Source organism: Acanthopagrus latus, chromosome 16 (genome assembly GCF_904848185.1).
Source record: "Acanthopagrus latus isolate v.2019 chromosome 16, fAcaLat1.1, whole genome shotgun sequence".
Lineage (NCBI taxonomy): Eukaryota > Metazoa > Chordata > Actinopteri > Spariformes > Sparidae > Acanthopagrus > Acanthopagrus latus.
Genome location: NC_051054.1, coordinates 17,296,954 through 17,418,849, shown reverse-complemented (window position 1 = coordinate 17,418,849; position 121,896 = coordinate 17,296,954). Strand labels below are relative to the sequence as shown.

Below are 121,896 nucleotides of genomic sequence, written 5' to 3'. Positions count from 1 at the left end.
TTAGTTTTTTTTTTTAAATTTATTTATTTATTTATTTTTTGGCTGGTTTCGTGGTGATTTAAGACTCACTGGCTTCATGTGTGACCTCAGGAACATGTAAAGCATTAAGTCAGCTGTAAGTTAGCGGGTGGCCTCCAACTGTGTCACCTCAGACATATTAAGGGACTGTCAGCCTGGAGTTTAAAGGATGATCACTGATGGTCTCCTTGGAAATGTAACTTCCAAACCTCTCTCTTTTTTTGTGTGTATCCAGCTCATGATTCTCTGCACCTGTCCAAGACCACAAGGAATAGCACTAACTTTTTAAAATTAGTGTAAAAAGGGTTTACTGACACTACACCAAGGAAGAGAGATGGGTGAAGTGTGAGAACATGCTACAGCCAGCAGTGTGGCACACGGAATAATACAATCTGCTGGTAATGACAGAGCGTGTCAGCCTCACAGGGGCTGGGACAAGCAGCCCCTGCCTGTTCTGCTGTAAACCACCTCAGAGTCAATGATGACAGCGCAGAGCCGGGGCGAAAATGAGCCAACATTAGGGCTTCTTTTCTCACCCTTTCTCACACACAGTTTTAGGGATCCAATTACGGTCAAGTGCTTATTCTTGCGTCTCTATGTGACCCAGGCAACACAGGGCACCCAGTAGGTGCTGCAACCGTTGCACCTGTACCTCCTGGTGAGGTTCCATTATGCTGGCAGGGGAGAGCAGCAGGGGAGACAGATGGGAGGAGGGTCAGGTTACCCCTTCTGCTGCTGCTGCTGCTGCTGCTAGCGCTGCAGGGCCAGGGTCAGGGACAGCACCATCATGTCAGCACGCACACACACACACACACAACTATCTGATGGGAGGGGGAGAGAGAAAATGACAAAGATACACAGAATTTCAAATTGATTTAATGAAATGTCTCAATTTTCACATTTCTAATAAAGGTAGCAGGACTTCGGTCGTTAAAAACAGTTTGATATGTTGACAAGTAATGATGAAATCTTCAAGCTTTTTTTTTTCCCTCTTTCTCTTATACAAAGATTATATTACAGGCATTAATATATTTATAATCAGAGGGCGACCAAGCCCTCAAATTTGACACAATGTACAAGGATTTTTCTAAAACGAGAAGAAAAGCAAAAAAAACAAAAAACAAAAACAAACAAACAAAAAAACATACTAGGACTAACACTAGCTCATTTTCTTCACGTATATAAGACACAAAATCCTTATCTTGGTCCACACTAACATCTCCAGCAAACTAAGCCACCAAAGGGGGAGCACAGACCCCTTAAACAGACATCATCTATAACCTACAATCTTTAGATCAGCATCCTGGGTGGTTCCTTCAAGTGGCTTTGGGGAGGGGAGGGGATAAAAAACCATAGATGTTGATCCGGGCCTATATAGCTATACATTCTTCAAAAGAAACGCACAAAAATGGACCCCACTGTTTGGATTCCCCATTTTCTGCTCCGGGGAATGAACAAACAGAAAGGGAGGAGGCGAGATGTGAGAATGACAGGACAGCATGGGGAGAAAGTAAGGCATAGTAGTAATGCAACAGATGGGGATAGTGTTGCAGCTTGGGTGGAGCCCTCAGAGGGTGTGAGTGTGGAATATGTGTGTATGTGTGTGTTGGGGTGGGGGGTGACACCTGGCTACCATGACAACCAGAGCAGGGCAGGTTGGCCCGCCTGGCTGTTGCTAGGAGGACTGTTAGAGTTCAGCTCTGGCATGCCACCAAAACCCATCTCCTCGTGTGGCCTCAGCCAGGAGGCGACATGGAGAGCGGGATCATGGGAAAAAGGAGGTGCCACTCGGTATCCATTCACAGATTCACAGACGGAGCAGCACACCACCTATAATAAAGACCAAACAGAAAACCCTGCGATTCCAAAATCCATCTGTTGTTGTTGTTGTTTTTATTGTGGGAAGCACAGTGACAGTCCTTCAGAGGCGAGGGGAGGAAAACACTTGCTCGAGACCACTAACGAGGACATGTGATGCAGGGTTTCCATGGTTTGTCTCAAGACAATGAAAAAGAGAAACTAAAATTGGATTATGGGGAGTCGGGGTGGATGTGGGACAGCATCTCAGGGGACAGACAATACACAGGCACTGTGATAAGCTCCCTCAGAAACTCACACATACATACAGACGCGCACACACACACACACACACACACAGACGCGCCCACACACACACACACACACACACACACACACACACACACACACACACACACACACACACACACACACACACACACACACACACACACACACACACACACACACACAGTGCATGGAGTTAAGATTCATAAGATTCACCTGAGGCTCTGGCGGTATTTTACCTCTAAACAGCACATGAATACATAACACAACACAACAGCAAAATTATTCATCAAATACTCCTTTCTATATACATCTAGCAAATAAAACTTAAAGCAATTTACAACCAAGAACAGAAAATACACATTCAATGCAAGTTAATCAATGACAGTGATTGCGAAGAAAACAACAAAATGTTGGTCAGGAACGTAGGAATGTCGATGCCTCAGCTTTGTGGGACAGGGGAAACTGATAGCAGAGGAAAGAGACAGGAGGAACTTATTCAATTACCGGACATGAGCCCATGTTAACAACGTCAGAAAACAATTACCAACGCAGTCTTTTCTCATTCCAGCAGAGTTGCATAAATCAAACTGTGACACAATCCATTTGAATTCATTTAAAAATGAAAATTAGAGTGATTAAAAAAAAAGGAAACAAATCTATATTCAGCTCAAGTTAGAAACACGTCATTGATTGTCCAATAAAAAGCCTCTGACTGCACCTACAACAGGGAGTCAGTGAAGAGGTGAAGTGAGTCCAGGTCACTGTGGGGAGGTGTTCCCCGTGCATCAGTCTTTGCTCCTTCTTAAAAACAGGGAGATGGTCCACCAACAGGGTCCAAACTGAAGTGGTATTTTTGACACAGTTGCAGCAGGAGGTAAAAAGGCAGACATGTAGAAATGGATACCAATCGTTTGTGCAGTTGTAGCATTTACAGCTGTGTCATTCAGTGCTTCGCCACATTAAGTGTTGAGATAGATGAGATATAGAAACAGTGAGAATGAAAATGACATTTTTATGACAGGCTGCTTTAAGACTTTTCAGTCAAGTCTTCCTATGTTACTGATTGTTAAGCTGAAACCACCAGGACGACCATAAATAGCTTAGTCACATATCCGACTCGATTAAGCAGTTAAGCAGCATGACAAATGGAAATGTATCAACGAAATCAACGAAATCAACGATCGCCACTTAAATTAAAAATTGCAATATGCTCCAGTGACATGTTTGTAGAAACAAAATAAAAAACAAAGAAAAACAATACACACCAACAAACAATAAAGAAATTATCTTGCAGTCGCGGCTGGGTGTGTGAGGTTCTTCGAGAAAAGATTAAAGGCGGCACTCGTGGGGGGGGGGACAGAAGTGGGACGGGGTTGCAGAGCTCAGTTGGAGGATTTGCTTATAGCACTGGCTGATCGGCGGAGTTTTCCGGAAACTCTATTCTTTGTGGCACGGGGCATTGTGGGAGAAACCTGGTCAACAGAGTCCGTTGTTGCTCCTGTGGTGTTTCCGGCGTCGGTGCTTGCGCTGCTGGTGAAGGAGCCTGAGGGGGGGGAGAGATGGAGGCAGAGTTTGTAAACAGGCAGAGGTGGCAGGGGCTCGTTGGGCTTTGTGTGATTACTGTTTATCCCAGCATGCTTTGTCATGCACGTGGCTGCTCCCACAACCAAGATTACCCAGTTCATTGGATTTTCACCAACATTCACAGAACCTCCGATGCAAACCGTCTGAGTTTGTTCTTCCTTTTAACTCATTAGAATAAAGATTTGAGAGAGAGAGAATAAAACATTTCAGAAATCACATGCCTCTTTCACATGCTGAAGATAAGCGAAGCTTGTTAAAAGAGAAGCCACCTTTCTTCCTAATACAGTTTCTTCCAGATGCTTATAGGATATAAAAATGAGGTGAGCATTGTAGGCAAAAAAAAAAAAAAAGGATTCACTTCGCAGTGTGAAAGCAGAATGTTTTGAATGGAAATAAAATTACACATTATGCTCTTGTTGTGAACATGCGGAGCCTTCCCATTGTCAAACATTGTCCTTTGTCCAAAAAACTTCACATCCATGATTACGGGATGGCAAATAGTAATAAGCTGGGAGGTGGACATCAAATGCTGCTGAGGACAATCGAGTATTGTGAATGGTGCCCTGACTTCCTCAGTGTGCCCCCTGACCAAACCCCCACCCCACCCTCCCCAACTGCCTCTGCCCCATGCCTCGAGTTTAAACAACTTTTCTGCTTTGTCAAGATGGCATCTGCTTGCCTATTTTCTTTCCTATCCTTTTATTTCCTGCCATTTTTTTTCAGAGGCATCTCAAGTTGCAGCGGCTAAAAGGAACGGCAGATGGCTGGAGTAACAGACACTCAGCAGCACAGTGGACACCAGCAGCATCCAGGGCCGCAGCTCACTGGGAGAGGAGGGCTGGGCTTTGGATGGAACATAGGGTGTGTGTGTGTGTGTGTGTGTGTGTGTGTGTGCGCATTGTGAAGGGCTTGGGTGGTGGGCGGGGGAACTGAACATGCATTCTCAAATCTGCATATGAATATAAAAAAGGGTGGGCTTTGGTCAAAATGTGGGCTGACCTTATGGACAGAACAAATGCAGCATTCCCGTATTCTTCTTCCAGTCATTCCTACAGTGAACACTTTCCTAAACTAAACTCAAGCTGCATCTACTGTTGCGTGATATGATGGACAGGAGGAAGGCAACCACCTATTCAAGCCAACATATGCAGAGAATAGTGTGGTGGAGCTCACCGCCTACTCAGCAGACTTCCCTTTTCGTTTAGCAGCCATTAAAACTTGCTGCACAGAGCAGTCATCACTCCCATTGTGGCACCTAATGTTCCTCACTGTATGGTCTTATGTAAGAATGTATTTTCATAGCATGTAACTGAGTGCAAAAATAATCCAGAGGAAGCTAATATGTCATTATTATCGTCATTATACCCCAGCATCTCTGCTCCTTATGGTGAAGTTAATTTCAGATGGAAGGAAGAAGGGAGAGAGAGCGAGAGGGAAAGAAAACAAACAAAAAAAAGTCTTTAAATGGCCCCGCTATCCCATTGGTCCCCTCTGCAGCAGTTTAAACAAGGCTTTAGATGACAAAGACGTCTTCCAGTGCGGCAGGTGTTAGACTCAGACTCTGCCCCAGGCAAACAGGCACACTCCAACAGGAGGAAATGAGGGGGGTGGAGGGACTGGGGGGGGGGGGGGAAGAAAAGAGAAAAGTGTTTGCTGGGGGAAGAGATAAAGGCGCGCCACATGCAGAAGCGAGGGCCAGAAGTGTAGCCGTATTGTTCATGCTGGTACTTAGTCAGGTGCTAATTGTCCCCACCGTGCATCACTTTCAATTACCAGCCTGTCCTAAACAGTAGGACACCCCCCCCAAATAAACAGCCTGGTTTCTCTGTCCCGCTCCCTTTGTCAGAGCGCTCGGTAAATAAAGCGTGGTTAGTAGTGAATGGAAAGGGTGGGGGTGGGGGTGGGGGGGTAAACAGCCAGGACGAGCGAAGGGTAGGTAGTCCGCTGGACGCAAACAAAGCTTCCGGTCCGACTTGGGGCTTACCTTCACCCTTTACAGTATTTCGACCTTTAAGATATTTTTTTAATCTAAAAGGGAAAAACAGAGTAGAGCATCATGTGAGAGCAGTGGACAAACACCATACCACGCTGCAGCAGGACACAACACAATGCTGCGGAGAAGTTCAGACAGCTTGTGTGGAGTCGAGGTTAGTCGTCACTGGAGGGTTTAAAAGTCAAACATGGTGAACTGATTTGGTTGAGGAGTGAAAATCAACAAGTGCCATTCTTCTGAAGAAACCCGCCGACTGTGATGTCTGATGGTACCTGACAAATCTGTCCAATTCATGGATTTCAAAAGTGAAAATTTTTGAAATCCAAAAGCATGAATTGTGGGCAGTTTACATGGCAACAGCAGGCTGAGAAACATTTACCAAAAGTGTTACTACGAGAGAAGGTTGAAGGGGGAGAAAAGTAAAAGATGCAGGGGCACCTCAGAGGGTCACGGGAGCTTTTAAGTGGTTTTATCCACTGGAGAGGAGTACCGCCTTCTCGTGTGTGGTTACTCATTTTGAAAAAAAAAGTTTTGAGGATGAACAGAAAACTACAAAACAATCACAACTGAGCAAGCAGTGCAGGTGTAACACAGTAAGGGCAAAGCACTGTGGATGGAGTCTGTGTGACAGACGGATGAGCTCATGCAGAAGCCACGACTGACTGGACTGACATTGCTGGATGGGGGTTGCAATCCAAACATGGAAGATGAGGCTGTGAAGCTGAAAAGGTTAAGAGGTGGGTGATAGGCAGGGGTGGGCCGAGGGTTAAATGTCTTACAGCAACACTACGAAACACTGCAGGAGCGCTTCATTTAGCCATCAGCACGCAGAATCTGCACTTGAATGCAAGACCTGCTTGTGGGCTAAATCAAGCGCAGCCCCCAGTTAATTTGATGATGCTGTTCACAGGAACCTAAATGAAAGAATGGATGGATACTGGTGGGCTGGGGCTGGGCATCATGCCTAGTGTGGAGGAAGCAGGCAGAGTCTTACAGTCATGTTTGGCCCCGGGGTACTCCATGTCCCAAACCATCCCCGGCCAACGCCTGCACGCTGTCATGGAGCATGGATGACATGTTAGTGGCAGCAATGGGAGCCAGAGCAGGATGAAGCGGACAAACATATGGATGGACAAACTCTCATACAATCGCACGCACACTCACACTCATACTCACAAAGGCATGGGATGGAGGGGAGTACCACATTTTAGAAGGGTAAGAATGAGGAGCAGTGTAAGCCAGCCATCACTGCTACTTTGAAACCATATACTTGATGGGACACAGACAATCAGACATGACAGACTATAACATTGTGTGGTTTTATGTTTGGCCTAAAGCATTAGATATGACTGAGGTTTTGAAATTAAAAAGGAAAAACTTTGATTGAACTACAGAGCAGCCTTCAATTTACAAATAAGATTACAGGAAGACGTTAACAACTATGGCAGGCTTTGAATAGTTTCCACGGTTAATCAACTAAGTGATGATAGAAAATGAGTATGAAACATATGAAACAATTTTGACCATCCAATAATTGTTTACTAATAACTGTTAAAATGTACTCTGGTTCTAATCTATCAAATGGCAATTGTATATGTCAACATAAAACCTTCGGCTGTTATTTTATCTTAAGATAATTTGGAAAATAATGACGGCCAAAATGTTTTTAAAAAAACAAAACAAAACAAAACATTTTTTTAAGACTGACAGAAGAAATTCTGAGGCAAAGTGATGCTTCCAGTACCTCAGGAAAAGAAAATAGCCAGGTGGAGCAGAGGGTAACTTGCATTATCAACATTTTAAGGGCTTAAAAGGATATTCTGGTGTCAGTTTAATCCATGGTCTAACACACTGTGACACTGAGTAAGACCCCCCTCGAGAGACCCCCCCCCCCCGGTAATCGAATAGTCAGGCTTCCCCACAACAGGTAGCTGCAGCTTCTGGCTAAGCTAGCAGATGTTAGCCTCGAACTATGTGCTGGGACCCTTTTTGTACTGTTGCTGAAGTTTGGTGCTGTTCTGAGCATTATTTGTGGCCTTTTGATGGCGATTTCTTGGTGGATGTCATGGTGTGTTAGACGATGGTTAAAATTTACACCGGAATATCCCTTTAAAGAGCTAACTTCAAAAACTCGACTGATATTAAAAATACAGTAGAGTTGCAAAAATTCATCAATTAGATGCCAACTATTCAATTTATTGCCGGTTAACAGTCAAAAAAGTCCAAATTCATGGATTCCAACTTCTACAATATGAATAAAATTAAATTTTTCACAATGTTCTGACATGTTGTATACAACTAATCGATTAATCAAGAAAATAATAAATAGATTAACAGTCAATTAAAAATACTGCTTTGCGTTATCAAATAACAAATCATATTGTGATCATTTGTCCAGATGCGATTGCAATATAATCTCACTATTAGTGGGAATGATCATTTTTGCATTACAATGTTTGCATTCACTAAATTAATGATGTGACATTTTGTAGGATTTGCACAAAACAAACATTTTTTCTTACATCTGGAGAACAAGATTTGTTGGCAAGGACATCACTACTAGTTCAAAACATTGCAGCTTCTTTCGATTCTTATTTGGATATTGCATGATTATATTTCGATTTCTTATGCAGCCTTAATGAAAATAATCATTATCTGTAACCCTGACTACCACTCGGTGGGGTTTAACCAATGTTCCTGCCACTATTCCATTCTTCAGACAATTTCCGAAAATTTTCCATAGCACTGTTATAATGGTTAACCTACAAGACAGTCAGTGTGTCTCACTCTTAGAGTGAGTGAATTCTGGACCAAATATGAATGAACACACGAAGACACACACACACATACACAAAGACACACACACACACACACACACACACAGAAACACACACACACACACACACACCCTTACATTAATCTATTTACATGCAGAGATTCCGGCAAATTATGAATTGCTGTTCAGAATGGGTTTCCGCAGCAGTGAGGGCGACACAACAGCCTTCATTATGTTATGGTCTCGCACATTAGCAACAGCATACGCCCCATGCTGTGAACTCTCAAGCCTTGCTCGCTTCTCTGACCTCTGTCCAGCCACAAATTAACAAATGGTTGAAATGGTCTGCAGTATCAGATCTTCTTCCTGGTTCTTTTGCTCTCTCAAACTCCCCCTCCTCTGTATTTTTCCCCCTTAGTCTTTCCCTTTAAGTTGGTTTGGCATTGGATGAGAGTAAGTGAGTAGAGGTCAGTCTGGAGAGATTTTACACCTCCAGAAGAGAGATGTATGTAATGTGGCTGACCAATTCTTGTTCGCCTGAATATCACACCTGCTGTCTCAGAAGCTGAAGTCCCCCCCCCCCCCCACACACACACACACAAACACACGCATGCGCGTACACACACATAACACACACACAAAACATTCAGACATTTAATTCTCACATGCCAACATACTGGATAAAAACATTACATACACTTTAAAACGTATGAGTGCTGACAGATTTGAAAATGACAAGATGATATTGCCAGGTGCTTTCCTTGTCAAAACAGAACGTGTGTCGAGATCCAATAGAGTGGAAAAGTGCAATCCTGTATTGATTTCGGGGCTGTTGCAGATCGATCGGAGCTGCTACAAGTAGGAAGAACAAGATAAGACACGTTTTCCATTCTATTCATCACAGGCTGATAAGAGTGCTGTGCTGACATCCGTGAGCTGCTGTTTGGCGGTCGGATCTCTTAAGTGTTGGTGAATGAGCTCATGAAGATGCATGCATGCATGCATGCGCGCGCGCGCACACACACACACACACACACTCATGCATGCACATTGCCATTTAACAAGGCTGCTTGTATTCATAGGAAAGTAATTGCATGGAAAGATGCAGTTTGATACAAGAATAGATGAACAAAGTAGCGTGAGTGAGGCTTGAGGAGGTGGAGAAAGCAGAGTGTTTGAAGTCGGTCGGATGGCGTGAAGAGCCAGGCCCCTCGTTTGATATTCATCAGCAAGCGTAGGCGTAGAAGGAGAGTGCAGAGAATAAGGGAGGAGGAGATGGGGGCAAACAGGTGCGAAAGAGAAAGGAATCGGGTCAAGAAGAAGAGACAATGAAGAAAAGGAAATGCAAAAATGTGATGAAGCAACAGTGTGATGGAGAGACAGAAGAATGGGGGCAGAAGAGATGGAGTGCAAAGAACATGAAGGAGGACAGGGGTGTAGTGTGGTTCTTTTCTCACCTGTCCCACTCATCGGATAACCAGGAGAGGGGGAGAAGACCTGCGAGGCAAAGTCCTCAAAGGTCATGACCTCTCTGTGGTTCTGAACAATGGCCTCCAGGTAGAGTGCCCGCTCCTCATAGCTGTTAGGTCTCGTCAAGGAACAAAACATTAAGGCATGGTGTAGAAAAAAAGCACAAGGCAACAAAATATGGTTAAACTTTGCTAGTATATAAACCTAATAAAATAATCACATTTCAAAATCAAAACATTCATCTGTCCATAGCACAATTTATCAGTCATCGCAACAGTCATAAATCCAATTTTTTCACTGTTGCACTGCATGTATGTGTAGTGTGGGTGCGAGCTGGGAAAGCTCCATAGAGCAGGGCAGCGCCACCATCAGCAACCCAGCCAGAAGCAGAGATGGAACAATCAGCCTTGCCACACATCCCTGAATGAGAAAGCAGTCTCCAAAATAATCATAAAAAAAGAAAGAATACATCACTGGTGGCGTGATGCTCCAAACCTCTCCTCTACTCCCTCTCTTCTCTCTAATAGAACCCCTGCTGCAGGCACCATGTCTAGGACCACCCTCCCCGATGTGCTGCCTGCCACTTCTCCGTGCCATCAGGGGGAAAATTGGAGCCATTTGAAATTCAGAGTGACAAGCAGTGACTGAAGCCTGGGCAGCCAGCATGCAGGATGGATGGCCGGATTCGAAATGGGAAAAGCTCAGATTAATAAATAAATAAATAGGCTGGCAAAATGGCTGCCGGGTGAGGGTGGAAAACATTCTTATGGCCATTATCATATCATTATCATAGATATATTGTGCTGTGTCTGTTGTGGAATGAAAGGAAGTGCTGGATGAAATATGCAGCTGGGAACTACTGGAGTAGTTCTATCTGATGGTAATGATAGTAAGCACTTCTGTTTGACAATAAGTCTAATTATTCTCATGGCTGTCTGTTGTGGCCATTTTCCTTGATAGACGACACCTAACAACTTGCTCGACAAACACATGCATTGTCACTCTCACTAACTCCACTCAGAGATCCCCTTCCCCCTCATCTCATCACGACTGCCAGCGTGGAGTGGCACTGGGCTACTGCCAATGCTGAACCAGGCTGAGCTGAGATAGGCTGGACTGGGCCGAGAGGCTCTGGTCTGGGTTAGATAGATAGGACGAGACAGTGACTGGGCAGAACGCCCGCTGTGGGCACATGCCGCCACAGCAGGGGCCAAGGCAGCCATGACCAATGGCTTTGAGAGAAGCGTGGCAAAGCGGGGGTGACGGGCACCTGAGCCGGGAGGCACCAGAGGGTTCCCCGGCCAAGCTGCTCACAGGGACAGACAGAGATGGACAAAGGGCAGACAAAGGATAGGGTAACAGAGGACAATAGGAGCAGGATGGGTTTGTTTACCCCTTGAAATGGTAGCGGCGTTTGGTACCTCAAACCCCATGGAGCAAATGATTAGTGTAATATGTCTTTGAAACAGCAATATTTTGACATGGAAGGAAAGTTGGAGGGAAATACTAGTAATTGAATGGGAAAAAAACCCCCAAAAACTGAAATATCTGGGAAAATAGTTAAGTCTTTCTGGCATTTTGTGGGAAAATTATTTTTTTGGTTAACACAAGATCGGACACTTGTCAGGAAACAACACCAAGAAATCCATTACAGTAAAAGCTCAGATTTCCCAGCTCAAGACGAAATATTGAAATGGAAAGTAGGCTATAAGATCTGTCAACCAATATACTGTATCTCCATTCTCTACAGGGCCAATGTTTCCATTAAATACGTGCAGAGCAGCATGTAAAAGCACTTCCCTCTTGAGCTCTATATCTGTCCTCCAGTCATAGCCAGACAGGCCACGTCACTGTTTTCTGTCACTTGCTGGAAACAGTATTGGACAAAGAGTGGGCATCCCAGTCTCTGCTGCCATGGTAACTTGGGTCACAGCTCTGTGTGGTGGGTCATATCCAGGCTTTTATGGATGACAGACAGAGAGGAAGGATGTTTGTTAAAGAACAAAATGTGCCCAGATAGGTAAGACAAAATATAGTAGAAGAAAGGACTTAATGAAAAGAAATGATAGAAGTTAGAAGGAAGCTGACAAACAGAAGACAAGGAAGGACGAGGGGAGAGAAAGAGAGGCTCGGCACAGCATGGGTCAACAGAGCCATATGGCTGTCCATTATCAGAGATGCAGATGACTGGAGGCCTGTTATTGAGATTCCTAAAGCAAATATTGACTCCAGCTGGAGCAGACGCTCTCTGACTCTGACACACGCCTCTCCTCCACTACTTCCTTCCGTTTCTCTCTATCCAAGTTAGACAAATGGATTATAGTGGGTGAGAAAAAAGCCTTCAAAGACTAAAATGAAGGGAGATAGAGTAGAAATATCAAGAGACAAGAGAAATATATGACAGGCTACCCGGGGAGAATGACAGGTGGTGAGGGAGAGAGACTAATAAAAGGTATTTTGGAGATGAGTGAAAGCGAGAGACATAATCAGCTCACTTAAGTAAATGTACGACGCTATCGTGGGTAAAAAAAAAAATTGCTGCACAGAAATCCTACCTAATGCACAGTGGGAGGTAATCTTGCCTTCTCTCCATCTCCCGCTCTCCCTCATCTTTCTGCTTGGCTCTAATTACTAAGCCATGGGCACAGCTTGTTCCCCCTGCATATGCACAGATGCTGCTGCCTCCATGCAGTAACTTAATCAAGGGACACGTCCAGAACAGTGACGCAGAGGCTATGCCCATGTCATGGACACCAAACCCACTGACACTGACCTACTTTTGTAGAAAAAATAAGCTGCAGCTACTGCTGATGTGTGCCGGGCGAAGATTCATGTTTGTGACAAAACTTCTCTGAAAAGGCTGAATCCCAAATTATAAAATATCATGCGCGATAAAAGCTTTTCTGATGGGCTGCATGACTTTATCGCATAATGCTCCACTACATTTTATGCTGTACAATGAAATGTATAAAAAGAAAATGCAAACAGGTCTACATTTCCACAGATGGACTGCAACTTAAGTCACCCGTGACATAACTGTCATTTAAAGCAGAACTGGGCGGACAAGCAAGACAGGCCAGCGTGTAGGAGGGGAGTGTGTTGCACCACTTTGGGAATTTCCAAGGAACCCCTAGGTTCCAAGTGGCTGCATTCCTATTAGGGAGAAGAGAGGGAAACCAATGTAGTGTCTATGGAGCGTGGCAAGTATCGGGATAGTAATGAGAAAAATGTAATGTAAAACAACAAGGTAGACAACTGATATCTAGAGACATGAAAGTTGTAGTTAAAGAGGTATGATGGTGAGAGGGGGAAAAACCCAAATCCATTCTGCTAACGACAACATTTACACACTTGGGATGATGTGTCCCCTGCTTGCCCTCTCCTTTCTTTGCCACTAGCGAAGACAAAGGAAGTGACTTGTGTTTGGCATGTGGTGACTGAATGTTGGTGTGTGTCTAAAAAAAAAAAAAAAAAAAAAAAAAAAAAATCACAGGTCAATTATTCACACACATGGCAAAAAATACATTCTGTACGTGAATGAACAAACACCAGCAAAGCTAGAATCCAGCGACAAAGGTGTGAAAGCATATGTGCATGTGTGTATACTTCAGCCTACGTGTATATGCATATGTATCTGTGGGTGTGTGCACATATGTATACATATGCATGCCTGCTGTCCAGATGGTGGGGACAGGGGCTCTTGGGGAATGGTGGGGGTCAAGCATCTTTGTGGATCAAAGCCAAGGTCAGGGCAGCTGCAGTGGCCCATGTTCAAGGTGAATGGAGGCCTCAGATGGCTCTTCATTAGCAGGCTGTTCCGTCCCTGCTGGACCCCGTTGGCCAACAGTCACCGACCCTCCTCATCATCATCTCCCTCCCTTCATATTCTCTCCATTCACAGGGACCTGTCCTGAAAATGCCTGTCCACTGGGATCCATTTTGTGCAGTTCTAGGCCCCGCCCAGGGCACACAGACACGTTCACACGCAACAAACACAGGCGTTTGTGCATTAAGTAGGCACAGCACACACACTCACACTAAACACCCTACACCCACCCACACAAGCGCACACTTTTCCCTTAAAGTGCCTATGTTGACCTCTGAACTGGTGTCTCTCTGGAGAGAAGCATCCTGACCATCCAACCGCCGTCTTTGTGTTCCTCAGTCTTCCTGCTGACAAAAAGCCTCAAGCCACCACTTGCCTCCGACACACACACTCAACATCTTTTGAACACAGCCAGCAGGGACGTTTATGCATCATGGCTTCTTTACTTGATACTCTGAATATCAACAGTTTATACTATGTGTTTTCTCAGGATTTCTCACCACCAGCACACTGTGTGTATTTGTGAGGCCAAACAAACATGTGAATGTATTTACCTCACATAAAAGCCTGGATTCTAAATGTGTTCCCTTTTAATAACTACCACCATCTGTCAATCAAAGATAAAACAGTACCATCAGCAGGAATGTTAATTTCTTCAGCTGCACTATAATGGTCAAACATGTGTTTTGTGCTTACTCTAAAAATAAAAAACTCGAATGATATGGCAAAGAAGTTAGCTCACACACGTCATTTACCTATGTTTGATGCAGGACTACTTAAATAAATATTAAAAATTTAAAATAAAATTTTTAAAAATGTATCGTCAAAATTGGAAAAACTGAAGATTCCCAGGAGAGGTCCATCACTGTGTAATGCAATCTAGAGTAGCGTAACATGTGGCAAAACCCAATGAATCTCTTAAAGGTTTTAGTCAGGAGATGACAAGGAAACCAATGTCAAGGAAGTTCAGGGATACTGAGAGAATGATGGGATTAAAAAAAAAAGAAAGAAATACTTGGCCTAAATGCCAAGTGAACACCAGTGCCATACCTGGTGAAGACAAGATTACACTCAACACCGCAGGAATACCATCCCAAGAGTGAAATGTATTAGCGAAACATCATGCTATAGGGATGGCTGTCAGAGGCTAAGACACTGGTCAACATTAGAGTGGATTAGGTGTTAGTGTGAGACCCTGGTTGAATGTCTCAACCACAACCCTGTTTTGTGCAAAAACAAACATAACTGTGCAAGGGGTTTTCTTTGTTAGAAGTCTAACACTCTGCCTTATTAAGAGACGTAGTAATAAAGACCACCACTCACACAGTAATCTGTTGATAAGACAGGGCCAGGGGTGAAGGTCCAGATTAGGCAAAGAAGCATTAGTAGGGGTCTTAAGACGACCCACACTGATTTCACTACTTAAGCTACTACTATCCACTTCTAAGTCACAGAAGTCAGATAACGGGTGCAGGGTTCCTGCCCTGTCTGCTTGTGCCAAAGATGCCCCTATTTATCTTTAGTGCAGTGCCATTGTGCAACATTTTCATAGTCAAATTTGTGGGGCAATGTCACAACTGGCCATAGGGGCTTTGTAATTTGTACAGCAAATGATACTCTCGGTCCTTAGACTCTTGATTCAGGCAAAAAAATCTCTGGAATATAAAAAAAAAACCAAAAAACGGAGGAAACATCTGAAAAATTAAAGGAGAGATATCTTTTCCACGACAAAAAGACATGCGAGAGATGTTGTGTGTAAAGACAAACATAGTAAAAGTAGCTTTCTGACAAGCAGGATGACAAAATCATAAGCAATAATAATATGTTTGGCTAAGTCCTGCTTTGCTTGATTGTCATAGGACTTTGTACACTGTTTTATAAGGTGCTATATGAATTCAAGTTTATTTAAAAGTTTATAAGAATATGGTCGTTAAGCTTGACTTCAGGTGCTACCAAACAGATAACAACTCCCTTCTGGCATTGAAACCTGGAAAAAAGACCGATTACATTGACTCATAAGAGGCAAAGCTCAAACACAGCATTAATACAGGTAGGAGAAGGGAACACATATAGGGAGAAAAGTGGAGGAAAATAGAGAAAAGGAAGGGGATAGGTTTAAACTGGATCCATATCCAAAATATATATTGAGGCACCGACAACCAGGAGAAGCCTATTTCTGAGAGTTGTATTGTACAGGCTACTAGCTTGAGAAAGTCTGTCTGTGAGGTAGATCTGAAGCCACACTTGTAGTAATCTAATAAAACCCCCATCTTAATCAAATGAGACACAATCTTGATGTACTGTGTGTTAACATAACCTTCAGAGCAGACACATAGCAGACAATGACAACTAATGATTCTGGGAGTTTCACTTCCCAAATACCCCCCCAAAAAGCCCCAATGGCCGTCTTCAAAAAACTTTGTCATGCAGTGGGAGAAACCACTCCTGTGCTCCTCAGGCCTTCACAGCAGCAGCCAAGGTTAATCCTGTTTGTAGAAGCGCTGGTGGTAAAAGGGGCTCTTGTAGTGAAGAGGGACAGTTTAGAGATGTGGTGGAGGGTGCCTCTAGGCGCTTGACCCCCCTTACTCTCTTAGCCCCACATCTGCCCATTAACCTTAGCCAATCAGCTTGACCTTGGTGAGGAGAGGAGCTCAGGAGTAGCACACAGTGCCATTGACTCCCAGTAGTCACATAATTGGCCTGTTAAGAGGTAGTGATGGGGTGGGGTGGGTAGTGGGGGTGCTTGGCTGTGCTGGGTAGCCATAGTAAGCATGGTAAAAAACAAAACAAAACAGATGTTGTCATTATTTTTCTGTTGAAAGGCATGGTGCCTGTCCTCCTCATAGAATATGCACGGTATCACAAAAATACTGTCCATCAATGTGGGATCTGTACACTGCTTCTGTGTCAGATTTGAACAATTACTGGTGGCAAAGATGTGGCTAGAGACATCTTTACACTGGCTTTCATAGGAAGTTATGTAAGCTGACTGGCGTAGCATAAAAAGCGAGTCAAAATCAACATCACATTGGCAACTCCAGGAGGCACTGGTATGGCGAACGTGATTGGACTGCATATGGATGAACTGTCCAACTGCTATGGAAAAAGAGATAAGAGACAGAAACATGGCTGAGGGGCTGGGAAATGTACAGAGAGGATGCACAGGGAAAAGGGTTGGTGAAGACAGAAAAACACGGGATGGAACTATGGAGAAAGAAGGGGGAGATGGAGACGAGGGAGGATGGAAGATGGAAAAGAGGAGGGGAAGAAAGAGGGATAAATCCGAGCAGGTGTTGATTGGAGAGAGGCCAGGCGGTGAGTGCCAGCGGTACCTGTTGTCACAGCGAGGGCTGAGGTGTGAAGCTCGTCTCAGCAGAGGCCCTTAGAGGTGTGAGGTGATTATGGGAAAAACGCGGAGGAAGACAGAGACATTTAGATGGAGAGACACTGAGAGGAAGGGAGATAGGGACAGGGAGAGTGAATGTGGCAATAAAGCTGGCTGCTGGAATAATGGCAGAGTGGGAAGGAACAACAGATTGAGGTGGATAAAGTGAGAGCGTGTATGACAGAAACTAGCCAGCAGGGTGATTGTTTAGCAGCGAGCGTGAGCGTGTGTGTGTGCATGCACGTGTCCACTCCCATTTTATATGGCAGCGACTCAAACCTTGGTGTCTCATTAAACAGCTTTTTGCTATAGACACAGCAGCAGGACAGAAAATGTCTGAACGTGTCACAGATGCATTATGTTGAGTAGAGGTGTTTGCGTGCCCATTTTCTGGGTGGGCATAGACATACACAACATCAGATGCTCTAGAGGAATAGCTGGTTTTCAGAGAGATTCAACAAGTAGCCTAATTAGGAGCAGGAACGGGAAACTGCAGCTCACAGGTCCCAGAGGAGTCGGACCAAACAGTAAGCCCAGGTTAATGATACCTCCTGAGGGGTGAGTTTCCCACAGCAAGAGCTTTCTCAGCTCCAACCTCCACACCTCTCTACCGTCCATCTGGCATTCAGACAGCGGGATGGGAAGTTATGGCTGTGACATCACTCCTAACCTGTGACATCATCACTGCCCATCAGTGATTTCACGCAGGTTTGCCACAGCTGCAGACAAAATCTGATGTCTGTGAGCTGGCATGACCAGGTTATTTATGAGCTGATGAGAGGAAGTAGTCACCCATTTTCTCAAGTCTCTGGCAGCCCACCATTCCTCTGGGGGACACTAAAAATCGATTTCTGCTCCACAACAAATCATAAGATGAGTACCTACAACAAAGTCAATGTTGACCTCTAAACTATCTTCGGTCCTACTGATTGTTGGCGATTCACAGAATATAAATGATGAAGCAACCAGTCATCCTCACAACACAGAGACAAGGGACAGCCACAAGATACCGGGTGACATCATAATTTGTTGTAGTGTGATTTTTTTGACACAACATCACTGCCATCAAAGCCTACCGGGCCTGTGTATTCAGATGAGCCGAGTCTGTAACCAATCTCCTTTTCAAAGGACTCGGTTCTCTATTGATGAGTCCTAACGCAGCAGCCTTAGATGTGAAACACAATGGGTCGACATGATTAATCAAACACAGGCCCATTATAGCCAGACAGTCACACAGGCCTCCACTGTGCATTAACAGAAAGTCATAATAAGATGAGCAAAAAGGCTCATAGGGATGAAGATTAACAGATACAGTCCTGGGTGAGAGTTCTCTCTGAAAGTCCCCTTTGTCAGTGACGATAGCCAGAGTGACATGAATGCCTCCGCCTTCTGGAAACATTATTAGGTCAGGACAAAGGTGTGCATCTTATGAGCTATCTGACAGTGAATGTGCGTCATATTTTTCCTTCAGTGCCTGATATTTGAATTGTTCAGAATCGAGACGGGGCAGCAGCATCTATCTGATCTCAATTTGAACTTTTAATAAAAAGTCAAAGATGAAACCAAGAAGGGCACAGTGGGGCTAGACTGATTGAAATCCATCTGATCACCTTGTCCTTCTTCCAACTCTCTTGATGAAATTTATAGCCTGATAATTATCACCAGGCTACAGACTCAAACTGTGGTTCAGCCCACCTGAACCCACTCTGAGCATAGCAGCAAGCAATGTTCTATAATCTATTTGACATAAGAAAAACAGTTAAATTGTACACAGAGAGGAGGGCCATCTCTGGGTCATGCTAAATGGCTCTGATTTTAGCCATATGATGACACTGCTCAGACAAGCACTGATGAAATATTAAAACAAAATGAACGCAGGCTTCTGCAATTTTAATGATGCTTGTGGCATGTGCAACAGAATAACTGTGTTGCCGCAATGCCAAGCATCTCTGTCTGCTTCCCCGCCAAGACACACTCAAGTCTCTTGTTCCTCCATTGCCCCCTCTGTGAAAGCTTCATCGGGCCAATTAGGTGGCCTGGCCTTATGCAAAATGACAGGCATTTAGCGGGAATGATAATGATTAGCGCTAGGTTACATATGATCACAGCTGTGGTGAATGCACAGAGCAGCGAGGGTTAGTTACTGAGGGCAAGAGTGATTCCAGTTGCCCTCTTATTTAAATTTTGTACATATTTCAATTTAAGCTGTAACATAAAAACTCTTTGGTCAGATCATTTTGTTAAAATGTTAATAATGAAGGATGACTATGTTGTTGTCGAAGAGCCATGTATATGATAAAAAGGCTTGTGTTGCAAGGCAATTAAGGCAATCCGTACAGTGAAAAGAATTGTGTAAGGTACTTTTAAGTGGAAAGCTGTATACTGCATAGTATGTCTAACATCCGGTAACACTTTCATTAACCATCATTAACCCTGAAAGACCCACAACAATTTTGGGGGTGCCTGACTCTCTTGTATCCTTGTTCTTGCAACTGGCATCAAGTGCCATACATCACTTGAATTAGGAGAACCCTAAGTTTCAGTCTGTACAATTTAGAGACCCAGTCATTTACGGCAGATGAACTGATGAATTTACCTTCAGTTTAAAAAAATGCCAATCAAAATTTGCTGGTTATTGTTTTACTGTTACTGTGAACTCAGACAGAACCACAGGGAAGTTTGGTTTATTGTTCTTCTTATCACAAATATGAATCTGGATGTTTTAGCATTCTATATAAAGTATTGCCAACAATCTACCCTTCCTAAGCAAGTTATAGCCATTTATTATAATACTATCTAAGGATTTTTCAGTGAGCAGTTCTTTAAACATTTTAAAACAACAGCTATTTAAAGCCGTTGAGGCCTGTCTAAGTCTTTAAGGGTTAATTAGTTAGTTTAACTTTAGTTGATAGCTATTTTACTGTTAACAATGAAATGCTTTATAAACAATTCACCAAACAACTTTGAGAGTTTAAAAGATGAGTAAACAGTGAAATAACTATAAACTTAAAACTTAAGTATTATTATATTACATTTGACCATTCAGTCTTCTCAGTCTGAAAGCAGGCATATAGTTGTGTCCATATGACATTCATGTGTAGGGTAGGTAAGGAGCTGGGGCACAGCCAAGAAAAGAGGCCCAGTCTGCTATAACTGTAATGGATCAGGAAGATGGCAAAAGGAGATGTATATACTATGTATACACACATAAGCATGCACACACAGAGAAACCCACACACAAAACCTTAGGCAAAAAAGAAAATGGACTTCTGTGTTGGCAACAGCTTTTTCCTAATCCTTGCCCCTGGGCTATATTGTGCAGTCAAGCAGGCTATTACATGGCAACAATTAGGGGGGCTGGAGCCCAACACCTGGTCGTCTCCTATTCTGGCCCTTCAGTGGCAGCTGACTGTACAGTCTCACAGCCAGGTGGCCCTCCTTCAATGACATTAGCTAGTCACTCCAGGGTTAATCAGGAGCCTGCCATCATCCAGTGGGCATGCATAGAGGCCCTTTCAGACTGGAAGCTTTTATAGGGGGGAGAGGGATGATGGAGACAATGTTGTTATAAAAACTTGTTCAACTGAAGATCTCAGAGAGAGCGCCCAGATAATCTAAATTAACTTGGGGGAGGGGTTTGGGCCTCTTGGATTCGTGGGTTAAGTTCAGCGTGCTGCCTTGATTGGCTCAAGCGGAGCTAGCGGCACGTCAACTGTGCATCCTGCAGATTATAATGGACCTTTTCATGGGCGGACAAAAACAGATGGAGGAGCGGGAAGTGCTATACATCCATGCAGACGGGTGATGATGTGGGGGGAGGCAAACTGGATTTTGTCAAAGTCGGCAGATACAAAAACAAGTGGGTGTAGCTAGAGCGGCCCGACTATATCTGCCTGCACAAAGCCCCATTCCAAAGCCCCCTGGCTTGGAGATCTGAGGGTAAATAACACTCATCAGAATAACAAAAGCTATAGATTTGTACCCAAATGAGCTAGAGTCTCATCAATAGTAATTAGAGGCTATACATAACTAATGAAGATGTGTACACTACATTAAACAAAGGCACTGAGAGCTGTTGTGTATCTAAACATAGAGTGTTGGATAAGTGGATGTCTGCAGCACAAAATTATACTTACATTTCAACCAAAACAATAAGAATAAGGAATAAGCAGGATGAAAACAGAAATGATATCATCTGTTGTATCAATATGAATTGTAATGTAAGGCTTACAAGCTGTTTTATTTAATATAAAATAGTCCCACTACTCCAATGTGTTGTGTCTGCAACAACAATATTTTCCCCCTTGTTTGATTTCAAACTCAGAATTATTAAGGCCTGTTGCAGGGGAGAGACACAGGAAGATTAGGCCAATATTTCTCAGTGCTTCTCTTTCAGCCACTTGACAATAAAACACAGAGTATTAGTATTAACACATCAAAGGCAGACAATGCACAGCGATGCATACTCAAATGTTTTTGTTTTTGTTGTTGCTTTGTTTGCCTTGCCTTGTCTGTCAATGCAGAAAATTTCATTTAGTGCAAAAATGCAAATGCTGCAAGGCACAAGGACATCCTCTAAAAGAGGACAATGGCCACAGGCCAGCCGAGGAGCAGACACTGCCTTTGAACCATTTAAAGAGGCATTAATGTCCAACTTATAAATAATCAACTAATTCCTTCTTAAAACAGCCAATTAAGTCTGTGACATTAAAAGCAAGGAAGAAAAAAAAGACCAATCCCAGTCTCCGAACAAAAAAAAAAAGAGAGAGAATTGTAAATTCAATGGCCATTTAGGGACAAAGAGACCCAATAATGTCACAAGGTGTCTTCACAAGACTCACAGAAAACCCAGGGCCACATCAGAGACCAAGAGATTCCAGCGGAGAACGATGAGTGACATTTCACTGACATTTCCCAGCAGCATTCAACGCGGGGCTGTCTCAAGACGGCATCAGAAATATCTATGGATATGCTTGCATGTGACACAGGCGTTAAGGGATGTGGGTTCTTTCAGGGGATGGCCTCAGCTCTGGGGCTGGGTGATGAGGAGCATGGACCCTGGGAGATTGAATGGTAATCACTGGAGCACAGATAATGGATGATTGAAGGCTCTTTCTGCGCCGCTGTTGGATTTCAATATCAGAGAGGCTCTAGAATTGGGATTCTTATCAGGGGCGGTGTGTCAAACAAAGGAGAGCTGAGCGTGAAATATGGGGTCCAACTCAGGCACACGACCATGGCGATTAGCACGAGGATAAAAAAGGCCGCACAAACAAAAGAGGGCAGCTTTAGCTGGACAAAGGGCTGTCCACTGCCTTGTAACAAGAGCCACGGAGGAAGAGAGGACATAAAGGACGGGAGAGAGTACTTGGTGGTAAAAAGGAGGACAGGACAAGAGTTTTGCTGAGATGGCTGTAAGATGAATAGTGACAGAGCCAACTGTTAAATAGTGTTCCAGATTCCCTGCTTCTGAAGAGGAATAATGGACCAGCAGGGATGAAATGCTATATACCCTGCCTCAAAGCCATTCATACACATCCAAACAAACACATTTCCATTCACATACACACTCGCACACACAAGGTGACACGAGGCTTCACATCTATGCCAAGTCCATCACAAAAACAAAACAAAAAAAACACAACAAAATTATTCCCATTTATCCCCAGATTCCAAGCGCTACAGCTTGCCAGGAAAGCTCATTAACCCTCCCTTCAAGAACCCAGAGACAAAAGAGAGGAAAACAAAACATAACTAATCAATGAGAACGCACCCATTGAGGACGGTGGGATTTGGGGGTGGGGGGGCAAGAACATGCATCCATTTGGATAACCTGAGAGGGCTAACAGCTTTTGCTTTAGTGTTGCGCTGGTTGGCTACGGGGCAGAGAAAGAAAGTTCATTAATTAAACAGGGCTAGGGGGAACAGATGGAATGGCTAGCTGGATGTTTATCACTTAAAGCAGACAGACAGGTTTTAACACCCACACTAGAAACAGTGCAACCACACATCAATCAAAGTGAACACGTATTCTCAATACCAATGGAGTCGGTACTAGTCCAGTGGTGACGATGGGGTCAGGGTGTTCTGGCTGATGGACAGAGACCAATGACCTAATAGCAAGAAAGTCATCATAGCAATTTCATTTGTTGGTAATAATAAGGGGGGGACATGCGTAGTGTTTTTGGACAGGGTTAGGGTTAGGTCTCTCCAAGGGTATGGTCTTGATGAGTGTTAACATCCAAACCAACACAGTCACTCATTCCTTTACACCTTAATGAACTTGGAAACGTATGACAGCTATTATTTCATTGTCAAATTTTAAATTAAATTGAATTGTGTACTCCTCTTAGGTTCCTATATCTGATGACATGTTTTTCATTTAAAATGTTATGGCTTTTAGAAACCAGCACAACAAACAAAACTTATGTGAGATTTGTCTTGGCACTTTACTCAGCTGTTTTGAATTTTCAGTTCTACTTGATTAAAGTGAAAATTCTTTATGGACTCATCAATCTATATAAATGTATCCAATGGAGATGCTCCTGTTATTATACCTGACACCCAAAGCCTGAGTTGGGACAGAGAAGAACCGGCAGTCTTGCTGGCTTTCACTTTGCCGCTCAAAAACACACAGATGTCAGACATTGAATGCCAAACAGACGGAGAGAGAAGAGGAGGGGTGTGAGGGTGGGTGTTCAAGTTTAAAAATACACAGAGCATGACATTCTTTGGGTTACACTAGGCTTAGCAGTTTCTTCATGCTTTTTTTTCTTATTTTTAAAAACAGAATTGGTGAGAAAATAAATTAAAATGTGGAAAAAGTTGAATTAACTAAAAAATTGAAATTATACCTAAAGGAGCATCTCAAGTAATATAAATAAAATCCTTATTTGCTCAGAAAGGTTGCAGTGAGACACATACAGGATGCATGGTGCACACAAACAAACCCCAGTGCACAAAGAATTCTGGTTAGTAATACCAGAGGGATATCAAAATAAAAGCAGCATTCTGTATACACAGAAACACAAACACAAATGCACTGACAGGCACAACAGTTTGACACCAGCAGTGTGTGTATGCTACCCTAGGCGGGGCTCTGAGTCCCTGCTGTTGGCCGTCTGGTTCCACGCCTGCTCTACCTGTGTTTAAAAGGGGCGGCCCCCATGAAGCTCAGACCTCAGAGTGCAGGCTGGGCTGGGCTGGGCTGGGCCCCCAGGGCTTTCAGGGTGTGGGTGCCATGCAGCGGACGCCTTTTGTTACGGGCTGGGTGGCAAGAGGAGGAGGAGGATCTGATGTGGGTTGGTGGAGGGAGGAAAAAAAATGAGTAATGCTATGAGTCATTCTGCATTAGCAGGATGGGAGGGAGAGCAGGGGTGAGGTGGGGTGGGCGTTGGGGGTGGTGGTGGATGGGGGGGAGAGGGAGAGAATACTTTTGCATGTTGTATGAAGCTAGACGCCATATGCCATCCGAGCTGGGCTGCCTCCTGAGTCAGGGCTCTTGGTTTGACAGGTCTGTGCTTGCCCCCACCCCCCCACTTCCAAAGCTACCCCGTTCTCCCCTAACTAACACCCTCCTCCCCTAGGCCTTCCTAGGCTCCAGCAATGGGCTAGGCAATTGCTTTGGTTGTGCATGGACTGCGCACTGTGTATTTGTGTGTGCGTTGGAGAGGTGGTGGTGGGGGGTGGTACTCAGTGATCTGAACACATCGGACATTGTCGTGAGTCCCGGCAGGAACAGCTGGTCAGCTGGAGAGAAGGGTGGGAGGGGGAGGGGGATAAGGAGGGGGGCAGAGATGGGAGGCAGTGCGCTACACTGATAATGGGATTAGGTTAAAACATTCAGCGGGGGAAAGAGAGACCCCTCCTCTCTGCGTAGCCCCCCAAATACTGCATAAACTCTCAACCGCTCTATCAAAGCCAATGCCAGCCTCTACCCAAACCTCTCTGGCCAAGTCCAAGCGGGACTCTTGAACTCAGAAAGGGCCCCTTACCCATTCCCCAACTACCTGCCTACTCACCTGACACCATCTTACTGCCTCCAACAGTAATGGATACACCACCAGATACTTACTATAAGGTGTATACTAAAGTATCCTTTTAAGAGTAACTTGGGGCATTTTTATGAGACCCTTTTTATTGGTCAGTCCGGTTTTCCATAAACAGGAAGTTGGCTAGTTATACTTGCATCAGCCCAGACCATTACACGAATCCAACATATAATGACTAGCCTGGCGTCTCACTGTGCCCAGTCAAGCACTGTGTTTCACACTGATATAGACCGCTGAGTATTATCTATGAGGCTGCCGACAGTTATGGCACAACAGCTGGCAAATTAGACCTATCAACGATGCTAAATAATTCATGTGAGACAACACTAACATGGCAGATCCTATTCATGACATCCTATCATGCATACAGGCGCACTTTCATCTTCGCTAGGTGAGGAATCGTACAGTGTACAAAAGAACGCACTGCTGCTGGACAAAGACACAGTGAGAGTGGGACAATAACTTGCTCAGAAGGGGTGTGAGAATATGTCACTGTCAATGCACTGACTGTAATAATTATGATGGCGTCTTGGAGGGGGGGCTGCAACAGCACACAAAGGAGTGCATACAGGACATCATATCCATTATACTTTCAGTATACATCCATTGAAATTGTGTACATGTCGTTTTTGCATTTGGTGGAGCTGGGGGACTGTAGATATGCTCACATGAGCCTGCGAGGGAACATGACAGACTTCAGCGGCTTTCTGGGTTCCACTGAAAGGATCAAGCCCCCTCCTCTCTTCTTTCTGCTACTGCACACACACACACACACACACACACACACACACACACACACACACACACACACACACACACACACACACACACACACACACACACACACACACACACACACACACACACACACACACACACACACACACACCATCTAAAAGCCTGGCTCGCATGACTGGCGATGGGCAGAAACAGATTATGGTTATTGATCGCTGCCTGGAGATGGATCTGTGTGTGCGTGTGTTTATGTGTGTGTCAGAACAGAGGATGGGGACTGAGGGCAGTGTGCAAAAACTATTGATTCCGTCCAATAGGGAGGCTATGTCTCTGAATCAAGGTCAGTTCCGCACTGTCTCACCTATTACAAACTCGCCCTCTCCCAAACACACACACATGCAGACAGTTTTTGCCCTTAACAATACCCCCATCACAAAGAGTGATGGACGGCACATCAAACCCAAGTGCTTGTTGAGGAGAGAAATGAATCCCAGCGTCTGGATGAAGACATTATTCTGCTGTGACAGTATGAAGGTTCTTCATCGTATAGTAAATGGCAGCAGACAGCAATGCCATCCAGTGAAAGGCTGGGTTCAGGTGACACAAACAAACTCATTGTCTCCTTCAAGCCAATGTATCGTACACCACAAGGCCCCATTATTAGACAGACAAAATCATATTCACTTATTCTACTTTGGTGAATCAATGAAAAAAGAATGGTGCATTAATAAAAACTCTGGTTGTGTGAGAGTGAACACTTTGTGGTCAGTTATTCCAAGTGTAGCTGTGAAGGGTAGACTAGTTGCAGACAATACACTTACAACACACAAAGCTAGACCAGCTGCATTTTCCATCAAGCACATAAATAATAGATGATACATTATGAGTTGTTTGTGAGAGACTTGCGATATGATGTCTATGAGGCCATGGTCGTGTCTTGACGGAAGAAATGGACACAGTAAGAGGAAACAAATGCAGCTACACAGATTTTACAAATCAGAGATGGAAGAAAAGCAGAGAGGGAGAGACTGAGGATGGCTAGGAAAGCAGCAAGGAGGGAACACTCTAGCCTATCTGTGTGTGTATGTATTTTCGAAAAATGTTGCTGGTGGTCATTTTTCAATATCAAATCCTATTAGCCTGAGAGATCCTGTGAGTGTTGCAGTCCTCTTGAGCCTTGTGACTGAGCAAGAGAGGGGGCCGCAGTGCCATACTGGCCTTTTATCTGGACACACGGGGGTCATATAGCTTCTCTTTGAAGAAATATTCAACTAATTACCTTGCAGAGTGGCCTCACAGGCAGAGAGCGCACAGTGGATTGTTAAGGCATTTTGAAGGGGTAAACCAAGGATGAGGATTTGTGTTTTATACAAAAAACACACACCCCAGACAAAAAAGGTAGGGTCCATGTTATGAACTGTGAAAGAACTGCATAACCTGAGAAGATGAAAGAATGATGCCTGGAGAGGGAAGTGCAAAAGGCTGGCGTAATACTTCAAATCCAATGATGGAAGCATACAAAGGACTCCACCTGCCACTCCTGAATTTGTGTCATTAGTCATGACATACTGTGATCCCAATAAAAACTTTATAGCGACTTTCACATTGTACACACCAAGCATAACATTTTGCCTCTGTCCTCACAAGCTCTCAAACTCTGCAGACAAACAGCTAAAAAAAACAGACATACAGATACTCAAGCTGGCAGTGTGCTTTGCTTGGCACATTCATTCATCTCCTCTCTTGGAGTGTGTGAGGCCTGGCAGCCTATCAGTGCCAGAACTCCAGAGGCAACGCTTATCTCCTCTCATAGATCATGCCTTTGTGCTGTCTGCTCCTCTGCTAAGGAATGCCAGGTAAGGCTTTTGTGGCCCAGCACAGGCCTGATACTGTCCCACCCACCCACTAACCCCCTGAGGCTCGCAGAGGCAGGCAGGCCTGTGGCTGTGACCCCCCCTTCTGGCACTGAGAGTCACACTGGGCTAATTCACTTGGCGTCGGGTAACAGACATCTGTCACTCAGGATGCCCCCGGGGACACACAGACAAGGCCTGATATAGAGGTGGGGGGCCTTGGGATGTGATGCACTGTGAAACGCATACAGGCAGACAAATACTAACACACACACCCAACTGTAAACAACATACACACAAAGTGTGCTGTCATGTAATTAGAGACCAGAAGCCTTTGCTGTAAGAGACTGTGAGACAAGGACTTGATCAATTAAAAATAACAACTTTTTAAACAAAATATTAGTGTCTAACAAACAATAGATACTAGTCTTCCACCTTGGGGGAGGTTTCTATAGCAACCAGAGAGGCCGCGTGGTTCTGGTGAGGCGGTGCAGTACATGCTGTCCGAGGAGGAGCGGGACGTTAAGGGAGATCAGGTTTCGCCCTCCAGGGGCCATTCTGACTCTGCCCCCCCTTCACCCCCCAACTCTGTGCTGCTGGCATTCACATGCTAATTCATCTCCATTGGTGATTACACTCCCTTTAAACCAACTGACAACTACAGCTGGAGTCAGGCTCTTAACGGCACACTGTTGGATGGATGGGTGGAGGGATGAGAGTGAGTGAGTGAGTGTGTGTGTGTGTGTGTGTGTGTGTGTGTGTGTGTGTGTGTGTGTGTGTGCGTGTGTGTGTGTGTGTGTTTTTCTCTGCATGCACTTGTATGCATTTGTTGAGGGTGCTCCTGTTTTGGCTCTCCTTGTGCTCCATAAAACTGTAGTGACAGATGATGACACGTTATCTGTGTTCATGCCCAAAACAGCCCAACACAACCTCCCATGATGCTCCAGGCTGTGAAACAACCCTGGCCTAATAGCTGTATGTAAATCAGCCAGCCCATAAAGATCAGTGTCAGCACTCAGCTGTGTGCGTTAGCTTACATGACAAGCACGCCACATGTCTCAATGAATTTAGCCAAATGGGCCACTGGTGGTGCTTAAACTTTTAGCTCAGTTGTGTTACACATTTGATGAAATCGTTCTAAAAACATCACTTAATGTATGCAGCTCATTACCTTAATGGTGTCAAGGGCTGATTTTTTTAAATGTTGATTTCCTCTGATGAGCCCTCCCTGTATACATTAGTAAACAGGCAGTGAAGAAGAATGCATGAGGAGTAAAGGATACAAGCTCTGGTAGAGAGTCAGCCGTGACTTGACAGCTCTGCTGGCATTGATACAGGTGGCCCGCACCAAGCTTGGCAGCAGTGCCCCAGTGATGATGGCGCCGTTAAACAGAGGCCCAAAGAAAGGAACCTGGAGAAGTTAAGATTAGAGCAAGAAAAAAAGGAATCAGAACATGAAGCATCAAACCTTCAACACTGATCCCAAGTAAATTTAGTCAGTGTTCCTTAATTCTATACGCAAGCGCCGAAAAATCAGAAAAGGTTGATTAAAAATCTTTTTGTTCTTTAACCGATTCTCCATCTGTTTTAGGGCAAAGGTTCAAGTTGAAATTGGATTTTTTACCTAACTTTGCATGACAACCACACATATCTAATGCAAATCAATGTTAGGTAAATGAAATTAAAATGACAATCAATACTAAACAATGCCCTCATATTGAACTACCGAACAAATACAAAGGAGTAATATGCATTTCAGGGGCAGCCTGCGAGTGTATGTCGGGACACACGTCTGTTCATGCATATTGGAAGGGGGCCCTTAATCACTGGAGCTCAATGGTCGTTGACCTGGAAGTTGACGTGAATGTCAAAGTCTCTCCCAAAAGGTCCTGCTGTCTTCAACTTGCAAGTTCAGCTGATATAATAACCAGTGAAATTATAAAATAAATGGATTTTAAGCAGAGATTATTCAAACATATTAACTTAATTACATGTCTAAAAAGTCTTTGAACTAACACCAGAGAGAATTATCAGATTGGGTTATTGGAGTTAAAATATTGTAAAAATTGACTTGCACAGGGTGGGGTTTGGTTGGGTGGGAGGGCTGAAGAGTGACAGATTCTGCTCTTCTCCCAACTGTGCTTTGGCTATAAAAACCCTGTTCTTGGTTGAGGCTACAATATGCTTTATGTGCTCATTTGTGAACCATCTGCAACCACTGAGGTCATTAAACTTATTGCACCCAATACTACTCTGTGATTGTCATATTCCTCTGAATGAAATGCTTTACCATTTAGTGGTCCAACATAAAAATACAAACAGTTTCTCAAAGGGTCTTAATGAATGCTGTTTGCATAACACTATGAGTAGGATCTTTTTGATCCAAACAGAGATGTCAATAAATTGCTATGATGATCATTAATACTTACAAAAAATATATTATCTGTAAAAGAATAAATAATTGAGAAGGATGTTCTGTCATATAATTAGACCAAATGAAAGAAATTCAACCATTATTAAAGTATACAGGGGGACTTGTCTACGACTATCAAAAATGATTCAACATTGAATTAACATTTGCAGTTTTACTACAATACTAACACAGGTGGGCGAACAAAACTTGATTATAAAAATGGGAAACAATATAGGAAAACGGGCTGAACAGTTAATCAAATATTGGAGGAGCTGCATTTTTCTGATGTAGGTAATTTGTGTCAAAACATGCCAATGTATATGAAGATGCACCTACCTAAAAATCCTATTCTCCAGATTAGAAGTTTGATTAGCATATTGTTCAGTTCCAATAGAAACACTATAGCAATATCTCTACAGAATTGGAAGGTGCTCTAGGACCATGTACTTCTTATGGTTTTAATAAGGTTAAGCTGAGACTCTTAAGTTTCTTGCATTCTATCATGCATTTCTCAGTCATCTCTCCAAACATGACACGAAAAAGATAATCAATACCTTAACAATGAGAGATACAAAACACAAAATTGTGGAAACATTCTTTCTTCTGAATAAGGTTCACATATGAGTTATTGTGGATCTATCTGATCATCTAAAGCCAGCCATTCTCAGACAAAGATTTTACACTCTCCTCTAGAAGGCCACACATCGAGTACAGTACTACAGAGTAGCCAAGATGAAAGCTAGCCAAGAAAGGACAGTAACCATCTCTGAGAGCACATACCCACAGTGTGGGTAATAATGCACTGCTGGAGAAGGGGGAATTGAGAGCCTTCAGACAGAAACCAGAAGAGGAGAAAGAACCTATAAAACTCACAGCAAAATGTAAGTAGAAAGCATGAAGAAGGGACTACTTTAATTTGTGAAAAGAAACTGGACATTAGTGCAATTCTGAGGATAGCCTGCACGGTTTTCTTGTTTATTGTGCTGGGAAAATAACACACTTTTTAATCTTTGTAAAAAAAGGATGCCAATCAAAAAAAACAACAAAACAAATGTAATTAAAGTAAATTCCCACTTCAAATGAGTTGTATGCAAATAACTGACAGCATTCTTAACAAATCCACTGACGGCAGTGGTTTACCTGGGGTTTCTTCATGATCTGGATGAAATACATGTGGTTCTTCATTGGGTAGATGATGATTAGCACGTCTCCAAAGTCAGTTGGGATGATGCCACGTCGGTAGTCCCTTGTGTGCTCTGACCACACTATGTGCACCTCGTCATTTCCCAGGTGACGCAGCTGCCAAAAAAAACACCAAAATCTCGCCTTATCAAGGGCTCAGCTAGTGCAGCTAATTTTTGCTGACAGGAACATATTTTTAGCAAAATTACAGAATGTCTCTGCTTTTTTACCCAGTATGTAACTTAGACTACAAAAGACAGCTGAGAGGTGAACAGAGGTGTGGGTATACAGAAGTGGGTGACGGATAATAAACAGGATTTACTGCTGACACAGGGTTGAGCAATATATCAATATTATATTGTTATCTCAATATGGGAATATATTTTGTCTTAAACTGTGTATTACTGATGATTATTTATCAAAAATCTCATTGTGGTCACATTTTGTGAAAGTACCAATAGTCATCCCTACAATATTTAGCCAATACTGATATTCAGGTATTTGGTCAAAAAACTGTGTATTGGATAAAGTATTAAAATATTGTAATGCTATTATAAGGCCATATCAACCAGCCCTATGCTGATGGATCTGGTTCTATAGTTGTATGAAACTGGCTTTAAACATTGCATATCAACTATTTTATCTAATGTTTTATTCCAGTATAAGCAATGTTGCATATCCTCTAGATAAAACATAAGTGCATCAGGTGCAAGAGCAAGGTGACTTCTCACAGTTCAATCATAAACTTTGTTTGAAAACAGTTGTTTAAATAAGGGGTTAGGGCTTTGACTCTTTTTTATAGCTTTTTTCATTACAAATTCAAATTGCAAACACAAAATGCACAAAATTGAGCATTTTAAGACCAAATAATTCAAATCCAATTAACTTTCTCCATAAGAGATTAAATTGCTTCCCATTTCCACTCTATTCACAAACACAAATGAAACTGGGCAGGGCAAGAAGACACACTTAAATGACAGGAAATTGACTGAGGCTAGTTTAAAATAGGTAAACAGCTTTCCCCTTTCCAAGGTAAAATAAATGGACACTGCTACATTATATTCTCTGACAAGTGGAGATCACTTATTAGCTGCTAGTCCAGTGATGTTTTCTGGGGTATCATGGACACTGAAAAGTGAGCCTCTACTCGGAAGAAAACATCTGCCAATGTACTGTGGGCCTAATGAGCCATTAAGAAACATGCCCTCGCCACCAAAAATGCAATTAGCACATTCTATTATAAGCCCTTAATTATGGTAATACGGTAATCTTAAACAAATCCACGGCATGCTGATTACTGGAGCTTGCCAGTTCAGTCTGTCTGTCCAAGGATCAGCAGGTACCAACCAGGTCAGTCACTGGGACAATTTCAGAGAAAATGTTGAATATGCATTTGCAGTAGACAATCAACACTGGGATGTTAATTTGGGTTAAGGTATTAGCATTTGGATGAGCTTAATCACAAGTTTAATGAGGATGCTTATGGTCTAGTCAATCGTCCTCTGCACCGATCTATTTACTCCCTTGTTAAATCACATCCAAATGTTTGAAACTTCTTTAATAAAATGTGATTCAAGTCAAAGACGCCTGTCTAATTAGCCCTCTTTGACCTTCCACCCAGCAAATGGGCTTCACACATGGAGACAGCCGACCAGAGGACCTCAGTACATAAGAGGCTCCTTAGAAAAACAATCTGCAGCAGCCCAGTTAAGCCGTAGTGCCTAAGGGTGAATGTGATAGCCGAGGCACCCGTCTATCTCCCTCTTCTTTACACACACACACACACACACACACACACACACACACACACACACACACACACACACACACACACACACACACACACACACACACACACACACACACACGTGGTCTACATGGCCTGACCCAAACCCTGCAGGTCGCTTCTATAAACGCATTACTGAAGCCAGCTGCTACTGCTGCAGCCTGCACTGCCCTAAAACCCACAATTGGATTGAGGAATTCATGGTTTTCCCTTTTCTTTTTGGTTTAGCCATTTTTCCCCCTTCCATCGTCTTCAAACAGGCAATCTGCCCAGTGAGAGCTCCCACATGAGCTGTTCCCCCACAGAATGCTTCTATGGTTACAGGCAGTAAAGTGGGTAGGACACAGACGAAGCCCGTTTTTCATTCCAATTCTTCATACCACTCCCCCCCCCCTTTGTTTCTGAAGCATCCGTGCATGCAACCAGCCTGCCAAATTTCTGTTCTCTTCGGCCTGTGGCTGATGTTGAGATCTGTGCGAGGTGAGCAACCGCAATTACAGAAGTTCCCAGTGAAATGAATGGAAGTGGAGTGGCAGCACACTCCTCTCCTGGCACAGTTGCCCCTCCAGCGCCTCACCCTGGCCAACCAAAGTCAAAATCTTTACTCTGTCTAACTAATTTCTGAAGTCACTATAAGCACAGACTCAAGATGGGTTTAGAATGAGTAGGGGGTTATTTGTGAAACAGAGAGGGGGAGATCTGTGGAGGACTGGAGGGGGGGTTGGATATGAGGGGAGTCTGATGAATTTCCCTTCTCAGCAGGGTACTGTATGAGAAGATTGGCAGCACTGGTAGGGGCCTTGCGGCTCATTTCTTTGTGCTAACTGCTACTGGTGCACTACAGCTCAGAATCCCACTGCAGAACCCAATCGATCGCTCCTGTGGCGGCAGCAGGAATTGGATAAAAGGATCCTGCCGGCATCCGGCCGGCGCCTGCCCTAGCAGGGAGAGCTAATGGCTGAATCCAGGCCCTGGTCACAGCACACGGGGAGGGGGGCATGGGCTAGCAGAATCATAGTCATTACCGCTGCGGCACATGCCCTCTCTTCACTCACGCGCCTGCGACTTTCTACTCCTCAGGCCTGCCTGGCTGGGGTCACTAATCAATGCCCGCACTCTGGAGTCACACCTCCTGATCACAGCTTAACATAGAGCTGAAGGCTACAACAACATACTGCTATGGGCCAGGCAGGACTGTGTAGCCATTTAACTACATTAAACAGGCAAAGCAGTATTTTGTCTTTTTTCCAGACATACTTTGGACTTGAAGTATGCAATTAATACAATACCATGATCGAAATGTCACAGCCAAAACAGATTCAAAACAATCATGAACACAAACAGGACCTTTTACCTTTTTGGTGAGACTGTCATCAGAATCAGATGGCATACGAGTGGAGACGTGGAAGATGGCTTCCACGGTGGAGGTAGCATAGTAAGGAGCTGTTAGACCCGTGCTGCCATTTCTCTGGAGGCCACCCATGAAGCCGCAATGTGTGGCCAGGTCCACCTGAGGACACATGTTATTACAATTTAGTGTTCTCAGAGTGCCTGGACATATGTGTTGAAATTCAGATTTTACTTGTGGATATTGACGGCGTGGTTATCTGTACCTCCCATCCCAGTCCAGACACAAAGTCTTCATAGGCCTGGCTGCCTGCATTATTAGACAAAATGGAGCACTTGTCCTCTTGGCCCTCTCCAATGTAGAACACAGCAATCTTGTGTGTCTCTCGACTACAGAACAAAACATATAGTAGAGAGCATTAAAAGAACAACACCCAAACAGTGGCCAATTTTCTAAACGCAGCAGATCTTGAGAAAGCTTTGCACAACTTAAACCACTTCAGATGAAAATGCTTTGAAATGTGAATGCAATTCCACGATGACACTACACTACTACACTACTTATCAAGGTAAATTGTGCAAGTGTTAATTTAGTAGTTGAATAAAAACAGAAAAGCAGAATGTGAAAGAAAAAACAAGTTTATCTGCATAATGTGTCCATTATCTCTCCAGCTCTGACATGATTTTAAATAAAGAACAGCAGCAAAGGCTCCCCCTCTACTTCCTCTGTTGCCATGGCAGTACATAATGCTGGGGTAGATTTAGGGCTCTTTGCATGCTTGTGCACAGGTTGCCCAAGCAAGTCTGGCCATCTGGGATAAAGTAGTCCAATCCTGAGGGAATTCTCTAATAAAGCTCCTCTCATTAGTAATATGTGGAGCACTTATTGATTGGACTAAGCGAGAGAGTGCGAGAAGGACAGCAAGAGTGATAGTTGGAGGCAACCAGGGCTGTGATGACCAAGAGGGAGCACATATTAGAAAAATTATGGCAGAGGAGATGTGGTTCGGGGCAATATGATGCTGATTTGAGCAACTGAGTGACTTGTAACCAGTGCTAATTTCACTTATGTAGAGTCAGGTTTACCATTTGGCTGCAGGGACAAATAAATGATTTGGAGAGGGCATTGACATTATTATTTTGTCTGTGTTCATTGGTATCTCAGACAAACCTAAATTCTACAGGACACAAGTTACTACAAATTTGCAGATACGACTAATAAAAGCTTTACCACTGCCTGGAATCCAAGTTCTTCAGTTCCCTTAAGAGTTTTGAGTTTTTCTTCAACAAATGGAAACTTTTCCTGTTCAGCAAACAACAACAAGTGTTCATTAGACAAGATTTTTTTCACTTCTGTGCATAACAAACACAATTAGGAAACCATGTTTTGGTGGCAACAGTAAAAAGTCATTTAAAAATGAATAATCCACTGTCAAAAAAACAGTTTTCATGCTAAGTTTTGTTTTGCAGTCAACGTTGACAAAGGCAAAAAGGCACAGGTGCAAACGGCAATCTCCAACTAGCTGTGCGCACTTTGCACCATTGCCATTAAGAGGTGTTAGCTTTTAATTTACAGGGAAGCACTGCAAAGATGGGGATCGGCAAGGTGGACCTTAGTGAAAACAGCATGGCACTTTTAGCCTGTGGAGAGGAGATTAAGACACTCCAGACTCCAGAGTGCTTTTAACTTTGTTCTTTCTCTTTGACTAACAAGCCCACAGCTGAGTTACTTTGACGATGAAAGAAGTAACTTGGGTTCAAAATAGTATAAGGCTGCAGAGGTTATAACACAATTCTATTTTCTTCTTTCAAACTGGCTACATTTGAGATTAAGTTTGCAGACCGGCTAGTAAATTGTCTTTGTCTTCCTCTAGTATCGTGCAAACCTGACCAGTTATTGTAGCCAACTTCAGTTGATAATGTACCTGCGGTCCCAAGAGTTCATGCCAAGGTCATTAAGCAGTAGCCGGCAGAAGTAGAAAGGAGCTTTTGGTTCCTTGTGGGAGGGTTCCCTCTGGCAGGCGGCCCGAAAGCTTACATCAGCATCCCATCTCCTTACTTGCTCCTCCTCCTGCTCAGTCTGACGCTGAATGGCCTCCAGGATGGCGCTCTCTTGCTCGAGGTTCATGCCGTGGGGTGAGGGGGCTGGCTGGTTGAGTCTAAGTTGTGGCTGGGGCAGGCATTCTGGGCTGCAATGACCCAGGTCTTCCAAAAGCTTATCCAGAATATCTACCTCTTCCTCCTCGCAGCAGTCAGAGAGGGAGTCCAAGACTGAACAATGATTTTTGTACGGTCCCTTTGTTGGAGAGTTGGCCTGGTTTCTGCTGTGAGTGACAGTAGTGGTAGCAGAAAGAGGGCGATCAACTGCATTACAAACTCCCGCATTAACAGAGTCTTCCTGGGTGGTGCAGTAGAGGATTGCGCCATCCCATGAATATTTGCCCGAGATGTCGCGGACAATGACACGCACTTGGGAGGAAGGCTGAGGGGGCTGTCCGACAGTGGGGGTCTCAGCTGGGATCTGCAGGTAGGACACCAGCGTGCTGTCATTAAAGACAAACAGCTGCAGGTTGGGGCTTTTGAAGACCTCGGAGGACAGCTCTGATGATTCCACGTACGGGTTATCGTGGTTTTCGCTCACTAGGCTGTGGAGAAGGGCAGGGCCACCGCTCAGTGGATGGTGGCCCAGATGGTTCACCAGGTGCGTCATGACCATGCGTGCTGTCAGGGGAATCAGCTCCATGTTCCGACGTCTCTTTTCTGGTGGAAGAATGAGAGCAGGAAGACAAAACACTCAGGATGTGTAACAGTGATCAACAGCAAAACTTACTGATGGGTTTAGAATAAAAGAAGCCCATGGGGCTATCTTTTATAATACGTGAAATGCAGAGCCATATTTCAAAGGCCCTACATTTGTGTGTAGACATGCTATCATCTCTGTTAGCTCCTTTTCATACAAAGCCAAATCTCATTTATGATTACTAATAGGGGTACTTTATTTATTTCTCACAATAGCTTGGCCAGCATATCCCTAAGTAGGTAGCATCTAATCATGAGAGACAACTTTGAAAAGCCCATTGAGTCTTCTTACAATGAACAAGCGTTGAGACTGGCTGAGTGCTAATGAGAACCACCATCTTTACAGGCAGCTTAATAGGACTCTACTTAGTGAATTGCATTTATGTAAATGCACAGGTTTTTACTCCCAAGTGAAAGGCATGTGATGCTTTATTCCACAGTGATGCAGGAAAAAACAAGAAGATGCACTCCTGCATTGTGACAGTGCTATCAATACCATCATTCCCCATCAAAGTGGAGAAAGCTCTTTAGAAAGCAGGCCAAGCTGCATTAGAGATGCGCTGGGCCTTTGATGTGACTTGATCAATACGAGGTGGGGGCATGAATATAACTAGGCCGGCACTCTTTTGGTTTGCCCTTTTGATAGTGTTTTGTTATTTCTTCTAAAACTCTGCGCAGCTGTGCACCGAAAAGCAGAGATGTGGTGACATTTTCCAGGCATAAGCTACTGTTCAAATCTCTCACATTGTTTCAGTATATGCACAATGTATTTGGGCTCTAAGGACTTTTCAGAAGTTGTGGACAGGAGTGAGAGAGATGAATATATTGCCTAATGGAATCACAAGGTCGTGAAAGAGGAAGACGAAAAAAAAAAAATCACATTTTTATCCAAACCCAGTAATGGGTCTTCTACCCAGGGCTGAGTACTAATGTGAACATTCCAGTCCCTGTGATAGTTGATTTCCTTTTCATGATTTTAATAAGATATTGACATTTAATGGCGAGGCTCCAAATGAATGGGCTACTTAGAGTTTGCTTTTCCCTGTAATATATTTCTTTTTATAATTTGGGGGGAAGGAATATACATCTCTGTGGTCCACTGAAGGTAAAGTATGGTGCTGAAAAGAAGTAGCAGATCAGAGACATCATCTGAGATTAAGCTATAATGTATTGGCTGACAGCCACCAATCTGTGTTAGTTTTTACTCTCTCACACAAGCAAATTCTTACACTCAGGCCCATGGACCCATTGAGTACAACATCATTATTTTATCTGCCAGCCCAGTGCAATCTCACACCCAGCAGTTTGTAAAAATAGCCTTTATGACCTTACCCTCAGCTACAGTGAGCAAGTTGCCGAAGTCAGTGGTGGTCGTCTGTGAGGGTGGTGGCTCAAAGCTCTTAACCTGACCCAACATGAGGTCATAGTCAGAGGACAAGTCTGACAGACTGAGAAGGTAGTGGCTCTGCTGGGTGTGCAGGGTGGAGCCAGACACACAGCAGTGCAGCACCTGAAGAAGAACAGAAAAATGGTTTGACTTTGTGATTGTATTCAGACAAAGAAGAGGGTGGTTTTTCTACATTACGGCAGTTTTGGGCACTTCGATGACTGAAAACACTGTCTTGTTAGTTACAGTTGTGTCTGGTGAGATGATACACAGTGACACCCCTGCAGGCCTGCTCTAGACTGACATGATCCAGGAGCATATGAAAGGGGAATATATGGTATATTTACATCACAAGGCATCAGAGGGAGGGAGAGAGGGAGGGAGAGAAGGGGAGAAAAGAGGGTCTTTATTGCCACTAATCCATTTCTCCTGTGATGTGTGAGTGTATCGATCTACATAACAGATGGCAGAGCATCCGTTGGCAGGGCTAGATAAGGCGCACTGGGGCAGTTGATTACAGCCATTGGACAGGTTTACACTGTTTGATTTAATTAAGAGTTTATCCTTGTGCTCAGCTCCCACAACAAACAAGCACACACTCACAAAACACACCTGTATATTTTATAATCTGAGTGGTGGTTAGGTGCTGCATATGATTAAGCAAAACATATGCCTAATGTATGTAAATGAGGGGGGCCTCTCATTCTGAGCAGAGCAACTAGGGTAAAGCCATGCAGCGGCTAATAATCCCATTCAGTGCACACATACGCTCGAACTTGGCTGAGAGACGCTCAGAGAGGCAGGCTGGGCCTGCCATCTGAAACAATATTGTGTGGGGCAATGTAGACAGTATGTGGATGATTCTACTGAGCAGACCTCTGGGTGCAACGGGGGAGGGGTTGGAGGCTTGATGCTGAAAAGACCTGAAGCAAACAGCTGCTACGCCAAAGCTCCAAAGAGGTTCCTCTGTGGAGAGGTAGAGAGACAGAGGGAGGGGGAAAACCCACAGCTGTGCTTGACAACTAAGTGACTGCACTCCGCATAGCAACAGTTCCTGGAAGGTAACGCACAGTGAAACAGGCTCACTGTAGTTAGAGGGGCTCATATTGTACGGATACATGGGCACACAAATAAATCAGATAATAAAAATGCAAACAGAGACATGCACAAACGTACCTATCCTAGCTCTCTCACACACATACAATGTTTCTCTTCCTCACACACACACGTATATATACACACACACACACCTATATACACACATATGCATATATTTTTGTTCACGTTATTTTCACATTTATTCTATATTACACACAAGTACAGTTACTGTATATAGTATGCTCATTTTTATTGTAATAGTTTTTATTATATTTTCATTCAAACCGTTATTTTATTATTTGCTACTTATTTCCCTCTGTACCGCTGTGTTACCTGTAAATTTCTCCCAAGGGGGATCAATAAAGGAACATCTTATCTTATCTTAAACAGAACTCCAGAGAACCAATGAGGTCTAGCGTAATGTTGCTTTCTACAACGAATACATGACAACCTATTCATTAGCTGAGTTCATGTATTGTGCTAGTGTTTGATGGCTTGGGATAGCTCAGACAGAAACTTTGTTTAAATAGAAAACTGCAGTTAAAGGAAGGTGAAGCATGAGCAAATGATTGGACACTCCCTGCTATCATGTCCGTGACACTTCCCAGTGATAGGATAAAAGGGAAATGTTTTTTTTAGGGAAGCTATTCTCTGCTTGCTATAGAGAATAATTAGCAGTCAGTGCATCTGTGGAAACATATAGATTTCAGTCTTGATATCGCATTAATGTTGTCACACCTTGAGATGACTTGCTTAATATATTATTTCCAGTGAAACCCAGAGGGGCCATGTCTTTTGTGTGCCGATAGACAACCAATCATGCCTAATTGTCTTTGCTTTCATAGCAGCTGCAGTCGCTCTCATATTAAGACATATTCCATTCAAATCTCCAGGACAAGCGTTTATAGCCTGAGCTTATCAAGTGGACAATGGGTCCTGTTTGAATAATTGGACCATTTCTTATCAAGGGTGACATCCTTACAAAGATCTGCCGTTGACCGCATCTGCCCAGACAGGAGGGAATGAATAATACCTCATTCATTTGTGCCTGAAGCTTGGCCCTCATGCTCAGGGTCAGGCCATAAAATAAAGGGTTTGAGGGACAAAAACATAGAAATAGATTGAATACTGAACATTTTTGTCTGCTTTAAACTTTATGCTACGATAAAGCAAGTTTCAAGAGTTTCCTGCATATGATAAATGCCAATTGCATGCTTCAGATTTGGTGGGGGCCTCACTAATATACTACACTATAATGTTAAATGAGCCATTATCATGAGGTCATGGTGGAGGTGAGTGTAATTAAAGTGGCAAGCCTATTTGGTGGGGTGGGGATGGGGGTGTCAAATCTTAAGTTATTGTGTCTGCGGGCAAAGACCGTGTATTTTTCAGAGGATATTTGAAGGCAGGCATATTTGTTGTAACCGCAACTGCCAGTGAAGCTACCCACCCTGTAGATGTAGTCCAGCAGCGGGGCCCTGTGGGATGTGCAGCCCTCCAGCAAAGGCATGGTGATGGGTTCCAGCAGCAAACTCAGGGGAACAGCCATGCACCAGTCCAACAAGCAGAGCAGCAGTGACACCATCAACTGACCAAGTGAGAGAGATGAGATAAGTTCCTTTATCTGTTCAGTCATCCAACATTGAAAAAAAAGAAAAAATGTAATTCTAATTTCGGAGAAAAAAATGGTTTAAGATGAGATGTGCACAGAAAATACGGAGAGAGAGATAGAGAGAGAGATAGAGAGAGAGAGGGAGAGAGAGAGATTCCTCTGCAACAACACCATTCCAACACGATAGATCAAGGGCCTTTAGATCTCAGCCTTTTCGCATAACCTCCTTTCCAACATGTACCTTTTTGTCTGCTTCCACTGTTGAGTGCTCTGCGCTCGGCAACAAAAAGGCTATTGTGGCCACAAAGATCTGTGTTGGGACGAAACGAGGAGAAAGATAATTAGATGACACAGACCTATTCATCAGCTGAGTCATGGCTGTGTGTGTAAAATGGATGTGATGCCCAAGATGGAGAGTATGCATATGCTTGAGTAATAAGTAATGTAAGACTTTCTCATCTTACTTACAATATGCTCTCACAGGCCCCTAATGGTAAGTGGTGATTTAAGTGTGCGTGCGTGTGTGCGTGCGTGCTACCTCAATGATTTTCTTAGGCAGAGTGGGCTCCAATCTCTGGAGATGTTCCCAATGGGAGATGAGCAGCTGAAATACATCACAGGCTGCTTGAGCCACTGCTTTGTTCCCAAACTGGACCGAACAAACAAGAGGACAAGACACTAATTAACCAGTGATACAAAAGATCTGGCACCATTCACAATTTTGACAGTAAACCGGTATTTTAATGTTGCCCATTTCTTAGGGCATTCACTCTGCAAGCAAACTAACAATTCAGGGGCAATGCACTCATGCTGCCTGGTTGAGTAAAGACATCCTTGGCTTAACTTTTTTGATTTTCTTACATGCCAGCCTCACTTTTTTTTCTGTCTCTGTGCAACTACATTGGTGAAAATTGGCCACTCATTTTCACTCTAAACAATATGACAAAAAACATTTAAACATAATGCATGTGTTGTATAACACAAATCCCTTTAAAAGGTAGGTAAAACATATAATCAAATATTCCAGAACTGGACACAACTTCATAAATGCACATAAACTAAAACATGATATTACATCAATATGTGTGTCTTGAGTGTAATGTGTATTCTTGAGGTAGGTCACTGAATTTTGCTGATTTGTAAGGCTCATTTATTCAGTCACATTCCCTTGTTGGCTTTGTGTCACCAAAATACTAACACAAGATAGGAGAAAAAGTTCAGGCACTGACTATGACACAATTTTGAGAATTTCCCCTTAAATTTAGCTTTTCACTTACTGTGCATATAATCAGCATAATTTCATTCCCACTTCAAACCATGGCTCATTTTCTCCAGACTCATTGAAGGAGAGAATTGAGCTGTTGACAATTTTCTTTCAAATGTGGATTTCTTCAGTGATTTGAAATTCTTTGTGGAGAAATAGAATTTCCCATTTCTTCCAGCTGAATGCCTCTCAACATGTAACAAGGGCAGACAATGTGGGGAGTGCAGAAATGGCCAAACACAAAAAGGGGCCCTGAGAGTTCAGCACCTGCTTTTAGAAAAGAGACTCTCAGTGCCACTCTTCCCCCTAGATCCCCCACCCAGCCTTTACCCTCTATTTTGGGGCTGGCCGAGTCTGTGTGTCAAGTTGTGCTGGGGAGTGATTACTGCTCCATTAGAGAAGGGGGGGTTTGCTCAAGCAGGAAGCTGGGAGATGTAGCTGCTTAAATTGGCCGACATCTACTGAGAGTGAGCAGCCTGGAAATTACGCCACCACCCCAAACCCTTTTCCATGAAAAAAAAAAACTAAAAACAAAAAAACAGCAGCCTCCACTGGTTCTCTGCATCTCTTCATTCAGGTAGAAAAGAGGGCTCTTCCAAAATATACCCATGAGTCACGTCACGGGACACGTTTTATTCTCACACTTTTTCTCTTCTTGCTATGTAGAATTTGCTCTGTGATCAACTAAATTTGAGCAAAACTATGTAGGACAAAACCATTAAAAGAAAACAGACTACGTTGAAATCCAGGCTTGACGCATGAACATGATTTAAGATACTGGGATTTATTCAATTCAGAAACAATGATACTTTTAATTAGATATCAACCTGCTAATGTAGTTATGAAGCAATGAATCTACCTTGCCTCGGAGGGTCACTGACCTTTAGTGTTACACCCAGAACATTGATAGCATCTTTGACCTGGGGGTGGATGTTCTTTTGCATCAGCTCCTCACACACCCACAGACCAAGACTGCATACAGCGATGCACCTGAAAGTGGGAAGTTATTTTTCTAACGTGTCAGAATGAAACAGAATTCAAACTGTAAATCATGCATTCAGAAAAATATCTAATGATAAAAGTAAAGTACTGATTTGTTACTAAATAGTCTTTTAAGCATCACACTTAATTATCATGATTCTTAGTAAATACTGTGAATACAGTAGGGTTTACATTTTTATAATGCATTCATATGTCAAACACATTTACTTGAAAATAGTACAATATATATAGACAATGTAACATTTCAAAATTAAACATCGCTAATATTGTTAACCATACCTGGCCCCTTCACAGTGTTCCTTTGTTGCCGTCTCTAACAGGATGTTGACCAGATAATCCTGAACAGCAAAGACAACATCCTAGGTTTACTACATGATCTCAAATTACAAGGCATCTCACCTCACATGATATTCATAAAAATCTGATACCTTTTGTTGCAACATTAGGCTTAGGAGTCAGACTGAATCATTTTTAAGATCCTCATGTTCACATTTTGGGAAAGAATTTGCAAAATGCTCATAATAAGGTGCCTTTCATCATACTTTACGTGATTAATCCACAATGCAATGAGCAGTTTTTGTTTCCAAATGTCTTTACCGAAAATATCCAGTATGGCACATGTTAACCACTTACTTTGATATCCTCATTGCTTACAATGATGTCATCAGAGCCAGAGACTCGCTGCAGTATGGGAATCTGGACGTAAAGGTTGGGCAAACACACAAGGGAGCCCAGCATAGTCTGAGCCTCCATCCTTGGAGCCTGGCAGAGATAAAAAAAAAAAAAATCAAACAAAAAAAACCAAACAATTCATGCTATCATTAATTTCCTAATGCTACATGAAAACAACCCTATTCCAGGAAACAGGAAGGTGGTTATCTGGGGAAAAAGGATTGGAGAGATCCAACAGAATTAAGTGGCTCTTTATTCATGATTCTGCTTATATTCGACAGAATCTCTTGACACACGGTAGGTGTTGGGTAACAAAATGATTGATTAAATGCAAGAGGGATGCAGGTCTAAAGCAGACTGTACATCCTGCTGCACCTGCTGAGAGAAATTATCTGCCAATCAAAACTGTATGAAAGGACGCATGGTCATGTTAAAAAGGAGTGGTCTTTTTAATGGTCTTTAAACAAAGTGGATACGAATTGTTCCAAATCCAGCCACAGTCATGCAAAATGTTTGCACTGCAAGCCAGTGTGCATGTAAATTAGCACAGAATTTGAAAATATTGTGCAGAGGACTTGCAACAGTCACCTTCATCTATTTCTTAGTGTTTGACACTTTGAATTATTTTATGAATTTAATGACACACGTTGCTATTAGCAAATTTGCAGTACATGTTCCACAAGAGAGGCTGGAAAAAGTCTCAAGTTTAAACCCAACAAATCTTATTAGGGCTATGGAATATCAAATCATCCAACTTAACTCATTACATCTTAGCCTCTTCCACAGGTTTGCATAAACTACATGTTGGAAACGTCTTTTGAAAATACAAAATATGTAATTATCAGTCATTAGTATTGGCCATGAGAAGCAGGACATTATTGGTCACTGATATTAACAGAAAAAAAATCCTAAAAAGTCATGCATCCCTAAAAATACTTAGTGGTTCTAATTTCTGTCACAGTTATATGGTCCTGTATCAAACTGCATTAAATTGAAACGTGAAGATCAGCATGTATGAGGAGGAAGTACGATTACACTCAGGTTTCGTTAAGTCTTTGTTCCACAACAAGATAAATAAATATGCATATACTTAATAACTTTTTTGATTCCAGTCTGACTCACTTAATGAATCTGAATGTTAAAAAAATGTGTTTCTGTACCTCTAAGGAGGCCGAGCTGAGAACGCAGGAAGCAGCAGTGATGAAATCTCCAATGAGCATGGTGAAGCCCGGCAGGCCGAGGAAGAAGAAGCGTGGGGAGCAGGAACGGATGATGGTGTTCAAAACATCCTAATATCACACATAAACACACACAAATGTTACTAGGATTCAAACCATGATTTTCACACTGATAATTATGTTATTAGTCATCAACAATCGTCTTGACTTGATACAGGAATAAACAGCCATCATCCATCAGAACCAAAACTTAGTATCTTCTACAATATGTACACAGTTAGATTAGATTTAAGTAAGTGGTATGAGCACAGGGTCTTGAAAGTGTAGGTGGAGTGGAGCAGTTATATTTTGTAAATGGGCCACCATGTGAGAGCCATGGCATGGAGAAAGCTTTTTCTTCCAACAGGTAGGCTAAGCATTTTAAGTATGTTGAGCAGGCACTGGACTGTACATGTCACTAAAGGAAAGAATAAAAAAACAGTAGGAAAGAAAGAGGTGAGAAAGAGAGAGAGAGAGAGAGAGAGAGAGAGAGAGAGGCAGCAGATGGATTGTTCACAGAGGATAAGAGCGAGAACAAAAGACCTCAACTTTAGCGAGTTATGTGTATCCACACACACAAGCGAACCTGTAATTAAAGCCGGAGACAAGGTATTGTTTTGCCGAGGTACAGGCGGCTCAGTGGCAGATGGGTGCTCTTTCAACATTGACATATGCTGTACTGTAGAGGGTTCTGCACAAACTGCTCAAGTATGTACAGTGTCATACCGTGCAGGAAAAGACCACGAAAAGCAACTGAGAGGTTTTCCTGTCTATATTTAGAAGGTGAAGCAGCAGAAAAGAGGTTGATTTATTTGTTCTTTGGTGACAGCAGCAATATTCTTATTTTGGGAAAAAAAAAAATATTTGTATGAGAATGTAGAATCCCAATAAGGCAGAGTGATTGTTCTCTCTTATCTGAGACATTCGCGTGTGCATTTGTGTACAAAGTCAAGGTCCAGGCTAGAAACACCTGCCTTCTTGGCCATAAACTTGTGTAAATCGGACAGTTCAAACATCAGCCTGTTTTCGAGCTGAGCTGAGGGGCACCTTAGCAAACACACATGCACACAATTTCGCTCTCTCTGTCTCTCACAATGACATTAATCACCTGAAGCTTTGGTAAACAGGGAATGCAGGCGAACAAAAGGAGAATAGAATAAACATGCAGAGGCAGTAAGTACTAAGTCAAAAGCAACACGATGTACCGCATGTGGAAAATTGGTGGGAAGAGCTTAAGGATTGAGGGCCCATTTTACCCTCATTTTGTTCGTAATTGACCTCTGAAGCATAATGTGTGGTGCAGTCAGAGGTAATTAGCATGCAACAAACTGTTGCGTGATTGCCTGAAATGAGCATTTTAGAGGAGGGCACAAATACAGAATGCAAAGTGTTTTTTATTGTATGTGTAAGTAGAGGGAATCTGATTTGAGGTGTGTGTATAGAAATGGGAAATGAGTCCCGCATGTGGCTGTGTGCTGGCAGTCGGACTGGCCCCTGCGTCAACAAAAGGTGCATTAACGTAACTCTGAATAGAGCCACCTCAGGCCTTTTTTATTTGGCCTCATCTCCAGGAAAGCACACGCTGTCCACCTGCTGGCCCTCTGGGGTGACAGGGTTCAGGCTGGTATTACATCACCACACACAACATTTGAAATTTGTTTGTCTGATTTACTAAACATGGATGTTTCAAGTTTATTACAGGCAGATTACCTTGTCAACACCGCTACCATCACTGTGACTATCTGGAGTTTTCCCTTCACAAGCTATTAAGAAGTTATATTACCCATCTGCACAACACGTTTTAATCGGCAAGATATGAATCATACACGACCAATCATTATGATTAAAGAGGTTAAAATTTAACTAGCTATGAGGAAATGCATGCAAGGAAAACATTCTTCAACCCGGCATGTAATTTGTTAGTTTATGTTGGATTAAATGGTCTTTTAAGTGTATATGCATAGCTGATTATGAAATTAACAAATGTATTTGTGTGCACAGTCCAGACCTATTAGATATATTACTGCTATTGTGCTCTGTTCATGCCTTTGTTGGACCAGTGACCAGGGGATGGACAATAGCCCTGACCTTGGCACTCTGTCAGTTGGAATAAGATTTCCTCCAAGGGAACTGTCATTTTCCACTAAGCTTTAGGGCCACAGCATATGATTATTTTCAAAAACTAATTAATTTCACAATCGTTTTCCCAATGAACTAATGTTATGGGACATTTTGATAAGCTTTTTCCAGAAAGCAACATTGTCAAAATGATTATTTTGTCCAACTAACAGCCTAAAACGCAACGACTCTTTATTTACTGTCATAAGTGACAAAGAATCCTGACATTCAAGAATGTTTGATCATTTTTCCTGAGAAAAGATTTTTGAAAAATCAAAAAATATTTTTTTACTAATTGTTGAATTAATGGCGAGGATTAACACTGGGGCTTCCCTTGTTGTCTATTAAACATGGCTGGTCAGTTTTTTGTTTTATTTCATTGATAAACAGGCAGTCTAAACATAATGCTCACTCTGTAATCTAGAACATTTTAAATGTATGATTCAAAATGTGTGTTAACATTTTTTTAACACAACCCATAGATTTAACTAATTTATTAGCAGATTTGATGATTTGCAGATGAGCCTCAATCGATGACTACTTGATAATGTATGTTAATTGAAAAAATTGTGAATGAAATAAAAGACAAAGAAAAAAATCTATAAATGTATGGCTGATTTGGAAAAGTATATATTTTTTTCCTTTTTTGGGCAGGGTGGGGGTTGTGGGTGAAGGCAGAGAGGAAGAAGGAGGGGGAGAGTAAGAGCCACTTTCTTATGTTAAGCAGGCGTGCGGCTGTCCTCTATTGTGTGGCGTGAGGACTCTTTTCTCTGGCCAATTTGAGCATGCTTCAGTGGCCAGCCTGGCTCTGGCCCCCCGACGCATTATACAGAGCCACAACAAAAGCTGGAGAATGTTGCCTCAGTCCCTCTCTGTGCCCCCCTCATTGCTCTACTCTACACTACGTTCCCCAGACTCCCCTCCCGCTCCTTCACACACTTGCATACACACAGGCAGGCAGGCAGGCCAGCCTACTCTGGGCCCCCGGCCGACGTGTCAGTCTAACAGAGCGCGACAGACGTCAATCCTTAATTAATCACGTATACGCGGCGGGTGCTCAAAACATTATTTAACGACATGGAAAACATTCTAATAAGCTTGTCGCACTGCCAAGGCGCAATAGAAACCCAGCCAGGAGGGCATGCACACACACGCATATACACACACGCATCCAAAACACCCCCCTCACACTTTTATCCCTGTCCTTTGTTTTGGGGGACTCCATTCATCTCCACTCAGCTTCGTCTGGATGGAATGGAGCAAGGCCAAATTTAAAAATGAGGTAGGGTGTGGCTAAAGGACGAGGAAGATGCCAAAACATCAAAACATTCTTCATCACCACTGGTTGGTATGCAGTTTTCATTACCAGCTGAAATGAAGCCTCAACAGTCTAAGATTGGCACAGCATATGTATGACCAGTCTCAGTTAAAATATCTGGAATAAGAATGGGCACTTTACACATATTTGGTGTAGATAATAAACTTAGGGTTTACCTGATTTACATCAAGAACTAGCATAACAGAATAAGAATCACTGACTCATGTCAAACAGGAAAAAGTAGATGGCAATTTGCCCACTACAAACCCTCTTTTTACAGTTTTTAAACAGTATACATGTATATTGCATGAGTTTGACTGGTGCGCCTTCTGTTGGTGAAAAATATAACAACTAGCAGCCCAACTGTAGGTGCCACCTGCTGGTTGTACCTGGTCATCACTGCTAATGCCCTTATGCATGATGTGGTAGAGGTGCACCATAAATTCACGGTTGGGGAGCACATCCTGGTGCCTGGTCATCATCTCACAGATCAGCTTGTAGGCCTGCAGCTTGCCAGCCTTGTACTCAGCGGACAGCATGGTGGCCTGAGGAGAGGGACATGTTAAGCATCTATTTTTTACAGGGGTGGTGCAAGTAACTGATCAAATGTTTCAATGAAAACCACCGGATTCACTTTTAGCCAATGTGTATATAATGTTACCACAGTTGCTTATCTCAATAAGAGAGGCACATTACCCAAGTTTGACATAAATATGCCACATTTTGGGTTTTATAAATTTGCAGCAACAATATGATTACATACTGCTAATTTAAGTGTATGCTTAGTCACAGCAGTGGCACTGCAAACGCTATCTAGTCAGGTTTATTACTTGTTGATGTTGCTGGGAATGCAATCAAACACAACAAATGTTTATGAAAGCTAAATAATGATCTGCAGCTAATGATTATTTTCATTGTAGATCAATTTGTCAATTATTTTCTCAATTAATTGATTACATGTTTGTTCTAAACAATATAAAATGTTATAAAAAATCTTGAGTCCTCAAATGTTTTGTTTTGTCCACATATCAAAATCATTTAGTTTACTGTCAAAGAGAAGCAAAGAAAGAAATAATTGCAATTAAATTGGAATCAGAGAATGTTATCATTTATTCTTAAAAAACTACTCAAACAACTTAATCAATTATAAAATAGTTGATTTATAGTTAATTTATAAGTCGCCAAATAGCTGATAAATCGTTGCAGCTCTAATGCTACACACACCATGCAGTGCAATGTGACAGAACTGATTAGTCTGCATGCTGTGTGCCTACTAAACTATAAATCACTTAACATCCAACCTTAGTTCCTTTTTTTCCATTTTGCAAATTTTTCACATTAAAAGTATTCAGTTGTTGTGAGTGTTGTTTTCTTAATGTTGTCTGTTGTGTTGTTGATACCCGAAAGAGCCAGGAGGCCAGCATTCGAATTGGAGGGATGAAGGCAGGCTGGGGAGGAGAGGACTGGTTGTCAACACTGATCCCAAGATTGTCCCGGATCTGTAAGCATATGTTCACTTTCTGTAATTAAAAAGAACATCAAGGGGGAAAAAAATGCTTCATATGGTGGTTGGTTTTGCCCCTCCATCTCACCTTGCAGAGCTTGTGCCAGAGCTCATAGAGATAGGAGAAGACCTTGGCGTGGATTTTGGGGCAACGGATGTTGTTGACATCTCCAAGGATACCCAAAATCCTCCTCCACAAGACGAAGGCTGAATCAGCATGCCAACCAGTCAAGGTCCCACCCGCAATGATGCTGACATCATCAGCCAGACACTCACTACTGTCTGCAAGATCAGAGAGAGAGAGTTTGGGGTGATTTGGGTTAGAGAATAAGTAATTTGGTTCATTTTTTTGTAGTTGCTGATACTTCATACAAAGTGAAACATGTTCATAGGGGACATGCGATTCAGTCAACAAATGCATATACATACATTTAATTTTGAAAACTCTCAAAGGCATCATGTTACTGTTAGAGCAGTTATTGACCAAATCCTAGCCACACTGTGCATTTTCCCAAATGCATTAAAGCACTAAGATCCTTGTTCAGATCAAAGCGCTGAAACATTTTTGGGGAAACCAGCACAAGTTGCATGCATCAGCCAAATTAACTGAATCGTAAGAGGACAGTGCCACCCAGTGGGAAAAACAAGAATGATGGGGAGTAGATCAGGCCCGGAAAAGAGATAGATGTTGAAACTATGGATAATGAAGCAGATCTGAGGTGATTATTAAAGGAATAAGCTTCCTGCGCTTTGATTGCTGCATAACAATAAAATAAGATATACAGTAATGAACTGTATGTTTGGTTCAAACTGAATAATTGAAGTAATTGAAGGATCTGCCATCTGGGAGAATGTAAAGAAACGTGGATGGATGGAAGTGTAATGTTAGTAAAGGAAGTCAAGGAGGAAAATATAGAGCATGGATAGTCAATGGTAAATGAGGACTCTGTGGTCTATATGATGAGTAGCAGCTGGGGAGCAGTACCCAAGTGGTGAGGCATGTGTAAGACAGACTGATGCATGGTGTCATCCAGGGGGCAGTCCCGTGGGCACTCTGTGTGCACCAGCAGGGCTGGAGAGGCGGGCGGGTTCTGGGGATAGTGGTAGTGGTTGTGGTGGTGGGACGGGGGTGCAGAGTGGGGAGGGTGGGCACACGCAGGACCTATAAACAACAACGGGAAAGGGATAAAACTGGGTTTGAGGAAGGGAGCAAGGGGATAAAGGAAGAGTGACAACTTCATGATGATCACGATGTGGGGTAAAACAGACACATTCACATACAGGGGCGGGAGGGGCAGAGTTGAAAGAACAATCTTTCTCCATCTATAATTATGATGGAGGAAAGAGGAGAAGATGGGGTAAACCTTTGAAAGTACTCTTTAAATAAAGATTATCATTAAAACCTGAAGAGGTAAGTATTTTCCTATCTAAATACATATATCTACAACCAACATATACCACAGTTCTGACTAAATTAAACTGTACACCACAGGTCATTTTCCCTTCACAACATTCAAAACGGCCAGCACACAAGCCGTCAGCTGGATTTAAAAGATTAAATGGTTTAGCCAGAGAGGCACTGTAGCAGATACTGACATGCTGGTTAAGTTTCCTTACTGGGACAAACTACCATGACTAATCCATCAAGGTTACTGCAGACTCTAAAAATCATTGAACCATTTCAGCAAATTTGGCTCTGTGCTGAATGTTTACAACAGATTGCTAAGAAAGATTGTGTTTTAATAAATATGTAAGTATCTGATGTCTTGGCTGAATACAATTATTTAAGGTATTCTCTATGACTTTTCTTCTGTTATTCATAGTTTCCAGTTGATCGGCTACACTGAACCAAACAGTTAAAAAGCCATAGAAAAGACATTACCTAAACGTACCTCATTGTGCATTTCTCTCTAATTGACGCTCAGTAGCTTCTTTATAACATCCTCTCGGTCTGCTCATCAACTATACAAGGCCAAGTTCCTACGTAGTGTTGTTCTGTTATAATCCATTGATGGATAGAAATAAATCTTGAATAATAACGTAAAGTAAAAATCTGTTTCTGCTGCTCAGGATGAGTTTTTAATCAGCTCCAATACCTGCTAGAGCCTCATTGTGACTGAGCAGAAGACTCCCCTGGCTCTGGGGGTCAGCTGTCACATCCATGTGGGCTGACTGTGTGGACTGAGTGTCAGCCTCCTCATCAAAGGCCTGCCAGGTAACCTCAGCTTCATTGAGGCAGCCATTGGACGTCTCACTGCTTATACTTTCACCTAGGCAGGGCGAGTAAATGAAGTAGGTAAAGGACATAAATAGTGTGAGAAGATTCAAAGAGGAGATGGCTGTGTATGGGCACATGACTATTTACTTTCAATCCATAAAAAGAGCAGGCATCACTTGATGCTTTAGTGTTTGATTTATCTGATGAATTTCCAAAATTTTAAAAACTGAGATTCTTCACGTGCAACACAATGAAAACAGAGCTACATGGATATTCCATTGATTATCATTTACAAAAAAGAATCGATGATGTTATCGCTAACTTTTCTCTCTGAGCTTGGGTCTTGTGTAGTTCGTATGTCCCTCAGTGTTGCACTCTGTCTCAGATGGACTGCTGCTCCGCCGGATGAGGATCTAGGAATACAGAAACAAACATTAAATGAGAGACACTTTAAGGGGCAAATCTTACTCTTTACTTTCACATAATATTACAGCACAAGTTGATTCTTCTTACCACTGGTGGCTCACTGCTCCCTCTCCTCCCCTCAGATGTCCTGCTATCAGAGCCACAGGAGGTAGGGGAGTACTCTCTCTTCTGGGCTGAAGAGCAACAGGGGATATTAGAAAAAGGCAGAGGGATCGTTCTACCATTACCTTAATGTCCTTGAATCATATTAGACGGACAACACTTTTAATATGATGAGGACTTTAAAGCCAAATCTGGCTCTTTACAACTCTTTTAATTTCCCTGTGATTAACGACAATATATTTACTAAACTCGATGAATAAATGTAAGGATAGAAGCACTTCCTGGACAGAAATTCAGGTGCTCAAAGAGGTGCCTTTTGGATAGGTTTCTATACTAATTTTTGTTTATTTGGTCTAACATGACCATGCCTTGAAAACAAAGGTATGTTAATAGATTAAAGAGTGCCTTGGAGCTTTCTTCAGTATTAAATATAGTCTTCTATAGTACTGTTTTAAAAGGGGCATATGGCCATGATTAGCAAATTATCACATTCTGTTTTATTTCTGCTGGGTTTGCAATACAACAGATAAATAAAATAATAATAACCCTGGTTGCCTGATATTCTCATATCCTCTTTATAGATGATGAACTTAAACCTTGAATAAAATCTCAGATCTTTAACATTATGTATAAAAACAAGTCTGCTTTCACACGTCAAAGTACTGGTAGGTATCCATCAAGGATTGCCTCAAATTGTAGACCATGGCCTAATACTATTCCACCACGTCTAACTATCTTCTACACACCTATAACATCTAACCCAATGTTAACAAAGGCAAAGGCCTAACCTTAACTGGCAAATTTGTTTGTCCGTTTTTATCGAGGTATCCAATGGCTTCCATGTACCTTTTCTTAATACAAGTCATTGTGGGGGATGTTATTTACCTAGAGAATTGTGGGGTAGATAAATCCAGTTTGCATTTGTATACGCTGTACCTGGTAAAGTTTCAGACAGCTGTTGGGTGATGTCTGAGGTGCTGCTGCTACGTGGCAGAGGGCTCTCCCCTCCTCCCAGCTCCTCCTCCCCCCCACATTCTGACAGCTGACACTCCTCCACGTCTGACAGGCAAGAAAAAGAAAAGAAATAACATAGTTAGGCAGAGCTACAGTACCACACCAAACAAAAACTGTCACACAAACTTTTAAAGTCAACACACCAAGACAGTAATTTGTTTTTTTTAAGGCATTAGAAGACACAGTATAGATGAAGTTTGAATACATTAATGACATCATCGGTGAGAAATTAGGACATGCACACATGCAGTGGTGACACAGTCATACTCTTGCTGTAGACTCTATTTCTACACATTGTCAGGCTGCCATATGTGTTTTTTCAATAGCCAGCCCAAGACAAATTCTTGTTAAATCATAAACCTCTCTGATCCAAATACTGTCACATCAGACACAGAAACCGGTAGTGTATGACAGATAGTGACTGATGAATGGAAAGACAGGGCAGAGGTCACAAACACACAAACACATGCAGCTCTCAGAACACACTTTACCTGAGAGTCTGTGAGAGCAAGCAGAGTTACCAGAAGAGATACCAGGCAAGAAAGAGCTCACAGTGTGGAGCAGCATAGGAACGCTTTTAGTAGTGGGCAAAGCCTCGTATAGATGAACACAGTTGCTGATGGACTGGCTTCGCTTAGCTTCCATCAGGGAAAAAGAAGAGGAGAACGAAGAAAGAGGGTAGAAACAGAATAGAGGTAGAGGGAAAAAGACAGTATTAACAGCAGGTACAATAAAGAAGAGCAGGCCAGAATTTGACCTGAATTTGAGAAAATAATTTCAGAAAAAAAAGACAGCCGAGGCTCTGATTAAAGAACTGTAAATCAAATTCTTACCGGAAGAAAATACATTATTAAACAAAATGAGGGCTGGGCGATATGGCCTCAAAATAATACAGCATTTTTTAGGCTACATTGACATTTTTGATAAATAATCATGAGTAATGTGAATATAATGACTCAATGGGTGAAGGTAAGTATTGAAACAACAGTCTGGCAAGTTTACTGTGATGCAGTCTTTAAAAACAGGAAAAAAAACAACACTTGCAGCATATAACCATATGGCAACATTGAAAACCTAAACATATAGTCTCAAAATATGATAACAATATAATATCTATATAATTTCCGGTCCTTAACCAAATTCATTTTTTAAGTCACTGAAACAAGATTGTTGCATGCATTGCCAGCAGCCACTAAATGCACCATGTAGAGTGCAGTCAGTCAACAGAAGCAGGCAGCAATTTTCTGCAAGCTCATAGCAAGATTTGAAACAGGACGGGTTGAGGATATAATGCAATTTTACACAGGTTTTGTCATTCTGGGGAGTGGACTGACGGTAATGCAGTGATGGCAGCAGGTTGGTGGGTGGATGGATGGGTTGGGACTGTGGATGTTTGTACTGCAGCTTTGAACTTCAGATTTACTAGACCCCTAATACTGACTATTGTGTAAGATGCAGCATCACACTGACATTTGCTCAGACTAGAGCCTGACTGATACTGAATGAGAGTATTGTTATTTGAGAGGTTGAAAATAATAATTAACTTTATTCATAAAGTACCTTTTGAAACAAAGTTTACTTTACATAGGAATCTTATAATTAATACAAGTCAGCACCACGTTTAGGTTTGCAATATACCACACTAGGGCCTTATCCTTAAATTCATACAATTTATAAACAATATAAATGTAACAATAACTTGTTTCACCGATCAACTGGAAACTATAAATAACAGAAGAAAAGTCATAGAGAGTACCTCTTTTTTGTAACTGCAGTGTGCACTCTTCACAGCAAGGGTCACTCAAGTTCACAACACATCAAATATATACACATGTGTCGTTTTCTCAGTTAAGTTTACTTATGTGTGATGCCTGAGAGATGTCCTACTATATTTGACGTGTTGCCTGTGGACGCGCATGCTACACGCGCATAGCAAGCAGTGGACAGTGGAGATATAAAATGTGCAGGCGGGTGTGGAGGTGTTGGAGTGTCACTTTATGGTCCTTGTGTGTGATGTGTTGGGAACCCCTGCTGATCAGTTTTCCGAAACGCAAAGTCGTAATGTTGTTGTGCTACTAGCATGCTGACCTACCAGTGACTGTTTCTGTCCTCATCGACAGATTAAACATTAAACAACAGTAAAGTCATTACGGACTTCTACTCTGCTTATGATCTCTGGTCATGTCTCCCACAGCAGGTTAAAACATGGCGGTCTTAAAGGGATTGTCGGCATCCACAGATGTGTTTTAAACTGACATGTGACACGTTACTTTACACTCCACTGTGGCTTCAGTCGTAGACTGATCACCAGCTTATATGATTGGTCAGCGCAATGTGATGTCTGGCTGTGTTTCCCCAAAAGTTAACCCAACTTTTCGGCACACACTGTTGTAGCAATAAACTACCCTCATTAAAAAGAATGGGAAAACCTGCGTCTTTGCTCCAACGCCTGATCCAAAGTAAACTCATTCGCTGTGCTATGATATGCTGTGTTTTTTCCCCTCTTGGAACGCCTGCCAGATGTGACACTATGCCCATGGCTAAATCCTCGATTCCACCTTCGATTTAGAGGGCGTCATTTTGATTGGTATCCGAATTACAATCGAGATTGTGACACCAAAAGTGCAAATCCTTGTTGCTTATTGTCCGACATATATGCCAAAAAATGACAGAGATACTGTATATCTGTTTTGTACATTCGATGACCATATTGGTAGAGATGATAGTGATAAAATTAAAAGATGACATATATGATATAGCCCTTAAACTAAACACATGTTAGCACACTGTTCTGCCAAATCTGGTCTTAAATGTATTTTCAAAAATGAATTAACCATAAACACTGGACTATGCTAAGCTATGTGCTGTGTATTAGAAATGTTTCTTAAAGTTGTGAATTTAATTGTTATTTATTCAGGACAAAGGGGAATGGGGTGACTTTGCCTTTTGATGCTTTATTTGAATGTTGCTACTAAACACAGTAAAAGAATTAACTGTGTACAGGCCAAACCTACAACACTGCATCTTATTTCTGTCTAAAGGATATAATCTTATGGTATTATAATTCTGACACCAATTAGTAAAGGTATAACTGATAACCATCCCAGCAATGATAGAGTGAGAGCTGGTTCAACTGAGTCTCTGTAGTTGGAGAAGCTTAATGAGTACCATAATGAAATATCCAGTTTTACCCCATTATCAAGACAAGATCTCAAAAACAATATTAGTTTGTATTTGCATGTGCAAGTGCAGCCAAGTTTTGACAGTTGTCAAAATGAGGCATTGCCATTGTGTGTGGATAGCACTTCAGGCTTAATCTCAAAGAGAGCAATGAAAGAGGAGAGTTCTATTCTCTGCTTTCAGCACACTTTAATTATGCCTTTCAGTGAGAGAGAGATACATCGTCTCTGCTACAGCTCACCACTGCTTCCCATTTATGCATATTAATGAGCATTAATTACACTCTTAATGAAACTATCAAAAACTGCCGTGCAATTGATGTGTGTGGGTCTTCTCTTGAGGAGTAGGGAGGAGGGCTGTCGGCCCTTTGAAGATCAATGTGGGAGAAATCCAATTAGGCCAAAGAAAGGGAAGGGAATTTGAAGCGGTAGTGTTTAATGTCCATCTTTGCTTGCATGCAGCTACAAACAAATAGACTAACAGAATAGGTGCATTAACATGCACACAAGACACAAAATAGATGTCTCAGCACACACACACACACACACACACACACACACACACACACACACGCGCGCGCGCACACACACAAACACAAACACACACCTCCTCTAAGACTTCATCCTTCAAGCACAGATACATCTGCTCCTAGCTCAACAAGCTCGTCATTTTAGTCCGTTGGTAGTAATTAGAGGGGTGGAAGGCCAGGGAAGAAAAAGGGATTGTCTCTGTCTTTTATTCTCTACATTAAGATTCTGTCTAGACTAAATTAAGTCGAGCAAGACAGGCATTGCAGCTAGTTACTAACTCTACTGCCTTCCAGCTCAACTTATAATTAGCCTGCCACATTCCCATCCGATAAGGGCTGTTTGCAGCGACTGAATTGAGCTAATGACAACGAGTGTCCAAAGCTGGCCTTTGACATGCCGTTGGGGGGATTGCGCTGTATGCCTGCAATCGAAATGACATAGAAACATGTTGACATTGGCCGATGACATATGACGGGAACAATGGGGGCCATCTGCTGGCCTCTTTGTCTTTTGCATTGGGCCTTTCAACGACACCTGGGCTGGCATACACACGGACCTGTCTGAAGGCTTACACAGGCAGTCAATATGTCCGATAGACCCTGTGAGCTGAAGCTTTGCTCCACAAGCTTATCAGTGCTGTGTTGTTGGCCCACACAAAGCAAGAAGATTAACACAGCATGACTACAGACAAGTACACACAGGCGGAGGCTCTCATAAAAGCTGTCCCTTTGTATTTTATTTATGGTCTTTGATGGTATAGTGACTGTTATCACTGATATTACAGGTACTTACCGGAAGCCTTCTGTCGGACGTTGTTACGGGCTTTCTCTACACCAGGAGCTCCTGATGTAGTGGCAGAGCGTATCCTCATGGGCTCCTGAACCCCTGGCCCACCCTGCTCCCCTTGGTTCCTCCAGCTCAGTGAGAAGGAACGTGCCACTGCTGCCGCCTTCTGGGAGTCCTGGATCACTCCTGACATGCAGAGAACACCTGATGATTATTTAGGTGTCAGTGTACAAATTATTATTATAATCAAGCAACTAAATATTTGGATCTCACCTGACAAACAAGATACTTCACTGTGGCTTTAAGCAATACAGTGTGCCTTAAAGGATGATTATGGTTATGATGTTTTAGTATCAAAAAGGTCATATGAATATAACACACACATCCACACACTGCTTTTAGTGCAGGCATGTCCAAACTATTCCACAAAGGGCCATGTGGCTGCAGCTTTATGTTCCACCCAGTCAAGAGCACACAGTTTGACCAATCAACTTTCTGAAGACTGAGATCAGTTGATTAAATGAGTCAGGTCTAGTGTGCTGCTGCTTAGATGAAAAGAAAACCTGCAGCCACATCGGCCCTTTATGGAACAGTTTGGACATGCCTGTTTTAGTGGCTTTTAAAATCACTGTCTGGTTGCCCATTTCTCTTCAAGTGCATGTGCAGCATGGGTAATATCTGAACTAGCTTAAGCATGTGGTCAAGTGCAAAATTAAAGCTCACATATGTAAAATGTGAACATTTTTGTCTTTTGCAGGAAGGCAGCGGGGCACACTGATGGATGGAAGGCCAGTATATATTTGTCACTGCTGTAATGTTTAGCAAGCAGTAAAAGACCCAAAGGGCATTCAATTTACAATGAAGACAAAAATTCCCATTTGAAAAGCTGGAAAAAGAAAATTCACTGCTTTGTTCCTCAAAAGATTCACAGAATGAATCAAGTAACTGATTATTAAATCATCATCATCTGATATAGAAACAACTTTGGGTTTAAAAAACACAATGCAGAAAAAGACGCTGTTTGGGAAGGTTTATATTCATAACCAAATTTCCTGTTTACCTGTTTCAATGCACTGCTGTCATTTAAGAAAAATAAAAATGTGTTGATCTGAAAATTATCCTGCCTACATTATATATCTTGTCACAAGTGTTTAAGGGATCACGGTGAAAAAATAGTTTTTTATAACCAATACATTAATAATGGAATTTCTTCCTTCTTAATATCGGTATCAACCCTGAAAAAGTGCATATCCATTGTTCTCTTCTATTTGTGTAAAATGTTGTCATAATTATCATCATATACATTGTCAGGCAATAGTCAAAAAAGTGTTTTGTGAGGTCACAGAGACCACAACCTCTGAAAACCAAAATCTAAACTGTCTAGTGGATCCAAGTGGTTCAAATTGATGTTTGCACCAAATGTGAAGAAATTCCCTCAAAGTGTTCTTGAGAGATTGTGTTCACAAGTATGGGACAGACAGACAATACAGAATACCAAATGCTACCATGGCTATCTCCAGCGCATATGTATAATACACTGACCTGAACAGTTACCAAATCCAGAATAAAATCCATCTAATCCAAATTTCTTCCCCTCCCTTGTTTTCACTCTCACCACGTCCTCTCTGCTTCTTCTCCTTCTGTTCGCTGAGTTTGTCCAGAGGCAGGTTGGACATGTCCAGGCCATAGACAGAGCGTGCCAGCACAGCCGTTAGCGAGTCCATGATGCTGGCCCACTCTGTCACCAGCTCCTCCCAGCAGGTAAGAGAGGACAGCACTGCCAGCAGCTCGTCCCATAGCTCCCGGGAGATAAATACACACAGGTTGGCTCGCACCCATGCCACGATGATGGTCTGAATGCAAGATGAGACGGGCAAGGATGAAATAGCAATGACAGACACAGTTGTGGCTAGGAATTCCAGCACCTGATCAGATGTGACAGCAGAGTTCTCACACAGACACATAGAATTTGGTATAGTATTCATTTGCCTTTTTGTCAACAACCAACAATACATTCAAGACACACATACAGGCACACCCGCACACACACACACCCACACACAACCAACAAATTGTAGTTGTTACTCATGAAGGACATATAATCATACACATGAATTTTCTGCAATTATAGCGTACTATAGCTGAAGAGCACGGAGAGTAGATATGATGGCATATTCACACTCACTCCCTCATCACTTTCCCATATAAATTAAATACCTTGTATATCAGTTAATGTTAAGGGGCCCTCACACTGCCCAGACTCAAACCAATGGCCAACTGCCTTTATCCGACTACTCTGCTGCCTCTTGTCTGACCTGTATGGCAGAAAAGTTGCATTGAAACATACCACCTTGACTACTGCCAACTACACAGTAGGGTGTACATTCTGCGCGAGATGCAATAAATCTCCTTAAAATCGGGTGGCCCCAGTCTCGTGCCAGTAACCAAAAACATAAAAACAGGAAATGACGGAATGGAGTGCAGACCATAGATTATCAGAGAAAAACGAAGCGCGCACAGTATTGGCTCAGTATTTGTTTGACCTGAGAAGATGTTTGTGGAATAGAATACTTGGCATTACTTGAAAGTAATCATTATGGCTGAGCTGATGGTCACGTTATTATACGAAGATGTTGCAGGAGGGAAAAAGTGGTTGTTTACCATCTTCACTTCCACCCCTCCCACACACCGCGCTGATTCTCTAGCACGCCGCCAATCAGAATGGTCATTGAAAAGCTAGCAGACAACCAGTCAGAGTATCTGATGTCGTACAATCCTCCAACCACCAACATTCTCAGACTTTGTAACTTCCAACACACTTAACACACCAAACAGATGAGTTTCTGAACTCGTCCTAGTCTCCCCAAATGTTTAAGACATCCAACGTTAGGGGCCAGTGTGTTCCTGCCTTAAAACTAAGTACCTGAAGACCTACCCTAAAAAGTATAGATGCTAAACTTTCAGCAAAGCTGTCTTTTCTTTGGTTTTCCTGTGGTCTCTTCATCACTGCCTCCGTGATCCTCAGCAGTACCTGCAGCATCTGCTCCCTATATAACACAGACAGCAAATAACAAGTGTCAACCAAAGACAAGGTTTAAAAGGATGAAGAATCCTGATAAAATCAGATGACATGGAAGAGCTATGAAAGAATGACTGAAAAAATCTTGCACATGTATCTGATGAACTCACTGACCATGTCTGCGTATTCATCGTGTGCTCCATGATCATGTGCCTGTAAATGCTGAGAACACCCTTGCACACCTCAACCTGGTTATCTAGGAGTTTAGGTACATCCTGGCACGGCTCCAACAGGAACACATTGGAGGAGTTAGTCAGGAACACCTACACACACGAAAATGGAGCCAAGATGAAAAAAACAGCAAAACAAAAAGACGAAATAAGAAAACAGTAATGATAGACAAAGGTCATACCATGAGTACTGCTGAATCAAAGCACAAAATGCTGTGATCTCAGGATAAATCATAGACACATACCTGTAGTGTGGACTGGATACCAGCCTTTACATCCCTGTTCTGCTCTTCAGTGAGAAAGCCCCGATTGATGGCACTGCTGAATGAGTAAGTCCTCCCCCAGCTGGACGTCCGTCTGTGGCCATGACTCTGTGACGTCTGGTAGAAGATAAGGCAAGACATTTGATTGGTCAGTATACCAATAACATATACTATACTCAGACTATATATAAAATACATGCCTGTTTATCTATGCTCTTTTAAGTGTAAGCATTCTGTATGCTTTTCATCTTACAACGTGATGATAGGTGAATCTAATGTCACATTATTTTTTCCAAATCAAAATCTCAAAACGTTTAACAAATCCATTTAAAATATTTTTCAGTTTCAAAAGCAAAACTTAAATTGCGCTAGATTAATTATGAGGGCCTAAAATATGCTGCTGATCTTTGTTCTTCTTTTAATTGGCTGTGTGTGTGTAAGAGATTTCACCTGTGCGTGCATGCTGTTAGTCTCTGTGGTGAGTGTCTGCTCAGAGTCATCCACTTCATCTCCCTGGGTAGCTGTGTCTGGCTCTGTCATGAAGCCAGGCTTCTCCTGCAGAATCCACTTCCTGTACACTTTGATCACCTTTCTGGTTGCCGATGCCTCGCAGGATGGCAGCAGGAAGGCCTTAGGTGGGAGAACATGGAATTTTAATTTGGACTGTTACAGTATTATGAGTGGTTTTAAAGGTAGTCTGGTAGTAGGAAAGGCCTTCATGTTATGTTGAAAAATGTCCAGGAGAGGGCAGCAGAGTACATGTTATCACAGTGTCACCATCCGGCCTGTTTTCTACACATGACCAAAACTGAAATCTGTACAATCCTTGCAAATTTATCTGAACAATGTCAAATAAAGAAATGATTCTTGGTGACCCGACTATACCTGGTGGAAGACCTCGTTGACAAAATTCACATTGTCCCTGGTGGACAGCAGGATGGCGTGCACCATGTCATAAACATAGCGGTGCTCCTCCTCAATGCTACACAAACTGGAATCACTGGGCCGTCGATCTGACAGTGTGCTGCTGTTGGAGTGGCTCTTCTCAGGCTCCCCTCCTGGCCCGTTCGTATCACCATCTGATGTCTTATCCTTCTCCTTCTCCTTCTCCTTCTCCTGGCTGCTACTGCCTGCAGTGACAGTCTGGGTACCACAGACACACAGAAATTACTTGGTCGTCTAGCATCTCTCATGGTCAGTTTTAAGGAGAAAGTGATACTGTATTGGTTATGACGAATAATGAACATCACCTCCATGTAATCACAATATTATTTTCTCCCTGATTTCTATAACTTTGTTCAAACCAGAAATCTACTGCAATGCATATAAACCTCAATGTATCATTTTAAACACTTATATATAATGATAAATGATACATATCTAACTATGACGGAGTCTTGTTGGTCCTGATTTTTCACGACTTCACAGCCAGTGATGTTTAAATGTAGTTATTTGATTTCCAAGTTTTGCGCTGCCAATTGACATGTATACTGCAGTATTTCAAAGGACTGATTAATTATGAATCGGTTTGAATATTTTCTCTTTGTGTCTTTCCACAGATGCATGGGCTCAGGGGTTTTGCTGCAAAAATACTTTCACAATAGTGTGAAAATTCAACATAAATGGTACCGGCATGCTCACCTGGATGAGTTTGGGAATGACCTCAGTGCCGTTCTTGGCGCTCTGCGCCACGGCAGCACTGCTGACATACTTCTTCTCCAGGAAGAAGGTGACCAGCCAGGTGATGAAGGCCACACGGGGTGCCAGGTACTGGTCCCTGGTGCAGAAGGTGCTCTCATTGTTCCGTGTCACTGGCACATACAGGGGTTTTGGTCTGTGGTGGGGTAGGTCTAATTGACCAGTGGGATGAACAGTTAAGGAAGGTGAAAGAGGAGGGGGAAAAAAGGAGAAAAAGAAAAGAGCAAAAGACAAAGAGATTAAAAATCAGCTTCCGGTGTCTTGCTGTTAACTTGTTTAGAGTTTTCATGAGTGTTGAACACTCAAACATAGGGTTTGGAACAATTGTTGTTTTGGAGTCCCATATCACAACAGCACACATCATTCTCTCTTGTTAACAACATTTGTTTGTGTAGTTTACCTTAAATGGTTAATGACTCAGCACATGATTTACTGAGTGGAGGGATGACATTGTAGGGTTTGCAAAGGAACTTAAGGTTTAACATCTTACTTCTCAAGCTCCTATTATAGAATATAAAGCTTACTAACTTTGCTGTCTCCCCTTTAGCAAAGACAACTCACTCATTTATTTTGCACCAGGCCCTTTCTGTGTAGGCTGTGTGTTTGAGTGAATATTGTAAAACACTGTGTCTAAAACAATGGTTAAGACGTGTTTCTGCATGCAGTGATCTAGTATCAAAAGGGTAAAGGGTACTTCTACAAATGAACAGTAACACATACAGTATGTGCAGTAACAGAATACAAAGGACGAAGGCAAATATTATATATACCATAAATCAGCTTACCTAATAAAGGCTTGTAGAGATTTGTAAGCTTGGTGAAGGAGGGGAATAGATGTGGAAGGTAGTACTTCTTGAAAAGACTGAAGAGAAACCTGAAGCCTGTATCCTGGTTCTCTTTGTTCTTCCATTCTAAACTGGATGCCTGGCAGATGGAGCACAAAGGCAGACAAGGTCAGGTGACAGGCAGCAGAGACGGTTCCAGCATCACTCAGACAGTGAGACTATATTGTTTTCAACACAATCGTTTGAAGGTTGGTCTAACAAGACGTCTATAGTGGGAAAATGGTTTGGGTTAGATACACGGAAGATTAACAGAGTCCAACTTTACACACTTAACAATCAATATTGTATTTAGTTGTATATTGCACTGTTGTACAAGGAACGGATTACATAAAATGCACTGTTAACAAAATACACTTAAAAGGAGAATAAAGACTTTAAAAGCAGTTTAAACAAAAACAAAAATGGCAGAAGACTATACCTAACATAACCACTGACCCACAAAAATGTCTCCCTCTATCTTACAAGCAACCCTGCGTAGTAATATAACCTGTGCTACTGCAGTCACCCAGTATCTACAAGGGACTGAGTTCAAAGTTGATATTAAGTTGATATGAAAATATCAATCATAATGATAATGATAAGCACACTGAAGCCACTGCATAATCTGGCAAATAGTCTTACTAGCATATTTTGGTATTACCTGGATGACCATGTACTTGAGCAGGGTTTCGAGGATGTAGCATGTCTGGTCATCTGCTACCTTTTCTCCTACCACAGCTGGGACCAGTGGGGTAATCTCTTCAGGCACCACCTTGGCTGCACAGATTGATAGATATAGAGGTGTTTAAATCAAGTGCAGGAGTTATCAAAAAAACCCCTACACAATCCAACATCAGTTGAATATGTTTCAGATGACCTCAATAGCTTTCCTCATTATTTCACAGACTTTGTAAGCTTTGTGTTTATCAATTAACACAAGTATGAGGATCCATATTCACCATCAGGGGGGTTGGAGAAGGGGTTGTAAATGATGGTGTCGAGGGTGCAGGGCCCTCTAGTGGAGGGCACAGCAGGGAATCCTGGCACCAGACAGGCAAAGATAAGGAACTGCTCCTCAGCACAATTGTCCCTCAGGGCCTGCAGCCACAGCAGGAAGAGACGGATCCCCTCACAGCGGATCTACACAGGAGGAAGAGGAGACATGTTAATGGATACACAGATTTAAATAATCTAGAATCCAGACATAAGAAATCCTTCACTGAAGGTAAATGTGTCCTACTACGCAGTCACATTTTGAAGATTTTTTTATATTCATACAATACCTTGAAAGAATTTCCAGTGTGTAGAAGCTTTTTCAGAATAGAACCTGGAAAAAGGTGAAAAACCCAATTGTCAAAGATTTTTGCAGTCCAAACAGTCAAAAGAGGTCTTTACAACACAAGCACAGACACAACAGACGGCACAAAGCTGACAGGGAGGGACCTGCTTGTCATCTCCACTGAGGCAAATTGACCTTGATAGGCGGTTCTGACAAACTAGTGGGGAGAGTGGCGAGGCTTCACATTTTCCTGATGAAAATTAACATCAGTTGGCAGCGACATGCATTCATGAAGGCAATCTGGTTCCGCTGTAATCAAATGAGACATTGCTCTGATTGCTAAATACCTTGGGCGGGAGAGGTCTGTGTGCGTGTTGTGTGTGTGTGTGTGTGTGTGTTAGGACATACTCTTGGCAGCCTGCAGACAGCACTGTTTTCATGTGGGCTGTGAAGAAATTTTAGGTAGTTCTTTTGATTTTAAATTAAGGATTATGATTAAAATTGGGATTTCGTGGGAGCAAAAATTACTTCAGAGGTGTGTTTAAGGCCGTTTTCAAACATATAACTTGATCTGGTCCAACCAGTTGACGGGATTGTAAACTTGGTGCATTTTCTCCTTGGTTTGACCAAGACGACCTCCTTTCTAGGGTCTCAATGCGGTTGTTTTTGTGTGCACCTGGATGTGATTTTGCCCAGACAAATCTCACAGAGGGGGAAAATTAACCAGTCTGACACAACACAAGTGTGAAAACACCCCAAATCTTGACCAAGAAAATCATTAACTGAGCGACACAACCCAGAGATATCATTCAGTGGCAGCCATGAAGAACTGGCTGAGTTACTCTATAAGTTTCCTCGAGTGGTTCTTTTGTTATTCCCGTTTACCAGGTTAGATCATAATATTTCTATGTTTAACACATAATGGTCTCAAGAAATTCTTTCACAGTTTTTGGGCTGAGGACAGGATGAATTAGAAGTAAGCAGGCAGGGAACAATAATGATCTATGTCAAATCACAGCGCTTGGAGCTACAAGGATAAAAACCACTACAAATTAATGATGTCACTCCTGATGTACCCTACCTACCCACCGTAAGTACTCCAGTGCATTAAATTCATTTTACCAATTAAACTAGAGATTGAATTAATCTAAAAATATCAAAGAAAAAAGTTATCTTAAAAATTCAGTTAAAACTCGAGCTATCGAGCCAACACCACATGTTCTTCAAGCAGAAGCACATGGTCACAGCACACCATCTTGACCAGTGACACAACTGATGAGCACTGAAGAAAATTCTATGCAAGCTCAGGAGAAGGTCAGAGAACAGACTTAAACCTTTGAGGATTTCCTCCAATGACCGACAAACAGGTGAATTTGTGTGGAGCACCCAACCCCTGATGAGTCTCGATATTTGGAATTACAAGCCTGAGGGGAAGACCAATCTACAACAGTGATCTAAACCTCCACTGTTGCTGCCAACGGCTGACAAACAACAGTTATAATTGAGGTTATCGCTTCTTGCAAGGATTTCCTTTTTTGTGTGTGTGTGGGACTGAAATCATGCCAGCATAATTCAATTACTTATTTGCATTTCAGATGAAGTGCTCATTTGCATTTTTCCATTTACATCCCCTTCTAAGACTAATTATTTTCTCTTCATTATGGAGGGCTTAGGCATGGCTGTGGTGATTTTTTCTATCTTACAGGTTTCAGACGCATAAAGAAGATGCAGTATATAATAACCCTACCTATCAGGTGTAATGAACAGACAACATTCAAAAAGCATTTCATAAGTTGAATAGATTTGCAATACATACCTATACTGTGAAACTGCCATCGGTTGTAGATTTTCTCAGGGAGATGTTGTAGAATTTTCTGATGAAAAATAGAAAAATGGTTGGATTAGGTTCAGTCTTTTTTAGGAACCCTATTACCTTCCACAAAGTAGCTGCAAATCTTCCTGGGGGTCCTTGTGAACACAACAAAGAAATACAAATCAAAATGACATAGCATTATTAGAAACAAAAACAAAATATATAAATTATACGTTAAGATTAGGCAACAAATGAAATACCTCTTAACATTAAACAACAAACAACAGAACCCATAAGAAATATAATTTAGAGTCTGGCAATGTTAAGCAGTAACAATAACACAGTAGTTGCATACCAAAGTACTGAGTAGCTCCAGGCTGCACTCTGCAGGATACATATTCACTTGCATCTTAAACATTTCACTATCGTATATGATAGTTAATTGTAAAGTTTTGGACTGTTGGTGAGACAAAGCTGGACATTTGAGGACATCACCTTGGGTTCTGGGAAAAAATGTTTTAATTGACTGATATGTGAAAGACCAAACCAATAAACTGATTAATCAAAGATATAATCAGCCAGTTAAACAGTAATGGAAACAATTGATAATTGCAGCCATATGTTCTGTATTTGTTACTACAAAAGAGGGGAAAGAAGAAACACCAGCTGACATTGTTTTGGTAAGAGGCACTATTAGGAAAAAGCATTATACACTTAAGGAATGCAGCGTGCGTGCCCTTTCCCTCCACTTGGTCTAGCATGTCTGCAGATCCCAGTGACACAGGACAGCACTGAGAAATGTCATCACCTCCCCAGCAAACGCTTTACAACTCAATTAGAGCGCTCTAACCTTTCAGCAGCCTATCATTATTCTTGAATACAGCGACAGGTTAACTGGGTCCCTCTGGAGAGATGAAAAAAAGGCTTGGGGGATGGCAGATGTGTGAGCGTGTGCACGCATGGCTAGTTAATAGTCAGTGCACTGTGAGGAACTGATGCCCCAATGGCTTGCTTCTCATCAAATCCTAATCACTGACCCAATAAGACTTCATGATTGCAATGTAGAGGTCAAGTTTGTCCTTTACTGCTTTACGTATGCAGCGCTGACCTGTTCAACCAGTCACCAACACTAGCTGGCATGATAAATAGCTCATCTCCCCTGCAGAAGAATAGGAGGATTCAGAGCATGACAAAAAACATGCATAACCCATAACTATAAAGATTAAGTCCTCAACAGCCACAGATGCAAAGTAAAAAAAAACAACAACAAAAGTCTAGAAGAACATGAGAAAAAGCTTCAGAGTCTATAGAGCATTTTTTATCATTTTATAGCATGGGAGAAAATTTTTTTTTTCTTTGTTGGTAAAACAAAGAAAACTTCCAAGTGATATTATTGTTGACGCAGATGCTGCAAAGACAACGGGATTGCTTTCCCTCTTCCTGAGTGTACAACACAGGAGAAACAAATAGTTTATTCAGTCATTTAGCTTTTAGTCTATAATGGAAACATGAGAGAAGACAGAAATGTTGCCAGCATGACTGGATCCCAAGTCCAAGGCGATTTTCATGCCCAGTGGAAGATAAAATTGCACTGTAAAAGCAGAGGTTATGGGAAACCAATTTTACACTAATTGGGTAATTATTATATAGTCATTACATTATGCAATCAACATTTACCTAATAATGACAATTTAAAGCAAAAACGTGCCTATTGTCAGAAAGTGACATTCATATCTGAGAGTGAATGCACATGTAAAGGTTACTTATGAAAAGAAACTTGTTATTAACCCGTACCTAACAATATTCTTTGTCATTTTTACATTTGAATTATTAAAATGTAAACATTCCAGACACCAAAATGATAACACGGTGTTGTCAAATCTCCATATTACCAGAGAAGATTTGCTCTCAAAGATGGTATACCATAATATTTCACCCTGTGCTATGCCATGTTATTCTGAGTGCTGTGGTGGTCCAGAAGTCATCTCATGTTTTGAGTGTCTCAGTTTGTCAACAACTTCCTCCTTTCCCTTGTCATCCTCCATCTTTAACTTTCCCCTCCTGTCCTCTGAGACTAAATCCCTGTCATTATCAGTGACAGGTGAGTTATTGAAAGACATACATCACTTAAAGGGGGTGTTGGATGAATATCTGTGCTGTTCAAATACTCTCTGATCCACAGACGTGATGGTGTGCATGTACAGGCGTGTGGTTGCACCTTGCTATTGATCCCACATGGGATTATTACATCTCTGTGCAGGCTCCATACTGGCCTCCTTCACTCGGTCTCCTTGGGGCAGAAGACACATTATGCTAGGCGGTAACACAGCAGGGTAGCCTGCTTAAGCCTTTCCCTGTGTGTATGTGTGTGTGTGAGTGTGTGAGTGTGAGCAGACACAATAACAATGTCATTCTCTCTCCTTACAGAGCACCAGGATGGCAGAGTGGGAATGAGATGGAGAAGCTTGCTCAGAAAGACTCCCTGCAGAGCTGGAATGGCGGCTGCAACAATGAGGAATTTACTGGCTGATAAGAGGCGAATGCAGACTCTGCCGGACTGAGGGTTGGTGGAGTTACTCTAATCTGCAGCCATACTCCAGCATAAAGATGGGGGCATTACTGTTGTACAACTACAGCCTTAACACATTTACATGATCCGCACTTAGGTTTCCAGTCGCAGGGCCTGAACATGACACAGAATACACATCTCCAAGACAAAGTCTGCAAGGGCGACAAGCAACAGACATAAAGCACTCCTGATTGTTCAGAGATTACTGTACCATCTAAGGACAAAGAAATCTCCAGAGAGCCAAAACGACACTGGAGACACAAAGCACTATCCTACTAACACTACATGTGGTAATCAGAATACAACCAGTGTGTCACCACCAACACTTGGGCAATACATACATCTTAAAATACAATAAATAGTATAAGTATTATCTCTGGCCAACAAAGGAAAGAAGACTTGTAAGCCTCATGTATTGTGTGAGAGATAATGTCAGTTAGACACCTGCTTTGTTTAAAATGCTTTGCAGCAAAACAAGACTGCTCATTTACATGCTAACCAAATTTCTTAGCTCACTCTCATTATTTGTTGGTCAATGTGAATTCAAGATGACATTGCAAATGCAAACCTATAATATTATCAATATTAAAGGCTGTGGTTCTCTTTCTAGTTTTAATTTACAATGAAATACCAATCTTCACCTCTGAACAAAATACTAAGATGTTTTGATTCCCCTGTGTGGCCAGTGGGTGGCAGCAGCAGAGTGCAATCAAACTTTTCAGGTGTCCAACTGGCAGCTGAGCTGTCAGGTTTTCCTCTGGTGTGTGAAAGATCCAGACAATGTTAAATGATAAATAAGCACTCTTCCAAGTGACATAAATAAGTATCTATAACTATAGACTTCTAAAGCTGTTCAGGTATAAAGGCTTAACGTGAATTCGGGCAACAACATCAACCTCAGACATCCAGAGTAATTTAGCCAGCTTGTTCCACGTACAGACTCAAGATACAAGAATATTTTTGCACCTTTGCATTATCGAATAATCACCGGCTGGCGGACCGTCAGTCTTAACTTGGACTGAATAAAGGGGAAAGTAATCACTTGGCTAAATGGCCCTGGGTTCATTTGTCAGCAACACATTGGTCAACATGTAGAGGAGGGGTTGATTCAACAAAGAGGAATGTGATGCCATTACAATGGACAGTTAAGACTGTTGATGGGTGTTCATGATGCAGAGAGACACTGTTAATAATTCCATGCTTGCATGGCATTTAGGCTGAGCGAGTCCTAATCAATCATCTGTTTGTTGTGAGCCACAGCAGGTGGATAATAAAGTGCCTCCTTCCTCCTTAATTAGTTTGTGGATGTTAAGTTTTTGGCTTAAATGGGCAAATGCAAATGGAAAGGCCTTCTTTTTTCCTTTTTTTGTATTTATGTGTTGTGTGTGTATGTTGCGTTTTGGTATTCTGAGGATAGTTGTACTATCATTTTGACCAGGATAATCCTTAAATTATACTCTCAAGAACAAAATCATTCCTGGTTAAAAAATGTAATCTAGTAAAAAGACCCAAACAGCATACAGTTCAGCATTATCTGTTAAAATAAGATTAATTACATGTAATAAAGAAAATTACTCCAACAAGACTACTCAGTAAAGTCAGATCTAGATGAGGGGCTTTTACAGAGAGAATAACAGGGGAAATTCAAAGTGCTGAGTCAGGTCCGGATGACGGACTCCAGGTCATGGTGAGGTCACATCCTGGAGAGAAAGTGGATACGTCCAGATTTTCCTCTCCGTTCTGTTGCTCCCAGATTCTGTCCCTTAACCTGTCCCACAACCTCAGTGGCACCAGGATCGAACTGCTTTCAGACAGCAAGAGGTCACATACGGTCATAGGAAAGCATAAACAAACCCGAGTCCCATAAGGCCTGAGAAGCTCAATCTGGTCTTGTGACAGCAGATATTTTTTTTTCTTTTACAGATACAGTACTCTCATCTGGTTTCATTCCTAGAATTACACCTAAACATACCTTCTGCAGAAATAGCATCCTTCAACAACAGCTCTTCAGTACCCTTTCACTAACATACTTACACTTGCCATGAACAACTTGCACTGGTATGGCGAAGATAAAATTATATGCATTCCCCCCTCAACTTTCTCATATTCTATAATTTCATCACAGTGTTTTAATTGAGCTCTTTTCATACTGATTAACAGAAAGACTCAATAAATCATTGTGAAAACAAACATCTACAAATAGACTAGGTATGCACAATAACATTAGCACATCATCGGTATTAACCATCTTTAAAATTAATGGAGCCCAAAATCAAGTGTGTACATATTTGACACACACATTTGAGCCTGACTGATGTTTTGGTTGGCTGATTTTTCCAGCTGATATTGGCTTATCACAGATATAACGATGCTGGTGTATATGTTTGCGACTCTTTTTTACTTTTTAACATTAGGCAGAAAAAGAGGCTTGGTGTATTTTGTATTTATTAAATCCTCAGAGAATTATAATGTCAGTGCACTGATGTTATTTTCAACAATACAATTTATTGTTAAACCCCTGCCTTCATTACATATCTTTGACATAAGTGTTTCATTTAAGAGATTACCTTCAAAAAGGTATATGGTATACTATATTTTTAAACCAATACACCTTTCCTCCCAGCACTGATCAGGCGCTAATCAGAATTGGCAATTGGCCAAGATGAGTTGTAAAATATCAAAATATTGGGATAATGGCAAAAATCGAATATTGTGAATCCCCCTCCAAAATATGGGAACAAAATAATTTGACTGCATGAGTATTCTTCATTTTCAAGGGTCGAGGTCTAATAGAAAGCTTTGGCTTTACATTTGGGGTCTTTCAAATTTGTACGCATGTCCCACCAGGAATTCTCTGTCATTTAACTCACTACCATCACAAACCTTTCTAGGGCTCTGATGCAGTGAAGCATCCCCACAGCATGACGCTGTCGCCATCATGCTGTGTTGCAGTGCGGATGGTGTGTTTTTGTCATGTGTCATGCTTGGCTTCTAATAAACAGAGCACTTAGAATGATAGTTAGAAAGCCTCAGTTTTGGTCTCATCAGATCCAAGAACCTTTATTCATTTTGAGTCACCAAAGTGCATTCTAGCAAATTCTAGTCAACATGTCATGTTTCTTTCCTTAATCATGGCTTCCTCTTGGCCAGTAAATTGCTGTTGCATGCACAGCATCTCCCATGTCAGTTATAGACCCCTGTAGCTCCCTTAGAACAACCTCTAGTTCGCCTCCTCTTACTTCTGCCTAGCTCACACTGACAGTAAGTTGCCAAGGATGGTTTGTTTTCAGCAGATTTGCTGCTGTATAATATTTCAGTTCTATAAAGAATTTCATAGTTTGAGGAATATGCAGCACCTTGAAAACTTTTTCATATTCTTTATACTGGCCTTGCTGCAGAATTTGTTTGAATGTTCTTCTGTCTGTATGAGCTAGCTAGTGCCACGGGATTAACTAACAAACAGCATCTTAAACAGGTCTATTTAACGTGCCATCGCATGTCACACCTCGAACACACACAAGTATTCACTGAACTTCTAAAAGCAATTAAGAAGCACCAGTGATGATTTAGGCGTGTTATAGCAGAGGGGAGTTAATAAAGTAAAGCAGTATTTCCACATTGGGTCAATGAGACAAAACTTCTAATTAAAAAAAAAAAAAGATCATGGACCTTTTTCTGTGATGATACCAATGTACTATTTATGTGTTAAAAGAGTCAAGTATACAGAAAACACGAAAGGTGATGTTAAAGATTACAATGAAATTTTCTCTCCAGCATCTCAGTATTGATGCATTCTCACAGAGATCAAATCTCTCCTCTGTCAGTTCTGGGGCAGCATCACAAGCTGCAATGGTGAATGCCTTTGTGGCAGCAGACACAAAGAAATCCTGGAAGGGAATGGCCATGGCTGCTGGTGGCAGTGGGGGTGGGGTGTTCCAGCAGAGTTTTGGGGGGAGGGACAAAAGATTACCCCCTCCAGATATCCATTACTCAAACCGGCTAAGCATCGGGCATCATACTCCCCTACAGCAACCCAGGAAAAAAGGGGTCACATACCTCATCATGACAGCAAAGTAATCCCCACATAGCCAGCTCAAAGCAAACACACACTGAAGATGTGTACTGTATAGGTCAGTCAGATTGCAAAGAGGAACTCAGGTGATGGAGAGTGAGAGTGACTTTATTTCCCATGAGCCTGGAGAGATGAGGACATACAGTAACTGGGAATTTTCATTGAAATGTTTGCGCAGAATGAGCTTGGCAGCCATGTTTATCTGTGTGTTCCTCTTCACCTGTCATTTTGCATTTAAAGCTGCAGTCTGGAGTTCTGAGAAAAAAAGTGGACTTTTCTGGACCAGAAAATTTTAATCAGCACAGCTCCCAGGTCCCTCCTTCTTCCTCTCTGCTGTGCTGCAGCCCCGCCGTCAAAGCCCCTCCCCACAGAGGAGCCTGCCGTGCATGACCAGGTGTGTAACCATGGTAAGAGAGGACGCCAGATTCAAAATGTTGCTTTCAAAATGACAACAACATAAGCCCTCACTGCTGTACTTCTGATCAATACAACTAAATTACAATAACTATTAGTAACCCTAGGAAGAAACTATATTCCTAACATAGCGGTAGACGGAGTTACCAGGTAGTCATTACCTGGTGTAATATTTTTTGCCTTTCTGAAGCATGAATAAGGTTATTTCTCTAAACTAATTCAACCACTTCAGAGCGTACTGAACACAAGCTAACGTTATGACTGCCTGGTCACTTGAAATACACTTTTGCTTAACAGTAGCCATAAAGACAAAGCTAAACACTGAGGTTAGCATAAAAGCTAACAAGCCAGATTTACCAACAAGCTATGTAGTTTGACTGCAATGTCGTAAGACGATATGCACTATTGCGAGTATTATTGTAAGTGCCGCCATCTTAGCCTGGTAATTAAATAGCAGAAATAAACATATATCAAGCAGAATGTATCTGTGCGGGGGAGTGACACTGCCCAGTGCACACTGCATGAGGGAGGGGGGCCACCAGCAGCTTATGCACGAGAATGACTGACACTTCTCAGACACTCCCCTTGGCTTTGATTGGCTGCGTTGACCCGAGAGCTGTGGATTCTTGCCAATCAAATTACGCTCACTGGGTGGAGCCACAGACAGTGGATTTTCACACAGCTGACCTGTATCTTATTCTACAATTTTTGCAAATATAACAAAAACATAGCTACATACTACAGTTTTAAGTGTGTTGTAAAGAACAAAATGGCTTTTGTCCCAGACATTCATAGTCTACTCTCCACACCCCTCGACAGCTTTCTGGACAAAGGCTGCTGGGGCTTATGTTTTGGTTGTTTCATTCCTGCGGTTCAGACAAATGATATAATTTTTTTTTTTTAAAAGTAACATCCTGCCCTAAGCAATTAGGTTTTGGCAAAAAATGACAATCTTTTTTCAGAAAAGAAAATGATTAGAATACATAATCCACAAACCTCAAAGTATCGTATTAATCTTTTACCGCATTTGCTATGTCCCCGTGTTACATAATATGACCTCTGGGGTTACATGATGAATATTAGTAGTGCGTGTTTGTGAGCAAGAAGCGTATCCATTGATATATTCACAGCCACATATGGTCCAACATGCCTAATCTAATATAGCGTAAAGAGAAAGTCCGCAGAGTGTAGGGGAGCTCGGGATCAAAGCGACCCTGTATCTGTCCTGTACACACCACTCAAAGTGAGCTTATCTTCTCAGTGCAAGGGTAAAAGCACACGTCGTCACAGGCAGGGGCTAAAAGGGGACAAATGAGGGTTAAGCTGCTTTCAATGTTAGTTCTTTTTCAAAAGATGACTCCATAAATATGTAGGAGGCATGAATCCAGACCTTATTTACAGGTTAGGTGGCTGAATATGCGCAGACAGGCAGGGAAGGAGTGGGAAAAAATTGAGGGAAATCTAGTGAGTTTTCTGAAACAGTTGGAAAGTACAATTAATTGAATAATGGTTTAGTCAACCTACCAACTGTTTAGCCCAGTATTTCAGGTGCAATTTTACTGAATAGTCAACTGCAAATATTTTCATTATCAATTTATCTATCAATTATTTTAATGATTAATGGATTCATTGTTAGTCAATAAAATGAAAAAGAAAACTGTGAAAAATTGTTCTCACAATTTAAGAAAGCCCAAAGTAATTTCAAATTTTTTTTGTCCAGCCAACAGTCAACAAACCTAAAACTAATAATTAATCATCACATTTAACAGAGAAAAGAAGGGAATCCTTACATCTGGAATCAGCAAATGTTCAACATTTTTGCCAGAAATGATTAATCAGTTTTCAAAATAGCTGGCTTATCGACTAATTTTCGTTCAATTGATTCATTGACTAATCGCTGCAGCTCCAATCTGATAAGCTCAATGAACATCAGCTGAATCACTAATTACATAATGCATCACTCAGACAGAACAACAAAAATATGTAACGTGATCACATGAAAATAGAGTTCAAGTTGTACAAGATACGCCTCAAGATCAGGAATCCATATTAAGATTGGGAATCCATAGCTAAGGAGAGACAACAGCAGTGTCTGGTCTGATGCTGCTGTGATAACAAATGAATTGGTCAGTGGGACTGAATATAAAGTTACACATTATCCTGCTAATAATGACTTACTCTATGTTAGACATACTGCAAGACACACTCCCACACAAGGCTCCCAGGTGAGAAGAAAAACTAGGACAAGACATACTGTACAAAGAGGGAAAGACAGACTGCCCCCCATTTTTTTGATCTGCTGCCATCCTTACAGCCCTGCCCTGAGCAAATGTAACTGGAGAGCTGACTGTTTGTATTGGAAACTGGAGCTGCCTTTGCAGTCAGGTGGGAAAACAAGGTGAGGGACTTTAGCCTGCATGTGCAACATTAGAGCGTTCAGAAAAACAGAGGGAGGGGCCAAAGAGGCAATGATGCATTACACACATAGACACAGAAAGACATCCCTTCTCTGATTTGCATTCAAATCTAGGTTTTAAAAAATAAGAAATAACTGAAAGCTCTCCTAAGCCTGTTGAAGGCTGGAAAATGATTGAAAAAATGTTGTTTTTTTGCCCCTCTGCACATTCTCTAATTAATTTCTGAGCTATTTGAGGCTATCTCAGGAAGTAGCCAGAGTTGCAGAATGATGCCATGGAAACTATGGTCCCACCCAAGAGTTCAGCAGTAAACAGGTTGAGGCTGTAGCAGCTATCTGTGGAAATGGAGACAGCAATAGAGAAAAAGAGGGATGACTTACTTCAAAAATAAAGAGGATAGAGTCCAGCTCCTCCCTTTGAGATTTGTTCCCTAAAACACAAGGAAAGTACTTTGGTTTTTAAACACATAACCAGGAGCTGTACTGCATTAGACTCATCAATAATGTAACAATAATACAGGCTATTTCGTGAACACTTGTACAAAGGAACCTGTGTTCCCTGAATGAGAGCATACTGGGAATTAATGCCTCTACCCACAATAGGGCTGGAGTCAGGCTCTACACAGAATTATAGTGGACAAATCCACAAAGTATTTCTCTATGAATTTATGTTCATTGCTGTTAATGTGGGGCACAGCATGATGAGTATGTAGAGGGTTTATTATTGAACAACCAAACCAATGAGGGTGGTGGTCAGTGAGTAATACTTACCTTTTTGTTTTAAGTTGCTTTCCAGTGTAATGAAATTTTCATAGAAGATAAAATAAATCTGAGAACAATTGCTCTCAAAGAACGCCTTCAATTCACTCTTGTCGATGAAATCTGTGGAAAAAAAGGGAAATGCTGTCAGTGAAGATAGGGCATTAATCTTTGTTGTTAAGAGTCTCCGTAAATCTAGATCCGGAAAATAACTTGAGATGTATCATAAAATGAGAACAGATTGTTTATTATGCAGAAAGTTGAACAGAACAGCCACCAAAAATCTTCCACCAACCTATTTTGAGATACCTGAATGCTTCTAAGCAGACCTGTGAGTGTCTTTCATTTGTCTATTTAACTGCTACCTGACTTGTTTATTTAATTAAAAGTGTTTAACTTCACTGTTTCCACAGATGAATTTCCACTTCTTTCCCCTGTTGCAGATCAGTTTAACATTAATGCAAATTGCTTCACTTCCTTACCCTGTGTAACTTCACTCACCCATCACCTGCAATCATTAGTGGAATGGTGACAGGCTTTTTGGAGGTGTTGAAACAACTTTGACCAAATGCAGATATTTCGAAAACATCCCTTCATTGTTAATGAAGTGACACAGTACAAATGATTCCTTTTGAGTTGGAAAGGCTTAATTTAAGACATCATGTACAAGGATGTGTCTTTGACTGGGAACTCGTATTAATGTGCTAATGCACCTATGTTCCACTGTCGCATTGAAATTATTCAGCTCTGTTCTGGTTATCTATACACAGCTCTACAATATGTTGATTGAAAAGAGGGGTGTGATACACTCCCAAAATGTTCTTCACACTTTCAGCATAAGTCAAAGAATGACTAAAAGTGCATGTCAGTAAATATATGCTGGTGTTCCAGCCGGCAGGACAATTTGCAGTTTCCACAAAAAGGCTTTCAGTCACCATTTAGAATAGATAGTTTCTCATCTCAGCTTGGATGAGTTTGGGGATTATCTGTGGTCTGGATCAAGGCCAGGCTGTGGTTCGTTCATGGCCACATGAGCTCAGACTGCAACAGTTAATGAGGGAAATAGGTGGTACATGTGTACAGTCACAAACAGACTGGCGCTGACAAAATCCCAAATTCTTCCTGTAATGAACCCCTATCATTTGCCATACTTATACAACTGTGGTAATGACATAGGCCTGGTCTGAATAATCAAATATAGGCCAGGAGGAGTCCTGGCACAACAACAGCAATTAAGGTTCACCTTCTGTTGCAATTCTGCCTCTACCACATGGCAAATTGGATAACTCCCAGAAGCAGTCCAGTTCATGGGAGTGCTGGAATTATGTAGTATACTCAGATGATTTATCTTTACCCTGAGATTAAAGCAAAGATAATGAAGACACCTGATGGGAAGATCAAATAAAAAGGCACCACTGCCTTTAGTTTTCAGCCTTAACTTTGTAAAAAGCAGACATCATCTGAGTATCCAGGGTAGTTCAGTGGCACTTTGAAAGACAAGAGGACTAATATGAAACTAGAAGCTCTATTAAGATGTGCCATAAAAGCCATAAACATAATCAGGAGATATACTATCACACTCACAGGTAGACAATTCTACACTGAAAACTGTAAGAATCTGGACTACACATTTTTCAGATGCTTGACACAAAAGAATCTTGATATCTCACAGAAGACAACGCTTCATTAAATGCCCCTTACAGCTGGCATTAAGCTACCCACATCTGGTCAATTCATATTACAGCACACTGACACGTGAGCGTGCATACCTTCACAGTGGACTTTAAGGAAAACTTTGATGGTAGGAGTAATGATTGTCCATGCATTTAGTCTTATTGTCTGCAAAAAGTGCACAAGCTGTGACAGCTGCCGCCAGAGGCTGTGGATGTAGGCAAAGTCATAAATCAGTGGTGAATTATCACTACTGCTGGCAAATAATTCTACTTTGCCTGACAAATATGCAATGCATACACCCTTTATATGGTGTTTAGTTATCATTATTGGCATTGGTTTTCTTTGGGTTTATCTCTGAGCTGACAGGATCAGGTTAGCTGTCCTGTCTTCAGTATAGGTAGCTGGAATGAACTGCTCTACTGTAACAAAACAAAAAAACACTCCTCCCTGAAAATCCCACGGGCCATTATACTGGAGATGTGCAGTGAACTGTGGACAATGGACTTGAGCTTTTGCCCAGACATACACCTCTCAAAGAAGAAAACACACAACTTCACTGGTAAATGTGGCTAAGAAGATTGGCTAAATGTCACTTTTAAGGTAGATTCTGCTTCATCTATCAAGTTGGGAGGGTTTCCTGAATGCTAGTTCTCCAAAATCCCTCAGACAACGAAGAATAGCTTCAGCCTGTGTTCTGTTATTACACCAGTAATTAAAACTGTCTCTGTAAGATCAGTTTCAAGGGAAATAATGGCACACGCAATATCAATGAAGATTGCTAAAATGTCTGATAAACAATAGAAATAAATAATATCGAACAGGAATGATCATAGCAGATGGTGTACCTGTGTATATTACCAAAATAGAGAAAGAGAACAGAGGATGTTTGGATAATTTTTCAACACAAATTTGAATATTGTTGGGTGCATGTGGAGTTGATGGGGGCTAGGTCAATTTCATATGTCAAGCAGCATGTCAAAGGGCTATCATCTTGTGCTCGCCAACCTTCAGTCTCACTGCTCCCCATCTGCTCAAATAGCCCCATGACCAGTGGAGCATGACGGATGGAGGGAAAGGCCGTGAGGGGAGAAAAGAAAAAGATCACAGGCCTTCTGACAGGAAGCAAGAATGTCAGGCTGATGCCAACCATCTTGGAAATGCTGACAAGACACTCATAAGCCTCCCCTCAGTAGGTAAATTCAAACAAAGACAGTCAGACTCTGCGTTGCATGAGCAAAGATATTTGTTTACTAAATGTTTATATATAGGGGGACGATTTTTTTGATTGTGATTTATCTATTTTACAGGCTAATCCTAGAGATTCAGAGAGTATCTAGTGCCCTCTTACTTCTGTTTCTAAACTAGTACTGCAAATCAATTTTGAGCATATCAACTTGAGAATCTCTTTGAAAGTGAAAGTGACTAAACATCCTTTTGCTCATTTGACCTCAATCACACAATACGACAATTAGACTAACACTGTCAAGCTGAATAAATTTGTTTCTTTAGTCAGTACTTAGGATTAACATGAGGAAACTGTATTAGTAAAGTGTAATGTGAAGAGAAAATCACAACAAAGTAATACACTGAAACCAGTGACATTTAAAGGCAGACTTCTAGATAAACTTTCTGTTAGTAACGAGATGCTGTTCGAGTAACGATCTACAGGCTGAGTGTTCTCCTCTTATTCTCCTATTCTCCGGTTTAGGTCTTACTGCTTGGCTGAAAGGAAGAAGCTGTACAACGATTATCAGCATTGTGAACGGCAATATCCAGCGAGACTCTTCACTCAAAAGGCTTCGCGAACTTCTCGGGTAACAACGAGCGGACAGAAAGAGACAGAACTTGTTCTCTGGCCCTGGGAATGCAGGGGATGACATTGTATCCTCTGAGTCCAACAAGATAACTGTGTCCTTCAATTGACACCCCTCAGTCTGCAAGGATCTCACGTCACAGACAGGAAAACATTGCTGGATGAACAGCAGCTGTAGAGGGCTGTGATGGCACAGGGCTGTTATGGTGAGAGGAAAGTCTGTGTCTTAACACTGGCAACTGCAGATGAATGAGCTCATAGCTTGCCTCTCTTGTTTTCAGAACGCCTCTGTTTGAGGAAGCAGATTTAATGCCAACCCTTGGTGATGTGATTCACACATAATACCTATTCTTGTAGAAGGGAGAGCGCTGACAAACTAATAAAAGGGAAAAGAGAGGGGATGGAGGGCTGCTACGAAAACCAGGCCAAGTTCAATAGCAAAACAAACCAGGGGTCAATTGTTCCCCTAAAACCTAGTAATTCTTCACCCTACTGACTGAAGCTAAATACTCAGCTATTGTCTATCAGCTGTTTAAATCACAATAAACTGACTATTCTTTAAGGGGATTATTAAGCCATATTGTTAACTGACTAAAAACGGTATCAACAAGGACATAGATACTGCAGACAGTGAAAACTTAATGATGCAGAGACATGTAATCTTCTATACAATTAATAAAAACATGCCAAACAGACAAGCCATGGCAGGTTTGGGTTGGATGACGCCGTTCTCCATTGTGATATGCTTCCTGTTAACTGTCAGGGAAGAGCAGATGTTCCAACCCTGTGTGAGAGGACCAGCTGGAAAAAAGTAACAGGCAGCCAGAGGTGAGGGCCAAAAATCTAATATTTTGGAGGGCAGAAAAACACTGCACCATACTTATCTTGACACTGGAAGCAGATATCATAAACTCACTGTCATTTCCATAAAAACACTTCCCACGCAAATGTCAAAGCAAAGTTGATGTGGTTATTTTCTGACCTTTGGCTGGATAAACAGATATTTCAGATGTCATCGTGTCAACAAATGTCCCCCTGTTTTTTACTCTGACTTCTACGGCCAGTGGTGATTGAACTATTGAGTACCACATAGTATTATACATCCCTATGGCATGCTTTTGGTCCATAACAACTTCATAAGGTAATCATGGAAAAAAAGACGCAATCCATCAGGGGGGCAATGCAGCATAATTTTAGGCTCCAGCTGAATAATTAGTGTCTCTTTCTGTTGCTTGCTATTCTAATGAACTGGTGTTAAACTGGGTTTGCCCAGCAAGCACTAAAGAGAGTGCACACAGCACTGAGCACATAGGGCTTGTTAGCCAAACGGGTGAAGGTCATCTAGTCAGTTGAAGCCTATTGTATATTTACACAGTCAAATCCGAACGCCTGAGTAATGTGGCTACAGCTCGTTGTTCAAACTTAATCAGCACACAACACATGCATAATAAGTCCTCACATTTAATTTTCTTAACCCTCTGGACAACTTACAATGTATGCCATTTATACCACCTGAAGCAGAATCATTAATATGCTGTGTCATACTCAAAGAGCAGTCTAATCAGGCCTTTGATCAGACATACACTCATTTGCATTAGATCTGGGCTGGCTAACACTGCAGGTGCACTAGATTCTTGCCAGAAAGGAGACAAGGAAGGAGAAAAGACTGATATGTTTCTTTGGCAGTACACTCGGATCAGACACAGAGGACTCTTTAAGGGCCCCAGCAGAGGGATGTCTTGAGGGCACCAACACAACGCAGGAGAGACACAGTGGTGGTAGCTAATGTGGATGCATGCTGGATGCACCATAGATGGAGCTTCCCTTCCTACATGTTGTTTGTATGCTATAAACAAAGAAGCATGGGAAAAATTAAAAAGACTGATAAAATAGACTTTTGAAAGATTACAGAGGTGTTTTCATTTGTGATTTGTGACATAGGAAAACCCAAAACTCACAGACACAGTACTTTAACCAGTTCCAAAATTATGCCATTCATCAACTACAGCTGTCAATATCAACACAGAACACCCAAGTCAAAAGTCAGGTGCTGCTGAAGTAATACAATAGAATATATTTTAATCTCAACCCTTTGGAGAAAGAGAGTTACAAAATACATTTTAGAAGCTTTGCTTTTGTAAATGCAAAAATATTTTTTACACATTACTTAAAACACCTAAAAATGCAAAGATCAAATTCTTTGTTACACATTTCTTTTTCTTTGTGGCCAAAGAAAAGAAAGAAGAGATGGGCTGCTGACAGTGCCGTGTCACCCATGGCTGGGCGAGGAGGTTGACATTTGACTGTCGTAAAAGGAGTTTAATCATAAATCTGATGAAACCAGCTGAGGTCTCTCACGTGGTTTTACAGAGTTACAATAGCTAAAAGGCAGTATGAACCACATTTGAGATCTTGATAACAAACATCTGCTTCTATTAGTGTTGAATGTGCTCCAAGCTGTGCCAGTCTGGAGATGTCAATCATAATTCACTGCTTACTGGGTTGAATTGATGTTCCTTATCAGGGGGTCGATTGGAGCCAATTCACCTAGTTTTCTCTATAAGTACTGAACAAAGACTCGTGTATAGATGGGTTTAGCTTATAGAGTTTTTGGTTTCAGCAGGACACTATTGTGGACTGTAAAAGCCATGAAAGCCTACAGTGGGCAGGCTGATTTTGAGTGTCTATAGCCAGTCAGAAGGACACACAAATAACTGGCCTGCTCATGCAATGTATAATTCTCTTTGTGCAGTATAGTCAGATAATGATTAACATACTACCAGGCAAAAGCAATGGAGCAAAGCATGCAGCTCTATTTACACTGACAGATGCACAGCAGGAGCTACAGTTCATGTAAGGTATGCCAGTCTGTAAAAACTAAACCTTTGAAATGTCAACAGGCTTCCACTGGCTCTGAAGTGATGAGAAGCACAGGATTAATGCTACAGCAGAGTGTCATATGGTTTATTATTCAGTGTGCAGTGCACACTGCAGCTGCATTAGAAACAAACGTAATCATTATGAAAATGGTCTTTCCTACATCACAACACTGGTGCATATAATTTCATTACGATGCCACTGTGCCAAACACAGCGTGAATGTCTCTTGACTCTCAGTCAGCGTCTAGCTGTGCAACAGATTTGAGCCTATGAGTCTATGCAGAGCACAGTGTGAAAGAGTCATGGCAGAACTGGCAACGCCTGACCTTATCCCGGTCTGAGCTTGCACATTAGAGAGTTGGCTTATATCAGCAGCTTAGCACTGAAGAGCTGCTAAACTGGGTACTTTCACTCTTCCTCTTCAGGTAGCCTGAAAAAACCTTACCTTAATCAACTCAGGGCCAACAATTGTTTCCCTGTATAATTATTCCCTCTTGATACTGCCTTTCACAAATGGAGGGCAAAAGATGCCAGATTAAAGCCTGCACACCAACCAATGTGTTTTCTTCCCACACAGTTTTGAAATATTGCAGTTGTTCCTTAATTTTTTCTTCCTCTTCAGCATAGGTGATTTACTAGCAAGGAACTCTATTATCTATTAACACAGTTATCATTTTTATCTCTAAATCTGAATAACCCTGCTCGTCCATTCTTTGCTAAAAGCGAAGAGGTAGTCAAAGCAGTAGAAAAGCAGGCCAGAAGCATTTCATTTTTACTAGATCAATCCTAATTAATGTAACTAGGAAAACAAAGGTGGTTTCTCAGGAAACCAAAATAAATAACAAAGTAGTATCACTGACTTCCATTAGCTTATTCAGTTACCCATGTTTCATCCAGATGCATGATACATGGCAACGACAACTTGATATGTGGCTTTGTAAGATAAACTGTGAAAAGATGATGACAATGACACAAAGCAAACTTTGTTTTAGTGCCATAGCAAATCATCAGACTACAGAGCAACTTCTTTTCTAAGGCTCTGAACACCCTTAATTCATTCTCAGCACGATGCAATAAAACTCGACTTATCCGACCTGAACATAACCTGGTAACAGGTATCAAAAGGTGCAATATGAAAGAACTGGCAAACTGTTGATTTCATACTCAAAAACAGGGGCAGCAAATCACTACAGTAATCAATAACTGTTGCTGCCATTTGCTGGTTAGTTCTGTTAGCCGTGCAGCTAGCAGTCCAAACTAGGAGCTCAGGGACCAGGGGGGTGTTGGTGTTAACATAGCTAGAACAGGCGCTTTGGACTGGGATGAGCCAGGGATAGTTAGTGAGCATGCTAACTTCAGTGGATATTTCTGCAACTCAGTACACAGATGTCATAACATCACAGCTATTCATTCTGTACATTGTGACATGTTGAATATTTTCTTTCATACTTCCTTACACCTTTAGGAATAGCTAGAAAATCTCTATAGAAAAAGCTTATCTTCCTGCTTGTCTTGTTTGCTTAAATAGGTGACATAGAAGCATCAGCATGAAACTGAGACCATTTCATAAGGACTTAAAAACTCATTGTTATACATCTGAATTTTAAAAAGTTATAGCAACACTTGCTTGTATTGTTTGTGATTCAACTAAACTCCAGCTGAAATGTGCTCTTTGTCAGCTCCAAGTAGCAATATGCTGGCATTGTAAGCCAAAGCCAAGTGTTTATTTTCCTTTGACTTAAAACCTGGAAATCCACAGCAGATTAGCAGGAGTGTGGCCATGCAGAAAGGCAACATACAATGCAGATCCACTCTACTTTGAGTTCAAATCTTGATAACAAGTGGTGTCACAGTGAACTGCAGGTCCTGAGCTAGGTTTGCCCATTGTAAAAGCAGGATAGGTAAACGTTGCAACTTGACAAACTGGTTTTTCATGTGTTGGGTAAAGTCACACAGATCACAGACGCAGCAGAGACAGAGCACAGAGCACAGAGCACTGGTTACTTCCTATCTCCAACTCTCTGGCAGGCTAGCAGCTAAAAGAAAGAAGCCTTTCATTCAACACCATGTGATAAATATCATATTTGAATTTTGGGTTTTCAGGATGCTCTGAAACACATGACAGTTATGCCACAGACAGAAAAGAGAAAAACAAGGCACAAGAACAGTGCCTAAGCTGTCTGTGAAGTAAAGAAGTATAAACATCACAAAGGTTTATGTTTATATATGCAGCTTCATAAAAATTACTCATTAACCAGATACTAGTTAGTTAGAAAGGAAAGAAGTAATAGTTGGAAGCATTGGCAGAAGTCTAAACCCAGACTTTCTTATCAATACATAGTTTGCAATTCTAATGACTGTAGCACAGGACTTCTTTATACTGCCAAATGCTTATCTTGACACTGCTGCCAGTTTAGAGGAAAGCCACCCTAATGGCAGAAATAACAGTGCAAGGAAATTGATTTATAAATGAAGGTCAATTCAATTAATTCATTACACCTGTACCCATTTCCTAACCAGTTCACAAATTTTCTTTATCTGATGGTAAAAAAAAAAAAAAAAATCTAAAATGGAAAGAGTGCCCACAGAGGTCTGGCTCCTTTTTCTAGATAGCCATTGTTCCACTATTTGTATCATTGTAACTTTTCTCACAAAAATTGTTCTTTCATTTCATTTCAAAAAGCTAAAATGTGTACATAAGGTTTCCAGTCATTGAGCCCAACAATTCATTTGCTAGCTTACATCATATCCCAAGGGTTCACGATTCTGCATGCAGTCAAAGCCTCTTGTGAACTGTAGCTATGGTGTTGTGATGCTGACAAAATAAACATTGTTCAATTTCCATTGAAATGGTCGTCATATTTTTCTCCTCAGGACAGGGGGCAGCACTACAGCTCTCTACTTGTAATGCATTTGGTCATTTTTCTCTCCAACAGATTTACACAGTCAATAAAAGGCAGCCATCTTTTAATTATGATATACAGATCAACTTACATTCCTTATCTCAACTAGAGTTGACTGACATTGGCAGTCCAATATTACCGGCTTATAACAGACACCATTATCTGCATAAATGGCTTGAGACAGGTTGGTGAATTTGGTCAAAAAAGTGTAATTACACTGTAACAACTACTAAAATCAATCTGTTTCTTTGGGGTAGCTATACAATCCAAGCTAAAATCTCTCTGCCTCACATTACTTCATAATCTAAATATATAGAACATATTTAGATTCTGTGGCTCTCAAGCAGCGCTGCAGATCTCATGCTAAGTGAAAGATCTTAGATGCTAGATGCAAGGACCATAATGACAGAAGCTGTTATCGTAATAGTGCTAGACAAAGACCTGCTAATGGCTGCCTAGTGTCACCTTACCTCAGCAGCAGACAATCTTTCTCAAGTAGCTGTCAACAGTGTCACTAACAAATGCACAAATAATTTTTTTTTGTCTTCTACTTATGAAAGAACGTCGCCTAATGCGTCAATTGCTGCTTTTTAATCTTCAGGACTGTCTTATATTTTGGCAGTGGTGTAGTTTAAATCAATTTGTATAAATGTATTTTCAATTTGACATAAAGGGTCAATTTGTAGCAATCAGTCTCAAAATTAATCCACTATGATTTACAGGCCCTGTATTTTCATTGAGAAACAGAACACAGAAACTAAAAAGTTTAATAATGATGATGCACATCTGTTGAAGCACACAGATATGTGGATTTGTATTCTTTCTCACAACATTATACAGACTCAACATCAGTGTGATAGCTTGTAAGGATAAAAAGATGTCAACAAGCTTCCCAGGACCCTAAAAAGTTAATAAAACCCTTTTATGACTACTGTTATACTGAACTACAGATAGAAAAACCCCTCAAGTGTCAATATCATGCCTACAAAGTGTGATATAAAAGATGTTAGGAGGCTGAAGTTATTTACAAGTCTAAGCTGAGTGTTTTACAAAAGGGGAGAAATCAGAAGTCGAGTGATCTCAGCCTTTACTTGAGCCACACAGTAGACCTTTTTGAGAGCCCTTCCAGTGTTGTACTCATTGTTTCCTCGGGTGCTTCACCTTGTGATATCCTCTTATAACAGCAGCGCTTTCAGATGACCCTGACTCCAGCAACCCTTTGAGCAAGCACATGGAGGAAAGTAAGGTCTTCATTTCTCCTAAAGAGAAGTGCAGAGCTTCGTTAAAAATAAAAAAGCACTACCTGTGGCTGCAAACTCACACACCTGCAAACTGCAAACCCACAAACAAGCACACCTGACTGTTATGACTAACACTTGCACACATTCACTGTTGTTCCCATGCAGTTCAGTGACAGGTGACAAAATAAATGAATTTGTTGCAGTGTGTGAATGTTGCTACCCTCACTAGATGACACCAGAAATACTAGTCAGATAAAATAATTACTATTATTTTACACAACTTTAATTCTATTGACATAATTTGTGCTGAAATGTCAATAATTCCTTGTCGAATGTTGCTTTATTAAAAAAAACCAAGCAACTGTAACTAAAATAGCTGTGGCATTAAATATGTCATGTGCAAAATATTTTTTGGGGGCCAGTTTTTCACCTTATACATTAAATTGCGCTTAATTTTGACAATGCTTTTTCAGTCTGAGTATATTCCTGAGGAGCCTACAATCAAATAAGATACACTTAATAAAAATATTACCTATTAAAACATACTTACTTGCTTACTTATATTTCCTACACTATTGTGAGCATTTTGACCACCAAACTTCCAGCAAATTTTCAGAGGAAATAGGTCAGCGGTATGCAACAGCAAACACAGAATGAGTTGAGACTGAGCTTGACAATGACTCTCAGCAGTAAAGACTAAGGGGAACAGCATTTGTGCCTCCATTGAGAGATGCAGTGAGCGATCAGGTGGTTTAGCTGGGCTCCTGTAATTAACAACCTCAGCCAAATCCAGCCAGGCATGACCAGCAAATTAACATGCAGCAGCTTTCACACTCTATCCCACAGATCTGCTCAGTGAGCAGAAAACCAATACAGGGCCACTCTGAAAATAGCCCAGACCACAAATTTCAACTTCAGTACCATTGATAACTACAACTTGATTCAACAAATTAGTTAAATAGATTTTCTTGTCCTGGTACTACACAAAGGCACAGAGATGATGGGACACAACTTTTTCATATACACTAGTGGACAATGAGTTTGGACAAGATTAACAAGGTTAAATTAACTTTTCTGATGCAGTTCTAAAAATAAAAGCATACAGGATAACCCTAACCCTTGTTTTAATGTTATTGAAATACACTGTAACTGTTGATTTTACAATTATCACATGAGGGAATTATGCTAGACAGACATTCTATTCATTGAGAGTGCACTTGCAAGTATAATGAACAGTATGATTTACAAAAATACAAAACGCTGTCAGAAGGGAAACAAGGCTTGTTATATTCCCTCAAGTCCCTGTCCTGTCCTACATAGCACCCCATCTCTCACCACTGCTTCCTGTCCACACAGGAAACCAGCAGCACCAGGAAGAAATCCTTCCTTAGCTGAAAGCGAGGTGAAATCAGGGAGGTTGGCGGGGGCATCAACATGTAGGCCCTACCATCAGCTGCTGGACAAACAGATCAGCCTTATCTTGAAGTGCACATGAGGGAAAGAGAAACACAGAGACTATGCAGAGCTCTGTGTTGACCGAGACTTTGGCTGTACTAGTCTTGACATTGAAGGTGTGCTGTGATAGCAAAAAGAACTAACCATTTTAACTCCCCAACAGTTTTCCTCAAGCCTCTGAAAACTCTTGAGCAGATACTTGCTGTCACATGTGCTGTTGATCAATAACACAGCAAACAGGTCAATAAAAAGATGCCCTTGACTATAAAAAGTTCAAAAGAACTTTGTCCCCAGTGTGGCACTTCCTTTCCCATGACTTCGACTGCAACGCCAGATATATATTTATATATCTGTCAGTGATGTGCTGAATTGTGGTAGATATCAAAACATATGAACAGTGATAAAGATGTTATGATTGTTTGAACATCAGTTCAATCTATACTGTGTTTAGGGCTGCACAATTAATCAAAATATAGTCAAAGTCACAATATATCTAGGTGCAATATCCAAATTGCAAAATGCTGCAATATTTATTTCTTTTTCTAAAAACGTAAAACTGTGGGACAAAACAGCAATAAAATGAAGTACTGTTGTTCTGCCGAGATGCCCTGGCATACAAATCTTGTTCTCCAGATGTAAAAGCACATCTTTGCTATAGACCCCAACACATGAGAAAATTAAAACTGTGCTGCAAAGGATCATTTTCACCAATTGTGAAACATACTGCAATCCAAGTCTGATTTTTTAAGCATACTGCGCAGCCGCCCACTGCATTACTATGCAAGTACAAGTAAGAGTTGATGAGAATACATATTAGATTGCATTACTTTCTTATGAGAGGCAATTTCTGTGGCTACCTGAGCATATGTGGCCTTCTTCCACTGAAATCCTGGAGGGAAAGCACATCATATAGTACACTGCACTTGTCATGAATCCATTGTAGTTTTCATGCATATCTCGCAATTCCCTCTTGACAACTTTCCTCCTCTATACACTTTCCCAATGTACCCACTGACGCAGTTTGGCTGTGATGCAATGAGAAAAATAACAGGGCTGTACATGTACACATGCTACAGTACCCAACACTACGCAAGGCTTCTTGGTTTTAATAGAATGATTCAGATACAGTTACAGCTGCATCATCAATGAAAATATTAGCTAAACTGCTAAGTGCACTGCTCTCATCGCAGCTGCCAGGTGTTAATTTAGGTAAAATGTGTGAAAAGGTTTGTTTGTTTTTTTTCTGTGAAAATTAATATTGCAATGCAAAAATGATCATTCCCATTAACCATGACTCACAAAGTAATACTCAACATTGATGAACATAATTACAATATCTATGTCTACCATATTGTGCAGACCTAGAGTCTGCAGTCATCTGCCTCCTATTTGAATGATTTTTGTAAAGTGGATTTGGCATCCAGGCCTTTTAGGGGCAAAGAAATCCACTATCTGGACTCTTTAGCAAATCATGCTATTTGAAAGTGGATTGGAAATAGGTTCCATTGTGTGTAATACGGAACTCTGATATGCAGCACAAGTCAGGCTACAGCAGAGCAAATTCATGTCTCTTTCAGCCTTCACAGTGAAGAAAGAGGGCTGAAAAATCAGCTACACAACAGCTTTATGACTATCGTAAATCCTGCACTTCCTTGTCCAGTGAAAGCAACAGAGCACTCCTTCAGTACGACACATTTACGTTTTGCATTATTTTCAAATCAAGTATCTCTGGGGCAGTGTAACTTGATAGCAGCCCAACCTGACAACCAGCTACTGGAAAGATCTATTCTCTTTAAAGTCTATCGCTGGAGACCTATATTTGTCATATTCAGTGCTGAGCTAGAGTCTTGCATTTACTACGTTTTGTAATACAGACAGGATGACACAGGACTAAATGACAACAGATGTTGTTGTGGGCATCTGCTTCTCCACCACTGATGCTCTGACAAGGTAGCTTCGGCTAGCATCGACTGGCTAGTTAGCCACAAGGAGAGCTAGCTCACGTTAGCTAGCATCCATGCCTTATCACAGTGACTTGTCTTTTATGAGCGCGTAAAAAAAAATAAAATGGAAACATATGGTAAGTGGCAAACACTTTAAATAGCAATGTTGGGTTTTTTTTGGCATTGTGCGAGTTTATGCTACCTGTCATCTTGCTTGACTGGGTCACCGCAGTGACAGCCAGCCAGCCAGCCAGCTAACCTGACGCCTTGTTTGACGTTAGCTGTTATCGGCTAGCTAGCTAGCTAGCTCGACTAGCTAAGCCTCGGCGATGCAGCATCAAAAGCCCGGTGACATTTCACTCACCTAACAGTGACCGGAGGTGTTTGAGCCGGGTCAGTACATCCTTCTTTGGGTCCAGAACTTTCTGTGTAGATTTCTTGACGTCTCCATGCCCCCTTCGAGTGAACATTCCGCTGTACAATGCAACCGTGGAAGCTGAAATCACCTGTGTTTCACCATACACCAAGCCTCCAGTGTGACTGTCACTTTCCTCACCACCACGCTATGCCTGCTCGGTAAACATTGGTCCGATGGCCGCTGGTGTCCTGTTTTTTTGTGGGTGTGTAAACACGGAAGCAGCCTGACAGAGAGGAGTGGTCATATTACTTGTGTACGCCTCCTTGTTTATAACCGTTCCACCTTGCACTTCATCTGTTTGTTCTGTCCATTTTGATTAATTATTCCATCTTTCAGGATACTTGGACTTTTTTTTTTTCAGGGCCGAGCTGTTACATTGTGCAGAGAAAGGTTCCCTCTCGTTTCAGTTCCAACGTGTACCTAAAGACAAGCTTGAATGCATCCTGCAGCAAACTTGTGCTGAAGACTGGCACCCACCCTCCGTCTAAGAAAGGGGCTTATCGATATTACTTTCTTTCATACAATACAGGTTTGATAAAATGAGGATGAGTTATGTTGTTCTTCTAGTTCCCAAACGCCCCCTGGTGGTCGAAATGGATAAACACCACAGCAGAGGAGATGAGGATCCATCTTTATCATACTTTCATAATATTAAATTATCATTTGAATAGCAATGCACCGGGAGGAATAATATTTAAGTACACGTAAAGCTAAAGTGGGAGACTTCCCTGGATGACTGTCTGGAATGGAAATACGGGTGTATGATTGTACAATAGAGCGGCAAGCGCAGATCATTTTCATGACTGATTAATCTGAAGTTTACTGTCTCTATGATATTTTCTAAGTATCTGGAGAAAAAAAAATGCCCATCACAACTTCAAGCCCAAGCCGTCATAACAGCTCGTTATGTCAAGCCAACAATCATAACCCTAAACCTCCACTGTAATATTATACAAGAATACTAACAAGCAAATCCACCAGTTTTTTTTCTGTGCAACATCATGTGCAATGTTCAAATGTCATTTATAGATTTCACGTAGCATTCATTTATACTGTTAACTACCATCAAGTTTTACAAACTCTGATATTAGTCAACATTATCTACACTGTAATTTAGTCTCCATTTCTATTCTATTTCAATTCAATAGCAATTCTATTTTCAAATGTGTGTCTGTGTGTGTGTGTGTATATATATATATATATATATATATATATATATATATATATATATATATATATATATATATATATATATATATATATAGTATGTATGTGTGTGTAGCTGTCACATATCAAAGTTTATTGCACACATTTTATTTATTTATTTATTTTTTCGCACAAGTCTCTAACATACTAATTTTTCCTCGGGAATCTGTAAAGTCATTCTGATTCTGACTCTCCCATTTGAGGAGACGGGATGTTTGTTGGCATTTTTGAAAATGACTCCAACAGGTTTGATAAATGAAAACCCTATCACACCAAGTGTAAGGGGTAATTTTAGCAAACACACAGCATCTTATTATCACATTACGAGACATAGTTAACACACTTGGACTGTAGAAGAATGTTCTGTATGTTACAGTGCATGAGTGCAATTTGGATGGATTTGGCATGCAGGCCTGATATTAAAATCCATTGGATAACCACACAGTAGAGTTTTCTGTGTTCATTAATTCATTAGTATATTATTTTGACAAAATGTGTGCTCCTTTGATTCATTTCCGTCATTACAAGAACCAAGCTACACAGTTTTAAAAAACATTAATGATGAGTGCATTCCATTTCCATTGTTAAGTTCATTGGCTCTGGTGTGGTGCATGGTTGCCCACTGACTTAATGGGCACTACAATGGAATCAAGTTATTGTTGATAGAATTGGTTATATATGTGTGTTTACCTACCATAAGAAGTTTTGGATAGTGCATTATTGTAGTAAAGGTGTCAAATAATCCATTTAATATTGTATATAGCATACTATATAATTGCATAACGATGGCCAAACCTCAGAAAAAAAAACATGTCTCCCTATCAGTCTTCCTAACTGAATGCAGCAATTGTTACAATACAGATAAGACTGAACCAGGAAACCTAACGTCCAGATGAGTGAGACCTGTATCATTTGATGTTCACACTCTGATATGCTGACACGCATGAGGAGAAAAGGGGAATAACAGTCTCACTGCTCACAAGCTGCGCCCACTTGACACTTAAAACTGGAGATTTTCATAAATGAGAATAAGAATACAAGGGTATCTTTAAATAGAAGAGCTCTCCTGCAGTCAAAAGTAAACTTAGGGTTATGCTAAATTGCACAGAGTTCGGTGTGCTTATGGCTTTAATGGATTTTCAAAATCATTTGTTCTACATGGTTGTGCACACAACAAATTCCATCTTGGAAATGAAAAAAAAGGAGAAAAAAAACAAACGAAAAAAACAAGTGTTTATGTTCTGAGATGAATCTTAAGTTTGAAGAAATTGGATGTGTCCGTTAATCAGCCCCAGTAAACTGACACTCGTTGCAATCTCACACTTTCGCTTGTCTGAACCTATCTGTCTTACTTTGGAGGCAATTAATTTTGAGGCTAAGCTGAGAAAATTATTTTATTTACACATTTTAGACACATCTCATTGAAGACAGAGCTTAGACTGCAGAGTCAAGATGGAGTTCAAGTTTGTGGCTGAGAATTCTTTTCCGACTTATTATTAGATAAAGCCTAATAATATGAAGAAAAAGACATATATTTATAACTGTGCCGCTGTTGCCCCATTCCATATCGCATTATACAATACTCTGTTTTTGAGACTTGGAATTATAAAATAAAGTCTATTAATATAAAAGAGCAGACATACATATTTAACTCTACCGCTGTTGCCCCTATTATATATCACATTATACAATATGTGTGTGTTTTTTTTTTTTTAAACCTAAGTGTTATAAAACAAAGTCTACTAATATAAAATAATAGATATATTCATAACTGTTTCAATGTCTCAAGATTGGGAGCAAGTGTAACATTCTTTGGTTTTACATCAGTAATCAAAATCCTCTCAAACTATGCCTCCATACAAACTAATTAAATAGTATAAGTAATCACATTATTACACAAATATAATAACAAAAAAAAAGTATGAGATCCGTTTGTTCACTGGCAGACAGAGAGGTGCCATCTCAGACTGTGAGTCTCGTGGTTCTGTTTATCCCTTGTCGCAACTGCCCCCAGTCTTCCTGACACTTTAGAAAACGGTATTCAAAAGAAAAAAATCAACTTATATAAAATAATAGATATACTCTCCATCTATTGTACTTGCAAAAACTACAAGTAGACTCACTGTAAGGTGCTGGGATTTCACCAGGAGATGGCGCCTAAACCACTGTTGAGCTGAGGCGTCCAAACATACCAACACAAGCAACACATGTAACTGAGTTTACGATTAAAAAAAAAGGGGGGGCCTGCAAAAACAGTGGTATCATTGGTAGGGAGAAATCAATTCATATGGCATTCATATGGACAGACCACAACCTAAGTTAATGGAAGAAAAGTCTTAAAAGGAGAAGGTTCTGATTGATTTCTCAATTCTAAAGTGAAATAAAGATACAGCAATGTCACTTTCTAAAGGATTCTGCACTCTGAATAAAGAAGACAAGATAGTATTTTTTCATCTACTGCCCCCCACCAATTGAACATGGCATGTTGTGAGGGTATTTGTCTCTTTTTTTCAAGGTTCTCCACAATGGATGTCTTGAATAATAGGAGACAGAACAGAGGGAGGCAAGAAAGGAGGCCATAGAGGAGGAGTAAAAAAAGAGGAGTAAAATCAGCCTTTGCCCTGCAGTTTGGTATGACACTCATTATCTGAAGTGGGCCATTCTGAGAAAGGAGGAGGTTGCCTGTCACAACAGATGTTGATTACACAAAACAGGGTAGTTTGGGAGGAGGCGTGAATAAAACACAAGCCTGGCACACACACACACACACACACACACACACACACACACACACACACACACACACACACACACACACACACACACACACACACACACACAGGGTTATTGTTGGTGCTTTGTCACCAATCTTAATTGATTGTAATCACCATTCCTTCTTGGCAAACCTCCTCTGTTCTTGAAGTGCAGGTTATTGCTCATTATCTAAGATGGCATGGACCTACAATAATCTATCAGCAATAACAGGACTGGTTGTTTTCTACCCTCTCTAATCCTGCACCTGGACGCATTTGGGTCCAGCTCATTTTTCAAATGATATACCATAAGGTAGAACAATTCAAATTTATAGTCTCCTGTAGAGCCCCACACCACTTCCTCAAAGGTAGCTCGGTGCAGAATTAGACAATTACCATGCCAACTGTGACATTATTTTTGAATGAGATCATTTATTTCAAAATGGGATTTCCAGAATATAACCATCATAATTCATTATTTTTTCACACAGGCCTAGAATTGACAATTGCCAGGGCCTGGCAGGGAAATGAGGACCTCACCGTGACCAAATGGTGGCACTGTAGCCCCACAAATGAGGAGGCGCCTTCTCATGGCCAGGCTGTCGGACTGATTCCAATCCAAGGTTTGAAAAGCACTTGTCTGCTCTAAATTGTTCTTATAAAGAGCTTGGAAATACTTGACTTTTCTCCTTATGTGGTTATGGATTTCCTTTTTGTACAATTAAGTGCCATTAAAAGCTAATGTATCCTGTTAAACCACATTAAGGTGTTGGGGTGGACAGTGGCACAGTTATCCAGCCGCATATTGTGAATAGGAGACCACTTTGGGAGCATTTTTTTGAAATCTATATTACACCATTCAGAAACTTGGGGATGAAAAGGATCAAAAGGGAAACATCTACAGGGCTGCTGATTTTCTGGCTGGAAGACCACCCACAGCTGCTTGACACAGAGGAGCTGTGGAGAAACGAAATCATGAAACAAAACCAATCTGTGTTCGACTCAGCCGCGCTCACAGATGCATGTTAAAACCGTTTGGATTTTAGTTTTTTGTACGCCGTTTTTATTTTCACAAAGCAGATTATGTTTTTTTTGTGAAGAGTAATCATGAAAATGTCATCGATAAAATGCTTTCAACCTTACTAAATAAATATATTTTGGGCCCACTGTTATAAAACATTATAGTATAGAAGTACTGCATTGAAAACCTTGTTACCTCCCTAACAGCAGGTTCTACAAATAAGGCGCAAACACAAGTTTGTAATTTGAGATTACAGCTCCCACCAGGGGTCGTCATGGTGCCCTTAACCACAAGGTTATCTCACAACTGACGACTTCAAAGCACAATAATTATAATTTGAAAAACATGTCTAATCCTAAAGAAAATGTGTACCTTTCTCTTGACAACAAACTGAGGAACACATTCTTCATGTTTTGAATTTTTACACACTACAAACATGAAGTTCTGTATAAGGATGTAAGCAATTCCCGATTCCAGTGTTTGTAATGCACACTGTAGTTTGGAGCACATCTCCATGGAGGTTAATGAGGGGGCACTCTGAAGTAATTAAAACAAGAGCATTATAAGGCAGCAGTTTCACATAAGGTACTCAGAGCAACATACCCCATACTTAATTAAAACTCTTTGCTGACAGCATTTTGTATCTTCTCAGGTAATCTGCTGTGAAATTAATAAGGAGGGAGAATTAAATGACTAATGTTGGCAAAGAAAGGCAATTTTTTTCCCCTTCTGCAGTGTGCATGACAGGGGTCTCTATCTGCAACGCGTGATCCTTATTGCGCTGAAAAAATACTTCTTCAGCTTCTCACCGTAATCTGATTCCAATTTCACTTATGGTGTGACACCATAGCGACAAGCCAGGGGACGTTTAATTGAAATGTCCATGCTTTTAATTGGATTCTGTTAAGATGTGAAATTACCTCCTGAATTACAGTCTTGTACCTTTAAATGCTGATACAGAATGGTTTCCAGCGGTGATCAGTTAAGGAGCTGAAATAATGCCTCCATTCAGCGGCACATCACTGTGCCGAGGCAAAGGAACATTCTTGAATTTAAAGACAAACTGTTCAACCTAGGGCCTTGCATTTCAAAGACAGGCATTTATCTTGTGAAATGAATTGTTGTTTTTTAACAGGGGAGTTCTTGAGAGACAATGCAATACTTCAGAATGCTCCTGTTACACCACACATGCGATTCAAGCCACTTTCTAACAATTATTATTATTATTATTATTTTTCTTTTATCAGACTTGCTCTTTATCATGATACTGAATTTAGACACACAAATGCCCATTATCAATAATACAACGGCTGACAGATATCCATTGCAAGCCAAGTCAACCAGGCATTCATGATATCATAGTTAAGCTGAAGGTGTTAGCTTCAGACTCTGACATGATCAGGTAATGTGTGGGTGGATGGCAGCAAAGCTTCCTTCACCTCCTTGAGGGTTGCGCTCTTCCAACCTCCCACATTGAGATTTGTGAATTTTCCCATTCTGGGGCCCCGGTGTCACCCTGCTGTGGCTGTGCAAAACATCCCTGCCTCCTCCACCTACATCCATGACCCCCTCTGATAAGCTTGGAGTTCATCCTTTTCACTGATTAGTTTGCTGGCAGATTGAATGCCCATGTCTACAGCCCCGTGTCACCCCAGCTGGCTCTACCTGTGTGTGGTTGGATCAGCAGGTGGCTGGCACACTGTCCAGTGTGATACTGAAACCATTATTTATACATAACATCTCCCCGTGTGCTCAGCAAAGCCATGTTTCCAACCTCAGGGAGGATGTATGGAGTGTAAACCGCATCCTTGGTTGTTTCATAATTCTAGAAAAATAGATCACGCCTCTATTTATGTCAAATATGTAGTGGAATACTTTGCTGTGATTCTAGGATTCATATTTTGCATGAGTGGGGATCCAGAGGAGGATAGGTCATTAGTAACTTCTCTGCCAAAATATCCTCTCTTTAATACACTGTGTGTGTGTGTGTGTGTGTGTGTGTGTGTGTGTGTGTGTGTGTGTGTGTGTGTGTGTGTGTGTGTGTGTGTGTGTGTGTGTGTGAATTCACATGTGTTTGTTTGTTTACCATGCCACTGCTGGCCCAAGCTGGAGCCACAGGAGTGTGAAATAACAAGCACAAGAGGGATTTCACGCCTTTACAGAGCTGAAAAGGTATGTTTTTGTCAGACAACTCAGTCCATTTCCATCCCAGACAAACTTTGTTTACTTCCCACTAGTCACTGCCTACCTATTTCCTAAAACACCATGCAATTAAAGGGGCAACATTATATATGGGTTCCCACGGGTATAGTGTGTCCAGGTTTGCTTATGCTACACCTCTGGTCTGTTTTATCGCTGTTATCAATGGCACGCGGTGCATCATTAGAAAAAGACAAACAGCTCAGTTTCTTTTAGGGGGGCGGACGTGCTGACAGGAAATCAATGCTCGGTTTCCCATGAGCACCTAATTAGCCGGACACTTGTGCACCGTTGAGACACGGGCTGGATCTCTTTGTCTGCCGAGTTGATCAGGTAAAAATGCATGAAAGACACCTTCAGAGCTGATAAAGTGTCAGAGAGGTGAGGAGTAAGCACATAAGTGACACTTACGGTGTAGCATGTCTCACACCCACTGTATGCTTTAGCAGACTTCATTTGAACTGAGGGCAATATATTCTTATCAAGTAAGCTTTCTTGTCTTGATAAATGTTCGTAATATATATATCTATAAACATATATGTATACATTGTATATGACAGTGGTCTAGGGCTGAGCTTTCAGTCAGTTGGCTTTAACATACAGAGCTGAATATGAATATAGAATTTTAAGTTGAGTGCCCTGCAGAACTCAACTGGTCTCTCACAGCAAATTCTAAACATTCAACAAAAAAGGGAAGAGGAGGGTAAAAAAATAAAAAATAAAATAAAAAAAATCTAAAATGTCCAATCTTATTCTATAACCTGTTAGAGTGACACTTGCGAATTTCCACTATGGACAAGGTGGCAGTACAAACGCAGATAGACGAAGACGAATAAAAGGGCCTTCTCATGACAAACTTTCTGGAAATGTCAGCCTTTCATGCTTTTGAGAAGACCTATTTCATATCTATTACAGCAGGCATTCTGTGTCCGATATTTCAGATTTCAGTCCTCCCCGCACTGCAAATCCTCTGCCAATCTTCCGCCCTTAAGAATCTCTGCCAGCCCCGATGCATTATTCCCCCTACCTCCTCTCTCCCCCTTTTGATGTGACAGAACAAACCGCGACCTATTAGGATTAAGGCTTTGAAAAGATCTTTGAAGCCGCTCAAGGTTCCTTTAAACTGGGGAATGACAATATGAGCTGTGTGGCAGCAGATGCTGAATGGAGTGATTGCGAGTCCTCCTCAGCGAGGTCTGCTGTCACACAACATACAAACACTCACACATGCGCGTGCATCTGCGTGCACGCAAAAACAACTCGCAGCATCCACCCTTTACCCAAAGCACTGCAGTTGTCTTTTACAGTACATGTATTGTGCTCACAAATGCAGATTTGGTTCAGCACTTTCCTTTTATTATTATTATTATTTTTTTTGCTGTCTTGTCAGAGCCGAGTTTGGCTCTGAGCCCTGCTGTATCTGAACTGTTGCCCAGGATGAAAACAAACAAACATGTCAGTGCTTTGCATTTTTTTTTCCCTTTAATGATCTGTTTCTGTTTAGGACACAGTAATGTCAAAAGCATCATTGGAGGCTGGATGCTGAAATGTGAAGGACGGGGGTAAACAAGGAAACGATGTGGGCTGCTGGAAGCCGACATGAAAGAGAGGAGTCGAAGCCCACTTGTGTGTGCTAACGATGTCGGTATGAGTGTGCGCGAATGAGTTTTGTGTCTACTTAAAACATAATGACATGCCGTGGGAGCAGTTTATCTGGCTGAAAATTAAAGGAGTTCAAGGTGTCTCACTCAACGTGAAGATTCTCAAAAGCACAGAAGAATTTTCATTTTTTATCTTTTTCTATCATGAATTCTCAGCACTGACGGTGCATCTGATGATGCTGGAATGATGGAATGCCGCACTGATGCAAAGGAGAGCAAATTAAGTAAAGTTGACATCCTGAATGCTGCCTACACACTTTACTTCAGTCATGCCGACATGGCAGAGTGCAAATGCCATTGCTATGCATCTTCTGCAATCAAAAAAAAGAATTTAGCTTTCTTTTTTATCTAATCACACCTTTGAATATCCCTTATCATACCTGCCTCGCCCCCTGAGGTAGCCAAGGACAGATGCGATATCAAATATTCAAACTGGGTGATTCCTGAAGAGATTTATCGTGGCAAATTTCACAAGCGATCCCATTTAGATATTCACCACTGTCTCTTTTGCGTGGCGCCTGGGCTTAAACATGCCCCGGTGTGGGATGTCACAGAAAGACAGTTAGTACAAGATAGCCGGTCTGTGGAGAAATGAAGCCATGGGACACACAGGGTAAAAGGCTTCTCACTACACAGCCAGAGAGACAAGTTCTCAGGGAGCTGCCACCATAGAGCACATATTGATCTGCTATTGCATCTTATCTTTGTGACTCTAGATTAAAATGCTCAACATTGCCTACCCCCCGTCTCTCTCTCTCCTGCTCTCTGCCAGGCTGAAGGCCTTTCTATATCCCTGAGTGGAGGAGCTCTAATCTCCCCATGAAGTAGTGGGAGCCTATCACTGGCAGAAAAACGCACAGTTCTCACTGCAGAATAAGGGGGAGCTCAGAAATTAACCGGCTTAAAAATCGCTCCCCATCTAAAGAGTAACTTGAATGATAATCAGGTTTGATCCTCGGTCTGCGTCTTTTGATGCCGCTGGTTGTTTTTCCTTTCACAGAATGTTGTTTCTCCGTGAGATTTCTGACTTTTCTCCCCTTCCCCTCCCACCCCTTTTCCACTCTTTCTTCTTCTTCAGGCGCTGTTATCATAATCCAAACAATTGGCTGTTGTAACTGTATGTATTCCTCTTGTGGGAAATGGCTGGGAATCAGATCCTCTTGGGTCTTGTTTAATGTCCTGTCCAAATGAGCGGGGTAGAGTTGAGGCACTGACAGGAAAAAAAAAAAAAAAAAAAAAAAAACATCGGGCAGGAATAAAGGGGAGAAAGCCTGGGCAGACAGACGGATGAGCCCCAGGCTCCAGGGCTTTGACTTTGGCCAAACAAACGTTTGTTTTTCAAAGTGTTTTTATGGTAGGATGGATTAAGGCGGATGTGGAACCAAAGCCCCCCCACCACCCCAAGCCCGTCCGTGGTCTTGTCAAATGGTGCATTGAGAAGAGGGGTCGCACCTGTTAGGGCAGCCCAGAGGAGCAGGACCAGGATGATATTGAGCAGGGCTTTGTGGGTATCAGAGTCAAAACAAAGCTGTCAGCCAGGGCTCATTCATCTTTGATGTTCATTGATGAGGAAACTGGTGGGCCTCAACAGGGCATTGTTTCCTCTAAGTGGTGCCCATTGATAGCCAGAAAGCCACGTTTGTTTTTAGTCTCTGACGGGTGGAGCTCATTTTAAAAGGCTTAATGGTGCATTTAACCAGTCCAAAACACTGTGTTTTGGAGCGCTCCTTGCACCATTGGCTCAGGCCTGTCTTCCTGCTTCCTAAATGGCCTATAAACAATAATAAAATGCTAATCATGTGTGAATGGCCAACACCGGTGGGCATGCATGTATCGCCGAGCCCTAGGCTCTTCTGAATGCCCGCTGTGACAAATCAAGATCCAGAAAACGAGGGCATTTGACTGCCACCGTGTCTGCTTCCTGGCCCGTTCCCCACCTCTCCACTCGCTTTGTCATAAAAAAAAACAAAAAAACCTGGATAGCCTTCATAAAGTGCATTTCTCATGCTATTGTTCAGCTAATCATATCCTCTCCAACAATTTCAGGATGTGACAAGATAAGATAGGGAATATTAATGGCATATCGCCTCATCTCAAATTATGAAAATGTGTGGATGGGTGGGGGGGAGGGCATCTAGGGAGGAAATAGAAATCAATTTGTAGCGCTTCCATTTTGTGTATTGCCTTGAAAAGAAAACAGTAATTTTCCATGTTATCTACCTCAAATCCTATTAGAATCAGGTTAATTTAGTGGCACCCATTTCAAAACGTTATCATGTCATCCTATCAGCTGATGTCTTTGAGTGCTCTCTGTTTGTGAGGTGTAAACGTTCCAATTTAATATCATGTCAGATACCGTATCTGACTGATGCATGATCTTGGATATCACTTGCAGAATGGTGAATGCAGGAAGACCACATTAATTAAGGTCTTCATTGTAATAAGCGTACTATGCGGTCCACCTTGGAATAAAGCGAATATTTCTGTAGACAAAAATCCTTCCTTCCACATCCTTACGTTTGTTTGCCATTCAACTCTGAGTCTGACCTTATATGCCCTGTTTTTTTTCTGGTTTTTTTCTTAGTATTAACGTCTCTCTATTTTACATCTTTCTATAAGGGCTGCGCTGTATAAAAATGTAATTAATAAGAAACTCTACCTTGCTCAAAGTGTACTCTCTAGAAAGGCACAGTATAATATATATTCTTTCTAGTAACCAACATGAATGCTCTGAATGATTAGGTTATTAAAATGTTTTGCGAGTTTCAAACGTTTCACCCCTTGTGAGGAGCGCCAGAGCTGCATGCTCATAATTTACCACTATAGATCCTGAATTCATGAATATGAATGTGTCTTTCTCAAGAGCTGGCCCCTATTGTTGTGGAAGAAATCAAGGACTCTTGCCTTATTTCAGCACAGAGGTGTATCAAGGATGCACAGCCGCGTCTTACCTTAAATAAGGGTCTCTGTTTACACCTTCAAAGCAGTGGAAAAAGAAGCTCTCTCCGACTTTCTCTTCCTCTCCCCCCTGATTGTCTGGTGGCTTGATTCGCTTGGATTCTTAAATGATAGGCTCATACAGAGTCCCAGACTTTGTTTACGCGGGCTGCGCATTGGTTGGCTGTCTCCTTAAGCGTGAGGAGATATGCAAGAGCAATCAAATATTTCTATGTCTTGTATAAATGACGGTGGATGGGAGAGGAAGTTTGAATTTTTCACTCCTCATTTGTGGTTCAATTGCCAGAGTGTGTATTGCCTGTTTTTCCGGAAAGAAAATAGATGGCTTTGTCACTCAGTATGCATAAACTGTTGGTCTGTTTGTTGTACGCTGTCAACGGAAATGATAGCAATTCTATTTGTCTTATGAGAAAGACATTGTTACAAAGTCTGAATAGAGGTTTTCACGAAAGGGATTGTTTGTCCATTCTGAAGTTATTTTCGTCAGACATTATATGACATATCTCCATGAACCCTTTAAAATGCTGAAACCCCTGTCACAATGTGATATGTTAAGAGGAAAGCAGGGGAAAGGAACTTGACATTTTTTTTGGAGACACATACACCTGCGTTCTGACAGAACTTATTTCTGGCAAAAAAAAACAAAAAAACTTGGTGGTAATTATGAGACACTCGTCCGATACTTATAGCACATCTCAGAGATTACAATTTCTCTCTTTACCTGAAATGACAGGCTGTCGTGCATGCAGCTCATCCACATCTTCCTTGCAGTCTTATATCATCTAGCACTTGAACCAAACATATATTTCTATCAAGGCGCGGGAGAATAGCATCCTCCGTTTGGCGCAGAGGAGGTGTGTCCCCCTCTATCTTCACGAGAGAGGAAGAGAGAAAGAGAGGGAAAGGGAGAGAGAGAGAGAGAGAGAGAGAGAGAGAGAGAGAGAGAGAGAGAGAGAGAGAGAGAGAGAGAAAGGGTACCTCTCCTTTGTTCACTCCCCTCTCTAACTGGTAGTGTTTGACTTCCCCCAGCCAGGAGTGGGTAATTCTGGAGCCCTGTGTGAGGTTGTTAGATCACTGAGGCCCAAGACAGCACCATTCTTTGCAGACCCTTGACAGCAAATATGTGGTAATGATATTGTCTCCTGCTGGGTAATAACACACAATTCAGACTGCCACATACTGCAGTCGCCGGGGAAAAAATGGAGGGGAGAGAAAAAAAGAATTACACTGAAGTAGTGGAGGAAAATGACCGGAGAAATGTCTTCAACCTGAAGTGCTATATTGAAAAAATTCACTCCTGCAGGACACTGCGGTGGGAACGACTGTTTTATTCCCCTTTTCTCAGAGTGATGTGGCAGAGAGCGGCAACTGCTATCTGTTGGAGGTGGTTTCCATGCAAATGTCCAGTCCGGGGCAGTTTGGTTTGCTTTAATGATCATTGTGTTTTTTTCACTTGGGCACTTTAAGCAGCCCAGTACCTGAATGCTAAATACGGGGCTAAGCCAGACAGGCTGTTTAACAAAAGCCACGGCTTCAAATGACTAAAGCCCTTTGTGTCCATATAACTCACTGCATAGTTAGTGTTTAGTATAAACAGCATTTTCCTACTATGGAGACCTTTCATTGTTAACCAGACCACACTTGCAGCTTCAACCTTGACCTTTGTGTTGCTCCACTTGGTACTCGGCTTGTAACTGTCAACACCATCCATCACTGGCCAAATGGGGGCTGGGATGGGGGCCAGTGCCCCTGCTGTACTGTGAAATTGTGGCATGTGATCCTTAATGTGCGTGAAGTAGACAAGGCCCCGACACAATGCATCAAGCGTCAGGGGGCTCCTCTGTGCTAGTCTATTAGCCTCCTGCTGTGCCCCTGGCTGCCTGGATGTATTCCTAGGGATAAGTTGGAATAATAGTGTTATGTCTGCATGCCTCCAAGACACTGGCCTTAGCCTTGACTGTCAATCAAAACCAGACCTGACCAGCTAGACAGGGTGGGAAGTCCAACAAACCACTTATAACACTATTTAGACCAGTTAAAAATAGATTGTTTTAAAGAAGAAAAATAGCATGTTTGAGGGTATTTTGGCATTCTTAGCTCTTACATCCTCAAAATAATCTCTGGTCCCCTCTGCTACTGTCCATGATCTTAGATACAAAGCTTGCCTCCCCAAGAGAGAGAGAGAGACAGAGAGACAGATAAAGAGAGAGAATGATTCCCTCTCCTTATTCATACATCTGACTGCCTGAGCAGCATTGTGCAATGGGCTAAAATAAATGAGAGCATCATGTAAAAAGGTAGCCTTGATACCGCACGACTGGGTGCAAAAAGGGAGGCACACTGAAACGGAAGAATTCATCGTTTTCCATCAGCCCCCTCCGCTCATGAGTTGAACCAGGTATTCAAATGGGTTCAATCTCAGCCGCTCAGATTTGCATAACACAGACAGATGAACTCGAGTGATTGAATTGGGCTGGGTGGATTGAAAAAAACAGAAAAGAAAATGAATTTCCAAGCGAATTAGGGAAAGACGGAGACAGCAAAGGGTACATTATTTATTTTTCACACTGGAATAATTACGGAATTAACCTTTCCTTCCAATGTGACAGCCCTCTAAACCCTCTTTATCACACTGAATTTGATGTATTGGACTCGCTTGGAAAAAACTTGACTCTTTTGTCAAAAAAAAAAAAAAGTATTACCTATTATCGTCGCCACACCTGTGTCTGTTCCGCCATTGGTCCGAGTCGGTCAGCTGATCTGCATAGGCTGGCTTAGCTCCACTGGGATGCTGTGTTTTGTTGTCCATCAGTGATGTAACACTAATGCCGTGCAACTTCCCTGTGACTGGCAGTGACCACTATAGAGTCACAACACTGCAGGAGGGGAAAAAGCAATTTCATGGTTCACTCTGTGGTTAATGTGCTGCTGTAATCTTTAGAGAGGCTTGTCTTTTTTGTTTAAGTTTCACAGAATAAAGGCTTGGGCTATCGTACGCCCAGGCCAATTAATCACTGCACTAAAAGGTGGCGGGAAGCCATCCACTGGGAATGGCCCATGGTGAAAGTGAGTGTCTGTTTGTGTATGTGTTTGGTTGAGCGAATAAGTTCTTTCGAAAGGAGTCAGTGTTTCACTTTGTTGGTGTGTGTGCTGACCTCAGCTGGCGTGTATATATTTACCTGACTGTGCAGTACGTGCTTTTTTGAGGAGGGGGGTGCACTTTACTGAGTGTACCTTTTCTGCGCTTGTGTGTGTGCGTGTTTGCGTGCTGTGCTCGCAGTCAGGTAAGCTTCTCTAATTGCTGCAAGGTGCATTAGCACTCAGCCACCTCTCTCTCTCTCTCTCTCTCTCTCTCTCCCTCTCTCTCTCTCCCACCCTCCCTCTCTCCCTGTGTCTTTGTTTTTCCTCTCAGTGCCAGTCTGCGGGCCAGAAGACAATCAGACCAGAAGGGTCATTTTCTGCAAGAGCTCACCTCCCTCCTCCAAGCCTCGCCGCTGACAGGCTCACGCTCGGCAGGAACCCTAAATTAACACTTGACGTCTGCGAGGCTCAGCCCTGATGAGGCCGCGGAGAGACAAAATGTCAGAAAACAAACACTCCATCATTTTTGCTTCATTTCCCCCGCCAATGGTGAAACACACTCACCTGGAGAGCTTGAGAGGGCTGCGGTGACATTCAACCCCCCCATCTGTTGCTGTGGATCAGCCTTGGTGCCTATGGGCCAGGGTGAGAAGTCGAGACCAAATAGGAATGGAGGGATGCTGAGGAGGAGGAGGAGGGGGAGGTAATTAAGTCACCGTCTGTAAGAACTGAATTGTTTGACACCTGTTGGGTTCAGATCAATTATCTGAAATGCGGTCTTTTATTTCAACACAAGAAAGATATATCATAAATATGAAGCCAATTTAGTTTTTGAAATTTCTTCCTCTAAAAAAATCACTTCTTTACTTCCCAGCATTTTGGATTGCATTCACCTCCATTCTGCCATTACAAAGTAAATGATTTGTTTTCCTGAGCGCATCAACAACAACCCTTGTAATTATTCCTCACTGGGGATGTGCACAACACTAGGACTCGAAGCTGTAGAGTAGTATGATACTATTTGAAGCCTACTTCAAACACAGTGCCCCCAGTGAGTTACGATAGCGCCAGTGTCTATTTTATTATTTGCTTTATCTCTTTGTTGCGTGAGAGTTTATTTGTTTACATGAGAGGGATTGGGAGGTTTGGTGATCTGAGCAAATTGCAGCAGAAAGTACTTCAGATGGGAATGACTGTAATTAGCATGCTCTTAAATGTGGAACGCTCTCCTAATGTTTTTGTTTACGTGGGGCAGCTGATCTGTGACTGGGTGCGGGGGCGGCCCACAGGCAGGTTAAAATCACTTGTCATGCCAGAGATCATCATTATGAGCTTACAATTGGTCAGTGTTGAGGAACAATCAACGCAGCGCCAGGTAGGTACTCTACAACCAGGCTATGCTGTGAGATTCTGGGTGTAATTTTGTATTTATAGTTGTGTTTTCCAGAGTGGATAATTTCAAAACACAAGTGCATTTATGTGTGTATGTTTGTATGTGGTTACGCTCATGTTTTGGCCCATTTTTTTTTTTTTTCATTTTTTTTTCATTTTTATAATGCCTGCTGGACTGCCTTTTCTTAATCTCTGCATCTACTTTGAAGCACATGTTCCATGACACTCATTAAGAACCAATTAAGGATTTGCTGGTGTGCCCAGTTATTCAGTCAGTGATTATATTTCACTGGAGGATAATATCCAGGTAAATTAAGATTTCGATTTAATTCAGCCCTGGTTGTCGCTGCATCTCCATTTCACATCATGGAACAATTGAGATCTTATCATGGATTAAAGTGGGGGGATATTACACCTAATTTAAAATATGCACATCTACAACTGCACGCACAGCTTAAGCATCCGACATGATACTGTGGAGAGGGGAAAAAAAAAAAAAGAAGCGAAACAATTAAGCACCTTATGTACAAAACTCAAAAGGCTGTGAGATACAATTCATCAAATTGGCAGAGCAATTCAGGGCGGAAATGCCGTCTTAAAGAGTTCTTGAGAAAGATGAAGGGAGGCAGCTGAGGAGGAGGGGACACGAAAAGGAGCAAAGAGGACACAGGAAGTTGGGAAACATGCAAAGGGGCTGCCTTGGTAGTCAGGTGACAGTGTGACAAAGTTGTGCTTGTTTAAAATGGAAATCTTCCCAGACTTCCTCCCTGTTGCCCTCGCTCCCTCCCTCCACCCCCCTGGAGCCCATTGCAAACGCTAAGCTCCGGCATCTGAAGTGGTAACACTTGAGATGGTGAAAGTGACAACATCTTAACATAAGCTGAGGGGCTAAAGTGAAAGTCAGTGCGAACCCCCAACCAACCTCTCTTTTCCACCCACATCCTTCACCCCTACTCTGTCATCCTTCATACCCCAACCCCTCCCAACCCCACTCTCAGGCTGCTTGGACATCCAACTTGCCTTCTATGTGCATAAACTGCTGGTAGAGAGCAGGGATGAGATTCAAAAATTGAAAATAAAAGGTGAAAAAGTTAAGTAGAAAGGAGGGATGTCTCTTCCCGTCTCCTTGCTTTCTACGTTTCACTGTGATCGTTGGTCCTCCCTTCCACTTCCAGTCACAGGTGCCTCCAAACAGAACTGGAAGCATGTAATCCGCCCAAATCCAGCCTCTTCCGAGGAGTGTAAAACCAGGAATGTTCTGTGGGGGTCACTGGATTAGACAGAATTCATGGTGGTAGCTTGGCTTGAGAGGCGGAATTAGCGGAGTAGGGAAAAAGGGAGAGGAGACTGAACTGGTTTTGTATTAAAATGAGCTTACCAGGTGGTCTCCCTCCCAAAAGTGGACACAGTGTGTCAAGTAATCTGAAAAGCCCCGGGGTGTTTGTTGCTCATTGGCCAGAGGCCTGGTAAAAAGAGAGAGCGAGGGACTGAGAGAAAGCGAGAAAAAACAGGGGGGGGGGCTGGCTAGGGAGGTGGCACTGATGTGGCCATTGAGGCCTCAGTGAAATGTCTGTCAGGCTTGGTTTACCACAACCACAGCAGTGATTAGGCCCCTTTTGATGACAGGTTTAGTTTTCTGTCCATTGGCAAGAAAGTGAGAATGGACAAGAGGGAGGGGTAGGGGTGCGGGTTTGGGTTGCATTGCGAGACTTTGGGGGTGGGCATTTACGCACTGTTGCAGGAGAACGGGAGGGGGTGAAATGGGGAGGGGGTGTATATTAATGTCTTGCACCAGGGAGCTCCTACGTAATTTCCCAGCGGGTCGTGGGGTCAGGTTTGTATTTAGTTAGTGGTAATGATCTCGTTAGGGATCTGAATGGACCACCGTCTAAGCCCATTGAGGACAGCGAGTGTGCCTCCCCATCCCCCACCTCTGCCTGCCTTGTGTGGGCTTACACAGCCCGTGAACTGTGATTAATGGACTTCCAGGGCTTAATAACTTGCAAAACAGTATTAAACAAGGGAGGCCCCGGGACAATCGGAGAGGCTACCCAGGCGGAGTAGGAGGTGGCTGTAAACAGTGCCCGGCAACAATTGCAATGCATGGAATTAATTGAGATGGGCCACTCACAATGCTACAGCTGGCTAGTGGCAGGGAGCCAGGCCTGGGAGAAAGCTTCAGTGGCGCTTCCAGGTGGCCCAGACCAGGCAAGGCCTTTTCAGTTTTGTAAGTGTTAAAAAATAGAACAGGAGAAAGGCTACATTTGTGATGGGGAGACAGTGAGAGGAAGCCATTGAGCAGAGACAAGAAAGAGATTAAAGAGCACAGAGAGTGATAAGCAGATAATAGGGGGACACATTCAATGGAACAAGTAATCCTTGACACGCAAGCACAAATATGAAGCCTTTTGTCTCTTGTGTCTAATTCAAGCCAGAATGCGTAAAAGTGGCAAAGCAAGAATAGTGATCCACATTAACACAGTACACAGAGACAGATAAAACACACTCATGTGTCCAAGTGCACACATACACAAACATTTCAACCCCCCCCCACCCACCATATTCTTTTTTTCCCACCCTTGTGCCCTCTTGTCTGGAAACAAATGATCCCAGCATGGAGTCATGAGTACTGATGTGTTCAGACCACCCTCCTCTCTGTCACAGAGCTCGTCTTTTCTCCCAGGCATCTGTGTGCATTTTATGCCGCTATAATGCATCTCAAATTTGTAAATATAAGCAATGGGGCAATTGTGTCCTGGAGAAAGCACTTTTTAATGGACATGAGAAACTACATTGATCTGTATTGTCAGGATGCATCATTTGAACCACTGAAATTTTAATTAACTAGTTTATGGTCAGTGACAGTTTGCATTTTTGAAAAATACATTTCTGTTAATACATTTAAAATGTTTTCTTGTCCAGAAAATAATTTGTGGAGGTATGTTTGAAAATGAATACCACCGGGTATAAGAGTGATTGCTGAGACAAACACAATGCCAGCAGGATTTTAGCAACTGCAGAAAACAGACACTGGCATGAAACGGCGCGGTGTGCCTTCAATTATAGGTAATTATGAAACAATTTGGAAAGCATTTGATTAAAACATGAACAGGTAGCTTCTCCCATCATGAGGCATGTGAGATAAATGTTTTTGTTAAACACAATGTAATCATTGTTTTTTATCCCTTCACACCTAAAAATCTAGTGGATCACAACATTGTATTGGAAAAATATGAAATATAAGCAATATCAAAGGGGCAATATGTAACTTTAGAGGAGATTATTGATATTTACAATTTAAATGGTAGTAAATGATATTACTAAATATTTACTTTTTCCAAAACTGAATAAACAAGCTGTTCTAAGAGGAAAGGAAAGTGCCCAGAACACTGTTTGAAACTAGAAAGGTAGCAAAGTCAGACAAAGATAAACAAAGGAAAACAGTATGACACTCTATTGTCTTTTAGGTCAGTTTGTTTATTCAATTTATTCAGTCATGAAAACAATGAGAGTTTGTGTATTGAGTTTGTTTATGCATAAAAAAACAGTCAGTGAGGAGCTTTCTCTTCTGAACTTTCCCTAAAACTACACAGTGCACCTTTAATTCATACAGACAAATGAGCCGCTGCTTTCCTATATATTGTCTTGCCTCAGTGAGAACAATCTAAATTATCCACAATAAGAATAAGAGTTTTGGTTATGTAAGAGGGAAAAAAATGAATTATTTCAAGGCAAAAAAAAAGCAGCAATAGAAGAAGCTTAGCTGCTCTGCTGTTTGACATTCACTCCAGTGGGTTTGGTGACTCATCTCCAAATGAGTGACACTGGGGTCATCCTAATCTGCTTTTCTTGCAGATCAGAGATGAGCTGGACAAAAGCTCTCTTTCCCATTCACACTGCTGCAGAGGTCCAAGATGTCTGCAAAGTATTTACCCAAACCCTCTTCTTAATCAGCGGCTGAGAGGTTATTCACCAGCACAGTCTGGTGGTCCTTGGAGGTTTATGACATGTGTCTGTGTGTGTCTGTGTGTGTGTGTGTGTGTGTGTCTGTGTGTGTGTCTGTGTATGATTGAGGTGAATTTGACAGAGAAAGTTTTTTTTATGAGTCATTTAACAGCAGAACTTGATGAAACATCACACAAATTAATCAGATTTGAGATATTAATTTGAATTTATTTTAGATCAAGCCATATTGTATCGCAAAATTGTGACATTAATACGTTTGTGTGTGTGTGTGTGGGAATACATACTGTTGCATTATCTCCCCATCTCCCTCTCCCACCTCACAGCTGTCTCCCGCACTCCCCCGCCCTGCTCGCCCTCTCTTGCATCAGGGTGTGGGTGCAGCGGGTGCAGTTGGGGCCTTGGCCCTGGCGAGGCCGAGAAGGAATCCACTGCTGTGCTAAGCCTCGGGCTCCCTGCTCCCTCCCCACCTCCTCACATCATGAATAATGGAAGAGAGAAATACATTTATCTTTTAATAGCCCCGGCCCCCTGGCTGAGACTGTTCAGTCTGGCCCGAACCGCCACAGCATAGGGCTGAGGTTTCTGAACACTCCACCCCACACACACACTACTATACCACCCCACCCGTGATTGTCTCTGTTCCTTTTGAAGTTGGGCGCTTCTTAGTGTCCTAGAGATGGGTAATCAGGCTTGATTTTGGAAGGGTCAGGCCATCTTTTGAAGGGGCGGTCATCCCCAAGTTCGACAGAGGAGGGCTACGCTCGAGGTCTGCGTGAGAATTACTGTAATTTCATCAGACGTATTCACTGCCCAGGACTAAATTTGATAGAGTCGGAAAAGTAGATGAGGACAGCATCTCAGTCGTGCAACGGACACTGAAGCAGGATTGTGTAAGATGTAGCGGTGAGATAATTGAGGCAGAAAACTGTGCTTGCTTGTTTTCAACTTGTCTGCTGGAAATAGAAGTCTCATTGATTCAGATGTGAAGCATTGAGATTATAAAATAAGATTCATGAATAAAAATATCCAAGATGTGATTATTGAGGGCTGTGCAGCTCATCCAGTATTTTATGATTTTTAAAAAATATTTCTCTTTTAAAAACTCCTGTAAATATACAGTTCACATAATCACCATTAATAGTGAAACTAGATGTGTGCATCAAACAAAGATCTGTCCATCTCTGTTGTCACTAACTCTAATAAGATACAATGTTTTCAAATGAGCCAGGCCCTTAATGCGCTTCGTATCGGCGCACCGTAATGTGGGAGTAACGCCGTCTTTCTCTATTTAACTAGGATCAGGAGGATTTTGGTCCAGCCTCCTCGTCTTCAGTGCGTACATGTGTGTGTGTGTGTGTGTGCAGGCTCTGGGGAAGGTAAGTTGTAGCTGGACACCCTAACCCTCTGTTTGTCAGCGCTGATTTGAGGCTCAAGCAGCCCTCGCTGTGACACCTGCAATAAAACAAACAGCAGAGGGGCTGAACTGGGGACTGAACCAGCCTACAGTGGCTGCAGCAGTGATTTGATGCTGAATTTGTACAACTGAGTAGATTTTAAGAAGTGTTATAAATAGTTTACAAAACAATGATTTACACAATAATTAGTTTTTGCCTCAGCACCTCACGAATGTTTGTCTACCTGAAATGATAATTTAAAACAATGCTGTTTTTAATACCAGTAAGGTATCACTAACTGAATTTATTTAATCAAATTGTATTTTTTATTTATTTTTAATTACATGGCATTTTAAGTATGTCAAATGTCACTTTTGTGTCTAAAAACCTTTTATTTTGAAAACTGTCTTGAATCAAATAGTAGAATGTTTTATGTGCAAACATCATTTTAAAAGGGTTTTCACGTGTCTATAATAAAACATATTAGGGATTGGTAATATTAATATTCAAGTAATGTACATGCAATCTATACATTAAAGATACATTTTTAAATTAAACTGCATTTCCTCATGGTTTACAAGCAATAATTAGTTCCATCACAAGGTTTTCTAGGTCTGACTTACGTTTGTCGGTGCAGTATTCATATGTAGGAGAATTGTAAATTTTGAGAGTTTTTTTTTTTTTATGTCAAATATTTTATGTCATTAACTTGTGATCAGATTGTCCCATTACTGAAAAAAAATACTGGGAACAATACACACTCGAAGAACACTGACGCTGACATCACTTTTTCAGCCAACAATAACAAGTTCAAGCACACACTTCTTCCCAACATGCCCCCTCTCCTCCCCCCTCTCCTAACACACGCACACACACACGCACGCACACACACACACACACACACACACACACACACATACAAACTCATGCAGCACCAAACCTCTCTTACCCACCACTCCCCTGCACCCAAAGCCTTGAAGCAGCCCTGGGCTTGTGTAGTCATGCGTCAGTTGCCCGGCGTTAGGGATGAGGCCTTGCTAGCCATGGCTGTAGCTGGGTCTTAGCCAGCAACTCCTCAGCTCCCTGCTCTGCTCTATGGACGGCAGAGAAGCTGAAAGCACCATTTATCATCACTTGTGTGGGCAGCATCACCACGGCAACGCTCGGGCTGGCAAATGCCACTGCTGTGAATACTAATGAGGCTCTTGGCAGGCCTGTGTTGGCGTCAATGGGGCCAGGGTTGTACTCTACGTGTATGTGTGTTAGTGTGTGCATGCGTGCGAGCGGATGCTGGGCTCTAGGAGGGCTACAGTAGAGGTAAACAGTCCAAAGGAAATCAATTAAGTGTTTCCACAGTGTTTGGCAAGCGCTCTAATCTTCAGCGCCACATTTTAAAATAAGGGCGGAATCTGCCTTTAATACCTCCTCCGCTTTCTGCATGACAATAAACAAGCAGGCAACAATAAACAGCCGAGCACAGCCAAGCTTGACTAAGTCCTCCAGTCTCTACTTTGAGTAAACACAAGTGAAGTCATTATTCCGGAGTTCTTTCAGCTTTCTTTATTCCCCGTGCACTATGTCTCTTCTTATAACTGAACATTGTGTTACGAAACTAAACTGCAATCATTTCCTGAAGGTTTCATATATTTATGAACGTAAATTTTATTAGTGAAATAATCTAGATGATTTAAAGTTTTGCATCACCGAGGGGAGGCTGCAAGGCATTTGAGCTAATGTAATGAAGCATCAGCGGTGCGCTGACATGAATTAGGGCACACCTGCCTTTCTGCTACTGACACTAGCTTTTAGTTTCAGCGGGGCCATCACACTGTCACCTGTCAGAGACACTCTCACTCTCCCCCCCTCTGTTTCCTCTGTGACTCTTATGTTAGAGTGATGCTGTGAATAAATTGGGCTGGAGCATGCCTGCTCTGCTCTTTATTGATTCAGGCACTCTGATTGAGCAGGGATCTAATCAATTCTTCAGTGGTAGTGAGACGCCAGAGTAAAATTATTCTTAGGCAAACCCTTCAAACGACTTGTCATTAATTTGCCTCTTTACTGGCACTTGTTTGCTGGGAACGAGATGCGTTTTGGGCTGTCTCTGTCTATTAGCGGGGTTGTGCTCCTGGGATTTTCATGGGCTGCTAAGCTTAGGGGGGGCGAGAGAGAATGTGTGTGTTTGTGTTTTGTGTACAGATCTGTTTATGTGTATGTGAGTGCGGGGTGATTGGGCACACTATGCTTGCTCATCCTTACAGAGTGACTTATTAGTGCTAATTGGGAAGGACAGTTCAAACAAGCACAGAGGAGTGGTTGTCACACAAGCGTGACATGAGTGTAGAGCGGCAGGCAGTGCCGGGTGCTCTTCCCAGTTTCAGCCCACCCTTTTTTCCCCCCCCAAACCCAGCCCTCCCTGTGTCTCCTCCTCCCCAGACCCCCCCCAACCCCCCAACCCCACCCCTCGCCCCATGCTGGTTGTCCCCGGCCCCCCGGCCTGGCCCCACAGAGTGGCCACAGAGTGGGCTCTTTGTCTGGACACGGCCATTAGCAGTCAGCGGACTTCAGAAATGTGAGCAGGACAAGGCAGTGGACAGAGGCGCAGACAGAAACATGGCTGTCTGAGACACTTAGGAAGTCAACAGCTGACGGAAGGGCCAACACAAAGGAGGAGCTGCTGAAGCACGGGGAGCGTGATCTGCATAGAATATAGACCTCCCTCCCTTTGCTTGTGCACTTCATGGCGAGCACACGCAAACAGCTACACGAACACACACACACACACACACACACACACACACACACACACACACACACACACACACACACACACACATAAACAGGCCTGATATGTGACTGAAGACCCACACAGACACACAAGGCTGCACGCAGATGTGAATGTGCTACATCAGTGCCTCCATTAGCTGGTGCAGAAGATGCACTGACACCACAATATGATTGGAAAGGCATTCCCTCTGCCCTGAACCCTCTAGTTAATGACGAATCAACCGGTGGTGCATAGACACTAAGACCTCTTCCTGGAAAATGCTCCGTACTTCTATTTAGCACAGTTTTTGCTAAAAGATGCTAATTCCAATGATTATTTAGTACCATAATAGCTGCAATTATATTCTGCACAAACTGATATAAGGTATAAGCACCAATTAGTAACTGGTCATTATCTTAAGCATTTGGTGCAGGGAGAGTGAAGTAATAGGCAACCATTCAGTAACCCTTGCTCAGAAAAATGACTGCATAGTGCCTCGGTAATTAGTGGAGCTTGTTTGCCTTTAGTCTTGAAAGTGGGTTGTATATTCACTAACCTGCATTACTGCTCATTGCTTGCAGTCACATTTCGCTATTATACAGACAGCCTTGCTATTAATGGGTAGCATGAGGACAGTGCCGCATTTTAATGATTCTCTATTTGGTTATGACAAGAGGGCGCTTTCAATGAAGTAGCCTTTTCTCCAGAAATACTGAGCTTTTTTTTTTTCATGTACCTGTACAGCTGCTGTGTAACACATTTTTAATTTTTTTTTTTTTTTTTTTTTTAGCTCTTTCAGAAATAGACCCAAGTGATGAAACCAAATACAGGAATGAAAATGGCAACAAAGTGCTCCAAATAAGCCAAATTTCCATACAAACACGCGTTTAATGCCTAGCTGAAAGACGGCGGTTCCATGACAATAATAATGGAAAATTCTGGAATAAATAAAAAGCACTGTGTTCAAATGGTATGTAACAGTGATGGCCTGGGCTCTGGGCTGCGTGTGTGTGTGTGTGTGCTTTCTCAAAGCCACGCCAGCGAGGATCACAAGAGCTGTATCAAAGCACTCGGCCACCATGCGAAATGTCTTCTCGCAGCAGGAGGTTGTGGGATTGTTGTCGGCATCCCAACTCTCTTTGAATGTCAGCCTCACTAACAGGGCAGTTGGCCTACACGGCACTGCTGACAACACAGCCACACTTTCAACTTTTATTCTTTAATTCCCCCCCCCCCCTTTTTTTTGCCCGGGCACAGCGCCTCTCAACGGCAAAGAAGATGACAGACACAGGGACTATTCTGAAATGCGTTCACTCCACCCTTGCGGAAGAGACACGTCGTATATGTAGCTTGACATGTGTTGAGGTGAACATCGGGCCAACGTGCATTACTTAAGTTGACAAGGGATTCTTTCTTGTCCGGGGCAACACAAACAGGATTTGTGGAACACACAACCCAATGCGCCGCTGAGTATCCTTACAGCTGAACATAACAGCTTTTCACATAAATCAAGCGCACCCCCCCAACACACTGGGCCTGCCTAATAGATGTTTAACTAAACCCCCTCATTTCAAACAGTTTGACCCCGGTTCGCTAAAACACAATGTGAGAACTCCCCGAGGATTAGGCCCTGACCTTGCAGGGAATGGAGGGAATGGTCCACACTGGCTATAAAGGAGCCTGCCATTGTGCTGTCCAGGCATGGGGGAGGACAGTGTGAGGGAGATACATGCCAGTGGGTGGAGATAGCCTTGTTGTAACGACATCTTGATGGAGCATCTTTCCCACCCACCGGAGCAGCACCGGCTCTGTATGTATTTTAATGAGGCTTTGTGTCTGCCCACATATAGCCCCTCCACTGACAGGGAACGTGTTAGCAACATGCTCACCCTTTGTCACAGCACCCAATCACATAATCGACTGGTCGGCTAGATTTATTCTCCCCACAGTGTGTATGTGCGTGTCCATATGTGCAAGGATGTAAATAGTAGGAGTGACCTTTTACAGACACTGCAGCGCATAGTTGGCACGGGCTGTAAAGCTGCTGGGGTGAAACTACGAAATCCATTGAGCTTTTTGTGAGTGCCTTTAGAGACCCCTGCATGGGTGTGTATGTGTGTGCACAGAACCGAAATAGGAAACTTCAAACTTTCACAAATCCATAATTTTTAAGGGTCACTGTGATGACAGCAGTACTTTGCAAATGCTTGTCCTGGAGATGAATTTGCCTTTCATTTTGCGAGATCAAAATAATAATTTTTACTTTTGAAGCACAGTCTTTTCATTCCAAAGTGCCCCTATTGAGAACACGGTGAATGCGTTCATCATGGTGGGGGGTGGGTGGGTGAGTGAGTGAGGGGGGGGGGTGTAATTTTATTTTCTTAAGCGGGGATATGACAGGGCTAGAGGATCCAATTGTGTGCAGGGATGCAATTCACATTTTATTTTCTTAGTTACTGACCTTGATCGGGGAACTGCAGGGTCAGAGCCTCTCCAGTCTCTATTGTAGGCTCGAATAGAATGTTAATGAATTGGTGCACTGAATATTAAAATGCAGACCTGCTTTCGGCACCCAGTCAGACTGTTGTGGCACGTTGAGTGTTTTGGCGGCCGGACATGCAGAGTCTGCCTCGCAGTCTGCCGCTGACTGGAGAATGGGTGGGTGGGGATACCGGAGACGTTCCATCCATTTGTGGCAAAGAATCTTTTCTTCCTCCCTGAAGAATACAACCAAATCTGAGCCACCAGGAGAGGGAGAGCATGAATGAATTAAGGGTTTGGAGGGCTGGTGAAGGTAAATGTGTGATTTGTAGGTATGGCTAGTGGGCGGGTGTTGAGGAGTGTCACTTGGCCCACAATCGGGCGCTGTGTGATCCTGAAGGTACAGTACAATGGTCCATTTAGGTTGCACCCGGTGCCCCGGGCCTCTTCGCTGGCCCCCGGAAGTGCTTCATTTTGTTCGGGGGACAGCTGCACGGCTCTGTTTGTCTCCCCCTGCCTTTTGATTGGCCTGGCATGCTTGAGAGGGGCATGAGTACTGATTGTTTCGAACAGAGCCTGGCATCCTATCAGCTGGGAGGATTGTTTATTGCGGGTGAGGCAGGACAAAGTCAACAAAGAGTGCCAGGAGCCAACAGTGGCTCTGAAAACGTCCAGGAACAGTCTTCAAAGCAAACGAGCATCTATACTGCACCTCCAAGCTTTCATGAAGTATTACAAATAGTGACGGAATACTCATCTCTCCAGTGCCATCTCAATCAATGGCTTTTGTAGTCAAGAGTTAACCCTGCTGAGCCAGAATGGGCTCCATAACGTCAGCAACCATCCGAGGAGGGATCACATGTAGGGAAGTATGAATATTAATTGTTACATAAGGAGAGGTAGTCCATCTGAGATGGGGGGTGGGGGGGAATCATGATGAGGGGTCACCATGTTCTCACCACACCCTTGAAGCATTTATCGTCTGTATTCACATTTGAATCAGAATGTGGCAGAGTATATGTCTGAATGATGGGAAGCAGCAATAAAAATGGATGTTTTCTTATGCATTATTTATCAAGGACATTCATCCGCCTATTTATCTGCAAAAAATAGAAAGCGTGTATTCTTCATAATGCAAACAAGAGTGAGATGGAAAGAATGCAAAAATACAAAGTATGTTAAGAATGGTGGGCAAAACTAGAAGCAATGTAAACACACAACGGATTCAACACAGGCCCCGAGTTGAATAAATCTAATTACTAGTTAGCAGCTGCAGCTGTGACTGTATCTATTTACCTGTCAAAGGAAGCAGCATATTTAATGCCATTTAACTGACAAGTTGAGCTGAGTTTCACCTTGCATTTGGCATCTAAATGGAAAAAAAGGGGTTATCCTTTTTGAGTCTGGCTGAATAGAGCACATCCCAGAATTAATTTAGCCATGCCTATTTCTCTTTCACAGCCCTGCACTGAGTCCCTCTATACAAGGATGAGTGAGTTGTGGCCTTGTGCTAGCCTCCATCTCCCTGAAAGAGGAAAGGGAGAAAAGGCAGCAAATAAACAAAAACGCGTCTTGGAGTTGCTTTTCCTTGCCTCTCCATCCTACTCATTTTGAAGCAGCTGTGTAAAGAATGTCAAAAATTCAGAGTGTCCTCTTTTTATATACCTTTCTGTCAAGTATTTCTTTTTTCCCTCAGGTTCAGATGGAAACCAATGTCTGATGACACATCTGAGGTACTCTAAAACGACCCGGAGAGAAAGGGAGAGCAGGAGAAGTACAAAAAAAAGAAGAAGGAAACGTGTGTGTGTGTGTGTGTGTGTGTGGGTGTGTGTGTGAGCGTGTCTGCGAGTTTCCCTCTGTGCATCTCTGTGTGTGAATGACTGTTTCTGTGTATGTGTGTGTGTGTGTGTGTGTGTGTGTGTGTGTGTGTGTGTGTGTGTGTGTGTGTGTTTGCGTCTGAAGATGGTGCAGATGTCCGTGCTGTGGCTGGTCTCACACACTGTTCAACATGCCACAAAAAGAAGGGATTTTCCCTCTTTGTTTCAGATTTCACAAGCCGTCCAAATGGGCACAGACATGCTTCCAAAATAAATAAATAAACGGATGTATCAGTGGCCAACATCTGCAGATTATGATTAGCATTTGGAAATTGCGTCCTTGAATGAGATTTGGATGTCAGTCTTCTTTTATGCGCGCGACTCCTATTCTGGGGAACTAGAGGGTACTGCTTTGTCCTTAAATTGGCTACAATTTGGAGGGAGAAAGAAATCCTCTTCTCTCTCTTCCCCTCTGCCCGTTATGATGTGCCGTCTGAACAAGAAAGAGACACTATTAATTGTGTTGAATATGAATAGCTGCATTTGGTTAACCAGTTTCAAAGGAAATTGGCCCAAAGGAACTTCTTTTCCTCTTCTTCCCCCTACTGTCTGTCCCTGCTTTTTCTTCTCCCTTTATCAAGATTTTTTCCTCCCTCTCTAATTTTACAGTGAGCGAGCTGGCTGCTTTAGTGCGGCTGCATTATCTTATGTATTCAGCTTTCAGCTCCTCTCCCTCTCCCGATGAGGCGAGGCTTAATTGGGCT

The 121,896-nt window shown here is 42.0% G+C and overlaps 1 protein-coding gene and 3 long non-coding RNA genes across 10 annotated transcripts in view; 2 read left to right on the top strand and 2 right to left on the bottom strand.

The window, feature by feature from the left end:
- Positions 1–874: 874 nt before the first annotated feature.
- Positions 875–92,632, bottom strand: ralgapa2 (Ral GTPase activating protein catalytic subunit alpha 2). Of its 5 annotated transcripts, none has more exons than XR_005070320.1 (42): positions 92,383–92,632; positions 78,123–78,233; positions 77,733–77,782; positions 67,884–67,941; positions 66,072–66,115; positions 65,748–65,928; positions 65,450–65,565; positions 64,750–64,888; positions 63,908–64,116; positions 63,152–63,409; positions 62,717–62,896; positions 62,249–62,383; positions 61,948–62,096; positions 61,690–61,801; positions 60,370–60,607; positions 58,761–58,940; positions 54,750–54,896; positions 54,181–54,303; positions 53,230–53,315; positions 53,039–53,129; positions 52,595–52,768; positions 51,484–51,660; positions 50,587–50,780; positions 50,395–50,493; positions 49,384–49,539; positions 45,502–45,630; positions 44,303–44,431; positions 43,949–44,007; positions 43,549–43,657; positions 41,942–42,052; positions 41,645–41,713; positions 41,242–41,379; positions 38,639–38,816; positions 36,433–37,267; positions 35,739–35,810; positions 34,774–34,897; positions 34,515–34,670; positions 31,333–31,491; positions 29,063–29,190; positions 9,917–10,038; positions 5,675–6,737; positions 3,513–3,649 (listed from the first exon to the last, which is right to left on the bottom strand). XR_005070320.1 is itself a non-coding variant. In XM_037072097.1 (42 exons), exons 1-41 carry the CDS (start codon positions 92,486–92,488, stop codon positions 5,714–5,716), a joined length of 6,036 nt encoding a protein of 2,011 aa, XP_036927992.1. In that variant the 5' UTR covers positions 92,489–92,632; the 3' UTR covers positions 3,513–3,649; positions 5,675–5,713. The 5 variants fall into 5 exon arrangements, 4 of the variants coding, with proteins under 4 accessions (XP_036927989.1, XP_036927993.1, XP_036927990.1 ...); XM_037072097.1 differs by having other exon boundaries at positions 5,675–5,718; XM_037072094.1 differs by lacking the exon at positions 5,675–6,737 and having other exon boundaries at positions 875–3,649.
- LOC119004832 lies at positions 92,561–92,979 on the top strand. Its single transcript, XR_005070323.1, has 2 exons — positions 92,561–92,689; positions 92,798–92,979. It is a non-coding gene; the product is annotated as an uncharacterized LOC119004832 (long non-coding RNA).
- Positions 92,980–96,885: 3,906 nt separating this feature from the next.
- On the top strand, positions 96,886–107,744 carry LOC119004833. Of its 2 annotated transcripts, XR_005070325.1 has the most exons (4): positions 96,886–97,018; positions 99,523–99,588; positions 99,832–99,948; positions 107,647–107,744. It is a non-coding gene; the product is annotated as an uncharacterized LOC119004833 (long non-coding RNA). The 2 variants fall into 2 exon arrangements; XR_005070324.1 differs by lacking the exon at positions 96,886–97,018 and having other exon boundaries at positions 99,497–99,588.
- Positions 105,581–121,896, bottom strand: part of LOC119004831 — a 56,065-nt gene continuing 39,749 nt past the window's right edge. Inside the window, exons 3-6 of one of the 2 annotated variants that reach the window (XR_005070321.1) lie at positions 107,880–107,995; positions 107,707–107,789; positions 106,937–107,110; positions 105,581–106,126 (exon numbers count right to left, since the gene is read on the bottom strand). This is a non-coding gene — a long non-coding RNA (uncharacterized LOC119004831). The remainder of the gene's footprint in view (positions 106,127–106,936; positions 107,111–107,706; positions 107,790–107,879; positions 107,996–121,896) is intronic. The other variant, XR_005070322.1, reaches the window with a different exon arrangement.

Coding starts and splice junctions, on each gene's coding strand:
- ralgapa2 (XM_037072094.1), bottom strand. CDS start 92,488: ATGTTCACTCGAAGGGGGCATGGAGACGTCAAGAAATCTACACAGAAA. Junction 53,316..54,180: donor GCTGTCTGAAACTTTACCAG/GTACAGCGTATA, acceptor GTTGCTCTTCAG/CCCAGAAGAGAGAGTACTCC. Junction 50,494..50,586: donor TCTGGCACAAGCTCTGCAAG/GTGAGATGGAGG, acceptor ATATGCTTACAG/ATCCGGGACAATCTTGGGAT.